We start from the raw sequence: 144,179 nt of genomic DNA on the forward strand, positions 1-144,179 counted from the left end.
GGCACAGTACCAAAAATCTTTGAGGATTAAGGATTTTCTGCGCCTGCAGGTCTCTTTTCCTAGGACAATATACTTTAATCCCAGGAGTTATCTGTCATTTGTCCTTGACCCTGTTCAATTCTGCTGATGTCTGCTTCATGGAAAACAAGGTTCAAGGTGCTGTAGGGACATGTTTGAAAAATATCACACTGAAGTGAATGACAGATCTGTAGTCTGAATTTATTTCTGTAATGGTCAATCTAACTTACTAAATATACTTGAAAGTAGCATTGGGCTGTCCAGTTAAATACTTCTGTGACTCTTGGCAGCCCGTTTTCTTGATGCTAGCCACACTATTTGTTGATGTTACAGTCATAAACCTATGAGGTGGTTTGTGGCATATAGTCACTTCCACCATTATTGCCTCCATATTACTTCAAGGGAACTGGGGCCTGAGATATGGTCTGTGTGCTGTTGACTGGAATACAAGTAGCTTCTAACTCAGTTGCTGAAGAAATTAATGTGTACAGTTTTAAAAGTGTAGTGATAGTATGTAAGTAAACGAATCTGTTGATGTGTCATTACTCAAAATTGTGAAATGTCTTCTCTGCTGCAGCATTTTGTGTCTTAACACCTATAAATAATTTCTTACAGTTACATGCAACGTATCTGTGCCTAATGTAAGTGTTTCCTCTTCGCCCCTTATGTACACATGTGTCAGCCTACATGACAAATTTTCTGAACCAGATATTGGAGAAGCAAAGTGCCAACTGTTCTAGTTATTTATGTTGCAAACGTTAGATTAAGTTCCACAAAGCAGGTACATGCAAGTGTATACTTTAGATGTATACAACTCTATATATGTTTTCATATTGAATGTATTCCTATGGCAGTGCTATATTTATAGTAAAGGTTGTCTGATCATGTATGTTTAGGTCTAATAATGAATGCCTTCACTTCTAATGAGATTTCCATTGGTGCAGCAGTAAACACGTATAGATAAATTATTAGACTCTATGAGCAGATGTATCGTCTGTTCGCTATTTTTCTATTTTTCGTATGTTAATGCCTTAACTCCTACACTGTGGATGCTTAATAGAAGGCAGTTTTTGCTCACAAATTTACTTCACTTGCTGCAGTGCGAACTCGACGACAGGTGTATCATAAACTGAGTACACTTTGACGAATTTTCAGATTCGTATATAATTATCATGCCTGTTTTCTAACTTCTGTGAGATTTATGATAGTAAACATAGGGGATTGTAGGAAAGTATTACATACTAATTAGTATAATACGTTTCATAAAATGCAGAGGAAGTAGAGGAAAAAATTGCAGATGTCAAAGTTGGCATGGATGTGAGGATACATTGGGCGGCCTGTAGTTCCACCACAAGCATCAGCTAACACTTAACAGTAAATACACCAATCCTAAGTTTTCTTAAGTGCTTGATTAAGCCTCATAAAAGAAAGAAAAACCTAATACCGTACATAAATCAAACAGTGTGATCCAGCAACAAAATTATAAATATAATCAAAGGTACTAGAATGGAGTACCACATACATAGCTTGAAATTTACTTCAGTTTAATACCTTTGAACCTAAATCTTTGTTTCAAAACATCCAGCACAGTTAGAACTAAAGTTAATCTGTTCAATATTTATCGAGTCAATATCTGGTATTTGAGGGCAAACGAACTGCACTTGACATTACATGTTACATCTGAATCACTGCCTGAACTACGACAGCTTGCAATTTGAGAAATATATGACTGACTTTTGTTCTTAGTTGTAGGCACATTAATAATAACAAATCAGAATTTGTCTATAATCTGATTTTAATGTTTGTATTCGTTAGTTCCACAGTGTCATGCACATCGACACCTTTTAATAAAATGTATATCTGTAATACTGGGGCAACAATGACCATTTGTCAAACCAATCCTGAAAAAGGGAAATTATGCACATGAGACCAGACATCATAATCTACTGACACATGTATACATGTAAACAAAAAACTAATCAGTGATGTGTTTTCAGAATTAATCGAGTAAGACACATGTTGTAACTGAAAACACCGATAGCTTTCCAAGTAAACGATACTGGTAGATTTTCAACAGTCAGATTTTAACACATTTTTTCGTATACAACTGTAAGTCGCAACAGGTCCACCAGCTGCTGCACAAGAAAGTTGGCACTAGATGTAAGCGCATATTGATATAACTTTATCACCCTACAGTATATACTAAACACTCAGCTGAGAGCCAGCAGACAGCTGTACAACTTTTGGTATACGAGCAGTCAAAGTGACCACTGCAATCTACAATAATTATTTGAGGATGGGTTTAGAAACACATAATTATCATTTGATGCTGATAATTCTTAGCACACTACGGAAAAAGCTTCTATAATGAGAGCAGTTTCTCGACTTGAGCGGTTGACAGTGATGTTAAGATCCCTGGCAACAGGAAGAAGCTGCAGAGACCTAGAATTTGCTACTGCAATTTCGAAACAAGCATTAACTGCAGTCATACACAGCACAGTTGAGCCATTTGCGCTGTCCTGAACCATAATTTTATGAAGGCAAGTAATGTACCTGAGCTTGTAAGTTATGACAAGTTTAGGCCAATTCACACTGGGCGTCACAGCACTGTCACGTCATGGCACTATCACATAAAGATGTGATCGCACTGTGTATCACAACATAGAACGTCATATCAATTCAACTCATGTGATCTCAATTTACATAGCTGTTCTCAGTTGTTTTTTCGTGGGAATTGCGATCTTTGAAAGACGATTTTCATATGTTTTTACGTGCAAAGTGTAGCTTGGTGGTACAGCCTACGTATTAGAGAAGGAAGGCAGAAGCGTCAAACAACGCAAAAAGAATGTGGGTGCAAAAAATGTCATTATGTGGTATAGAAGGAGAATTTCACACACTATAGAAGGGGCTCAAAGAAGAGGAATCTGCATTTTATATTTTAGCAAGGTGAAGCACCAAATGTTTCTTTTTTTAAAGACAAATAGCACCTCGAATTACTATAAAGAACACAGCGTTACGAGCTACCGTCAAATCCCGTGAAAAATTGGTTGATGAAAGGTTTCCAGAGCAGTGCAAATTTTTGTGCTGTAGTCATATCTCCCACAATACCTTTTCCTTCAAGATTTATAGGATTTTTTACGTCTTGTATTTGGCTTTTAGTAGTTTAAGTGCCTTTTTTGCGTTGTCTTTAGCTACTGAAACCAGATAAATGTTGACTATTAATGCTTGAAAATCTGTTGTAGTTTATGCAGGTGTAGCTAAATGATAGGTAGCAGCTATTTAAGGGACAAAATAAACTTATGCTTTATTTGCACAACACATATTAATACATTTGACTATCAAATTATATTATGTTGCCCCATCAACAAACGCAGAACATGTATATTCCATGGAGTCTAATGCACTCTGCACATCATATCTTGTGCGCCACTGTGCACGCTGGAAAATGTTTGTTCACATATCCCCAACACTCCCCCTTGAACAAATATTTTTCAGATACTATACACTATACATCCCAGGTTAAACCATAACGTTTCACCAGCTTCTGAAATTTGTTCTTACTGAGAGGCTTAGTTAGGAAAGCAGATAACATTTCATTCATGCATATATGTCTGAGGATTATATTCCCCTGTTCCACGTGATGTATCATAAAGTGATGCCTTATGCAATATGTTTGGATCTTACACTGGTGACATTATTGTTTGCAAGTTTAATAGCTCCCATATTGTCACAAAATATTACAGTTGGCTTTAATGTAGGAGGAAATTCTATTTTACTCATCAGTGTATGGACCCAAAGAGCTTCTTGGATAGTGGAGGAGAAGGCCATATATTCAGCTTCTACAGTACTCAAAGCAACAGTTCTTTGTCTCTTACAAGACCATGATATCAATCCTCCAATTAGTCTAAAACAACTTCCAGGATTGGAGTGTCTGCTTTCCAACTCATTTCCCCAGTCTGCATCACTGTATCCTACCAAATTTACATTTCCAGTTTTAGAATATTTTAACTTATAATCAGCAATTTCATTTAAATATCTGAATATCCTCTTGACTGTCATCCGGTGCTTTTCTCTTGGATCACTGCAAAACTTGCTTACTGCATTTGTGGCAAATGCAATGTCTGTCCTGAAAGTCTGTGCTAAGTGCAGTAGACTTCCTGCAGCTTCAAAATAGGGTTCACTTTCCTTACATTTCCTGTCATCATCAGTTATTAACAGTTCTGTATTGATTTCCATAGGAGTAGAAATAGGTTTACAATTTTCCATATTGAAATTTTCTATGATCTTCCTTGTGTACAGAGATTTATCAATCCATAATTCTTCTCTGTTGGCACTTCTTAGAGTCTGTATGCCTAAATATTGATTAATTTTCCCTAAATCATGCATATTAAATTCTGACTGTAACTGTTCTTTTACAAAAGTCCATCTGCCTTTCAATATTGGTTGAAATTAAAAAAAATTATCTACCCACATAGCCATGATTGCAATTTCTTCATTGCTCCTTTTATGATTAGATTAGATTAGATTTACTTTCATTCCAATTGATCCGTAGTGAGGAGGTCCTCCTGGATGTGGAACATGTCAGAAAAACAACAATACATGACAAATATTTACAACTAAAACAAATAAGCTAATGTACCATTCCACAGGTCCCAAGTGGAATGATCGTCATTTTTAATGAATACTAAGAGTCATTTTACAAATACTAATGCACTGAATTTAAAATAAAAAACGTTTTTTATTTATTTATAAGGTAATAAACATGTAATACAACTACTGTAATACTTATTTACAATGAACACATTACTGCACTGAAATGGTGCAGAAGTTAGATTATACTTACACACACACACACACACACACACACACACACACACATAAATTTTCAGTGAACACATTACTGCACTGAAATTGTGCAGAAGTTATGTTGTACTTATATACAAATCAGTTGGTTTTACTAAGAAATTCATCAATGGAGTAGAAGGAGTTGGCCACCAATAAATCCTTTAGGCTTCTCTTAAACTGAATTTCATTGGTTGTTAAGCTTTTTATGGCTGCTGGCAAGTTATTGAAAATGTGTGTTCCTGAATAATGCACACCTTTTTGTACAAGACAAAGTGACTTTAAATTCTTGTGAAGATTATTCTTATTTCTAGTATTGATTCCATGAATTGAGCTGTTGGTTTGAAAAAGTGATATATTTTTAATGACAAATTTCATTAAGGAATAAATATACTGGGAAGCTGTAGTTAGTATCCCTAGTTCCCTAAACAGGCTTCTGCAGGATGTTCTTGAGTTCACACCACATATAATTCTTACTGCACGTTTTTGTGCCCGGAAAACTTTAGCTTGGCTTGATGAATTACCCCAATATACTGGGATCTGCCTTTGACTGTACCATGCCAAGTTTTATCAAACTTTTATGCAAACATTTATTCCAGCAATGGTCACTTTGCTTTAATCCATATACACCTTTCTGCAAACGCCAAGTTCTCCTTTTCCCCTGATATGGTCACTTAACTTCACCAGGTGGAATCACATATATTTCCTCTTCCAGTCTTCCATTCAGGTAGGCTGTTTTCACATCTATTTGATGAATTAATAAGTCTTCCTTTACTGCCAGAGCTAAAAGGTATCTTAATGATGAATACTTCACCACTGGTGAGAAAGTTTCCTTGTAATCTATTCCTTCTTTCTGGGAATATCATTTAACTGCCAATCTGGCTTTGAATTTTGGTATTCCACTCTCAGGATTTTTAATACTAAACACCCATCTTGTTCTTAGTGGCTTTTTATTTTCAGGCATTCCAACCAATTCATATGTATCATTATACACAAAAGATTGCAGTTCCTTTTCAATAGCCTTTTTCCAATCTTGAGCATTTGAACTTGCTAAAGCTTCGTCAACTGTGATTGGTTGATTGTTGATTGTTTGGGCAGCATACATTTCATTATCTGGATATTCTTTTGCTTTTGCTATACGTGACGGCTGCCTTAAACTGACTTCCTCTGTTGAATCTTCTTCCTCAATTTGATTCTTGGGTAGCACATCAGCTTCCTCCTTATTCTCGTCTTCCTCTGTTTCAGTCTCCATCTCTGTTTCAGCACTATCACACATTATGCTTGGTTGCATTATTGTAGCATTTTGACTACTTTCCTTTATTTTAGGTCAATAATCCTCCAAAAATACCACATCTCTACTACTTATTATCTACTTATTCACAGGATTATAAAATCTGTAGCATTTTGAATCTTCACAGTAGCCAATCAAAACATATTTTTGAGATTTTGCATCCAACTTTGCTCTTAATGGTTTTGGAATCTGAACCATGGCTTCACATCCAAAGACTTTTAAGTGCTTTAGATCCCGTTTCTTCCCAGTCCATACTTCATAAGATGTTTTGTGTCTCATAGCTTTGGAAGGTGATCTGTTAATTAAATACACTGCTGTTGACACAGCCTCTTCCCAAAAACACTTTGGTAGCTTAGCATCGCTTAACATACTCCTTGTCTTTTCTACATTGGTCCTGTTGGCTCGTTCCGCAACTCCATTCTGAGAAGGACTGTAGCGAATGGTAGTCTGATGCCTAATACCCATTCCATTCAACTGTTCCTTAAACTGTCTGACCTAATAATTTTAATTTTCTTCCCAGTCTGTCTTTCGACCATTTTGCAATAAACAACAAATACATCATTCACTTGATCATTGCTACTTATAAAATAAACATGTATGTATCTAGAAAAATCATCTATGAATGTCAGGAAATAGAAGCTACCTCCTAAGGATTCATTCTCCGCAGGTCCACAGAGATCTGAATGTATGAGTTGCAAGTCTACGGTAGATCTGCTCTGACTAGATTTAAATGGCAATCTAGCCTGCTTCAATTGCAAACACACCTCAAATTGAACATTATTCATTCCATAATTTTCCATCCCAGTTGCCATATTCTTCAATAAAGCCATACTTTTCCTATTCAAATGTCCAAGTCTCCTATGCCACAAGAAACCTTTTGCAGCATAAACAGAGTGATTTCCTGTTTCAGTAGTATTTTGAACTGTATTCACTTTGTAAATACCTCTTACACTACTTGCAGTAGCTACAATAACAAAAAAATGATTCAAATGGCTCTGAGCACTATGGGACTTAACAGCTGTGGTCATCAGTCCCCTAGAACTTAGAACTACTTAAACCTAACTAACCTAAGGACATCACACACATCCATGCCCGAGGCAGGATTCGAACCTGAGACCGTGGGAGGCGCACGGTTCCGGACTGCGCACCTAGAACCGCAAGACCACCGCGGCCGGCAGCTACAATATCACCACAAGAGTCTCTCACTTTGGCTCCCTCTATATCGAAGATAACTTTATTGCCTTTCTTTACTATTTCGCTTACTGACAACAAATTAGTTGCAATATTCTTTACATAATGTACATCATGAGCAGTAACAATTTCCTTTTCCCCATTCAGAACCAAATTAAGACCCACTTTTCCTGCGACTTCACACCTTGACTTAGATCCGTCAACTGTAGGAATTCCAATGTCAGTCCTTGACTGAACATCATACAAATCTGACGGAGCTGTGGTAATGTGCACAGATACTCCTGAATCTAGGAAACATTCTGCATGATCGTCACTCACTTCATTAAAAGAGTAAAAAACAGAAAATGCCTTACCTTTATTGGTAGTATTTCTCTCAGGACTACTAGAATTAATATGCTTCTTTTCTTTTATACTTAACTTTTCGTTACACTTTGAAGCAATATGTCCAATTTTCTGGCATCTGAAACATCTTATTGCCTTCTTCTTCTTGTATTTAGAATATAAAGCCAACGCTGTTTCTTTTTCTGAAGCATTAGAATCTGGTTCATTCTTCACGTCCTGTAGAATCTTTACCTTAACACTTTCCAAACCCATAATCATTGGCGAATATTTCTCTGGTAGTCCAGCTAACAATAAAGTTCCAATCAATTCATCCACAATTTCAAAACCAATATTCCTTAGACGATTGGAGATTGAAATTATTTTATTCACATATTCATCCAGGCTTTTACACTTATTCAATCTTGTGGTTACAAGCTCATGAAGTAATCCTACTTTTCTGGTTAAGTCACCATCTTCAGATGCATTTCTCAGTTTGTCCCATACCCCCTTTGCTGACATAACCTTTTCTATGTGAACATAATTCACTGGATCAATCAAAAAGATTAGTTTTGATTTCGCCTTCCGATCCTTGGTAGCAAAACTAGATACCGTAGGTGTCAATTTACCATTTACTACGTTCCATAAGTCATCCAAGTGCAAATACGCCTCAATGGCAAATTTCCAGGTCATGTAATTTTCGCGCCCTACAAGCTGCTCTATTTGCGGTATCTGTGTTGTACTCATTTTACAGTTATTTTCTTCTTCGTATAGCATACACAATCCAAGTTTATGCCAACTTCCGCGAACGTTTTGCGCAAATACACATCACCTTAAAGCTTATTATTTCGCATTAATTCAGTACCTGGGCCCATAATTTATTGCAGTTTATGCAGGTTAACGCAGCTAAATGATAGGTAACAGCTATTTAAGGGACAAAATAAACTTATGCTTTATTCGCACAACACATATTAATACATTTGACTACCAAATTATATTATGTTGCCCCATCAACAAACACGGAACATGTATATTCCATAGAGTCTAATGCACTCTGCACATCATATCTTGTGCGCCACTATGCACGCTGGAAAATGTTTGTTCACATATCCCCAACAAAAACTGTTTCATGTACAAATCACAGAGTTACTTTAACAATAAATAGGCCTATCACAAAAACATACACAAACCAACAATTGTAATACATTACTTGATGTATAGTTCACATAAAGAGCATTTTGCCACAGTTGCAGTGCCTGAAAATTTCAGTCCATTTCATTACAAAACATCACAAATGCCTGACAATGGACATATAAATTCGACTTACTAATCAATCTGATTCTACCCACATTACTTTTTTCATTTGAAGTTATAGCCATATTGCAAACCATCTCTAAGTAAAATATTAAGTATGGCACGGGTATGCATAAAAAATGTTATACATGTAGTAGGGAGCAAGTGATTTAGTACAATAACGCTGTACAATTCAAACTGTTGCTTCATTGCTTCAATTAATCTTTCATTATTTATTTTCAATTTAAAATTTTTAACAAAAGAAATAACGAAACAAAGCAGCTTATAAAAAATAACAAACAACTGACGTTTACCACGAAAACCACGATGAAACGAAATATGGAGATGTGTGCATGTCTGTGTATTGGGTGAAAATGAGCTTTGGGGTCACATGATTAACAACAGACAGCTGATATCAGCTGTCAAAACTTTCTTCCCTAGAAATCTGGATGGCAACGTGATGTGTTGTGGTGGTACAGGATGGCTAGTACAGATGCTGCCATTTGAAATGCATTGCAGAATGTTTTTATGGGATGCAATGCAATGGACAGTGTGAATTGGCCTTTACAGACAATATTTTTATAAATTATATCATTACAGCTTTAGACAAGTTTGAGACAAAACATGTTCTTCTAAGTTACGCATGTGGCCAATGTGCTGTAATTTAGTTTGTTTCTAAGTCGAGAATTTGAATCCCCTGCCTGAAGTCTACCAACGATTTTGGTGCTGGAATACAAAATTCTGTTCTGAACTCCAGAGAGTGATTCCCAGTATATCTGAGAAGTTTTACTTCTAGTATTGTGCTAATGAATTCCACAGTTCACCTTTACATCACTTTTGTTATGAAGTACTTATTATATTAGGAAGTAAAACAAGTGTAATAATAACTATGTCCCTGAAGAGACTGTACAGCTTAACACAATATTCTGGCTGCAACCTTCAATAAAAGAAAGAAGGCCAACTGTTTTTTGCGTGGCTGTTACAATGCACATTAGATTATGGCATAGGATAGAACTGAGTGAAAGTATGTTAACAATACCCCCACACCAAATCGAATAGATTTCATTACTTTGCTTAGCTCTTTGTGGTAAACAGTCTGCAACGAATTTGTTGTATTATGTAGGGTCAACTGCTCGAAATGTACCTGTTAAAGAATTATAAGCAGCTGCCTTCTTATCCCTATCGCTGTGTTCCCTGCTTGTAATTTACACGAACGTGAATCACTCCTATATATTTCGACAATTTGTCAATGAACTCTCCAGAACACTCACATATACCTGCCAGCTAAAAAGAATTCTTCTTGAAAATACTTCTTATTCCCTAGATGAGTATTTTACCTTTATGAAAATTGCTTTGTGTGTCAAGCTCATAGTTTTAAATAACTCACAACTCACCAAAAGTTGTTAACAACAATGTTTGTAACATTGTTATTTGTGTATTAACAAATGTACAATGCATCAAAATGTAAAATTTATTAATACAAACAAATCTTTATTTTGTGACAGATAAACTGACATATTCAGAAGAATTATCTGTTTGATATCCTGAAACTGTATTCGTCAAAATAATTGTATTTGATTATTCGATTTTGACGAAATATCATTATAATTTCAAAAATCGAGGAACACCTGACTGAACAAACAGCTGTCTCAAACATGTTTTAGCGCCAGATCTGCTGACATTTCCTGTCCACACGCTCCATTTTATCTGCACAGATGTGATTTGATCCCATAGATTTGAACATCTTCGTTCAAACCTTCAGCTTCAAATCTTGCGCACAACTGTCTGCGCAGACATCGGCGCAGATGTCTGTACATGCAAAAGATCGCTGCAAATGTGGTATGTTTACACGACACAAACCCCAATCTACTACTCGCCCGCCATCTGTCGGTGTAGAAAAGAAATATCAGTGGCAAGCGGCTACGGTCCCCGTAAACGTCAAAAATTTAATTCAGTTATTTTGAAATATAGAAATGGAGGAAGTTCTATTGTGGTCTGTGTTCGCAACTTGTGTTGCAAAAAACATTCAGACCAACCGCAGGAAACAGAGAAGGCGGTCAAAATAGTGTAGACAGTAGCTGCTAAAGCGAAAACAGTTTTCTCACTTAAATTTACTGTGAGATTTACAGGGCGAACCTTAAGAAAGCCAAGCAGATCAAAATACCATAACGTTGGCTGGTATACTTGTTCTACTCCTACAACAGATCTTCTAGATTTCTGAACTTTGGATAACTCTTTTCGGTAAACAGTTCGCAACGAATTTATTTTTTTATTACTGTTTCTCTGTTTACCGAGGCGTCAACTGCCCGCAATTTTTCAATTAGAGCATTGTATAGTGCTGTCTTTTTGTCTCGGTCACTATATTCTTTACTTTAATCTTCCACAAACATGGGTGTTTTCTATATATTTCAGTGAATTCACTAACAAACTTTCGAGAACACTGACGAGTATCAGCCATTTTAATGTCCTGTGCGCACAAATACAAACACTAGACTGAGCAAACAGTTGTTCCGCGCCAGATTTGCGGCGATCTCCTGTTCACACGCTCCAACTTGTCTGCGCAAATGTGGTTTGAACCCACAGATTTGAGAGGTTTCGCTCAAACCTCCAGCTCCAACTTCCAGTTTTGCACACACCTCAAGTTGGTGCAAATCTTCTGTCCACATGCAACGATCTGTCTGCGCAGATGTGATGTGCGCAGAAATTTGCGCAGACAGATCGTTGCGTGTTTGACGGGCCTTTTCGCGCAATGATTTGTCTGCGCAGAAGTGTTGTGCGCAGGCATATCGTTGCATGAAGACAGACCTGTAACTGGCAAAAACGAAAATGTATGTATGTTTCTCACTCATTGTCGCTGACTGTTTCGCTTTATAAAAATATGTTCTTTCTTTTTGCATCTTCTGTTTTTGCTATTTGTGAAGATTGTAGCCTTTATCTTCGTGTTTAACAATGATAATTTGCTCTGAGACATTGGATCTCTTTTGTGGAAGATCACAAACACCGTAGCAATATGTGACGAAAAATTAACAAGTAATGTAATACAGGTAACAAAAGACACAAATCTAACAACTAAAAACGCGTATGAGCCCAATAAGAATAGTTTGCCCGCTGTAATTCGTGGCGGAATGAGTACAGAAATCTCTGGAAGTAGCGTAGCTTACTGCTGCGCATGTCACATGACTTTGGTATAACTGCGTTAGTTCCTTGCTTGTGTATGCTAAGCGCCAAGACTGAAAGTTTACTGTTATAGGTATTTGCCCGGTTCTTATTAATTTGGTTATATTTAATAGCAATGGTGCAATATTGTTGCTGTTATGGGTGCAAAGAAAGATATGTGAAAGGAGGAACAGTTACTTTTCATAGGTAAGTACCATAAAGGTCTAATATTCCTGTACTGGAAGGATGCACTTTATATCACGTCAACGCCAAGTATCGTAGAGCTCATTTTTTATTAGTCATTTCCATTTTTCGCAAATCATGTTTACTAGACAAATGCTATGTGCATTCATTACAGTGATACTATGCTCCTTGTCAATCAGTTGAATGTATAGATACACATTTAGAACGATTTAACTGCGGATGAAAGTCGGTTAAAAGTTACTCGGGTTTTTTGTTATTTATGTATATGGCTAAATGTACACACTATGCATCAAAATACTTGTCGGACACCTGTTCATTATTTATGATTTTTACCTGGCAGTTATAGTTTATAATACGATTCCTAAAACCTATAAACTGATGTGCGATTCGTGTTTTAGTTTCCCGAAAGACGAACGAAGAGCGAAAATATGGCTCCAGAACATAAATAGGCCGAATTTCGTCCATACAAGGTACTCGAAAGTGTGTTCGAAGCACTTTACGGAAGAAAGCTTTGATAGGGAGAGGTTTGGAGGCGTCTGGCTCAAGAACGATGCTATACCAACAGTTTTTGATTGTTGTGAGCGCCCACCAAAAGCAGCAGCAAAAAAACGTCCACCAAAAAGAGGTTTGTTTGCTATATGTAGATACTTGCACACTGGTGATTTTATTGTAGATGTTTTATGATACTGAGATGTTTTTAATTTTGACTTGCTTGTCATCAGTACAACCTCAAATGTCTCCAAATTGTCACAGATAATTCACAAAATCTTAATGAGCTCCTGGCAAGCATTCAGAGTAGAAATGTTCCGATTCTACCAGCGCCCTCTACTTCAGCAAACAGTAAAAGACATTACAGGTATGATGATAACAACCAAATTATTTCCGAAACTGTTTGTAGAGCAGTAAGTTTTGCATTAATTTAAATAACTATTTGCGTTATGGACACTTGTACATTAAATGTACTATATAAAAATGTTGAAATTTTAAGCAAGCCTATAGCGTAACAATGTTGGAATAAATATTTAGAAATATCGAAAAAAATATGGACAAGCAGATGAACTGCGAACTTGCTGCAGCAATGTTGTGATTCCAAATCTGCCATTTTTTGTGGCATTTCACCTTCTTTCCCAGTGTCACTGCCATGTAATTTGCAAGAACAGGAAAATGCCTTAACGTTTTGCTGTTCAAAGCTTTAAGTGATGTTCATTTCAGATATCAAATGTAAATCTTTAATATCTCAGCAAAACTCATTTACAATATTACCATAGGCAACTAAATGTGAATAAATCATTTTACACTACTAATGTAATGGCACGTAAAATTTTCAGAGAATGGAGCGGACAAATCTGTATCATACTGTATCTGTGTGATGAGGGCTCAGTGTATGTTGATGGCCAAAAATCCTTGAAACTTCCTGGCTATATAAAACTGTGAGCCAGAATAAGACTCAAATCTATGACCTTATCTTTCACGGGCAGTGTTCCTCCGACTGATGCCTCTTGTCACAGTTTTACTTCTGTCAGTCTCTGGTCTCCCCTCCATTCAGGCATCAGAGAAGTTCTTTAGCATTACTTGCACTCATGGAATTAACATGCCAGGGTTTCGGAAAAGTAACAGTTGGTATTTTTGAGGAAAAAACTGTTGTAAAGACAGACATTCTGCTCTGTGCCCCTTCTCAATAGAGGATGTGTCAAGAAATGGTTGTGTCTGAGCGAGAGCTGCAGCCGACATGTTTCATAGTAAAAGGATTATGTGAATGTCGTGACAGCGTGCATAATATATATAAAAAAAAGGCACAATAGATATTCACTGTAACAATAAGAATAATTATGTTGCAAATGCTACTGATCCAGCTGTACAGATGCAAATGTGGCTGTCTTTGAGAATATGATAAGCACCAGAAGTAGTGTTGTCAGAAATGTAAATGCAAAGCTTCAGTGATTGCTGAACAGGATGGAGCAATCTGATTTTGTTCATTCATACAGACAGCATGTCATATTATGGAGATGACAAATAAATGTAATATTTAGTTAAATATTAGGCATGTAGCAAGTTAAAAATTTAGACATATTTCACTTTTATTATTTATGTATTTACTTATACATTGGACTACTCCAATCACTGATACTATAGTTTATGCTGGGAGGTTTTTTTCAGTAATACAATTCATTTCAGTAACAACTCAATAAGACAGTTCAATAAAACATTGTTTATGCAATGATTATAATTATACAAAAGTACGTTTACTTTTGTGTCTGCCCAATATTTCTGCATTCTTCCAGATATTTTGTTTCTTTCTTCGTCTGAGAGACTCTTTCTGTAGTCCTTTTACTGATCTTCATTTCTGGCCTGATGTGTCTTGTATTTTAGTTTTCTGTTTCATTTTTTAGGTCACCTACTGTTATTTGGAGTTCTCTGTGTCTTGCTTAATTTCTGTGATCTATTTAATGTTGCTCTAACTGTTCCACAATTTTTCTGTTAATGTCTTATTATTTCTGTTGTCTGGTGTTCGTATCAGATGTCTGAAAAATGAGATTTGTTTCTTCCTGATTGTGCTCATTACTTGTTCAATTTTCTTGTATACTGTTTCATTCGAAGCCATTCTCCAATGCCCAGTTACTTGATATTGTTTATTTATGCATGCCTTAATTATCTTTCTTTCTATCTTGAGTATTTCATCAGTTTCTGCTGTTTTAGTTGTTTTGAAGATGATTTCACTTGCGTATGTTATTTCTGGTTGTGTAACTGTTTATATTGTTTTAATTTTGCAACTGCAGACTGACTTTTGTTGTGATTGGTTTTGGGAATGTAATTTACCTTTTTAAGTCTTTTATTGTATTTTGCCATTTTGGTTTCTCATTTTGATTTTGTGTTGTGATTTTACCTAAATATTTAAATTTGTTGGCTGTTTTGATATCCTATTCTTCTGTTGTATTTTTGTGGATCTCTTAGCATAATCTGTTTTTTTTTTTTCCTTCTCTCTCCCCCAAATGATTTTCTGAGGCTGATTTTCTGTGCTATTTTTGTAGTGATTTAACTTGTGTCGTTTCTTGAACATTGTTGGCTAGGAAATCAAGATCATCAGAAAATCCCAAGCAGCTTAAACTTACATCATTTTTGACATTTCCAGTTCTTATGTTGTTTGGGTTATCCATATACCAAATTTCTCATTATATATTGTAGTGCACAGTTGACCAGTAATGTTGATAGGCAGTCACTTGTCTTAAGCCTGGTTTTATGAGAAATGATTCAGAAATTTCTCCTCTAAACATCAATTTTGAGGGACCGATGACCATCGCAGTCTGGTCCCTTTAATCCCACAAACCAACCAACCATCAATTTTTATTAGGCCTTGGTTAGTGTAAGTTACTTTAATTAGTTTTGGATGGAGTCCTAGATTCCTTACAGTTTTTAATAGTGGAGATCTATGAAGACAGTCACATGTCATCTTAAATTCTGCAACTGTTATTGCCAGAGGTTCATTCGGTTTCCTGTAGTATGCCATAATCAATGTGGTCTACACAGTGTCTCCATGGTCTGAGCCTCCCTAGTGTTGTCCTTCTAGTTGCTGCTTGATTCTTCCATGTAGGATCTTGGATAAAATCTTGTATGTGCAGTCTACAAGAGAGACTCCCCTGTAGTTGTCCGGATTGCTCTTGTCCCCGTTGTTGTGTAGTGGACGGATGACGGGCACGGTCAGATGATCGACAAATTGTTCCATTATTGAAATTTTTGTTAAAACCATATGTGAGGTACTCATTGTGCCACTTTAATATTTCCATATTTCAGTAACAGCGTGCTCTCCACATGCTTTTTAATTTTTTGTTGTTGTGTGAGTGTTTTATCTACTTCTCAGAAAGTGGAATGGTCTAACTTGTTAGGTTGGGTTTGTATTCAGGTATTTACATTGATTTGTAAGAGTTTGTTGTGTTCTTTACAGTTTGAAATTTTATTAAATGCATTTACCATGATTTCAGCATTTTCTTCCCTACTGTGTGCTACACATCCATCTTCATATTTCAGTATTACTGTGGGTGCTCATACTGTTGTAATTGTTTCCCAAGCATTTTGTAGTGGCTCCTGGAATTGGTATTGTGGTAATTATCTTCTGTAGAGTGTTCGTCTTTATGGAACCCTGTCTTGATTCTCTTAATGTTTTGTGTGAATGTCCTCCTTTCAGTTTTGACATTAATTTCTTCCGATTTGTTTGTTTCAGCTTAACCGTACTCACCCTTTCTTCATGAAATCTGTCACATTCTGGTGCCCACTGTGGATATCTTCTTCGTAGATTCAAAGGAGCTAGATACTTGGCTTTTTTTTATATTTGGTATCAGTTCCTCGACTATCTATTATGAGGGTTGTCCGTAAAATAAGGTTCCCACGGCGCTATAGTCCTGAAAAGTGCTGTTACGGTGTATCCCGCAATTCTGTTGTGTACCTTTGTTGTGCCACTCCACATCACCTCCCTAGCGAGCTACGTGCGGAGCTCAGTCTTGGCTCGGCAGCTGTACGTGATGGATCTCCCCCTCGCTTCGCCCACCAGTTGATCCATTTCCTGTCTGCAAAAAAACATTGTGCCAGCGGAAATCCATTCCCAGCTATGTGAAATCTATGGAGACAAGTGTATGAGCGTACAGCGCGTGTGCAAATGGTGCAGAGAGTTCAAGAATGGGTGTACTGACACCCACGATGAGGAGCATTCCGGATGGCCATCTGTTTTTGACAAGCTCTCTGAAATGATCCCTGATGTCAGCAAAACCTCTATTGACAAGATTTTGACGGAGCATCTAGGGTACGCTAAGGTTTGCGTGAGGTGGGTGACAAGAATGTTGACCGAAGACCACAAATGTCAACTCGCTGAAGCGGCCCAAGAACTTCTTCGAGATCACGGAACTTGTGGCGAGGAATACCTCGACTCCCAAGTCACTGGAGACGAGACTTGGGTGCACTACCGCACACCCGAAACCAAAGAAAAGTCCAAACAATGGAAGCACCCAGAGTCACCGAGATCGTGTAAATTTAAGCAAATGCAAAGTGTCGGTAACAGTGTTTTGGGACAGAAAGGGGGTATTGTTGTGCGAGTTCTTGCCCACCTGTGCGACAGTCAACACTGCCGGGTACTGCGAGACACTGCAAAAATTGCGCCATGCAATTCAAAATAAGAGAAGGGGTATGGTGTCAAAGGGGGTGCGTTTGTGCCAGGATAACGCTCGACTGCACACCGCTAGAGCCACCGATGAGCTCATCGCAAAATTTGGATGGGGTATTGTCTAACACCCACCCAACAGCCCGGACTTAGCCCCAAGTGACTACCATCTCTTCCCTGACATTAAGAAACACCTGCGTGGAACGCATTTCGGCCACAGAGAAGAGCTGGAAGAAGTGGTTCTCGGGTATCTGCACAGCTTGGCGGCAGATTTTTTTGACTCGGGCATTCAAAAGCTCGTACACCGCATGCAAAAATGTATTGACCTCAGTGGCGACTATGTACAAAAATAGGCTTAAGTCTGAACTTTCCAAAAATGTACGTATTCATGAAATAAACATGTTTTATGAAATGATAATTAAATAGACACCCTAGCTGCAAGCAGGCGTTGATACACTTCATTGGGGACATGTTGAAAATGTGTGCCCTGACCGGGACTCGAACCCGGGATCTCCTGCTTACATGGCAGACGCTCTATCCATCTGAGCCACCGCGGGCACAGAGGATAGTGCATCTGCAGGGACTTATCCCTTGCACGCTCCCCGTGAGATCCACATTCCCAACATGTCCACAACACTACATTCGTAGTGCGCCTAATAGATGTTTGCCCGTCATACTCATTACTCGTGGCAGATTAATCTACCAAGTCCCGTACGAGTTCGGGCATAGCGTGTGCGTTCGCACAAGAAGGTCAATGGCCGGGAAGCCATATTTTAACTATATATGGCAGTAGTATCTGTTCCCGAAAGAACAGTTACCGTGGATGACCGTGCAGCTTTGCTAGAAATGAAATGATAATTAAATGGACACCCCAGCTGCAAACATGCGTTGATACACTTCATTGTGCCCACGGTGGCTCAGATGGATAGAGCGTCTGCCATGTAAGCAGGAGATCCCGGGTTCGAGTCCCGGTCGGGGCACACGTTTTCAACATGTCCCCAATGAAGTGTATCAACGCCTGCTTGCAGCTAGGGTGTCTATTTAATTATCATTTCATTTCTAGCAAAGCTGCATGGTCATCCACGGTAACTGTTCTTTCGGGAACAGACACTCCCGTCATATATAGTTAAAAACATGTTTTACACAGGGGGAAAAAAAATTGGGAACCTTATTTTACGGACACCCCTCGTAATTTAATGGTTTGTGTTATTTTTAATCAACTGGTGTAGGTTGTACTTCCTATTTGTTTTATTAGTTTTTCCATTACTTTTCTGTAATGGGGTGAATTTGATTTTAACTTGAACTATGTAGTGGTTTGAGTGTATGTCTTCTCTCAATACTATTGAAAATGTAATGTAAATGGCTAGATAAACACCTTCTCACCAAGTAGTGGCAGGAGAAAACATATACAAAGATTAAAGATCTTTTGTAGCCAGTGGACCTTCTTCTGGCAGAAGGGTTGAAGGGAGAGGAAGGGGGGTGTAGGAAAATAACTGCTGAGCTTTAGTAACCCCAGGTCAGACAGGATGAGAAGGAAGAACTCTTTCCGTCATCTGGGTTCAATGTACATTGTACTGAGAAGAGAGAGATGGGTTCGGTGCAGAGAACTAAATTTAATCAAGACTTAAAGTCTTCACGGACCGTACCGTAAATATCTTGACCTCGCCTACATTGGCACCTATACTCTGCAAACTACTGTGAGGTGCATGGCAGAGAGTATGTCCCATTTGTGCACCAGTTATTAGGGTTTCTTTGTGTTCAGTTCACATACAGAGTGCAGAAAGAATGATTGTTTGAATGCCTCTGTGTGTGCAGTAATTATTCTGATGATCCAAGTGAGTGATATTTAGGGGGTTGTAATATATCCCTATAGTAATCATTTAATGCCAGTTCTTGAAACTTTATTAAGAGACTTTCTTCGTACTTGTTAAACAAATCTGTGAACATTCGTGCTGCCCTTGACATCTCGATCGGTAGACACGTGCAGATGAGCCCCTTGCCCCCTAGGTGCACGTGCACTTACACACAGAGATGCGCACACACAAATTCTTTCCATTAGAGTAAAATAATGTAAACACCAACAGTGTAATATTACCAAACATATTTGCTTCACAGTGGGCTATCTGTATTAAATTATTCACGGTTGCAGATCACAAACTGTAATGCAGACTACAGAAACCACAGGACGTGTTGACAAGATACACATTTCTTCTTTATTTTTTTCATTTTTTTTCAAATTTGGGAATACTTCACATAAGAACTAGAATTCTGTATTTACAGAGAGTGAAAAGGCAATATTTTCCTGTTATTTGACAGAAAGAAAATAAAAACCAGGTAATGATGCTGTAATTTCAGGGAAAAAAAGAAGAAGAAAAAACACTTTGCTCGAGGTGCTAATTATAGTGTGAGAAACCTCCTTCCCTTCAGTTGGCAAGTGCAACAGATTTTAATCTGAAGCATGCTGTAAGCTCATGTCTATCTCTTTCTGTGCAGTTACAACCAATCATGCATAATTATTTCCTTTTATATCCCCAGCAATTGTTACACCAGCATCAATTAATTAATGAACTCATGGATTCATCACGTTCCCCTGTTCCCATCAAGGAGGAGATCCTTTGGTGAAAAACAAGTCAAGCTATACATTAACAGAGAAAAAAATGTAACGCAAATTTGATTTGCTTACTGTTTCAATAGCATACTGTTGCTATAAAGCTTAATGCCATCTACATTTAATCAAGTAAATTAATAAGAAACCTGCTTCTTTCAAAAAAAGCTACTGCCCTATCAGTTTCACTAAATAGCTGCTGTTTATCGGCTATAGCAGCTTAATGTTCACGTGATTGGAGTGGGTATTTTTGAAAGAAAGTATGTACCTGCTTGTGTAAGTAATGACATCTATCTATAGTAGATTATTATGGGGGGCACTCAATAAGTAATGCAACATTTTTTTAGGGCAGTTTTTGTAGAAAACATGCAGTATTTGCATAGTGGAATATTCCCTCTCGGTAATGATCAAAGCAGACGAAATGAATTAAAATTTTTGCCGCGGCGAGGACACGAACCCGGGTCTTCTCGCTCTGTAGGCAGAAATGCTAACCATTACAATACCACAGCACGATGGTCAACATTGCTGCACAAACTACCTTAGCTGAGTGCCCTCCCCAACACAAACTTCAATTAATTTTCCCCTCATATATTGTCACTACTGCCAGGGCTCTCCAATATTGGCAAGCACCCCAGCATTGGACGTAATGGGTCGTCCTTGTACCATTGGTGGATCTTATTTCGTCTGCTTCGATCATTATGGTAGATAATATAAAGAGATTTAAATGTCTCAGGGAAACATTTAATTATAAGATCACCAATGGTACACTGGGTAATACACTGAAGGTGTTGGTCAGTGAGAGTAGAGATTGTCTCAGTGGGGCCACTGTAACTGGCCACGACGGACCCTCCTCGGTGGTTGGGTTTACGGACTTTACGAAGCGTGTAGAACATAGGAATGCGGTGAGTGGTGGGTGTGAGGAGAGAGATGGATTCTGGGGAGAAGTTTTGGGATGGGCCTAAGGCTTTGACGAGAGACTGGGGATCCCGCTGGACTTCTGGAATTGGGCTGCTTTGGCAGGGTTTGTAGGTGACTGCATCTGACAGCTGGCAGAGACCCTTTACCAGGTAATTCCTGCAGTTCATAACCACAGACGTGGGGCCTTTGTCAGTAGGTAGGATTATAACGTCCCTCTACAATGGGCTTCCAAACTGTTCTGCAGAACACTGGGATTCCGTGGTAAATGAATATGTGCTCCGCAAAAAAATATTAGTAACGTGGCTTTTTTCTGACATTCTTTCTCATTTTTTAATAACATTATTATTATTATTATTATTATTATTATTATTGTTATTGTGTTATTAGTTATGAGTTAAAACTGAAGTAATAACTGAAAAAACAAGTTTTTCTCGTGTTTCAAAAATTTTATTCTTTTAACCTTCAAAATAAACAAGCTATTTGATCAGATTACCAGTATTCTCAGTGCATTCTGTCAAAGGAAAAGTTTGGGAACCCTTGCTCTACACAAACATCCCTAATGCTGTTGGCTTTGCTGCTATTGCACACTGCCCAAGGAAACCTGTATCATAGTTAATAGGGTGGGGGGCTATACCTGTGAGTGTGAAGTATTTTCAATTTTTGGAAGACTAATGGTGACTTTTTTGAGTAGCCATAAAAAAGTTCTACTTATGACCCTCTTAAAAACCTGCATAATACAGATTTTTAAATCATTTTCTTGAAAGAAAAACACACTTCTGAGATGTGGGGCAGGGGATACAGCTCCTCCTGGTTCCTGGGTATGGGAACTGTTGACACTATGTTTCCCATTGCCCAACTGACTCCAAACCCACAACCTCCTTCTTGGTCACCATGACCAACTATATCCCAGTCCACAATTGCCTCTCCTTGGAAGGCATTACCTACAAACAAATCTGTGGAACAGCAATGGGCAACCTTTTGGCACCATCCTCTGCCATCCTATTCATGTGCCATCTGGAGGAATCATTCCTAAGCACCCACAATCTCAAACCCTTCACCCAGTTCAGTTTCACTGATCACATCTTCGTAAACTCGACACAGGACGAGGACACCGTATCCACATTCCACCACAACCTTCTCCACCATTTCCTCAACCCATCAAGCCAGCTTTGTTGTTGTCGACCTCTACTTCAAGGGTGGCTACTTCGGTAATTCCACCCGTGCGAAACCAACTAATCACGATCGATAGCTTCACTTCGATAGCCGCCACGCATTGGACACGGAGAAATCCCTTCTGTACAGCCTAGAGACTCACGGTCATCACATCTGCAGTGACGAGCAGTCCCACTCGAAATATGCCGAGTGTCTCACTGAGGCCTTCACAGATTAAAATGACCCTCCCGACCTCGTACAGAAATGGATCTCGTGTACCTCGTCTCTCCGGTCACTCCTGCTTACCGAGTATACGCTGTCTGGCTATAAATCGGCACTCACGTCACGGTTCAGTACCGCCCTGGACTGGAGCATTTCACTCAGTCTTCGCCAAGGTTTCAAGTACGTCTCGCTGTGCCCTGAACTGAGGAATATCGTACTCTCTATCCTCCCCACTCCTCCCGTTGCAGTATTCTGCCACCCACCGAATCTGCTTAATATCCTCATACGTCCCTACACGACGCCTGCTCCCAACCCCTTGCCTCGTGGCTCGTATCCCTGTAATAGAGCTAGATGCGAGACTTGTCCCATATGTTCTCCCAATATCAGCTACTCCAATCCGGCCACAGGCACTGCCTGTCCAATCAGAGGCAGGGCTACCTGTGGAAGTAGTCATGTGATCTACAAACTAAGCTGCAACAACTGTGCCACTTTCTACGTGGGCACGACAACTGACGAGCTGCGTGTCCACGTGAATGATCTCCGACAAACCGTGCCCGAGAGACAGCTGGGCCACCCAGTTGCTGAACGTGCTGCCCGACACTACTTGCCTCACATAAAAAACTGCTTCACAGTCCGTGTATCGCCTTAACCTTCCCCCGTCACTGTCCTTCTCCTTCTCCTACCTATTCCCCCTCCAGCACTACACAGTTTTCTTTTTCACAAACACACCCACTCATCTTTTCTTCTTCTCTACTCCTCTTGTTTTCTGCTCCATTTGCCCCCTGCTCACTCTCACATGCAGTGTAACATCTTTCCCCACCCTACACTGCTGTCCTCCCCCCTCCCTCGCCAATGCCTCCTCCTTACCCCTGCCAACCAACCCAGACTGCCACTCGTGTCAGATGTAGTTGCAGTGCACAGTTGGGCCACAGTGACTAGACACAGTGGGAATATATGTGTGTGTGTTTTCTACTCCGAGACGCCAACTTTTTGTACAAAAACTTGAATGTTTAGCAGTCTTTTCACTGTGCTCACCAGCAACTAGTAATGTAACTCTATGTACCTGTGGAAATATGCCCTGAGTAGATGTGCTTCTGTTGAATTTGGCTGAAAAGTTGGTGGTGGGAACAGTATACTACTAATAATGTGGCCCACATTGAATTTGCAGTTCAGACACATTACTTGCACTTACCGTATTTACTCGAATTTAAGCCGCACTCGAATCTAAGCCGCACCTGAAAAATGAGACTCAAAATTGAGGAAAAAAAATTTTCCCGAATCTAAGCCGCACCTGAAATCTGAGACTCGAAATTCAAGGGGAGAGAAAAGTTTTAGGCCGCACCTCCAAATCGAAACAAAGTTGGTCCATTGTAATATGAGACACAATTTAGGTCGAATGAATGACGATACAGCTACAGTAGTTTGGTTCGAGTCGTAAGCTTAGCAGTTAAGCTTTACCAGGTAGCTGTTGCTATGCGTCAGGCACTCCGTCCGTGTTTATACGGGTACCCTTCTTTTTTCACGTGCTTCGTCTGGTTTGAATCGATTGCTTATTTTTCTTTGATCTGATAAGTGCCGTTCTCTTTTTTATAAGTGTTTATGTCACTCAAAGCTGAAAATGAATTACTGTACTGTGTCACGCATTGTTTGTCACATTCTGATATTGAGTGTTTACGACCTGTCGCCGCTCGCGACATGGCTAACTTTTGTGCGCGCTACCGCCACTTACAATTAAAAAACAAAAGAGAGGAATCGTCTCATAAGTGAAACAATGGCAAGAGACTGCTGTTTGTTGTTACTTACACTGCTGCTTTCTTCGATAATGATCAACAAGAACCAACTAATAGACTGCATATGATAGATGATGTTCTGAACGAGAGTTTAGCGAAAATTTTTCTCCGTTTGAAAATCTTTGCAGACGCCTCTTTAGTACATTCCATTATGCACAGAAATTAAGAGTCTTCTAATCAGTTGCCGTGCTTCATTTCTGACTGTATCACTATTCGGCATAAGAATAATACGAATATAAACATGACATGATATACATATTCTTCCGCGTTTGCTGTTGTCTCACTCTAGTTTCGTAGTTTATTTGGCAGACAGGATTTAAATGAGATAGCAGCAAACATGAAAGAATACATGGCAAAATGTTTATATTCGTATTATTCTTATGGTGAAGAGAATACTGCATGTGATCACAATTCATTAAAGTTCCTATTAGCAACCATCTCTTCTCACAGGTAGGAAAAAATTCAGAACGCAGAGTTGGCCATATTGACAAACATCCCAAACAGATTTTCCAGTCGGATTTTCGTAGTAAATTGAAATGCTGCTACATTCGAAGATGAACAATACGGAATCTGTATTTACTTCGTTGGATAATGTATGAAAATGCAGTGGCCGAAACTCAGGGCGGAGAAAAAAAAGCTCGTCTTCCACCTTTTTTTTAAATTTATTTCCTGACACAGAGGTTTTGGTGCCAGTATTTATCTTTGTGCCTGCGAAGCGCTACATACATTAGACGACAGAAGTTAGTTGTGGCGGCACCTACCAACATTTTTCAAAACTTCCGCTTTGTACTCGATTCTAAGCCGCAGGCGGTTTTTTGGATTACAAAAACCAGAAAAAAAGTGTGGCTTAGATTCAAGTAAATACGGTATATGATGAACGAACTACTGTTTATTGAGTGTCGTTTACTTAAATTACCCGCAGATAATAGGTTAGCCACATACTACACTCAGTTGATGATCTATAATGTGACTGTTCAAATGTAGTAACTGAAACTGAAGTAACTGTTCATGAAAATTCCCATATTGGAAACATATAATTAACACATTCACATAATTATACTCGTATCAGATTTGACGGTCAAAGCAGGATGAAAGTGATGTGCACAGCAAGCAACTATTACAACAACACAATTCACATTTGAACCGTTTGTCTCAGTGAAAACTATTGAAGTTTGGAGCAGTCTGTGATACTAATTACACATCAGTTATCCACTGAATAATGGAATAAACCAGTGGACACAAAATTTAAATAAACTGCAGTACCCTTTCCAACTTGTAATTTATTCTGTGTCATCTGCGGTACATTTTCTGTATTTGTAGATGTAGATCTTGCAGACTTCACGACTCTCCACAAACAGAACTGAAATGGCCAGCCTTTTTATATAGATTTACAAGAATTAAAACTAAAAGTAGCTACTGCTGTTTACTAGTGTTTCACAAATTAGAATTGAGGAGAGTATAAATGGCCATTTTGTTGAAAAATTGCAATTTTTGGTTTTTATGCAGAAAAGTCATTTGGAATTTGGTGTTTCATTTAATGTAATTCAATTTGAGTAGTTGCAAAGGAAATTGTTAGGATTTCAGAAACAGTTGCTCAGTTAAAAATTAATATTCCAAGAACCATAATCTCTAGAAGGCTTTGGTATCATTTAAATTCTAGTGGAAATCTTGCTGCATAAGTTGGTAGGCTTGACATAAAAGTTGTGATTATTGTTGGTGGGTCTGATATACCAGTTGTGATTCTTGTCTGCGCTGATCGTGCGATGTCCGTGGTACAACAGGGAAATGTAGCTGTTGAAGACACTTTGGAGCTGTCTGCTAGCAGTACCATCAATCAGCTATCAGAGTACTACAGTCAGGCCATGCAATGAAAATAATTTAGATGGTATGAAAAAGCCTGTGTTGGTAACCATTTTCCTAAAATATCCATAGATGATAAGGTGATCCACATCCTTTGTTCAGCCTAGTGGTGTAAATATATATATAAAAAAAGTGAATCAGCTGTAACTTTAGATAAGTTTACCTACAAGAACTCCTTACCTGAGCCTACTAGACACTATAGAGATTTGGCAGATTCAGGTCTATTGAATAAATGCCTGACAGGGAAAACACAAAACGTGAATGAATCATTCAGCAATGTAGTTTGGGCAAGAGTAACTATTTGTCGGGCTACATACATTGAGGCTTTATATATGTGGTGCTGTCATTACAGTTATTTATAGTAATACTGGTAGACAAAGAGCTGTTAGTGAATATACGAACCGTACTGGGGAACTGGACAAGGTGCAAGTCGATAAAGCTGAGCTACGAGGCTGCTAAGTGTCTGAGGAGGAAGAAGATGCATTCAGACAATGTAGATAATGACAAAGACTGCAGTGCTGCCATGTTTTAACACTTGTTTCTTTAATTTAAATTTTTAAATTTACATCATCTTTAAATTTTTTAAGTTAAATTAATTTGCAATTGCAATTTCTGGAAAATGAAATTTTCACAAACAAATCGTGCATTTTCTCAGCTACTATAATAGATACTCTTGACTTTTTTATTTTTTTATTTTTACAGTTAATTTATAACACACTTGTGATGCTAACTCTGGAATGGTTGACATTGGCTGTATATTTCCAGTAAAATGCACAAAAATTTATGGACAAATTAACATAAAAGATTCAAACGAAAAGAATTGTAACTCGTAAAGTACATACTGCAACCAAACTAGAGGAGTAATTATATGACACATGTATAAGTAATGTGCAAAAGTTTGATTAATTTACATGAAGTAGGTATTGAGAAAATGGGTCACAAAATCAGCAAATTTAATATTTGAGAGATAGGCCATTTGTACTCCCTGTTAAGTGTGTTTGAGTGAGAAGATCGTTCTGAATGTGGGCTGTTAGACACAACAATCATTTCTATTCAATTATGTGGCTAGTTTGCCTAAATGTTGTGTTGTATTCCAGTAACAATGCTTTAAATGAAGAAGCTAATTACTCTGAAACTAAATAAGCCCAAATATTGCTAGCATAGTTTCGTCATTGGCTGTAGGGATACTTATTTATACGTCTTTTTGATCTACTTTCTCAGGAAGTTAGTAATAGTGTACCTATAAGTTTACATATGAACAATGATAACAAAGTCAAACAATGGAAAATCCAGGATGGAATGTAACAATACCAGAGAAGGAAAGTTGCTACTCACCATATAGCGGAGATGCTGAGTCGCAATAGGCACAATAAAAAGATTCACACAATCACAGCTTTCGGCCATTAAGCCTGTGTCTGACAAAGGCTTAATGGCCGAAAACTATGAGTGTGAATCTTTTTATTGTACCTATCGCGACTCAGCATCTCTGCTATATGGTGAGTAGTAACTTTCCTTCTCTGGTATTGTTACCATGATAACAAAGTTTTAGATTACTTTTTTTTTTTTTTTACAATTAGCAGTTTCCAGGTAAATTAGCTGGTGCATTAACTCCTGATAGCCAGTGGAATGTAATAAATAGTGAAGTTAAGGTAGAAGTAGATTAAAACTGAAGAAATTGCAAAAAGGTGGGAATTTAAGGAGATGGGACCTGGATAAACTTACTAAACCAGAGGGTGTACAGAGTTTCAGGGAGAGCATAAGGGAAAAATTGACAGGAATGGGGGAAAGAAATACAGTAGAAGACGAATGGGTAGCTCTGAGGGATGAAGTAGTGAAGCCAGCAGAGGATCAAGTAGGTGAAAAGACGAGGGCTAGTAGAAATCCTTGGGTAACAGAAGAAATATTGAATTTAATTGATGAAAGGAGAAAATATAAAAATGCAGTAAATGAAGCACGCAAAAAGGAATACAAACGTCTCAAAAATGAGATCAACAGGAAGTGCAAAATGGCTAAGCAGGCATGGCTAGAGGACAAATGTAAGGATGTAGAGGCTTATCTCACTGGTGGTAAGATAGATACAGCCTACAGGAAAATTAAAGAGACCTTTGGAGAAAAGAGAGCCACTTGTATGAATATCAAGAGCTCAAATGGAAACCCAGTTCTAAGCAAAGAGGGGAAAGCAGAAAGGTGGAAGGAGTATATAGAGGGTCTATACAAGGGCGATGTACTTGAGGACAATATTATGGAAATGGAAGAGGATGTAGATGAAGATGAAATGGGAGATACGATACTGCGTGAAGAGTTTGACAGAGCACTGAAAGACCTGAGTCGAAACAAGTCCCCGGGAGTAGACAACATTCCATTAGAACTACTGACGGCCTTGGGAGAGCCAGTCCTGACAAAACTCTACCATCTGGTGAGCAAGATGTATCACACAGGTGGAATACCCTCTGACTTCAAGAAGAATATAATAATTCCAATCCCAAAGAAAGCGGGTGTTGACAAATGTGAAAATTACCGAACTATCTGTTTAATAAGTCACAGCTGCAAAATACTAACGCGAATTATTTACAGACGAATGGAAAAACTGGTAGAAGCCAACCTCGGGGAAGATCAGTTTGGATTCCGTAGAAATGTTGGAACACGTGAGGCAATACTGACCTTACGACTTATCTTAGAAGAAAGATTAAGGAAAGGCAAACCTACACTTCTAGCATTTGTTGACTTGGAGAAAGCTTTTGACAATGTTGACTGGAATACTCTCTTTCAAATTCTAAAGGTGGCAGGGGTAAAATACAGGGAGCGAAAGGCTATTTACAATTTGTACAGGAACCAGATGGCAGTTATAAGAGTCGAGGGACATGAAAGGGAAGCAGTGGTTGGAAAGGGAGTGAGACAAGGTTGTAGCCTCTCCCCGATGTTATTCAATCTGTATATTGAGCAAGCAGTAAACGAAACAAAAGAAAAATTTGGAGTAGGTATTAAAATCCAAGGAGAAGAAATAAAAACTTTGAGGTTCGCTGATGACATTGTAATTCTGTCAGAGACATCAAAGGGCTTGGAAGATCAGTTGAACGGAATGGACAGTGTCTTGAAAGGAGGATATAAGATGAACATCAACAAAAGCAAAACGAGGATAATGGAATGTAGTCGAATTAAGTCGGGTGATGCTGAGGGAATTAGATTAGAAAAAGAGACACTTAAAGTAGTAAAGGAGTTTTGCTATTTGGGGAGCAAAATAACTGATGATGGTCGAAATAGATAGGATATAAAATGTAGACTGGCAATGGCAAGAAAAGTGTTTCTGAAGAAGAGCAATTTGTTAACATCGAGTATAGATTTAAGTGTCAGGAAGTTGTTTCTGAAAGTATTTGTGTGGAGTGTAGCCATGTATGGAAGTGAAAAATGGACAATAAATAGTTTGGACAGAAAGAGAATAGAAGCTTTCGAAATGTGGTGCTACAGAAGAATGTTGAAGATTAGGTGGGTAGATCATGTAACTAATGAGGAGGTATTGAATAGAATTGGGGAGAAGAGAAGTTTGTGGCACAACTTGACTAGAAGAAGGGATCGGTTGGTAGGACATGTTCTGAGGCATCAAGGGATCACAAATTTAGCATTGGAGGGCAGCGTGGAGCTTAAAAATCGTAGAGGGAGACCAAGAGATGAATACACTCAGCAGATTCAGAAGGATGTAGGCTGCAGTAGGTGCTGGAAGGAGCTTGCACAGGATAGATTAGCATGGAGAGCTGCATCAAACCAGTCTCAGGACTGAAGACCACAACAACAACAACAACAAGGTAGAAAAGCCCTATGTCAGTATTTGAGAATTTTAGCTACTGTGCACGTTTCATACAAATAAGGAATACCAAGAGATTTGCAAAAGAAAATAATACTTTCAGGGTGGCAGAGGGACGAGGGACAACAGAAAAAGCACAACAGGCAAATGGAATCTGCCTGCTTTGTTACAGACTATGCTTCCTCTATGTTGTGAACATCAGTCTATCATTTTCTTAATATTGTTATAATAATGTGTAACTTACTTTTTCGAGACGTGTGTGTGTGTGTGTGTGTGTGTGTGTGTGTGTGTGTGTGTGAGAGAGAGAGAGAGAGAGAGAGAGAGAGAGAGAGAGAGAGAGAGAGAGAGATTGGGGGGGGGGGGAGTTTAATTTTATCTCATGATTTTTTTTTCTTTTTCTTCCAGTATTTGGTGTATTTCAGTAGTGCCACCATCAGCACCCAAACCTGAGCAAACTTGGCCAGATGATGAAAGAAACAGGGAAATTACTTCATTAGTAGGTGACTCAAACATTATGCCAAATGATTCAGCTACCAACAAAATGCAGTTGGGAATCGCCACGAAAAAGGAGTTAGATGACAGAGAGAATCGAGACTATTTTTTGTGTGGCACAGTGAAGCAGGAACAGGTAAGAGGTTTAGTGCTATGGAAGAAAAGCTTTGAATATGTCTCTAATATCACTGGAAACGAAAAGTATTTATAATAGTGACAGAAACACTGTGGTCAGTCAAAGTTTGTGGAATGAAAAACAAGCTACGGTCTTCAACCAAAAGTGTGCCTCTTGGCATCTTGAGATGTTTAGTAGCTATATTGCACATTGATTCCTGTATGTAAACTGTTCATTCAATGAATTTGTGGCTGACTCCAGTCTCATCTCCACCTCCACCTGTTGTTGTTGTTGTCGTCGTTGTTGTCATTGTTGTTGTTGTTGTTGTTGTTGTCTTTGTCGTTGTCTTCAGTCCAAAGACTGATTTGTTGCAGCAGTCCATGCTACTCTATTGTGTGCAAGCTTCATCATCTCCGAATAAGTACTGCACCCTAGATCCGTCTGAATCTGCTTACTGTTTTCATCCATTGGCCAGCCCCATTCACTCCCACATACACACTCTTCCCCCAGTACTAAATTGGTGATGTCTTGATATCTCAGAATGTGCCGTATCAACTGATTTCTACTTCTAATCAAGTTGTGCCTCAAATTTCTTATCTCTCCAATTCTACTCAGCACCACCTCATTAGTTATGTGATCCACATATCGTCTTCAGCATTCTGCTGTAGCATCACATTTCAGAAGCTTACATCCTCTTATTGTCCAAGCTGTTCATCATCCATGTTTTACTTCCATAAATGGCTACACTCTATACAAATACTTTCAGAAAAGACTTTTTGAGACTTAAATCTATATTTGATGTTAACAAATTTATCTTCTTCAGAAACATTTTTCAACTGTCAATCTACGTTTTTTATCCTCTTTACTTCAGCCATCATCAGTTACTTTGCTGCCTAAATAGCAAAACTCGTCTACTATTTTAAGTGATTCATTTCCTTATCTAACTCCCTCAACATCACCTGATTTAATTTGACTGCATTCCATTATCTTTGTTTTGCTTTTGTTGATGTTCATCTTATAGCCTCCTTTCAAGACACTGCCCATTCTGTTCAACTGCTCTTCCAAGTCCTTTGCTGTCTCTGACAGAATTAGTGTTGACAGAATTAGTGTCATTGGCAAACTTCAAAGTTTGCATTTCTTCTCCATGGATTTTAATTCCTACTCCATATTTTTCTTCGGTTTCCTTTACTGCTTGCTCATTATACAGACTGAATAACATCGGGGGTAGGCTACAACCCTGTCTTTCACTTTTCTCAACCACTACTTCCCTTTTGTGCCTCTCGATTCTTCTAACTGCCACCTTGTTTGTGTTCGAGTTGTAAAGAGCCTTTCGCTCCCCATATTTTATCTCTGCTATGTTTAGAATTTGAAAGAGAGTATTCCAGTGGGTATTGTTAAAAAGCTTTCTCGAAGCCTACAAATGCTAAAAACGTAGGTTTGGCTTTCCTTAACCTAGCTTCTAAGATAAGTTGTAGGGTCAGTATTGCCTCGGGTGTTCCTACTTTTCTTCAGATTTCAAAGTGATCTTCCCCAAGGTTGGCTTCTACCAATTTTTCCATTCTTGTGCAAAGAATTCGTGTTAGTATTTTGCAACCATGACTAATTAAACTGATAGTTTGGTAATTTTCACACTGTCAGCAACAGTTTTCTTTGGATTTGTAATTATTACATTCTTCTTGAAGACTGAGTATTTCACCTGTCTCATACATCTTGCGCGTCAGGTGGAAGTTTTGTCATGGCTGGCTCTCCCAAGGCTATCAGTAGTAGTAGTAGTAGTAGTAGTAGTAGTAGTAGTCTTGTTTTGACTTATGTCTTTCAATCCTCTGTCAAATTCTTCTTACAGTATCATATCTCCCATCTCATCTTCACCTAATTCCTCTTCCATTTCTATAATACTGTCCTCAAATACTTCTGCCTTGTATAATAGACCCTCTATATATTCCTTCCACCTTTCAGCTTATTTGATTAGAACTCGTTTCCCATACGAGTTCTTGATATTTGTACGGCTGCCTGTCTTTTCTTCAAAGGGGTATTAAATTTCCCTGTAGGTGATACTATTTTCCTGCTGGTGAAATACTTCTAAAGCCTTAAATCTGTCTTCTAGCCACTGCTACATAGCTAGTTTGCACTTCCTATCACTCATTTTTTAGACATTTGTATTCTGTTTTGCCTGCTTCATTTGCTGGCTTTTATATTTTCTCCTTCCATCAATTAAATTCAATATCTCCTGTGTTATCGAAGGATGTAGTCCAGTTATATCAGGTGATGCTGGTGGATTTAGATAAGAATATAAGAGACTAAAAGTAGTAGTGTTTTGCTATTTGGGCAGCAAAGTTATTGGTGGTGGCTGAAGTGGAGAGGTTGTACATGGTCCAGTCACATTAATTGACCACTGTGTGAGCAGCTAAGTTTGTTAACAGTTGTTATGCTACCACGGGTGAAGTATACCTTAAGTGGCAAAATGGCACTATCTGGAATTGGTGCCGGGGCAACTTTGGTGCGCCACACCGTAGATGACTGGGTGAACGGTGGATGCAGAGATGTGTACAGGTGAGTAGACGTACAGCTGTCGAGCAGCTGACCGATCCAATGAACCGAGGAGCTACCGACAGTGTCTCTACAACAACCGTTCATTGAACGTTACTGCTAACGGGCGTCCGCAAGAGACACCGGTCCGTGCACCGATGCCGACTGCCATTCACTGGCGTGAAGGCTGGAATCTGCACACTAATACCGCAACGGGACGTCCACCGGGTTGCGACAGGTGACCTTTTCGGGTGAATCGAGTTTTATGTTCTGTCAGATAGCTGGCCGTTGACACGTGTGGTCCTGCAGCAATTGTCGGAAGGATCCGGAATGGAGGAGAGAGCGTTACGGTCTGTGGAATGTTTTTGTGGCAGCCCCCTGGTGATCTCAACACTCTGGAAGCCGCAGTGGATCGATACAAGTACAGTATGTATGTATCCTCGGGGACCGTGTTCTCCCGTACGTGCAGTTTGTTTTTTCCTCAGCACGATGGCATCAACCGGGAGGACAGTTCGAGTTGTCACACAGCTCGCAATGTACGTGCGTGGTTTGAAGAGCACCGAGATGGGTTTACTGTACTCCCCTGGCCACCTAACTGCTCTGCTTTAAATCTGACCGAGAATCTGTGGAACCACCTCTGTCGGGCTGTTCACCCCACGGATCCTCATCCGAGAAAGCTAGCGCAGTGGCCATGACACTGTAGTTAGGTTCACTTTATTTGAGTTCTTATCATTCTAATTTTTTTTGTTTTTATGGTTTTAACTTTAATGATTATGCTTTATTGTTCATTTGCTAGATTGAGTTTTCTTTCTTTTTATATTTTTTTTGAGGCACAGCTTCACATCCCTGTCGGTTCCTTCCAAAACCTCACTGACTCCTTACCTGCATGTTTGCAGGTGCAGAAGGTGGTCATTCAGGCTGTTGACAGGTGGCCCACATTAATGTCACTGGACTGTGGAAAATGCAGACGGTGACAGCAAGAACAGACCGCTGATAGCAAGAAAACCACTTATGAAAAGAGGAATTTGTTGAAATCAGATGTCAGTTTAAGTGTTGGAAAGTACAAGGTGTACAACTTTGCTTCTACCGTTTTTTCCCCAACATTTGAGGCTTTAATGAAACAAATTGGTTACACATGTATCGTTCAAAGTATTTTCCATCGCTGGCCACTACTTTCTCCCAACTTTTGATCAGTGTACAAATCCCGCGTCAAAAAATTGTTCATCTTTTGAAGCGACCCACGAATCGATCCGATTTGTGATTTCTTCGTGAGATCGGAAGTGTCGGTCAGCCAGGCCCTGCGCCATTGATCTAAACAGGCGATGGTCAAGAGGGAGCAAGTGCAATGTCTGGAGCATATGATGAGGTGGGGTAGGACTTCCCACTTTAACGTTTCCAAGTACGTTTTGACCTCTTTTGCAATGTGGGGTCGAGCGTTGTCGTGCTGCGACATAACTTTATCGTGCCTCACGCTGTATTGCAGCCATTTTAATGCTCCGCTCGAGTGCATTAATTGTGTTCGATAACAAGCGTCTGTGATTGTTTCTCTCTGTTTTAACACCTCATAGTACACGACGCCGAGCTGGTCCCACCAAATGCAGAGCACGATCTTGCAGCTGTGAATATTCGGTTTGGCCGTCGATGTGGAAGTATGGCCGGGATATCCCCTTGATTTTTTGGGTTTAGGGTTATTGTAATGAACCCATTTTTCATTCCCGGTCACAATGTGATGCAGAAATCTCTTCCGTTTTTGCCTCTGAAGCAACTGTTCACAAAAGCACAAACTCCGTTCAACGTCTCTCGGTTTCAGCTCACACGGAACCAAAGTTCCTTCTTTCTGAATTGTGCCCATAGCCTTGAGACGTTTTGGAATGGCTTGCTGTGTCAGTCCCACTAATCGTGCCAGTTCTTTTCGAGTTTGACACGAGTCTTCACTCAGCAATGTCTCCAATTCTGCATCTTCGAAAACATTATCTCTTCCACCATTGTGCCGGTGTACGACGTTAAAATCACTGTTCTTGAAGCGTTGAAACCACTCACAACACGTACTTTCGCTAATAGCATCCTCGCACGTACTTGAGAGCATCCGATGAGACTCAGCCACTGATTTCTTCATATTGAAACGAAACAGTAAAACTTCCCACAAATGACGAGGATTAGGCTCGTAAACTGACATTTTCAATCAAGAACAACTTTATGGTGCAGACACAAATCGACTAATGTTTGAATGAGGTTATGTTGACCAAAGTCCAAGCCAACTGCCTGACGTCTGCGATCTGTTTCTTTCGACCACTACTTACCGTTTTCGCCACCTATCGGCAAATGGCGGAAGCAAAGTTGTACACCTTATATTTCCTGAAGGTATCTGTATAGAGTGTAGGTTTGGGAGGAGTGAAATGTGGAGAATAAGCAATTCAGACAAGAAGAGAACATAAACTTTTGAAAATATGGCATTATAGAATAATGCTGAAGGTTAGATGGGTAGATCGAATAATGGAGGAGGAGATACTGAGTCAAACTAGGGAAAAAAGTAAGTGGGAACACAACTTGGGTGAAAGAAGGGATCAGCTGATGTGACACATCGTGAGGCATCAGGCAATTGTCAGTCGTGAAATGGTAGGAGGTGTGGAGCTAAACTTTTTAGGAGGAGACCGAGGCTTGCTTTCAGTAAGCAGGTTCAAGAGGACAGAGACTGCAATGGTTATACATAGATGAGGGGGCTTGCACAGGATAGGATAGAGCAATGAGAAGAGCTGCATCAAACCTGTCCTCAGGTTGAATATCATAACAACAACAACAACAATGTTGCAAATTAAAGTTGGCTGTAACTGATTTTTTTATATTACTAACAAACACCATCTAGGACTCAGTGTATTTGAAAGTGAGTACAGCATGAGGGTTCTAAGGTCTTTGTAGAGGGCTGTGCAAAGCTATTGGATATCTGTGTGTTCATTAGTTGCTTTTGCCAAGTCAGCACTTTGCAGACTGCCTTACGGTGCATGGATGGTGGTACTTAAGTAGCACACCCATTGAGCACTTTGTATTCGAATGGTGTGGAGAAGGGGTGAATTTTGTGTGCATGATCTTTACTGTGTGCTTAGTGTTTATTAGAGATAATATTTCATGAGATGAATGTGTGTGGTAGGGATATTTTGCTTGGTTCTTGGACAGACTTTGATTTTTAAAAGTGATTGTAGTAGTCTTTAATTAAGCTTCACCCTCATGAGTTCGATGGTGTCTCAGTTCATACATTAACAACCAGAAACATCCACTACTGTCTGTAGATTATACTAACAGCAAATTATGCTAGTAGTAATCAACTTACGCTAATAATGTTGGCTACCATCACTACATTACTTTAAATACATATTTTAGTATAAAAGCATGTACTTTGAAGAAAATCCTCTGCTCGTCCAAAGAAAAAAAATCGCTACTCCGATGCAGTTTTTAGAGTGCTGAGGCTTTGAAGTCACTGCTAGAGGTACACAGGTGCACACCCACATGAAAACAGAGCAAAGCACATGTCAAATGTCCATGGTGAAATGGAGGCGTCAGAAGACGAGCAAAGGGATGTAGCACATTTTGTGACAGTGGAAGAAGTGTAGGGAATGGGAATTCATCAAATAATGGCACAAGTGAGTGAAGAGCATTTAGTGCCGAATGCGAGGGTAAAGTTGTGGCACAAGTGATTCAAGCAAGGATGGATACCATCAGCCAATGACGCGTGATCTGGAATGCTGCACAACACTACTGGTACCATTGTCTGACAGGTTACTCGAGACTGGCAAGCTACAGTGGCAGCCATCATCCCAGGGATTGGATTGAGCGTTGGACTTGCATCGGACGTGCTCTACTCCCCTTACACTTGTGCCATTTTTTGATGAATTACATTCCCAGCACTCCTGCTGTGAAGAAATGCACAACACCCATTTGCTCTCCTTCTGAAGCCTCTGTTTTCAGTGGACAGGCAACATGTACACGTGCTTGCCCTGTCGGCATACAGATGTGTGCCTGTGACCCTCTAGAAGTGAATTTTGGGCGTTGGCGCTCGTGTAGGGACCACACCTTCTTCAGTAAACAATGGGATTTTGGTCCCTTCAGCAGTTTTAATTATGCAGGCACCACCTTATTTTTTTTTCTTTTTTTTCAGTGACCCTTGTACATCAGTTGAATGAGATATGAGGAGAAATGGGTAATACTGTAACCTTTTCCTTTGTTTTGAATATCAGTGTGTTTCAAATCTTCTGTCTGACTCATTTTATAGATTTATTTATGTGTCCATCTGCAGACAATATAAATCTTATTGATGTTGTCAACACACACATGTATGCAATACAGACACAAATATATGTAAACATATACAATTACAACACACAAATATGAGGAGCATTCAATAAGTAATGCAACACATTTAAAAAAAAAAAAAAAAAAAAAAAAAAAAAAAAAAAAACAGTTTGGTTTTATTCAGCATTTCAGTACACCAAATTATTCCCCACTGCTTGTATGTCCACATGATAAAACTCCAGTGATCAATGTCGGAGCCAGTGTCTTGCCGAATCAATAACCTCCCTATCATACGCATTCTGCTTCCCATTCAGTGCATAATTCATTGGGTCAAATAGATCAAAGTCGGAAAGTGTGAAATCCAGGCTGTAGGGTTGATGAGGAAGAGTTCAATAAAGTTTTGTGAGTTTCTCGTGTGTGTGTGTGTGTGTGTGTGTGTGTGTGTGTGTGAGGCCTTGTATTCGCATAGAAAAGGGGAAGTTCATTTGCATTTTTGTGGTGATGAACACGCTGAAGTCATTTCTTCAATTTACTGAGGCGCAGAAATCGGACAGGTTTGCACGATCTTGTTGCGAAGATGACAAATGCCGTGCCCAGCAACTTACTGTGCTTCTGTTCACTGCCAGGTCGTCGTAGACATTGAGCAAGTGCCTGTGAATATCTGCAGTGTCCTGTTTTCTGCCAAAAGAAGCTTGGTGACAGCTGTCGCCTTGTAACAAACCTCTGATACAGATGCCATTTTGAAGGCTACGTATACCACCAACATCTGTTGGAATTTCATAAAACTATAGGGTCTCAAGTGGGAATATTCCACAATGTACCACAACAAATTCCACATTTTAAACGAAAATTGGCTGAGAAAATAATGTGTTGCGTGACTTATTGCACACCCTGTATAGACACACAAATTGTTTGTCTTACTACATTACATGTTTGTACAAAATATTTTGCTGTTCTATTGAACATATTGTAAAGTGCTTCTTAATTGCAATAATTAATCAGTAGTATAATTGTCAACAAAATTTACCCATCACTTTAGGTAATCCTTCACAGTGTACACACTTTTCTAACAAAATTTTTTAAAGGTATTCTTGAAGGCACATACTAAAGTTTTGTCTTTGATCTGCTGTGGAAGTTTAGTGTATAATTGAATTCCATTATATAGCACACTATTTTGGGTCTTACTTTGTTTTTCCTACTGAAATGTAAGTGCTGGCCAGATATGGATCCATGTTGATGTAGGGATCTGTTCGTTGGCTACCGGTCAACGTCTTTCTCCATGTGGATCACTGTTTGCAAAATGTATTTGATCAGTTGTTCCCCAGCACATTATCCCATTACCAATTGCAGAATGAATATATCCGAAGTAAATTGTTCTCATCCACGTGGTACTACATAAAAAAAAATGTGTTATCCCAAGTGAAAAGCGTACTGAAACTAGTTGCTTCCCAAGGGCAATTATATGCTCATTCCACTTTGCTTATTGTCAGTATAGCTCCCTAGAAATTTTGTTTTCGCTACCTTCTTTGTTTTTTGTAAAAGGGTAATTTGTCATTGTCTGCCGAGCTGTGTACATACATGAATGTTTCTTCAGCTTTGTCATTTAGTAACACTTGGTGATGCAAACTGATTAGAATACTACTGTCATCAGCAAACAGTTCTGTTTCACTGTGTGTGATACACTAGGGAAAATAATAGATATATATTGAGAAGAGTATTGGGCCAAGCACACTTCCTTGCGGGACTCCATTATTAATGTATTCAGGGTTAGCAAGGTGTTTCATGGTATGATAGTAGTTTGTTTGAGAGATCTCGGACCTGTTGCACTTTGTTTTTCAGGTATGAGCGAAACCACTTATTTGTTAACGGTCAACAAGTTACGCCCATTTGCACTGGAATGTAACACTACATTCCATAGACTAAAAAGGGACACACAGTCTATATTGAAAATTCCATCCGCAGGACCTGGCAGGCCTGTTGTTACCAACTGACCGCCATGCCATCCTATGCCAGTGGCGTTGGATGTGGATCGGAGGGTCGTGCGATCAGCACGCCTCTCTCCCGGCCTTCGCTACTTTTCGTGGCCTACAGCTGCTGCTACTTGTCGAGTAGCTCCTCAGTTGACATCTCGATGCTGATTACATCCCCTTCCCGTCTTTCCACTGACGAAAGATCCCCGGCAGTAACAGGAATCGAACCCAGCTCCTCTGTGTGGAAGTCCGTGCACTGACTGACTGGCTACATACTACATAGGTGGCCCCACACTGTCTGTACAGAAATTATTTCTAATTTCAATGTTGTGACTAAGCTGGGGGACAGGATAGGAAGACATTGGGCTTGTGTTGTTGAAGACACCAGTTTGTTTGCCATCTAGTCGTCCACATTTGCTTTCTTTCATTTTCCAAAACAGCAGATGGCAAATGCTGGCATGGTCTCTTTAAGAAAGATGGAACAGTTTCCTTCCACAATGTCCCCGAGTCGGAGCACTTTCTGTGCCTATAATGACCTCACCATTGTCAACAAGGCATTAAACCCTAATCTTTCTCATTTGTTTTTTGTGTATTATGGCTGTGAATTTCATAGTTTGTCCTAAACACACTCTTGTTATTACGGGATAAATGTGTTGGTACAAAAAAAGAATGTAAGAATCCCTAGGATTCTGCTTGGTGGCCATTTATCAGTTCTTACTTGACACTTAAGTAGAGTGAATACTTATTTGGCTTCAGCTGCATTGGCCCATAATTTTATGCTTTAGGACATAATTAGGTGAAAGTATGCTGTCGACTCCTTCTGTAGGTGAACACTGCTGTTGTAATATTCTTTATTGATGTTAATTTGGAATTGCATTTTTGAAAGCTCACAAGGATTTGTTGTTACTCTTAACTGCTTCTTGTGCTAGTTTAGCATGTCAGACTGTTGTGTTCCAGGAGTATGAGCACATGACTGTGAAGAAGGAACCAGTAGAAGACCCTGATGAATCTATGTATTCAGCAACTGAAGAGGTGAGAGCTCCATATTTTAAAAGTATTTTCTAGATATAGAAAGCTCTTGTGGAATGCAAATAATATGAGAAGTAAAGGTATCACTTGCTAAGGTGCTGAATAGTCAGAAGGCGTATCACCAAAACACTAAGCATTGTTACCTTTACTTCTTACAGGTCCCAGTTCAATTCCCGGCTGGGTTGGGATTTTTCTCTGCCTGGGGACTGGGTGTTGTCCTCATCATTTCATCAGCATTCGTGAAAGTGGCTAGATTGGATTGCGTAAAGATGGGACTTTGTGTGAGCACTGATGACCGCACAGTTTAGCTCCCCACAAACCATACATTGTCTTTACTTCTGAAATTATTTAATACAATTGGACTTGTTCCAAGTGTTTCAGTGTTGCTATTTTGTCATACTTTTGTATTTGGATTTCTCAGTTTCAAATTCTTAAGTTACGAGGTATATAATTTTGATTATCTACACATCCTTTGATAAAAGGTGGCACACTTTGGATTCTTTCACTAACCTTTACTGACCCTACCTGGTAGGGGTTCCATACTGGCTAGTCATACTCGAATTGCTGAGAATCTGTGGACATAGTCTTAAAGGACACAAGGATACAAGAAGTAGCATACATATCCAAATTTATTGCATTTTGCAAAGGAAATTAGCAACCGCACACCACATACAACAGATTTAATATCCACAACTTACTGACTAATAGATGCTCCTAATGGTTAAATGGCACAGAAACAAGACACGACTTTGTGAGTTGTTACTTTTACTATATAAGAGGCTAGTTTGTGTTGTTGCCCCGGATGATGAGTACATGAATGTTTTGTCAGGATTTGGCAGAATTAATTGAAAGTATACTAACAAACCTTTCTGCTGGTGGAAACAATTTTTTTAATATTCTTTATTAATGTTAATTTGAAATTACATTTCTAAAACCTCTTCAGGGTTTGTTGTTACTCTAACTGCTTGTTGTTCTAGCTTAGTGTTCAGATTCTTGTGTTCCAGGAGTGTGAGCACATCGTTGTGAAGGAAGAACCGATAGAAGAGCCTGATGAATCTGTGAATTCAGCAACTGAAGAGGTGAGACCTACTTAATTTAATACTATTTTCCAAGTATTACGAAGCCCCTGGTGAAATGTAAATAATATAAGAAGTAAAGGCAACAACTCACTAAGTAGTACAGACACTGGGTGTTGAAAAGGCAGTCTTCAGTGAGTTGTTAACCTTAACTCCTAAATTATGTATATTGTGCCAGGGCTCGCCATGCTGAGAGAAAATAATGTATTTGTACAAGTATCAAAGATTCCTGTTAACTGAAGGACAAGTAGTATTATTCAGCACGAAAAATACTCTATACTGTAGATAACTGCTATTCTTAATAAGTGGCAGTGCAGTATTAAAAAAATAAGAGAGCGGCAGTAGAAAAATGGCAGCCATTTATCATAACTTAGATAGTAGGTAATTTCTTAAGAGTAGGTGCTTTCCTGCTATTTCAGTTTGGGCAAATTGAACAGAATCGACACAGATTGTTTGTAGCTGCTTGACAATAGTTAATTGTTGATGTGTTGCTTACTGGATTCTCCCTTTCATAGTGTACCGTTTGACTTGATACATAACTCTGAAGATCTCCTTTCTGATTGGATCTATGAAACACAATGAACGAACAAGTGAATGGATGGCTACTGTGCAAGATGAGCAGCAATGCTCAACACATATTAAGCTAATTTATACTCATAATGAATCACATCAGGGGCACCGAGCATTCTGCTGTGGTGGCTGTCCTGCTGATTGGGATAAAATGGAATATAGGACGGTTACCCTTACATTTTGTCATTGTAAAATGGTAGTACTTACATGATTTGTCATCCTCTGTAGTCGAGTGGTCAGCACACGTGGCTGCCACGTGGAGGAACTCGGTTCGATTCCTGGTACTGCCAAGGTGTTTTCCTCGATGGGAGGACAGATACGGGGTGTACTCAGCCTCGTGAGTCAATAGAGGAGCTATTTGAGTGAGTAGTAGCAGCTACATTTCACCACTTGCCGATTATGGTACATTGGTTTCACAGTTTAATGCTGTAGTAATAAGTTCCCTCTCTCTCTATAGGGTTCAGTGTATGTAAAGAAGATTTATTTTCATTTTTATTCAGTAAATGACATCTAGATAGAGTAGCATTAATTTTTTTTAAGCGAGTTTTCTACGGCTGCTGCCACCTCTCGCATTCCAATCTCCATTGTTCAGTCATTCCAGTCTCCTTCATTAAGACCTCTTGTGTGATTGCTTCGTTGACGTTGTCTTTCCAGCATCTCGTAGGTCTACCGCGCTTTCTTCTTTGATGTGGAGTCCGCTGCCATACACGTTTTGGCCATCCCGTGTCTGGCATATGCTGTAAGTGACCATATCAGAGTAGATGCTTAGTTTCTATATATTCTACGATTGTGCTTTTGACGATGAGTGAATGAACAAATTAATTCACTGACACACTGTGTTTCATAAATCCCAGAATGACAATCATCTTATTCATTAACAGGCAGAAGCAACCATGGCAAGGTCCTTCAGCATTACCTGCCTTAATTTGACTGTGCTCTGCTTACCCTTGTTGTAATTTTATTTATATAACCACTTGTCAAGACCCTGTCTATTGAACTCAAGTAGTTTTTCAAGTTCTTCACAATTTGACAGAATGACAAAATTATTGGCAAACCTTAAACTTTTTATTTCTACTCTCAGAACTCGAATTCCCTATCAAGACTTGCTCTTAGTGTCCTTTCTAGATGACCACATAAATTCTTCTCAGTTTCCTTTCTACATAAAAAAGTAATTTCTAGAAACAGAGGATGGAAGCAAAGCATACATTGAATCAAACATAAATTATAATGTCTGCTTGCAAATTGTTTTTATGTTTGCAAATTGTTTTTATGTCTGGTATTGCAAATGAAACTGTATATTTGTCAGAGACAGCAAAGAGCTTTGAAGAGCACTTGAACGGAATGGATATTGTCTTGAAAATACTTTATAAGACGTGCATCAACAAAAGTAAAACAGGGATAATATAATATAGTCTGATTAAACCACTTGATGCTGAGCGAATTAGATCAGAAAATGAAACACTAAAAGTAGTATATGAGTTTTGCTATTTGAGCAGCAAAATAATTGGAGGGCTGAAGTAGAGAAGATATGGATTTCAGACTGGCAACAGGAAGACAAGCATTTCCAAAAAAGAATAATTTGTTAATATCAGATATTGAACTTTGAAAAGGCATTTCCAAAAGTATGCATGTCTGTATCAACATCTCACAAAAACAGATGGATAACAGTAGGTATTAAGAAGTCCTCCCAAACACTTAAACACCTCAGTCCCATGAAAAAGATTCGCAATGATCCATAATTCTTAAATTTCTATCATAGATACAAAAAGATCTATAGGAAGGTGCTGATTGCTGCAAAGAAAGTCATTTAATGACAAAATAATGTATAATGCTGAGAATAAAAGCAAAACAATCTGGGATGTTATAAAAAAGAAAACAGGAAGAGGCAAACGAACGCAGAATAACATACTGCTAAGGGAGACGAATAAGGTAATAAATGCTCGACAACACTTACCAAACCATGTAAATGAGCATTGTTCAAGTACTGCGGAGAAATTACAGCAAAAATTCCTCAAAACAAATATAACACTGGTAAATACTGTTGCACTAAATACAGAGATGTTACTGCCAACCACAGAGAATGAAGTCAATAAAACTGCTCAAAAACTAAAAAAATTAAAAGTCAGTAGGCTCAGGTGAAGTACCAATGTGAGTACTGAAACAATGCATAGGGATTATACAAGGCCCCTTAACAAATATAAGAAATGAATCCTTCACATCAGAGACATTTCCAGAGCCGTTAAAACAGGCAAGAGTTGTACTACTGCGTAAGAAAGGTAATGCAGAAGACATACAAAATTACCAGCCCATTTCCCTGCTGTCAGCATTCTCAAAAATAATAGAAGCAGTTGTGAAAGACAGATTAATAAATTACCTGAATAAGTACAATCTTTTAAGCGAATCACAATTTGGTTTCCGAAGTGGCAAAAATACGGAGTCAGCCATAGTAGAATTCACAAAAGTTGTACTTGATGCTGTTGATAAAGATGAGTGTCACAGGCATATTTTTGGATCTTTCTAAGGCATTTGATACAGTCGACCACAAGGTTCTATTAAATAAATTAGAAGCATTAGGAATAAGAGGGGTAGCTAATGACTGGTTTCAATCATACCTAGCAGATAGGGTACAAAGAGTAGAGACAACACATACTTCAAATAGATCTAAACATTTAGTAAAACACTTATCAGAACCAAAATACATTAATATAGAGGTTCCGCAAGTTAGCATTTTAGGACCAATACTGTTCCTGATACACATCAATCACTTTCCCAGTAGTGTTATTCATGGTGAAAAAATTCTCTTCACTGATGACAGCAGTATTATAGTCACTGAGAAAACAAGAGAACTCCTTGCCAAGAAAGCAAATTAAACTCTCAAGGAAGTTTATGGTTGGTCAGTAAGCAACAAAGTGACATTGAACATAAACTAATGCCATGAATTTCAGTTTGAGGGGAAAGAATGACAATGTTAAATTAAATGCAGATGGCACCTCTATAGACTAAGTAACAAATGCAAAATTTCTAGGAATGAATATTGATTCTCAGTTGAAGTGGTGTAAACACAAAGGTACTTGCAAACAGAATGTCATCAGCATGTTATGCCCTTAGAATTCTATAATCAGTGTGTAACATGCAGTGTCTTTTAGTTATATATTATTCATATGTATACTCAGTTCTTAGCTATGGCATTCTTTTTTGGGGGACAAACACACAAAATAGGAACACAGTTTTCAAACTCCATAAAAGAGCCATAAGAATAATAACCAAAAATACTAGTCGAGCTCATTGTAAAGATCTGTTCAGAATATCGGGGATTTTAACTGCTCCATGTGAATACATTTACCAGTCAGTTGTACTCATCAAAAATAGCATTGGTAATTACTGCACAAACAGCTCTATCCATGACCATGCAACAAGAGATAGACTCAACTTACATTTACCAAGAAAAAATAAACATAAAACTCAAAACAGCATTCTCTACCAAGGAATAAAACTGTACAATAAATTACCAAAAGAGATTAAAGAAATTGCTAAAAAAAGGTAGCTAAATAGTACATGTTGTGCAATACAGAGTTAGATATAGTGGGAATTAGTGAAGTTCAGTGGCAGGAGGAACAAGACTTTTGGTCAGGTGAATACAGGGTTATAAATACAAAATCAAATAGGGGTACTGCAGGAGTAGATTTAATAATGAATAAAAAATAGGAGTGCGGGTAAGCTACTACAAACAGCATAGTGAACCCATTATTGTGGCCAAGATAGACAAGAAGCCCACGCCTACCACAGCAGTACAAGTTTATATGCCGACTAGCTCCACAGATGACGAAGAGATTGATGAAATGTATGATGAGTTAAAAGAAATTATTCAGGTAGTGAAGGGAGACGAAAATTTAGTAGTCATGGGTGACTCGAATTGGATAGTAGGAAAAGGAAGAGAAGGAAACGTTGTAGGTGAATATGGATTGGGGGTAAGGAATGAAAGAGAAAGCCACCTGGTAGGATTTTGCACAGAGCATAACTTAATCATAGCTAACACTTGGTTCAAGAATCATGAAAAAAGGTTGTATGCGTGGAAGAACCCTGGAGGTACTAAAAGGTATCAGATAGATTATATAATGGTAAGACAGAGATTTAGGAACCAGGTTTTAAATTGTAAGAAATTTCCAGGAGCAGATGTGGACTCTGACCACAATCTATTGGTTATGACATGTAGATTAAAACTGAAGAAATTGCAAAAAGGTGGGAATTTAAGGAGATGGGACCTAGATAAACTGAAAGAACCAGATGTTGTACAGAGTTTCAGGGAGAACATTAAGGAACGATTGACAGGAATGGGGGCAAGAAATACAGTAGAAGAAGAATGGGTAGCTTTGAGGGATGAAGTAGTGAAGGCAGCAGAGGATCAAGCAGGCAAAAAGACGAGGGCTAGGTGAAATCCATGGGTAACGGAAGAAATATTGAATTTAATTGATGAAAGGAGAAAATACAAAAATGCAGTAAACGAAGCAGGCAAAAAGGAATACAAATGTCTCAAAAATGAGATAGACAGGAAGTGCAAAATGGCTAAGCAGGGATGGCTAGAGAACAAATATAAGGATGTAGAGGCTTATCTCACTAGGGGTAAGATAGATACTGCCTACAGGAAAATTAGAGACCTTTGGAGAAAAGAGAACCACTTGTCTGAATATCAAGAGCTCATATGGAATCCCAGTTCTAAGCAAAGAAGGGAAAGCAAAAAGGTGGAAGGAGTATATAGAGGGTCTGTACAAGGGTGGTGTACTTGAGGACAATATTATGGAAATGGAAGAGGATGTAGATGAAGATAAATGGGAGATATGATACTGCATGAAGAGTTTGACAGAGCACTGAAAGACCTAAGCCGAAATGAGGCCACGGGAGTAGACAACATTCCATTAGAACTACTGATAGCCATGGGAGAGCCATCCCTGACAAAACTCTACCGTCTGGTGAGCAAGATGTATGAGACAGGCAAAATACCCTCCGACTTCAAGAAGAATATAATAATTCCAATCCCAAAGAAAGCAGGTGTTGACAGATGTGAAAATTACTGAACTATCAGTGTAATAACACACGGCTGCAAAATACTAACGCTAATTATTTACAGACGAATGGAAAAACTGGTAGAAGCCGATCTCGGGGAAGATCAGTTTGGATTCTGTAGAAATGTTGGAACTCATGAGGCAATACTGACCCTACAACTTATCTTAGAAGGTAGATTAAGGAAAGGCAAACCTACATGTCTAGCATTTGTAGACTTAGAGAAAGCTTTTGTCAATGTTGCTTGGCATACTCTCTTTCAAATTCTGAAGGTGGCAGGGGTAAAATACAGGGAGCGAAAGACTATTTACAATTTGTACAGAAACCAGACGGCAGTTATACAAGTTGAGGGACATGAAAGGGAAGCAGTGGTTGGGCAGGGAGTGAGATAGGGTTGTAGCCTGTCCCCGATGTTATTCAATCTGTATATTGAGCAAGCAGTGAAGGAAACAAAAGAAAAATTCGGAGTAGGTATTAAAATTCGTGGAGAAGAAATAAAAACTTTGAGCTTCGCTGATGACATTGTAATTCTCTCACAGACAGCAAAGGACTTGGAAGAGCAGTTGAACGGAATGGACGGTGTCTTGGAAGGAGGATATAAGATGAACATCAACAAAAGCAAAACGAGGATAATGGAATGTAGTCAAATTAAATCGGGTGATGCTGAGGGGATTAGATTAGGAAATGAGACACTTAAAGTAGTAAAGGAGTTTTGCTATTTAGGGAGTAAAATAACTGATGATGGTCGAAGTAGAGAGGATATAAAATGCAGACTGGCAATGGCAAGGAAATCGTTTCTGAAGAAGAGAAATTTGTTAACATCGAGTATAGATTTAATTGTCAGGAAGTCATTTCTGAAAGTATTTGTATGGAGTGTAGCCATGTATGGAAGTGAAATGCGGACAATAAATAGGGTGGTCAAGGAGAGAATAGAAGCTTTTGAAATGTGGTGCTACAGAAGAATGCTGAAGATTAGATGGGTAGATCACGTAACTTATGGGGAGGTACTGAACAGAATTGGGGAGAAGAAAATCTGTGACTCAACTTGACCAGAAGAAGGGATCGGTTGGTAGGACATGTTCTGGGATATCAAGGGATCACCTATTTATTGTTGGAGAGCAGTGTGGAAGGTAAAAATCGAAGAGAGAGACCAAGAGATGAATACACTAAGCAGATTCAGAAGGATGTAGGCTGCAGTAGGTACTGGGAGATGAAGAAGCTTGCGCAGGATAGAGTAGAATGGAGAGCTGCATCAAACCAGTCTCAGGACTGAAGATCACATCTACAACAAGATGCAATACGTTTTATACATTGAAAGATTACTTAGCTAAAACAGAGTAGGGGTTTGATAAAAAATGAAATGTTATACAAATAAATAATACTAATAATGATTATAAAATATCTAACATTCCACCTAACACCTTCACTTTATGTTTTTTTCTTCTTTTTTTCCTGTCTAGAAATACTTACCCCCATGCTATGCATGGCACAATACTAATACCTCTTCCTCTTTCTGAGCTCAACATCTCACTCATTATGGAGGGATGCTGACTCAGTTTTTCAGGATAGCAAATGGGAAGTTGCGGTACAGAAAATGACCCAGAGATCACCTGTGTGTTTGTGTGTGTGTGTGTGTGTGTGTGTGTGTGTGTGTGTGTGAGACGTTTTATGTGTTATGAAACAATGTGTGAATAGTGTGTGTAGTGACTGATAGTGAGATATGAGTGAACAGTGTGGCATTACATTATTTAATAAGTTATTTGTAGAAAAAGTATTGTATGCCAGGAATAAATCTAATGATTGTCTCTAACCAGAAGTTTGTAAATATATGTGTATACGAACTAGCTTATTTTAAATTGGTCTAAACTTGTAAATACTTTGACATGTCCTTTAACCTTGTGAAAAGAGATCTACAGATGAATAAAGCTATTACTACTACTACTACAGTTTGTGTGAGGAAGTCTTTTTCTGAAGGTATTTATCTGGGGTGTAGCCTTGCCTTGTGGGGAAGTGAGACATGAATGATAAGCACTTCATAAAAGAAGAAAATATAAACTTTTGAAGATGTGGTGCTCTAGAAAAATCCCTAATATTAGGTGGATTGATCAAATAACATATAAAGAGGTACTGAATTGAATTGAGCATAAAAGAAATTCACGATCAAAGTTGATTGAAAGAACGGTTCAATTGATACCACACAGTCTGAGGCATGAAGGAATTGATGGTTTGATACCGCAGAGAAATGTGGTGGAAAAGAATTTTGCAGGGAGACCAAAGCTTGAATACAGTAATGTGATTAAAGTGGGTGCGGTTGCGTTAGTAACTCAGACATACAAAGGCTTGCCCAGGACGGAGTTGTGTGGAGAGCTGCTTCAAACCACTCTTCACTCTAAAGAAAACAACAACATTACAAATTAAAATCAACTGTAATCAGGCAGTGTGGCTTCAGTTGCCTGAGACTACAGTCATATGTGTGAGTTACGTTTGTGTGAGTATGAGTGTGTGTCTGTCGTCTGTTGTTGATGAAGGTCTTAATGGCCAAAAGCTTTAATTGTGAGAGTCTTTTTGTTGTGCCTATCTGCGACTCAGCATCTCTGCTATATGGTGAGTAGCAACTTTCCTTTTCATAATATTGTTACATTCCATCCTGGATTTTCCATTGTTCAATTTTATATTAATAACAAATACCATCTGGGAGTAAGTGTATTGCTAAGGAAGTACATTGTGAGGCTTTCAGTGTCTTTCTAGAGGCCTTGGCAAAGTTCTGGATATCTGCATTACACAATACATTTGTTAGTTACGTCTGCCGAGTGAACACTACATCTGTACTAAGTAAACAGCCTTATTTTGTTTTGATGAGAGTACTTATTGCAGCCCATCTGTTAACCACGTGACTCTTTCATATCTGTGTTGTGTGGAGGAAGGATGACCGTTGTGTAAGCCTCTATAAGATATCAAATTTTGTGAGATGTGTATTTGTCAGCAGTGATATGTTGCTTCACTTTTACTAATATGGACATACTTTGGATTATAAAGTGTGTTTCAATTTTCTCCATCTGGAGTTCAATGAGCAGCTCTACCCGCTTATTTTCTAATTAATTCACACATCATTTTCTGCAAATCTCATTACAAAGGATACCCTCAGGGATCCAGAATTAGTCAGTTTATACATTAACGACCGTGAGCAATCATTGTTGTATACTTATATAAATCATACAGAGAATGAATTATGACTAGCACTAGTCTACCCATGCCGATAATTATGGGGACTACACGTACACCTACACCTGCACCAGTACTCCTCAATCCACCTTACATGTGTGGCGGAGGGTACCCTGTACCACTACTAGTCATCTCCTTTTCTGTTCCACTCGCAAACAGTGCGAGAGAAAAGCAACTGTCTGTATGCCTCTCTATGAAACCTAATTTCTCGTATCTTATGTACGTGGTCCGTACGCGAAATGTATGTTAGAGGCAGTAGAATCGTTCTACAGTCAGCCTCAAATGCCAGTTCTCTAAATTTTCTCAGTAGTGTTCCTCGCTACAGACATTCCCGTACGAGTTCTCGAAATATCTCCATAACACTTGTGTGTTGTTTGTACCTTCCATCTGCATGATGTTTGTACCTGCCAGTATGAAATCTAGCAGCCCCCCTCTGAATTGCTTTGATGTCTTTCTTTAATCAGACCTGATACAGATGCCAAACATTTGAGCAGTAAATTGCCGATTGGTTTCTGTCTCGGGTTCTTCGACCGATGGTTGTCTGATGATTTTATTAACGTTTCGCCAGCACGAGTGGCTGGCATTGTCAAAGCTTCACCCTCCATTGCCGGTGGTGAATTGGAGCCGAGCTCGCGGCCGCAGACTATATGTACCTGGCGCACCAACGTCCGAGGGCTTCTCCGCGGTCATTTCCGGTGCAGTTCTCCTCTTGCTACCTGCGACGGTTGTTCGCTGCAGTACGAGAAGCCAGCCAGGGTCCGTATACCTTAAGGCTTTCCTCTTTCTTGTTGAAACTGTTTGCGTGTTTTTGTATTTCTACAGCTTCTCTGAACAAGTGGGTGTGATAGTGCTTCTCTACAGCCAGAACTTCCGTGTCGGTGAATTTTATTACTTGGTCGGTCTCGCTCAGTGTGCGCTCTGCCACGGCCGATTTCTCCACCTGCCCCAATGTGCAATGTCGCTTATGTTCTGTGATCCTGGTGTCGATCGATCGTCCAGTCATTCCGACATAAACCTTTCTGCATGCGCACGGTATGCGATATATTCCCGACATTTGCAAGTGGGTCCCTTTTCTCCTTTGCTGATCTAAGACACTCTTTGATCTTCCTTGTCCGTTTGAAAATCACCTTTACGCCGTATTTGTGCTATATGTAGCCGATTCTGTCTGTCACTCTGAGAATGCATGGCAGAAAGGCCGTACCCGACATTTCTTCTTTTCTGGCTCGGGTGGTGGTTTGATAGTTTGTGCAGGTATCGGTCCGTGTGTGTCAGTTTTCGATACATGCTGTAACCCAGGTTTTTGCCATCCCTTGTGAGCAGCACATCTAAAAATGGGTTTTTTGTCCTTTTCTACTTCCGTGGTAAATTTAATGTTGGCATGGAGGCTGTTCAAGCGCCTTAGGAAGTCACTGAGCTGTTCTTCACCGTGGCTCCACACAACAAAAGTATCATCGATGTACCTGTACCACATCTTAGGTTTGCAAGTCGCCAACTCCAGTGCCTGTGCTTCGAAATGTCCCATGAAGAAGTTGGCCACGACTGGACTAAGAGGTCTACCCATGACGATGCCTTCCAGCTGTTCGTAGAAATTGCCATTCCACATGAAGTACTATACTACTCAGCTGCTGTTTTCATCCAGTAACTCAAACTAAGCATTTTTATAGCTTCACAAAGGTTATGTCCACTGTCTGTATATTGTAAAAGTCAAAAGCTAAAATATGGACATTGCAAGCATGTGGAACTTGCATCCCCTTGTCCAAATACTTCGATAAATTATGGGGAGGAGCAGCTAATAATGCAATCTTTGCTTATGTTTTGAAAATCGGGTGGTTTCTAATCCCCCGTCTGAGTTCTACCAGTAGCCTGTTGCATCCTTGTGGACCAGAATGTGAAACTCCATTCTGAACCATAGAGAAGTTCGTGCAGTCTGTACCAAAATTATTTTTACCTGCAGTGTTGTGGGAGTGCAGTGGGAAGACACCAGGCTTGGATTTTTTCTATTGTTTTCTGAAATCACTTAATACAAGTTCTGCGATGGTTCCTTTGAAAATATCAAGTCTGGTTTTCTTCCACAGTCTACGTGAGATTAGTGCTTGCTCTGTCTGTAATCGTACCAGTGTTGATGGGCGATTTGACCCTAATGTTCCTTCCTTGTTGTTCTTCTTTGTGGCTGTGAATTTATTCTTGTTATCAATATCAAAAAACCATTAGGGTGTAAAAGTATTGGCACACGAATGTGAGTCCCAAGGTCTTGTACCAGGCTTCCTATAAAAGGCTTGGCTGTCAGTTTAACACAACATCCTTATTGGATATTTCTGTAGAATATGTACTTCTTTGATGCTAGCTGCATTACCACCAGAAGATGAAGCCATAAGGAAGTACTGAATGAGTGTATCCTGTCGAGAGATGTGAACACTATGGCCACGTAGTTAATATTTGTTATTGACTTTGATTTGCAGTTACATTTCTCAAATTTCTCAAAAATTTGTTGTTACTCTACTTCTGGTGCTTACTTAGAATGTCAAACTTACCTGTTCCAGGGATGTGAAATCACGATAGTGAAGGAGGAACCAGCAAATGATCCTGATGAGTCCACATATGCAGCACCTGGAGAGGTGAGAGCTACATATCACAGTACTTTTTTTATCTTTAAGTCTAGTGGAATATACTCTCTGAAAGTCTTAATTCATTATATAAACTTATTTAGTATCATACATTTACTTTACTTCTCCAAAGCTTTAGGCACAGATAGTGTCAATATCAATTTAATTTCTCAATAAAGACATAAAAATATTTCAGTTATTTTGAAAATTCCTCTGCAAGCAGAGTTCTCAATGTGACATTGTTTATTAACTTCAGTCATGAAACGTTATATTTCACATGTAACATCTGTGTGTGTGTGTGTGTGTGTGTGTGTGTGTGCTCTGTCTGTAATCGTACCAGTGTTGATGGGCGATTTGACCCTAATGTTCCTTCCTTGTTGTTCTTCTTTGTGGCTGCTGTTTTCATCCAGTAACTCAAACTAAGCATTTTTATAGCTTCACAAAGGTTATGTCCACTGTCTGTATATTGTAAAAGTCAAAAGCTAAAATATGGACATTCTGTGCCGCCGTGCCGCCCCCTCCCCTCCCTCCCCCCCCCCCCCCCCTCTCTCTCTCTCTCTCTCTCTCTCTCTCTCTCTCTCTCTCTCTCTCTCTCACCCCCCCCCCCCCTGTGTGTGTGTGTGTGTGTGTGTGTGTGTGTGTGTGTGTGTGTGTGTGTGTGTGTGTGCTCTGTCTGTAATCGTACCAGTGTTGATGGGCGATTTGACCCTAATGTTCCTTCCTTGTTGTTCTTCTTTGTGGCTGCTGTTTTCATCCAGTAACTCAAACTAAGCATTTTTATAGCTTCACAAAGGTTATGTCCACTGTCTGTATATTGTAAAACTCAAAAGCTAAAATATGGACATTCTGTGCCGCCCCCTCCCCTCCCACGCGTGTGCGTGCGTTTGGTTGATATAGATTAACAAGGAAGTGAACAGTTTTAACGTAATAAATATAGTCGTCAAGTTGTTTTATTTTTTACAACCAACTTTGAATAAACACAATGGAATCAGATACGCAATATTTCATCAAAGATACTGTCATCATACTGTTGCATTGTTCGTGCTCTTGATGTGAAACAGAAATACAAAGAGATGCATGAAGAATATCTCTCTCAGAATATTGTATCACACAGATAGAAGTGTTTGAAGACACATTAAACCATTTTAAGATATATAACAATAATCGAACTCCTTGGCTGGAAAAGTATATAAAATAAGGGAAAGGCAACCACTTACTTAAAAAGGATTGATTTGTGGCACACAGAAACACACTATTAAAAACAATTAACATTAGTTTTTGAGCTCTTGGTCTTATCCTGGTAGGAGTACACACACACACACACACACACACACACACACACACACACACACACACAGGGGGGGGAGTGAGAGAGAGAGAGAGAGAGAGAGAGAGAGAGAGAGAAAGAGAAAGAGAGAGGGGGGGGGGGAGGGAGGGGAGGGGGCGGCACAGAAATGTATAAGCATGGTGTAGCAGTGAGATTGATTACTAAATATTGATTATCAAAAGTATGAGGGTTGTTTTTTAAGTAAGGGCCGTTATTATTTTTAAAAAAAAGATACAAATACTTTTGTAAAAATACTTTTATTTTCCGATTTTACACACTCTTACCTATTTTTCTACATAGTTGCCTTGTTTATTTAAGCACTTGTCATACCGTACAACTAAGTTTTTAATTCCCTCTTCAAAGAATTCGGCCACCTGCTCCAACAGCCAAGAGTTCACGGTCGCTTTCACTTCATCGCCGTCATTGAAGCGCTGCCCGCCAAGATGGTGTTCCAGGTACCGGAAAAGGTGAAAATCGCTAGGAGCGAGGTCGGGGCTGTACGGTGCACGGTCCAAAACTTCCCAGCCAAAAGAATCAATCAAATCCCGAGTCTTTTGAGAGGTGTGAGGCCTAGCATTATCGTGCAGGAGCAAAACTCCTTTTGTCAGCATGCCGCGCCTTTTGTTTCGAATTGCTCTGCGGAGCTTCTTTAGAGTTGCACAGTAGGCATCTGAGTTGATTGTCGTTCCTTGTGGCATAAAGTCCACTAGCAAAACACCGCGCCGGTCCCAGAACACAGCTGCCATAATCTTGCGCTTTGACAGCGTCTGTTTGGCTTTGACCTTGACGGGTGAGGTCGTGTGTCGCCATTCCATCGATTGTCGCTCGCTTTCGGGAGTGATACGGGATACCAACGTTTCATCTCCGGTGACAATTTGACTAGACATGTCATCCCCTTCTTCCTCGTAACGAATCAAAAAGTCCAATGAAGTGGCAAATCTCTTCCCTTTGTGATCCTCTGTCAGGAGTCTGGGTACCCACCGAGAACACAGTTTCTTAAAGTTTAGGTTTTCAGACACAATTTTGTACAAAACCGATCTCGAAACTTGTGGAAATTCCAAAGAAAGAGTGGAAATTGTGAATCTTCTGTCCTCACGAATCTTTGTTTCGACTGCAGCCACCAAATCATCAGTGATCACAGAGGGCCGGCCCGAGCGCTCTTCGTCACGGGCATTTTGACGGCCATTTTTAAACTCTCTAACCCACTTTACCTTCACTCATTGCATTCGAGCCGTAAACTTCTGTTAACTGACGATGAATTTCTGCAGCTGATAGGCTTCTCGCGGTCAAAAAATGTATCACTGACTGTATCTCACACGCGGGCGATTCAACAGTCGTAAACATTATAAAGTAGCACAGCGATGCGTACACTTCAGCTACAGAGCTGCAACTTGCGTCAGTGTGAACGGGAAGGATGCCGGCAAGTGGCTTGTTGCGGCATCCGTGCGAACTACGGGACTATACGCGCGAATGGCCCTTACTTAAAAAACAACCCTCGTAGTTGCCTGGGTAGTTGTAGGTGATAGTGAGGAAAATGGATGAATTAAAGAGACCGTATAGTGGATAGAGGTGGGTCAATTGGGGGGAGACAAGGGAGGGGAGGGGGAGGAGATGAAGGTGGTGGTGGAGAATGGGAGAGAGAGACAGAGAGTAAGGTGGAGGTGGTGGGAAACAGTTAGCAGAGGCTTAGATGAGGGGGATTCCTGAAAGATAGCTGAGGGATAACTTGAGTGGAAGGGGAGGAGGATGGCGGTTGGAGGGAGATTGAAACTGTTCTAAAAAAAGGTTGTATGTCGGGTTGGTTGACTGTTGACAGTGGGGTGTGTGACAAAGAATGTTTCAACTGCAAATAACACGTAAAGGAAAAAAGGTCCTTCATGACACCAGCATGGTTGAAGTAGATTCTGCACTAAAGGTAAGGTCTTTAGACAGTACTGACATTTCTGCAGGGGTCAGAGTTTTGCCCTGAAGGTTGACTATAGTGTTGTGGGGTGCGTGTTTAGAAGTAACCTGTTTCCATGGAGGCTGGAGGAAGTTTTTGGGGATGTGGAAGGCAGAGTTAAGTCAGCAAGGCACAGTCGTGGAGCTGTGAGGGGTTGACTGGGGGGGGGGGGGGGGGTATTGTTGCGTGTTTCTGTGTGCCACTACCAGTCCTCTGCACCAGATTCCATCAAGCTTTTTTGCTAAAGAGCAAATACTGAGATGTGGGGTGGCACCTCAGGTTGTGTGTGTACTGGTCTTGTTAATAATTGGTAACCTACATAAATTAGTACGTTATGAGCCCCCGATAAATTAGCAATAATAACAGTGTTACAGATTGGCTGCCAGTTCCCGGGTACTGATCCTTAAGTTCGCACCATTTGGAACACTTTGTGTTCACTCTTCTCTGTGAAGTATTATTGGTTTTACTATGTGTGTGAATGACTTTGGTTAGTAGTAGTCTTTGGTCTTACAATTAAATGCACGTAAATTAGTACCACATATGAAGGTGACAGTCTCTGTAATGCACATTCATGAAATTAATGAGCAGGTCCTTAATTTAGCTTTTGTTTACCCAAGCAGAAAATATTTCTTTTGAAATTGATTTCATCACATTTAATAACTGATGAATTAATGCTCTATTTAAGCACCCAGTTTTTATAAGAGTAGTTGTAAATTGTTTTCTATTGAAACCAGATAACAGTGTCTGTTACCCCCTGCATATTTGACAGTTGTTACCAATTTCGTTGTTTACCTATCAATGTTGCATACTATTTGTAATTGCTGCTTTAGGAGAAAAATGAAAAATTGCTCCCGATCTGTACCAGCTGGCATAATACCTATACGAGTGCATCCATATTTATCAAAGATAAAGTTCTATAGGTACTGTAGGAATAGAAGCGTGTTTACGTGAGTCTCGCTACTTATCGTGCAGCTGAGACGTATTTTTAGTCCTTGAATTCGAGATAACAATGTCATTTGTAACAGGAAAGCCTAATACATATTTTCACAGTTCTCTTTTGAACTTGTGTGGTGTTGTGCTCTTCAGTGTGAAGCCTGGTTTGATGCTCCTCTCCATGCTAGTCTGTGTTGTCAGTTTGCTTCATCGTTGCGAAACTGCTGCAACATATATTCATTCAAACCTGCTTACTGTAGTGAAAACTTCTTTTAGTTCAAGTTGTTCCATACAGATATCTCCACCTCGACTCAATTCAGTACTATAGCATTAGTTACTTTGCTGACCTACCTGATCTTCAGCATTCGTATGTAGCACCACATTTCAAAAGCTCCTGCTCTCTTGTGTCCTGTGCTGTTTGTCATCGACATTTCATTCCTGTACAAGACTACACTAGAAATAAATACTTTCAGAGAAGACTTCCTAATACTTAAATTTGTTTCGTGTTATCTTGTTTTGAGACAGGCTTTCCTTGCTATTGCTATTGTGTATTTTCAGTCACTGAATTTGTTTCATTCATGTATCTGTAACTCTGTCACAAAAACAAAAATGCTAGTGCCAGCACCTTGGCAAAACATCTGGTGGCAAAAATGTGTTGGTCTTTGGTTTGTGAGTCACAGGTCACTATTCAGCTTGGAGATGAAAGGCTAAATATCAATAAGTGGTGCAAAGAATATTAGTAATACACTCGACTAAAGTGACTGAGCAAATCAGGCTGTCGCCGAGCACTGTCTCACATATAATTGCGAAATGAAATAAGGTGATATCACTATTGTGGTGCAGATGCCAATTGTCTTCCCCCTATGAACCATGGACCTTGCCATTGGTGGGGGGGGCTTGCGTGCCTCCACGATACAGATGGCCGTACCGTAGGTGGAACCACAACGGAGGGGTATCTGTTGAGAGGCCAGACAAACGTGTGGTTCCTGAAGTGGGGCAGCAGCCTTTTCAGTAGTTGCAGGGGCAACAGTCTGGTTGATTGACTGATGTGACCTTGTAACACTAACCAAAACGGTCTTGCTGTGCTGGTACTGCGAACAGCTGAAAACAAGGGGAAACTACGGCCGTAATTTTTCCCAAGGGCATGCAGCTTTATTGTATGATTAATTGATGATGGCATCCTCTTGGGTAAAATATTCCGGAGGTAAAATAGTCCCCCATACGGATCTCCGGGTGGGGACTACTCAGGAGGACGACGTTATCAGGAGAAAGAAAACTGGCGTTGTACGGATCGGAGCGTGGAATGTCAGATCCCTTAATCGGGCAGGCAGGTTAGAAAATTTAAAAAGAGAAATGAATAGGTTAATGTTAGATATAGTGGGAATTAGTGAAGTTCGGTGGCAGGAGGAACAAGACTTTTGGTCAGGTGAATACAGGGTTATAAATACAAAATCAAATAGGGGTAATGCAGGAGTAAGTTTAATAATGAATAAAAAAATAGGAGTGCGGGTAAGCTACTACAAACAGCATAGTGAACGCATTATTGTGACCAAGATAGACACGAAACCCACACCTACTACAGTAGTACAAGTTTATATGCCAACTAGCTCTGCAGATGATGAAGAAATTGATGAAATGTATGATGAGATAAAAGAAATCATTCAGATGGTGAAGGGAGATGAAAATTTAATAGTCATGGGTGACTAGAATTCAACAGTAGGAAAAGGAAGAGAAGGAAACATAGTAGGTGAATATGGATTAGGGCTAAGAAATGAAAGAGGAAGCTGCTTGGTAGAATTTTGCACAGAGCATAACTCATTCATAGGTAACACTTGGTTCAAGAATCATGAGAGCAGGTTGTATACATGGAAGAACCCTGGAGATACTAAAAGGTTTCAGATAGATTATATAATGGTAAGACAGAGATTTAGGAACCAGGTTTCAATTGTAAGACATTTCCAGGAGCAGATGTGGACTCTGACCACAATCTATTGGTTATGAACTGTAGATTAAAACTGAAGAAATTGCAAAAAGGTGGGAATTTAAGGAGATGGGACCTGGATAAACTGAAAGAACCAGAGGTTGTACAGAGTTTCAGGGAGAGCATAAGAGAACAATTGACAAGAATGGGGGGAAAAAATACGGTAGAAGAAGAATGGGTAGCTTTGAGGGATGAAATGGTGAAGGCAGCAGAGGCTCAAGTAGGTAAAAAGACGAGGGCTAGTAGAAATCCTTGGGTAACAGAAGAGATACTGAATTTAATTGATGAAAGGAGAAAATACAAAAATGCAGTAAATGAAGCAGTCAAAAAGGAATACAAAGTCTCAAAAATGAGATCGACAGGAAGTGCAAAATGGCTAAGCAGGGATGGCTAGAGGACAAATGTAAGGATTTAGAGGCTTATCTCACAAGGGGGTAAGATAGATACTGCCTACAGGAAAATTAAAGAGACCTTTAGAGAAAAGAGAACCACTTGCATTAATATCAAGAGATCAGATGGAAAGCCAGTTCTAAGCAAAGAGGGGAAAGCAGAAAGGCGGAAGGACTATATAGAGGGTCTATACAAGGGCGATTTACTTGAGGACAATATAATGGAAATGGAAGAGGATGTAGATGAAAATGAAATGGGAGATATGATACTGCGTGAAGAGTCTGACAGAGCACTGAAAGACCTGAGTCGAAACAAGGCCCCCGGAGTAGACAACATTCCATTAGAACTACTGACGGCCTTGTGAGAGCCAGTCCTGACAAAAGTCTACCATCTGGTGAGCAAGATGTATGAGACAGGCGAAATACCCACAGAATCCAAGAAGAATATAATAATTCCAATTCCAAAGAAAGCAGGTGTTGACAGATGTGAAAATTACTGAACTATGAGTTAAATAAGTCACAGCTGCAAAGTACTAATGCGAATTCTTTACAGACGAATAGAAAAACTGGTAAAAGCCGACCTCGGCGAAGATCAGTTTGGATTCCGTTGAAATGCTGGAACACGTGAGGCAATAGTGACCCTACAACTTATCTTAGAAGAAAGATTAAGGAAAGGCAAACCTACGTTTCTAGCATTTGTAGACTTAGAGAAAGCTTTCGACAATGTTGACTGGAATACTATTTTTCAAATTCTGAGGGTGGCAGGGCTAAAATACAGCGAGCGAAAAGCTATTTACAATTTGTACAGAAACCAGATGGCAGTTGTAAGAGTCGAGGGACATGAAAGGGAAGCAGTGGTTGGGTAGGGAGTGAGATAGGGTTGTAGCCTCTCCCTGATGTTATTCAATCTGTATATTGAGCAAGCAGTAAAGGAAACAAAAGAAAAGTTCGGAGTAGGCATTAAAATCCATGGAAAAGAAATAAAATCGTTGATGTTTGCCGATGACATTGTAATTCTGTCAGAGACAGCAAAGGACTTGGAAGAGCAGTCGAACGTAATGGACAGTGTCTTGAAAGGAGGATATAAGATGAACATCAACAAAAGCAAAACGAGGATAATGGAATGTAGTCGAATTAAGTCGGGTGATGCTGATGGAATTAAATTAGGAAATAAGGCACTCAAAGTAGTGAAGGAGTTTTGCTATTTGGGGAGCAAAATAACTGATGATGGTCGAAGTAGAGAGGATATAAAATGTAGACTGGCAATGGCAAGGAAAGCGTTTCTCAAGAAGAGAAATTTGTTAACATCGAGTATAAATTTAAGTGTCAGGAAGTCGTTTCTGAAAGTATTTGTATGGAGTGTAGCCATGTATGGAAGTGAAACGTGGATGATAAATAGTAATGGACAAGAAGAGAATAGAAGCTTTTGAAATGTGGTGCTACAGAAGAATGCTGAAGATTAGATGGATAGATCACATAACTAATGAGGAGGTATTGAATAGAATTGGGGAGAAGAGGAGTTTGTGGCACAACTTGACGAGAAGAGGGGACCGGTTGGTAGGACATGTTCTGAAGCATCAAGGGATCACCAATATAGTATCGGAGGGCAGCGTGGAGGGTAAAAATCGTAGAAGGAGACAAAGAGATGAATACACTAAGCAGATTCAGAAGGATGTAGGTTGCAGTAAGTACTGGGAGATGAAAAAGCTTGCACAGGATAGAGTAGAATGGAGAGCTGCATCAAACCAGTCTCAGGACTGAAGACCACAACAACAAAATGCCAATTTTTGTGGGGGGAGCAATCAGTCAAAATGAAGATGTTGGAAAATTTAATTGGGACAGGCTTGGGACTTGGCACTCAATTTTTTTTAGATCTTTCTGGCCATAACATCCACCAGATCTGGAAAATACTGACAGTATGTCTGTTTCACAAAGTACAGTGCAGGCCCCAAAAGTTCAATGAGTGTCAGAGGGTTTGGGGACTCTGGGTGTCGAACTCAGATGTAAATACCTGACATTACGTGAGTCTTGTTGGAATCAGAGCACTGAGTATGCATAACACCACAGCTAGCAGCACAAAGAACATTGTTTCAGTCATTGAAGTATTATGTATGGCTGTTCACCTGAAGGCAGCAAACTCTGAGAGATGATGTTTGAATTTCATTGGCCATCCTTAATGGTGGGAAATGCAGTAGTTTTCTCTTCTACATTTAACATCACTGAATATATTTTCACTAAAGATAGATTGACCAAAACAAAGAATTTGATACCGGTGCAGAACACATACACGCACACACACACAGTTGTTTAAGAAAGTCATATAAAGGAAACTATTCACAAATTAGGTGCACAAATGGCTTGATGTCGTTGTGCAGCACATTAAAGGCAAAATTGTGTTCAGGCCAATGTCATCTCTTATGCCATGCTGAAATTTCATTAGTTCTCTGTTTTCCGAAGATCCTGCCATCCAGAGATGCGAATCAAGATATACAAAGTGATGCAGTTATTAACCATTTGTGTTCAGTCAAGTATAATGAACAGGCTGCTACTCTGAAGGAAGGTGCTGTGTCCTCAGTTGTAGGAGCTAGTTGCTTTTTCTCTCCTATTGGTAGTGTAATACTTACGTAAATAGATCCAAATTTATCAGAGAACAACCTCTGTCTATGTGCCATAAGTATAGCGGTCTAAACATTGCACCTTGTCACAGAACCCGTAGGAATTTCAATCCTTTAACATGACAATGACAGTTTGGAGAAGTGGTCAATAAGGTAGATCGTTAAGATTCTTTTTAGTCTGTAGGGCTTCTCAGTTTTTTACATATTCCCTCCTCACTTTTCTCGACACTTTTTAGGGCTCCGTACATCAGCTGATAAAAACGGAACCTGTATAGGATCATTTTATTGTCTGTCTGTCTCTCCATCTGACAGTAAAGAACCTTTCTTTCTCAGGAACAGGTAAAATACCATGTTGAAATTCATATCACATACTAAGGTTACTGTCCCTTTGCGATGTAAAACATTGAAGCTTCAGCGTCACTGCAGTAAAAATATACAGCTATTTATGTCATATTTTGACACCGTGCCAGTATCAGTAGCAGCAACAGGCAAAATCTGTTAAAATTCTCAATTTCTGGTATGGATGAGCTGTCTATACATATCTAAGATGGTATGAACCCTTGGGTGTGAGATTCCTATTTGCACTTCTCTCGATTATTTTTCATTGTGCCAGTTAATTCATTATCCATACCATTCATTTCTGCTCCACTGTACTGTATGCCTATTCTGTGTTGCTTTTTTTTTCATTCAGAGACATCATCAGGCCCTCACAATTAAATCTTTTTGTTTTTCAGCATTTCATAAATATTTTACCATTTAATAATTACATTAAGTTGTAGAATCACTTCTCTCATTTGACTTGATATTTGGCGATGCGTGTATGTTATTTTTTGCAGGTGTGTGGGAGGATAAATGTGAAGGTGGAACAGGAGCCTGAATACGAAGGGAACTCCTGGGAGGAGCACAGAACACAGGTAAGGCTCTGCTGAAAGGGACAGAAGTGGTCGTGTGAAAAGTACAAACACAGTATATAAAGTCCAGTGTGAAAGTAATAGTGTCCAATATTTTTACTTTCCCCTCCTCTATACATATTGCTATCTTCAGGAATGTTAGGTAAGTGCCAGTACTACAGTGCACAGTTTTTTCTTCTTCCAGACTGTAATTCCTGACGCACGCGTGCACACGGTACACTGTATACGAGGTGTTAAACAAGTAAAAGAAGTATCGTGTCCAGCCCATTGTGGAGAGCAGCCGCGTAGCCGATCCTCCATTTGTGCACGTACCCTGCCCTGTTGTCCAGACTCGAATGACGACGTACCGGTTTTGGTCGAATCGGACGAGGCAGTAATGGGCTCTGAAAGGAGTTTGAAAAAATCGTTGCCGATGGAGCCAGGTACCAGTTCAAACTGAAGTGTTACAGAGTAACGATAGTGGGTCGGCTGGCTGACTCGTGTACTCTGTCGGACGATGTCGGCACTGCAGCTGGCTAGTGGGGTCTGTACTCGGTGGAGAGGTTGAGCCTCAAAACCTCTTTTTCTAATGAAGCACAGCTGCTTTTTATCTGAGTTAGTTAACTTGCAGAACAATCGGTCTCGGAATTCTGCAGTCCTCGTCAGTTATGTCGAGAGCTTTTGTGCGTGATGTGGAAATAGGAATGCGGTGAGTGATTTGTGAAACACGGGCTATTGGATCAGTCTTCCTTCCACCAAACTGTAACTTCTCGTACGTATGCGTGCTGCGTCCTACCAGACAGCTAAAGCAGCCACACTCATTGTCCTTCTACTACTGTCAAAAATGAATCGCTACATAGTACTGAATATTACCGGTGGGCTGCACAATTCAGTTTTAGCTCCTCTAGCGGCTCGCTACATTACTGTGGCGTGAAGATCTGTATGTGTACCAATGCTGCAGACTTGTGCCCGGAAACAAAGAAATTGGTAACTGTGTAACTGTTGTGTACCAGGTACAAACTACCAAATGGAAAGTTGGAATTACTTACGACTTACAAGATTTATTGTGAAAAACGAGGTAAAACATAACTCGGCATAATCACTCGTGTCCAGCTTCGTAGCCAAAGTTCATCTCCAGTAAACACTATCACCGCAGCAACATTAGGACTGAGGTGAGACCAGCTCCGTACTCCAGAAGCCCCAACAGACGACTCCCCGCCGGCACGATGTAATCAGCTGGGGCTCCATCCTGATTAGCTCCGTCTACTTTAGCGGTATGATGGCTGCATCTCTTGTGGCGTCCCCACTGTGAGTACTTTAAAGTGTGCCACACTGCTGCCACTGGAGTGTCGGTACGCGGTGCTAGAGAACGCGATGGCGGCATCTTACGTGTGGCGACCACACTGAACGAAAGCACAGCATGACAGAATATTTCTTGAAAGTGATAAATAAAACTCCTATGACTACTACAGTACAAATTAACACTCATAACATTGGGTTAATTGTGTATTTCAGCATGTGTCTCATTTATTTATTTGCTGTTATTGCCTTTTTAATGTGACAGTAACCTGTTGTTTGTTTTTCCACTCATGTTGGAGGCTGCGTGAAGGTAAGCCGGCTGAAGTTGCAAGATTTAGTACACGGGTTTTTAAATTTGTACAGTTTCATCTTGATAGGTCCAGCATCAGTCGAATAGCAGTCTGCAGCAGCATGGTAGTTAAAGCTTTGGGCTCACATCAGCATACATCAGTGATGCAACTGAACCATTGTTCTCTTGTGGTAGACGGATTATGATGCACTCTCAGCAAACTCTGCCACCAGACTGCCACAACAGCAGTGAAGAAAACAGAAAATCAAAACAATAAGGATGTATCGCATTATATGTAGCATTTGATAAAAAAATCCAAAGCTGAAAAAAAAAATGCAAGCGTGGTGTTAGATTCTACATCTACGCACCTGTTATCCAAGCCACCTTATAATCCGTTGCGGAGCATACCTTGTACCGCTGCAAGTTGCTGCCTTTGCTGTTCCACTCACAAATGGAGTGAGGGAGAAATGACTTTCTGTATGAACACCGATTCCTCTTATCACGGCTTTACAGTCCCAACACACGGTGTACGTTAGTGGCATTAGTATCATTCGGCAGTGTGTCGCGGATGCCGGTTGTGTAAACTTAATGGACAGTGATTTGAAAACGATTACCTTCTTCCCTCACGGGACTCCCATTTCAGTTCACAGAACATTTCCGAAATGCCCGTGTGTCGACAGCAGCTAGAGTGCGAGCGGTGTCCTCTAATTTGAACTAGTGCGGAGCCTAAACTCACTTGCGAACAGATCCTACAAGAGTTCCCTACGCTGTCTCCTGTATAGTTGAGGTAAACTTCCCATAATTCTCCCAATAAATCAAGGTCAACCATTTGTTTGCACTAATACCAGACCTTACAAGCCTGTTCCATTTCATGGCGGTTTGCAACATTACGCCTAGATTTTTAATCGATGTGACCGTGTCGAACAGCACATCAGTAACACTGTATTTGAACTTTACAGGATTGTTTTGTCAGAGTTATCCCATATCCCTGTCCTGAACACTGTGTCTTCATTGCAGATTGCTGCTCACCTTATCCATTGGACAATTTGTGTGTGTATAGAGAACAAGATTAGTCCAAAAGGTTGGCTTATTGATAAAGTGACATAATTACACTTATTACAGGTTTGAGTGTGTGGTCTCCCAAATTAGAATTTCTTTGGTCGCCGGACGAGACATCAGACTTCGATATTAAGTATAGGTCGCCGGTCTGGAAGGACACATACTACAATTCGAGACCACTGTTAAATGTTAGTTAAGCACGATAATGCTACATCAGTGATCTTGTCCGATTGCTGTGAAATATTAATATATAAATACAAACTTGTCATAACAGAAGCAAGTAGTCGCGTTACTGTCATTTTAAATAAAACACGTCTTTGGTGACTTACGGTATCATTTTAAAAAATGTACGCCATCTGCTAGATTGTGGTAATACCTTCCTTTCCAAACTTTAACAGATGAAAAATAATTATTGATGTTTTTATCTTTTTTCTTTTGTTTTAGAAACAAAAATTACCTGAGATCGAGGGTGCAGGGTGCAGTCGTCTCCGAGTTTTGGCTCGTGTCGGCACCGGTGTCGGGTGTATCTAGACATTCGAGCTGTCCTCAGGTTGTGAAGGCTGCTGGCCTCGTCAGTGGACTACACGCAGAGTTTACAATTTGCAGTATCGTACACAGAGTTGATGGGATGCCCTGGTTTGGAGCTGAGTGGAGCGTCTCAACCAGAGGGTCCATCGAGTCTCATTTGCAAGTTTCTGGACGTAGGTTATGGGATGGAGAGTTGTAGGATTCCCCTGGATAGATCAGGGGTGCATTACACGCAGGTAGCAGAGAACATGTGGAGTGTACGTCGCCTTTTCTTAGGCTTGGGTGTTACTCTGAAGTCCTCTCATAAATGCTCAACTGTTTAATATGTAGAGAGTGAGATCTTGTCATGTGCAAGGCACACACACGTCCGAATGTCTTGATTTTTACACTAAACTGTCAAAGCATTCCTAACAAGGCACATGAATTTACTGCACTCCAGGAAAACTACTGTCAGATTGAAATTATACTCAGAACTGAGAGCTGGTTGAAAACCAAAGGAGAAGGCTTTGATGTATTGTAAGAGGCCAGGAATGTATATCAAAAAGACAGGTTAGACATCACAGGAGGGGAAAGACAAAAGTGTTACGTCTATCGAGATCAGAACTAAGTCTGACTGAAGAGTTATCTGGACGAGCTTACCTGGCCTAGGTGAACTCAAATTAATCATTGGATGCTTTCACCGGCCAGCCAGTTCGTCTGACACAGTTGTAAAATCGTTGAAAGACCGTCATCACTCAGCAGTGTGGAAGTACCCTTGCCATGCATTATTAGTAGGAGACAACTTTAACCTACCGGGCACTGATTGAATGTCTGTGGATTGATTTCTAGTGGTACAGACAGTCTTCCAAAGAAGTTCTCAACAATTTTTCTGGAAACTGTCTTGAACAGCTAGTGTGACAACCCACACTCTAGGGAAATATTTTTAGACTTCACAGCTAAAAACTAGCTTGACACTGTCAGTGTAGAGACAGGGATTGGAAATCCCTCAATTGTACCCTGACGGTTACTAATGTTAATAAATCCATCGAGAAGGCTAGGAGAATTTCTACACTGAAAATAGCAGGTAAGCAGTTGTTAGCATCCTACTCGAGACAGTAACTGTACGTTCCAAACCACCTCCGTCGTCAGCGTCACTAACGAGCGATCGTACCGTGGTCCGCATCTCTGAGGTAAGCCCGTTTGAATCCTGGAAGAGAACGAAATTCTCACTGCCAGTATTTGGCTAGCAAGGGAAGGACATGGGGTAAAGTTCCTGATATCCAGTCTTTGTGCCAAAGTCCTGGATAAATTCCAAATCTCTCTGCAGTGCCTCACAAAATGAGGGCATGGAACACTGTTGATGGTGATTCATACTTATAATAGGGACATTAAGCTACAGGTTTCACACTCTGCCTTCTTTCATCACCTCCAAAATGAACACGACTCCAGACACACACACACACACACACACACACACACACACACACACACACACACACACACACTCTCTCTCTCTCTCTCCATAGTCATCTACTATTGACAGAGACACTTACAAATACGGCTCATACTTCCCAGAGGAAAGGTGCGTATGGGCGTGAAAGATAAGGAAAACCTCTCCAGTCTGGTGGGGTTTCCAAGCCATTCATGCAAAATGACTTTACTCTACACATAAGCAGTTGCTAGCATCCTAGTTTGACAGTAAATGTACATTCCAGTCCACCTTCATTGCCGACAGTGCTAACACGTGCTTGTCCTGTGGTGCTCGTGTTTACTTTACTTATTTAGTGACGACATGGTGCACGAAGAGGAATTATGGGCAGTTTAAATGGTTGTAAATTTTGCACTAAATGGATTAAGGCTGGTAAAGATCGATTGTGGTTTAATAACAAGATTCAGAAAACAGTAAGTAAACAGAGATGTTGCACTCTTAGATCCAAAGAAGAATGCAGGAAAGTCAAACATGCCTAAAAAAGTTAGCAGAAATTTGTTCATCTACAAAAAGATCAGTGCTTGAAACACACAACTTCCACTGTCACATGTTTGCTTAAGATCTTGCTGAGATTAGAAAATTCTAATCCACGTAAAATTGCTAAGCAGGTCAAAGGCTTCTACTTGGTCACTCATAGACCTACCTGGTGTGGCAATTTAAGACAGCAAAAGGAAAGCTGAACTTTTAAATTTTGTGTTTATGAAACCTTTCACACAAGAGGATCGTAAATACAGATCAATGTTCGACCACTGCACTAACCCCCACATGGAAACTGGCACACCTGACACTTAAAATCAACTTAGAGTTGAAAACAAGTAAGCTGCCACATCTATACGAGGTTTAACAGAGAGACTGGAAAAAAGTGCCAGTGACTTCTGTATACACATAAGGTGAAAGAACAAGCCCATAAAATTAGACTAGTGTCCTTAATGCGGAATTCTGGAGCATTTTCTAAGTTCAAATATAATAAATTTATTCAGGACATAAAAGTTTTTGTCCAAAAAAGCTACACTGGTTTAGAAAGAACACTAATTTAGAAAATATCCCTCATGCAAAATTCAGCTTGCCCCCCCTCTCCTCCGAACATTCTGAAACCGTGGATGAAGGGCAACAGGCAGAGTCCACATTCCTGCACTGTCCGTCCGAAAACTTCCAAGACATATTTTGTTGCTAGTATACAAACGACAAAAGTGCAGTAAATACAGTGGCATATGTAAACAACAGACAAGCATTCGAGGATGAGATAAGTGTTTAATGTCCCGTCGTCATTAGAGGTGCAGCACAAGCTCGGATTGTGTAGAGGATGGGGAAGGAAATTGGGTGTGCCCTTTCAAAGGAACCATCCCAGCATTTGCCTGGAGCAATTCAGGAAAATCACAGAAAACCTAACTCAGGATGGCCCGACACTGGTTTGAACTGTCGCCCTTCCGAATGTGAATCTAGTGCGCTAACCACTGTGCCACCTTGCTCGGTAAGAGCATTCGACCAGTCAGTTGTGAGCAAGCAGTAGTAAGTAATGGATGTGCAGCAATAGTGTGTCAACATTGTGGCGTCCCAAACATCTCTAAATCAAGTGTTGAAGACGTGAATGGAAAAGTGTGTGCTGAGTTTGTCCAGTAAGCTTAGCACTCCGTTGTCAGGCCACAAGTGGCACATCGGGAACATCCGACCGCCGTGTCATCCTCAGCTGAGGATGCGGAGAGGAGGGGCGTGTGGTCAGCACACCGCTCTCCCGGTCGTTGTGGTAGTTTTCTGTGACCGGAGCCACAACTAGTCGGTCGAGTAGCTCCTCAATTGGCATCACGAGGCTGAGTGCACCCCGAAAAACCACAACAGTGCACGGCGGCACCGATGGTCACCCATCCGAGTGCCGACCACGCCCGACAGCGCTTAACTTCGGTGATCTGACGCGAACCGGTGTATCCACTGTGGCAAGGCCGTTGCCCCAGTAAGCTTGACTTCTAAATAATAATGACGACACGTAGATGATAGCCACAACTTCATTGAAATGCAAAATGCAGGCATTTCTTTTCTGCATACGAGACTTGGTGTTACCAATATGAACCTACCACAAAATGACAAAGTGCAGAAATTCGCACAAAGCATCAGTGTTTTGACAACATTACTGACATTGGTGCCAATGTGATAGACAAGTTGAACAACATGGCAAAAAGGGACAAGTTTCAGACAGTTATGTGAATATTCTGTGTTTTTTCCCCCGAGTGAGGAGGCTATGTCGAACACCATCATCATTAAAACCACCAACTTAATATTTCTCTCTCTCTCTCTCTCTCTCTCTCTCTCTCTCTCTCTTCTTTTTCTCTTTTTCTTTTAAATGGTCCAGTCTTGAAACTTTTTAGTGGTACAGAAAGCATTTGACACAATGCCCCATTACAGAGTTACAGAGGCTTGTCATTTGGTGTAGGTTCTGACATGCAAGTGATGTAAATTGTCGTGGATGGCATGTGCGCATTGGAGACAAAGACAACTTGATGGCATCCACTGTGAAGTCTGAAAGGACTAATAAATCATTAAAAAATCTGTATGGAATAAATATACATAGTAGTGGCAAAAATTAATTTATATATATGAGACGTGTAGGGTATAGTATCTCAGGTAATTTTTGTTTCTAAAACAAAAGAAAAAAGACAAAAACATCAATAATTATTTTTATTCTCTTAAAGTTTGGAAAGGAAGGTATTACCACAATCTAGCAGACAGTGTACATTTTTTTTTATGATACAGTAAGTAACCAAACACGTGTTTTATTTAAAATGATAGTAACCCGACTACCTGCGTCTATCATGACAAGTTTGTATTTGTATATTAATATTTCACAGCAGTCAGACAACATCATTGACGTAGCTTTATTGCACTTAACTAACATTTCATCAGTGGTCTCGAATTGTAGTATGTGTCCTTTCAGACCGGCCGCCTGTATTTAATATCGAAGTCTGATGTTTCGTTCGGTGACCACAGAAATTCTAATTTGTGGGACCACACACTCAAACCTGTAATAAGTGTAATTATGTCATTTTATCAATAAGCTAACCCTTTGCACTAGTCTCGGTCTCAATACACACAAACTGTCCAATGGATAGGGTGAGCAGCTATCTGCGACGAAGGCATAGTGTTCAGGACAGTATCATCGTTAAGGAATGGTGTGAGGATATGGGATAAATCGGACAAAACAATCCTGTAATGTTCAAATACAGTGTTAGTGATGCACTGTTCGACACGGTCACATCAATTAAAAATCTAGGCGTAATGTTGTAAAGTGACACGAAATGGAGCAAGCGTGTAAGGTCTGTTATTAGGGGAGACAAATGGTTGACCTTGATTTATTGGTAGAATTATGGGAAGTTTGTCTCAACTATACAGGAGACAGTGTAAGGAACACTTGTAGGATCTGTTCGCAAGTGAGTTTAGCACACTAGCTGCTGTGTAGATCCTGTCGACACAGGAGTTACGGAAAAGGTCTGTGAACTGAAATGGGATTCCTGTGAGGGAAGAAGATAATCGTTTTCAAATCACTGTCGATTAAGTTTACATGACCGGCATCTGCGAGACACTGCCAAACAATCCTAATGCCACTAACATACACAGTGTGTTGGGACTGTAAAGGCGTGATAAGAGGAATCGGTGTTCATAGAGAAAGTCATTTCCCCCTCACTCCGTTTGTGAGTGGAACAGCAAAGGCAGCAACTTGCAGCGGTACAAGGTATGCTCCGCCACGGATTGTATGGTGGCTTGTATAACAGGTACAAATGCTACATATAATGCAATACATCCTTATTGTTCTGATTTTCTTTTTTCTTCACTGCTTTCGTGGCAGTCTTGTGGCTGAATTTGCTGAGAGTGCATCATAATCCATCTACCACAAGAGAACAATGGTTCAGTTTCATCACTGATGTATGCTGACACACAGGGTGCGAGTCCAAAGCATTAACTACCATGTTGCTGCAGCTGCTATTGGACCTATCAAGATGACACTGTACAAATTTAAAAGCTTGTCTACTAGATCTTACATCTTCAGCAGTCTTACCTTCACACAGCCTCCAACATGAGTGGAAAAACAAACAGGATGTTGTCACATTAAAAAGGCAATAAAGGGAAATAAATAAATAAATGAGACACATGCTGAAATACACAATGAACCCAATGTTAAGAGTGTTAATTTGTACTGTAGTAGTCACAGAAGTTCTATTGACCACTTTCAAGAAATATTCTGTTGTGCTGTGCATTCATACATTGCGGTCGCCACACGTAAGACGCCGCCATCGCGTTTTCGAGTGGCGTGTGCCGACGTTCCAGTGGCAGCAGCGTGGCATACTTGCACATCCCAGATGAGTCCCTCCGGCAGAAGAGCCGAGTGCTCGTTGAATTTTTTTCGAACAGTGATCACTACTGCCATAAATGTGCCAAAATGTGGGTGCTGCTGATAACTGAAAAAGACCCCCTCTGCTGCTCCCCGTGTGTCTGCAAGTGTCCTGCTAAAGGAGTTACCACCTGCTGACTCATAGGGTAATTAGGTGAGGCCAGATGTTCAGTCCCCACATCCACCCTCTACCTCGAGCAGTGCAAACAGGGTACGACCTACCATTCTTCCGAGTTGAGCCAGCGATAGAAATCTGTTGTTTAATTTTTGACAATGCAGTATTGACTACTATATTTATTTTAGTGAGTAATTTTGAATATAACTTCCTCAAATTAATGTTAAATGCTTTTTTATTTGTGACTGTCAGAATAATGTTTTTTAAAAGTGGAATGAGCCTGCAGTTACAGTACCACCAGTAACACTTGCATTTACAACACACAATCTTCACACGTGTATAAGACAAGTATTACAGTGTTTCAAGTTTAATTCTTTGTTTAGTTAGTTTTTTAATATATTTCATGAGAATTATAAATGATTAAAAGTTTTTTATCTTTTAAACTTGTTCAAAGTGAAATGTAAACACATTTCCTTACCATGGAAAAAAAGTTTTGAATCCTCTGATATATTTTACTATTTGAACAGATTAAACTGCCCTATCAAAACGTGAAATACTACATACTTTATATCATTGCAAGAAATCTGGGTTTAACTCCTTGGTGAGTAATTCTGTGGCTTTGTTCTAAAAGGGCCAATGTCAAGAATCTTAGTTTTAAGTTATAAGCTTGCGAATATTTTCTGTCATTTTCTGACAACTATTAACAATATATTTGGGGCTATTTGTTACTGTCTTTAAAGTAAATCAACGTAACTCAAGCTTAATGATAAATTTCTAGAATTTTCAACTTCAAAATTAAAGGACATAAGAGGACATTGGCCCTTTTTAACATCATGAACTCCCTTAAATTGTGTGACATTGGCCCTTTTGACATCAGCGTTAGGTACACTGAATAACAAGAAACAGGTAATTTTAAGATAAATATTTCCTTGTACTCATTAATTAAATCACTTTATTCATTCCTCAAGAATTTAATAACTGATAGCAACTGTTACATGTTCCAAAAATCACATTTTATCACCGTAAATCGTGAAAACACTGTTTGATCTCGTAATCGGGTGGTAAACTGTTTATTCAAATTTCTTAATATCAGATGAATAATTTGCGCACACTATGGTTAATACTGAAAAACGGGAAGTAAAAAATATATCACTCGTTTCCGTCATCACCACCATCCTCATCCTCCTCTTCGTAAGATATCTGTTTATCTCTTTCATCTGACTCACGTGATTGATGATCTGCATGTAGAATGGACGACTGCTTACATTGATGTATGGAAGGAGGTCCCTGCAGTCCTTTAATTTTTTTTCTGAAATGGGTGTGATAGCATCAGAAATAGGTGCAAGTTTTGGCATAGACAAGCGTCGAGTTTCCTTTCTGTTCAGATCTGTCATCTTGAATGGTTCTCCGGAGGAGTAACTTTGTTTGTAGGAGACAATTCCTGGCATACCTGAGTGATACTTCATCCATGTTATCTTGTTCTAAACAATAGGATTCCCTTCTCTGTTAATTTTCTTGTGCAGATAATGACTTCTCATGAAGTCTTTAAAGTTATAGAAGTCCTTTTGTTCCAGCTCTATTACAGTTCTGGGTGGCTTTCGGGGAACCATGCGTATTAATTTGGCCCAGTCTCTTGGCAGTTCTACTTCAACAGTTGTTTTCTTTGTCTTCTAAATGACTGCGTGAATTGAGTCAGCTTCCAAGTGAGCATGTCCAACTTCAAGAAATTTGTGGTTGATTTCCAAACATCTTCCCTGAATCATGAATTCTTCACTACTCTCAGAAAAAAGATGGCAATAAAAATATTTCTGTTTAGTCCGGTACACAAATCGCTGTACAGCTGTACCTCGACAATTTCATCAGCCAGTTTCCTCAAATAATCATATAGACAAAAAGCTATTTCTTGGCCACATCTTCCTGCCACTGTTTCATCCCAAATGTAACATACTGGAGAACATTCTTTGTACATAGATGGTCAAATTGAAAGTCCAAAGTTGTCTTTTGTAAAATGCCAGACCACAGTGTAGAAAAGCAGTGGGTAGACATTTCTGCAAGTCAGAGGCCAGGATTATTACACTGGAATTTTGCTCAGCTCTCTTCGCATCACTGTCTCTCTGATCGTAAGCAGCCTGGGCTAAATCTAAATATTGCTGTCATTCCACTTCAACCTTACAACGTTCAGCATCATCAGTACAATTCTTGAGTAACATGACTTATTTGTCACATTTTGCACATGTGTCAGTCTTCGGTTTGTGGAAGCTAAGATTGAAACAGTTCACAAAAACTCTTCGATAACAGTTTTCACTTCTTTGCTTTGTATCTTGGTTTCGCAAAATTCTTGATAGAGCTGGTAAATTGCCGAAATACTCAAGTCTGGAGACAAATATTTTTTAGAAGAATCAAGAATAATGGCTTTCATAGGAAAGAAATAGTTTAATGTGTTCCTTCATTACATCAATGTCGTCAGATGGAACTTTCAGACAATTAAAATGTTTACCATGTCCATTTTCAGAGCCCCGTCTTTTCTCCACAATTATTCTTACCTACTTTTGTATTAAATAAAATGTACTAAGGAATATATTCTGACATACTTCTATTTTAGTCTGCAAAGAAGGACTATAAATAAAGTACTTCCTGGAATATTTTTGCCTGCTTGCAGTTCCTTCAGGTTTGTTCCTTAAACGCTCCATATGTTTCTTTTCCTGAGACACGATTAGTTATGAACTGATTTTGAGCTTCTAGGTACATTTTGAAGTAGTCTACAAACATTCTCTCTCTCTCTCTCTCTCTCTCTCTCTCTCTCTCTCTCTCTCTCTCTCTCTATCATCATCATCATCATCATCATCATTTACTTTACCTCCGCAATTTTTCCTGCACTTGCACAATGATTTCAGAACTGTAGCAGGTATAACTTTTTCCAGTTCTTTCCTCAGATTTCTCTCCCATTTTTCTGGATGAATCCTGTGGATCACATTTCTTCCTCCCCCTTCGACTCAACTTTGTTGTTTTATTGCCAGGCTGCTGTTGAATTGGACTAATTTCTTCAATCCTTGAAGGTCTTTTAATGGTCTTTGGTACAGCTATATTCCCTCCGTCATTGCTTTCATCACTACTTTCAGGATCACTTGGAACATATTCATCAGAATCTTCAAATACATCTTCATCAGAACTTGAAATCATGTCAGCCAATAATGATGAACATGCATTTCCTTCTGTTCTGTTATTGGGATGACCAACATTTTAGATTGGCATTAAGTAGAGATACCAGTAAATTTATGGTCCTGTGTTGGAAAAATTAGGGATCTGTGCTCCTGATACCAGTTTATTTTAGTATACTTACCTTCAAGGCAAAGTGATGACTTCAGTGGTGATATTTCAGGTGCAGTTTGTTGCTCAAGCTCTTCGTTATCGCCACTGTGGAACATGATGTTTTTTGCTCACCAAGACTGTCTAGACTCCTCACTAACAATGTGCCGAATGGTTAGGAGAATTGTTAAAGGAACAACTCTTATTATTGTGTATTCCTGCCGGATTTAAGGCCAGTGTCGACATTGGCCCTTCTTACAACAAAAGTAAAATAAGAGGAAAGGCCAGTATAAAGATTGGCCCTTTAATGCTGATTGGAAACTTGATAAAACACTTCGGGGCTTACATCTTAAAAGCCCAGTATCTCTCATCCTATGTGGCTTAGACATCGGCTGTTTTAACATTATGAAGAGCAGGTGAAACTATATGGCGTATACCAATAAAACCAGTTTTGACAAATATTGACATTGGCCCTTTCAGAACCAAGCCACAGAATTATGTGTTCTAGAAATAATTGAAAGCATTTAATAAATTCACAGTAGTGATTCAGAGTTTGACTGTTAGAATTTTGAGCAATAAATTACATCTGCGGGACTTGAAAACTGGGAATGCATAAAACTACATTTAACGTAACACCCTCCACTGACACCACCACTGAAGTTCTTGCTATTCCTAACCAAAATTATTTATCTTAATCTTCACACAGAAGTGTAATGCACATCTGCTAAATAGTTCTTTACTACAGATTACACAATACTGTTTCTTACAGATGTTACCTTTACATTATGTGTAGCTGGTCTCTGAACAACAATCATAAACGGTGTTTCCAGTAGTTACAGTGTATGGCTTTTATCCAGTTGCAGGTATCTTACAATTCAATTTTTATTGTTTTTGTAATAAGACAGCTACCTTAGATGTACATCAGTTTACAAGTATTTATAATGAATAGTTTGTTGTCTATCAGATGTGAACAGAACAATCCCCATATGCCTTTGCTGTCAATTCCGAGTGTGTCCATCTCTCCTCCCAAGTAAGCTTTTCTCTGTCACAGAAATATGATTTTAATACAGTATTGTGACACATATCACTCTTTATGTAATTAAAAAAGGACAAAGAAATTAAAAATGACTTGAATGACCAGATATACCATTACTACAAGGTGTACAACTTTGCTTCCACCATTTGCCGATAGGTGGCGACAATGGCAAGTAGTGGTTGAAATAAACAAATCGCAGACGTCGTGCAGTTAGCTTGGACTTTGGTCAACATAACCTAATTCAAATGTTGGTTGATTTGTGTCTGCATCATGAAGTTGTTCTCGATTGAAAATGTCAGTTTACGAGCCTAATTCTCGGGAGGTGTTACTGTTTTGTTTCAGTACGACCAAAACAGCGGCTGAGTCTCATCGAATGCTCTCAAGTACGTACGGTAAGGATGCTGTTAGGGAAAGAACGTGTCGTGAGTGGTTTCAACGTTTCAGGAATGGTGATTTTAACGTCTTAGACCGCATAGTGGTGGAAGAGAGAATGTTTTGAAAGATGCAGAATTTGAGACATTGCCGAGTGAAGACCCGCGTCAAAGTCGAGAAGAATTGGCACGATTAGTGGGAGTGACACAGCGAGCTGTGGCTATGGGCACGGTTCTGAAAGAAGGAACTTGGGTCCCGTGTGAGCTGAAACCATGAGACATTGAACAGTGTTTGTGAACAGTTGCTTCAGAGGCAATAACGGGAGGGATTTCTGCATCACATTGTGACCGGGGATGAAAAATGGATTCATTACGATAACCCTAAACGCTAAAAATTATGGGGATATCCCGGCCGTGCTTCCAAGTCGACGGCCAAACTGAATATTCACAGCTCCAAGATCCTGCTCTGCATTTGGTGGGACCAGCTCTGCGTCGTGTACTATGAGGTGTCAAAACTGAGTGAAACAATTACGGGTGCTCGTTATTGAATGCAATTAATGCGTTTGAACAGAGCATTAAAAGACAAATGGCCACAATAAAGCGAGAGGCACGATAACATCATTAACTGATTTTGCAGCACGACAATGCTCGACCCCACGTTGCAAAAGAGGTCAAAAGGTACTTGGAAACGTTACCCCACCCACTGTATTCTCCAGACATTGCTCCCTCTGACTGTCACCTGTTTAGATCAATGGCGCACGGCCTGGCTGACCAACACTTCCGATCTCACGGAGAACTCACAAATTTGATCGATTCGTGGATCGCTTCAAAAGATGAACAATGTTTTTGACGCAGGATTCGTACACTGCCCAAAAGATGGGAGAAAGTAGTGACCAGCAATGGAAAATACTTGGATCGATACATGTGTAACCAATTTGTATCATTAAAGCCTCAAATGTCTGGGAAGAAATGGCAGAAGCAAAGTTGTGCACCTCATATTTACTGTATTTTTTATCTGTTTGGAGCACTTCTTTGTGTAGATTTGTGTTTAAAAATGTTTTAAGTCAACAGTTTTATTTACAATGCTCATTTATTGAAACAGTTACTTACAAACTTATCAGCAGAAGTACAAAACAGTTCCTTTGTGGCCTGGCTTACAAAATAAATCACCCTGTCAACAGTGTCACTGCGGTGTAATCTGTTGCCGTCTGATAGGTGGAGCAGCAGCAGGGCACTCAGCACTGACAAAGCTTACAATTAAGATGTTCTGGGCTATTATGACATGATCAAATTGATTTCACATTAAAACCCAACATTTTGTCCCCATCTGCACAGCACATTTTCAAGGGATATCATAGCTACTAGGTGGCGGATCTGCACCTCGAGTCACTACTAACTGCAAGAAAATTACATTTACGAGGATTGGTGTGATGTCACACGTTTTGAATACCCGAGCGCAATTGGCTGTTGTCGACTGTCATCGTTTTCTGTTACTATCGACCCGTGGTGGAGTTGGGGAGTTGGAAGACTGTACACATCTTCTTCGGTACCGGAACCCACGTATCATTCAATTTCGTGCCTTCCTCCTTCCAGTCGAAACTCCTGGAGTGTTTTACAAACTGTATGGCCTCTCTGTATGGCCTTTCATGGTATCCACTTGGGACTGCCAGTACTTAAGCCCTATCAAAATGAATGTGGTGGTCACCTGGTTCCAAAACATGTTCACAACTGATCTGCCTGTCTGCCCTCTTCTGCAATTGCCCTTGTGCTCATCTAGTCGTTCTTTGACTGTTCTTTTTGTAGTGGGTCCCCTGTAAATTCCTGCTTTTTCCAGTAGTTGGCGAGCATCCTGGGCCGATTTTATGTGATCTTGTATCTTTCTGGTGAGTTTTTAGGTTACTGTAATGTTCCACTTTTTCAAGATTTTTACTCTTGCAGTTAGTAATGTCCTTAATGAAAGGCAGGAAAACATTAGATTTCACCAGCACTTGAGCATCGCTACAATTTCCACGCGGTGGTCTTAGCACGAACGAATAACAATTCTTGAACAATACACTGATGAGATGTTTTAATTCTGCATCAAACAGCTCTAGTTCGGAGATTTTCCTTGCTCTATCTGCCAACATTTTTATGATGCCTTGCTTTTGCTATGGGTGGTGGTTCGAATCCTGGTGTAGGTAAAGGTCTGTGTGCGTGCATTTTCGGTAAACTGTGTGGCCCAAGCTATCATCTTCATTCTTGAAAACTAGCACGTCAAAAAAATTCAATCTTCCCCTGCCTCCTCCTCCATGGTAAAATGAATCTTCAGATTTATCCCGTTAAGATGTATGTGAAAACGACCCAGTTCCTCCCTGCCATGTCACCACAAAAATAAAGTATTATCCACTTACCGAAACCAGATATTCAGTTTCTTGTTTGCAGTTTCCAGTGCCTGCTCCTCTAATGTTTCCGTGAAGTTCGTTACAATTGGGCTTAAGGAACTACCCCTAGCAACACCATCCATTTCTTCGTAGAAACCATCATTCCATTCGAAATACATGGTTGTGAGGCAATATTTAAACAGTTCTGCAGTATTGGGAGGAAGAATCTGATGCATCAGTTGCAACACTTCATTGAGCAGAAACATAGTGAATACCAATACCACATCAAAACTAACTAGTATGGTACTCCAGTTGGTCTACTATGCCATTTAATTTTTTGACAAAACATGCAGAATTCTTGATATGTATCCAGTCAGCCCACATATGGTCATAATAATGTTGTCAAGAACTTTGCAATTGAGTAGGTGGATGAAGCAATAGGACTCACTATAGGCCTTAGAGGATCATGTTTGTACACCTTTGGCAATCCGTAAGTGTTGGTGTTAGCACAGCTGAATTGAACAGACTTTCCTGAATGCTCTGTTCAATAGAGGACTTCTTTATCAACCATGTAACAGTTCTAAGAACTTTGTCGTGGTGTCTTTACTCAGTTTTCTATATGTTTGCAGATCTAATTAGTTGTTAATCTTACTTCTATAATTGATCAGATTCAAAACAGCCACTGCATTTCCCTTGTCAGTGGGGGGCAATAATAACACTACTGTCCATATTCGGGCATTTTATGGTATTCCTTTCACCCACAATTAAATTACTTTTAGGTGAGTTTGCACAAGACAATACTCTTACTGCATCTGTACAGATTTCTTAGGCTGTAACTGTGTCCACACTACAAATGCATGCTTTTGCACTGGCTATTATTTCTCATGCAGGCACCACTTGTGGGCTAATGGCAAAATTTCCACCCTTGGCAGACACAGATCTCTTATCTGATAACGAATATCTGCATAAATTGATAACCAGGCAGGGAAGCATCTAAATGGTGGATCACCTGATTGGGTTGCAAATTATCAAATTTCTTTTGTCTATTAGACATTGTAAAAATAACTTTCGTAATAGTATCGTGCAATAGTTGTCAATTCTATCCCAGTCACCACTACACAATTTAGTGTTGATAGTAATATCAAGAGACATTAACTTTCAGTCTGTGCTTGCCAGGTCCCAGCGGGTCTGTTGAATCTGCTCTCGTAGTAAAGCCTCTTCCATCTGTTTGAAGAAGAAAGAAGATGGTAGCTTGGGCCACACGGTTTACCAAAAACTGACATACACAGACCATTATTTACACAGGGATTCGAACTACCACCCACAACAAAAGTGAGGCATCCTAAAAATGTTTGTGTATAGAGCAAGGAAAATCTGTGAGCCAGAGTTGCTCGATGTGGAATTAAAACATCTCACCGATGCACTGCTCAAGAATGGTTGGTTGTTCTCTGAGGTCAGAAGAGAAATCATAGCTATGCTCAAGCAGTGGTGAAATCTAATGTTTTCCTGCCTTTCATTAAGGGCATTTCTGACCGCATAAGGAAAACTCTTGAAAAAGCAGAACATCACGGTAATCTACAGATGAAGATACAAGATCAACTAAAATCGGCCAAGGATGCTTACCAACTGCTGGAAAAAGTGGGAATTTATAGGATTCCATGTAGTTGTGAGAAGGTGTACGTGGGCAGTACAAAAGGAATGGTCAAAAGTTGACTAGAAGAGCATGAGGGCAATTGCAAAAACAGATCATCCAGGAGACCACCACATTCATTTTGATAGGACTCAAGTTCTGGCAGCCACAAGAAGATACCACGGAAGGTTATACAGGGAGCACATAGAGATTGTAAAACACCCCAGGAATATCAATAGGACGGAGGAGGGTGTGAAAATTGATGACACCTGGATTCTGGTGCCGAAGGTGACGTGTACCAGTTTTCCACCGTGAGGTGTTAGTAACAATGGTTGATGGGCATTGACAATGGCCAATTGTGCTCACATATGCAAAACATCTGATCTCGTGCCATTGTGCAGAAGCAAAATTTTGCTGCAGTCAGTAGTGAGCCATGGTGTGACTTCGACATTCAGTGAAGTTTCTATCCCCCATGAAAATGTCCTTCCCAGATGGGGACGAAACGTTGAGTTTTAATGTGAAATCTATTCAACCACTGCATAATAACCTGGAATATTTTATTAACTTTGACATTTCCAACCATGAAACTTTACATTTTACAAAGCTTGTCACATATTAGTAATGTTTGCCATAAGAATTATATTTGTTTTTAATTGTATGTGTATCTAATTTAGAAAATAGTTGGTGTATTGAGTCATTAGGATGCCTGTCACTAAAAATACAACTTTTGCCCCATTATTTTGTATGCTATGAGGTTCTTTCTGTTAAATTTAGAAGTGTGATTCTAACTTTGTTATAATACATAGCTTACATTACAGAATACTCATCTAGTAAATTAGGTGCCCAAATGACCCACAATCATATTTCAAGTATCTGTACTTGTATTTAATATTTTTGTAAAACAAACTTGTCTTTCTTCACTTGATTTTTATGGCAGTTTCTTCCTAGCCTTTTTATGATAGGCAGTTTCCTCGCTACCTAATAATTTTGCAGGGAGTCTAGTGATCTGCACATTACTATACTTCACTCAATCTTTCCAACACAAGTAATTTTATTTAATCTAGTTGTTTCATATTCAAAAAATGTTCGTGTTTGAGGTTTGCGGCTTTGATATAACAATTGAAGAGATCAGAATGATTCAAGGCTAAGCCTAATTCTCTCTAAGAATTAGATTTCAGTATGTATAGACTGAGAATAGCTGTTTGCATCTACTGCTGAAGTGGTTTATTGATTTTTCAACAGATGGTACAGTAATGGAAGCATTTTTTAAATTGTTAAAATATATTAATTTATAGATATTTTCCAAATTTTTATTTTGCTCTCCTGTAAAATTTACTTCTTGTGGTTTAGGCTTGAATCACTCCGACTGCTAAAATTGTGGAAATGGTTTTGTCTCTGTTGGGAAATACTTTTATCACTTTTGATATATTGCTATCATGTGTGCATAGCAGTTTTCTCTTCAGTGACAGTTGCAGTGGCTTATTTGGTATTGTAGTTACTGCTTTTCATATTTATTTTCCTTATTGGTTTGATTTAAAGTATAGCAAACAAAACTACACGTTGTGCTGCAGACATACATCTTTGTGGGGAAAGTATTCTTCTGCGCCATTTTACTAACCATTTCTTGCCCCTAAAAAGAAGCATTAATCTTTACTAAACAGCCCTGTAATATAACATTTCATTCCACGCAGGGTGCTTAGGAAATGTAATGTTTTCTGTTTTTAATTGCTGCAGTTGATTGTACTGCATGTGCTCCATTCTGTAAAACAATAGTCTACAAAAATACTCTTCATATTCATTAGTTATTAAAATCAGTAGTATGACTTAGTGGCTGCTCAGTGCACTGCTGTTGCTGCATATGACAGAAAATTAAAGGCTGTAGTGTGACTTTGAAGTGCGGTTTTTGTTGTGTTGCAGGAACCAGAATACATAGAAGTGAAGAGCGAACCACTCGAGGCAGAGGAAGTTACTGGTGACGGGGCCACACATAGGGACTCCCTCTGTTTCTGGTGAACGTTTTTCCCCAAGCTTCACCACCAGCTCACTTGATATTTCTGGCACGAATATGACAATAACAGCAGGCTGCAAGAGTCTGGAAATTCACAGGTTTCTATGAAGTAAGGGGGAGGGGGGACAACCCAGAAAGTTGTATGTCAAATGTGATGATGTGTACAATCTCTAAAGACATTCAGGAGAATGCAATGTGAAACTGGAGAGAGATTATCTTAATCGGTAGATGCAGTGCAAAACTCCTTTTCCTTAAGCAGTTGATGCATTTACAGGTATATATGATTATCATTACTCCTCTTATGTGTCGTTTTTATTTTTTGTTCTTTGCTCGCGGAAACTTTCCCACTTTTCTGTTTAACATTTACAGATGCCGTAATACCTCAGTGAACAGTGTCTGGCAAGATGACTGTGTATTTATTTATTAGGCCTACCTCTCCAAGTTTTTAAAAAAACAATGCAAGAAACACATTTTGCTACTTTCTTTTATTTCTCAAAATATTTGTCTTCATAATTTATAGACTTCTACACTTGTTCAAACCAATTCAGGAAACACTTTTTGCCAATATTTTGTTGCTACCTTAAAGGACTCTACAGCTTCTAGAGGTAAAAAATCAAGTGAATCTGGCCAGCAACTAATTATTTCAATGCAGTTCCGCATAAATTTATCTAGCATCGACATGAAGAACGACACAACATTTTTCGTTTTCTGTCCGATACCCTCGATGCGAATTATTCGATCTTCATTGAAATTGTGAATAATCTACCAGGAATAAATGTTTTTCACTGCTGACTGACCCTGCGAAATCATATGCGCTGCAGTCTTGGATACACCTAAAGACAGCTGTGTCTTACAGTCCCATGCCAGTGGTCTGAACCGTGTTGCGTACCTTACTAATGTATTTTTGAACAGTTAATTTACATGAGCTTAACAAAATACATTGTTGACAATAGCACAACCCTGATGAAATTTTATGAACCAGTTGTAAAAAACTCTTTTTAGAAGATGATAGATTGCGAAAAGTTGATTAAAATGATTCAAAAAAATAAAATGTCATCGAACAGAAATCTTCACTCACAATTTCCATGTTTTCCCAAGATTGTTCCTTTGCATGCTCACTGAAATCAGTTAGGCCAGTTCATTAGCTACAATTATTTTAGCAATAATAAATTACAAATTTTAAAACAGTAACACTCTAGTTGTTCTATGTAAAAAAATATGAACCCTGTTATATTGAAGGGAGGGAAGATTGGTATGTATGTAAGGAAAGGTAATCTTTTTGCAGCAAAAAAAATCTCACATTTCGTAACTTAATAATGCATGTATAAAGCCTTTGATAACTGTGCCAGGGGTTGGTAAATGTTTTCCTGGAAAAATACTACTGGTGCAGTCATTTATATATTAAGCTACCAGTAGGAAACAAAAAGGAGCTTTCATGCTAATTTATTAGGTTACATTTAGCTGGAGTAAGCAGAAATAGCATCAAAGTAGTTCTGCAGTAAAAACAGTGTAGATATTAAGTTTCTAATAGTCTCTCTCTCTCTCTCTCTCTCTCTCTCTCTCTCTCTCTCTCTCTCTCTCTCTCTTAATGAATACCTCTACCTTGACTTGTGCCACACCCGCAATTATTACTGTCTACGAAGGGATCTATAATGTGTGTACGAATGATTAAAATCGGCCACGTGTGTGGATTGGTGAATATTGGAATTATGTCGTGTGGCTCTTCCGTTGTGTGCTGATGTTAGTATCGGTTTCTGTTGCTAATGAAGGGAGTGAACGTGATAGATCACAAGTATGGGAAACTAGTTACATTGCTTGTTCATAATTTACTATGCTTCATAAATGAAGTTAGTTGATATTTCGTTTCACTTGCAACATCTTAAGCCAAGCTATTAGGTCCCCCCCTGACGACCATCTCGGAAATTGTGACACAGATGGTAAAAAAGGTCCAAATATTTATGACATGGATAATAAGAATGAGCAATTCTCATTTGCTAAACTGTACTATTACCTGAATGGCCCTGCCAACAATAAGTTGCCAACAGGGGAAGAGTGGCGGACACAGTAAGTACACTTTTGCCATAAGAGGCTCTCGCTGCTAGTGTATTGTCACACAGTTACTTCCCTGCTGGCATAAGTTCTGGCACGATGTAGATGGCTGTAGACAACTGTGAAATGAGCCTTTCACATAATTGTTTCATTGGCCTATGAGAAAAGTAACTTCTGTGAACGGATCACACCACCTTGGGCAGCCGCCTGACCCAGTAAGTGACAAATGGTGGCACAAAAGTATCTGTTTAGCTGATGTTGGACATGAAAAAATGCTTCACCCTCTACCATGCGTATGTTTCAGACATCCATGGTCTGGAGAACTCGCACAGGGTGACAGCAACACCACACTAATGTACAGCACTCTGGCACACAGCTCCAGTCAGAACTGCTGTAGCTAAACAGGAAGTTACTCTGGCTACTTCTTTTATGATCTAGTTAGTAGCCCACCATGGTTGCCATATTAATTCAGATCACTCCAGCGAAGGTATGCACATGCATTGCTCTTAGGGTATTGCTATATTCCAGTTCTTGAATATTTATTTCTGTTGTTGTTGTTGTTGTTGTGGTCTTCAGTCCTGAGACTGGTTTGATGCAGCTCTCCATGCTACTCTATCCTGTGCAAGCTTCTTCATCTCCCAGTACGTACTGCAGCCTACATCCTTCTGAATCTGCTTAGTGTATTCATCTCTTGGTCTCCCTCTACGATTTTTACCCTCCACGCTGCCCTCCAATACTTAATTGGTGATCCCTTGATGCCTCGGAACATGTCCTACCAACCGATCCCTTCTTCTGGTCAAGTTGTGCCACAAACTTCTCTTCTCCCCAATCCTATTCAATACTTCCTCATTAGTTATGTGATCTACCCATCTAATCTTCAGCATTCTTCTGTAGCACCACATTTCGAAAGCTTCTATTCTCTTCTTGTCCAAACTATTTATCGTCCATGTTTCACTTCCATACATGGCTACACTCCATACAAATACTTTCAGAAACGACTTCCTGACACTTAAATCTATACTCAGAAATGCGTTTCTTGCCAGTCTACATTTTATCTCGTCTCTACTTCGACCATCATCAGTTATTTTGCTCCCCAAATAGCAAAACTCCTTTACTACTTGAAGTGTCTCATTTCCTAATCTAATTCCCTCAGCATCACCCGACTTAATTCGACTACATTCCGTTATCCTCGTTTTGCTTTTTTGATGTTCATCTTATATCCTCCCTTCAAGACACCATCCATTCCGTTCAACTGCTCTTCCAAGTCCTTTGCTGTCTCTGACAGAATTACAATGTCATCGGCGAACCTCAAAGTTTTTATTTCTTCCCCATGGATTTTAATACCTACTCCGAATTTTTCTTTTGTTTCCTTTACTGCTTGCTCAATATACAGATTGAATAACATCAGGGAGAGGCTACAACCCTGTCTTACTCCCTTCCCAATCACTGCTTCCCTTTCATGTCCCTCGACTCTTATAACTGCCATCTGCTTTCTGTACAAATTGTAAATAGCCTTTCGCTCCCTGTATTTTGCCCCTGCCACCTTTAGAATTTGAAAGAGAGAGAAAGCTTTTGACAATGTTGACTGGAATACTAAGTCTACAAGTGCTAGAAACGTAGGTTTGCCTTTCCTTAATCTTTCTTCTAAGATAAGTCGTAAGGTCAGTATTGCCTCACGTGTTCCAGTATTTCTACGGGATCCAAACTGATCTTCCCCGAGGTCGGCTTCTACTAGTTTTTCCATTCGCCTGTAAAGAACTCGTGTTAGTATTTTGCAGCTGTGGCTTATTAAACTGATTGTTCGGTAATTTTCACATCTGTCAACACCTGCTTTCTTTGGAATAAATACATTAAAGATTTGGCTGTTGAGCACTCAACTGTACATTTCACCACCACATATTACCATACTCCTTTAACACATGACTTTCTGCTCCAGCATAAGAATCCATCTGTATGTGACCCCTCGCTCACACTCACAGAGAGAGAGAGAGAGAGAGAGAGAGAGAGAGAGAGAGAGAGAGAGAGAGAGAGAGAGATTTTAATAATTGTCCTGACTGCCCGGAAGGAGTCAGTGGACATGTCCCCCCACGTTATATTGTAAAATAAGAAAGTCAGAAACTGCTTATTTACTTCATACAGTCACACACAGCTTCTTGAAACAAATACTGTGGGTGAGCATGTCCTGTATATGTGATCTGGGATTGGTGACATATTGCCAGTTTAGCTTTGGTCACTGTTGTGGCTTTTTACAGTTATATTTGCTGTAATTTCTGTTTCTAAAGAGAGTTGACATCAGTGCGTAGGAAATAAGGTATATCATCTTGTTTGGTGTTCCCTACCTTTGTCTGGCATTACGAAATACAAAAGGCCATTGCCCTGAAAGCTACCCTAGAAAGAGATAGCAGAGATAGAAAAGCGTGAAAGAGTGTTACTTGAAGATTAGTGAAGAAGGAAGTAATATTGTGTGAAACCTGCGACATAAGGCTCTGTCCACCTTGTTATTCTCAGATACACTAGTGCTACGTACCTGGATTTTCAATTCTACTTGTCTGCTCAATAAATCAGTTATTGTATACATGCCATTTTCTTCCTTTTCATGTATAGTTCACGTAGTTTTTGTTTCTAGTTCTCTGTGTGAGATAATGAACCTGCAGCATTCAGTGTCCTCCTGATGATGAGTTCACATGGTTTACTGAGATGTATCTATTGCCATCCTAGATTTTTTTTTCCAAATTTTGCCATATAAATGACATGTATCAGTAAGAATGGAACAGAATATATTATGTGCTTTCCCAATTATTTTGTAAATGTGAACTGGCCTGACCCGTTCAGCTGCGCTCGGTGGATTAAACTTTTTTAATCAGGGCTTTCTGTACATTTTGTGTAATAATGTGTGTGTGTGTTTTGTAAGTTGCCAAGTCTCTTCTGTAAATATTAGCCAGCAGATTTTAGTGTCTCACTAGCTAATCATATATTTTATGTGATCAATCAGCCACCTGCAACTATCCCTGTATCTTCTTACAGGCAAACGGTACTCACAACAAAAGTAATTTACGTACTAAGAAAATAACATAAAATTTATGCCTGATATAAATATTCAGATATTGTGTGTCGGTTTTATTTTACTGTGCACACGGAGAGGCATACTGAGGGATGATGCAAGTCTTCAGCAAAGGTTGGTGGCCATAGGAAGTTAATGGTGCATCTGAGCAGGTATTTGCTTCTCATTAAGTGTTCCACACATGCACAGACTTCCCAAGAAAATGTTATAACAATACAGCTATCCCAACATTGTACCTTAACCACACTGTTTTTTTTGTTATTTATTTATTTATTTATTTATTTACACGCCAAGTTCCGTAGGACCAAACTGACGAGCAAATCTCAGAGGTCATGGAATGTGTCAGTACATGAAATGGCAACATACAAGTAATAACAGAAAAAATAAAAAGTTTGAGCCCAAAAGTGAATCCATAAGTTTAAGTAAATGCAATCAACAATACAACAAGAATCGGCTTAATTTTTAAAGGAACTCAGCGACAGAATAGGAGTGACCCATGAGGAAACTCTTCAGTTTCGATTTGAAAGTGTGTGGATTACTGCTAAGATTTTCGAATTTAAGTGGTAGCTTATTGGAAAGGGATGCAGCAGTATACTGTACACCTTTCTGCAGAAGAGTTACAGGGAGTACGATCTGGCCAATGTCAAAATACCCAGACTCTTGAACAGGGGTCGACAAAAGGTTTGTGAACTTACACCACTTATTGCCTGAACCACCCGTTTCGGAGCCAGAAATATCCTTTTAGAATGGGAAGAGTTATCCCAGCGCAGTATAACACACTACATAAGCAAATTAAAATAAACAAAGTAAACTAATTTTCATGTCAAATAATCACTCACTTCAGATACCATTCGAATAATAAAAATGGCAGCATCAAGTCTTTGAAGATCCTGAATGTGGGTTTTCTAAGACAGTTTACTATTTGAACACCTAGAAATTTGAACTGTTCAGTTTCACTAATCATATGCCCATTCTGTGAAATTAAAACATTGGGTTTTGTTGAAATGTATGTTAGAAACTATAAAAACTGAGTCTTACTGTGATTTAGCATTAGTTTATTTTCTTCAAGCCATGAACTGCACTATTTGAAACTGAGCCAATGTTGCACATCCTTTACTACCAAGCTAATGTCATCAGCAAACAGAAATATTTTAGAGTTACCCATAATACTAGACGGCATATCATTCACACAAATAAGGAACAGGTGTGGCCCCAACACTGCTCCACCCTAAAAATGTCAACGAACGAGCTAGTCAGCTCTACACATATAAAAGATTTATATATCCTTGACTTACTGCCATTTAGAAATATTGACGAAGGTGTTACAAGTTCTAGACTGACTCGTGCCCTGTTTTCAGACACCAACACTCCACACCTGCGCCCTCAATCCTGGGGCCAGTCTCCATCGCCACTGAAAAATCTTTACACCTTCAGGGAGGTAGAAAAAGGGGATATGAACTGAAAACCTAAATGATCACATCATTTACACTGGCATTAAAGAGCCAAACATTAAGTACAGAGGCCAAAGCTGCCATTTCTCTGAGCAAGTCAGGGACTGCACCAGGAGATATATACAAAGAATGGTTTTTAATTAATTTATTTGGTTTTGGCTTTACAGTTGAAGTATTTCAATAACTTACATAACACGCTTCAGCATTACATGAATTACACGAGGTGTAACAACATTTATTTACATGCTTCACTTTTGCTAAAACAGGCTGCTACAACCTTTTAATTAATTTTGGTCCAGCCTTACTTAATTCATATAAATGATTTGAACTGTCAACAAGTAAAACTGATGAGTTCAGTACCTGTATAGTCCCCATATACTAAACCAATTATGAATAACCTTACTGTAACAAGTGTCTCATTTCACATACTGTAGTCTCAATTTCAGTATATCCATTGTGTATGACGAACTGCAACTGATTTAATTGGCGTTTATCTGGTAAGAAACATGCAACTGAAGAAAAAATTACACATTTGAAAACAGCTTTTCAATTAACGACAGTTTTGAGTTAATTAACTACATTAAAGATCTAATAGTGCCAGGCACAGCAAAGTTTGCTTCCAAAGACATAGTAAACCTCTACACCAATATCCCCTGGACAGATACTCACACAATAATACAAATAGCTAAGCAGTGCAGAAATTCATGAACTCATTATGTTGCTGGAATTACACATTTCACATAACTATTTTTCATTTAATGGCAAATTTTACATGCAAAACAATGGTCTGGTGATGGGCAGCAGCCTTGCTGACATATTTATACATAATCTGGAAGAAGACTACTGTACACCCACAATTTACTGACAAAATTATGTACTTTAAGAGATATGTGGATGACACAATAATACTTTTCAATGGTCCAAAAGAAGAAATAAATAACCTAGCACATGAAATGAATAAAATGCACCCAAATATTAAATTCACAGTTGAACACCAGATCAATGAAGGAATTAACTTCCTTAACATGACTATCTCCACTCACAATAACAAGCATACCTTCCAAATATACAGAAAACCCACTACCAGGGATGTTACCATTAAAAATACCTCATGCCACCCGAACAAACATAAAACTGCTTTCTTCACATCATCTGTGAACTGTATGCTCTGCACCCCTATCAGTAAAGAAGATGCATGTAAATGAAAGAACATGCTTAAATCTATAGCCCAAAATAATGGCTATAATGCCTCTTTGATAAACACCCTAGTTGAAAAGAATCCAAAGTAAACTCAAGCTATCACCATCACCATTACAAACTAAGAAACAAACGCCAAAATCGGTGTATCTTCCATTCCTGGTAAAAATGTCATATAAACTTGCAAATCTTTTCAGACTGCACAACAAAAGTATCCTTCCACACTGAAAAACTACAAAATAAAATTGTTCACAGTAACAAATCCACTGGAGATTGGCATATACAAACTCACATGCTACTGTATTTCCTTCTTCATAAGGCCAAATCGGGAGAAATTTTGCAACCCGCTACAAAGAACATTTGGATGCCCTTCAACTCAAAAACTTAAGTAAGTCCAGTTTTGCATCACATGTCGCTTATCATGAACACTCGGTTGATGATATCAATGACAGTCTTTCGGTGCTACACATTGCTGAGAAAGGAAGAGAGATGGACCTCCTTGAACAGTTAGAAATTTTCATCCATAAACTAAAATCATCCCAAAACCTCCTGAATCAACAGACAGTCAACACAAAACCTTTTCTCCCAGGATATCCTGGCACCAGAACAACAAAAATGACAATAATTCATCTTCCTACATCAATCTTGTTCTTGGCGTTTAACGACTATTGTATTCTGTAACTTAAAAGAAGTTTCTAATTATGTATTAAATATTCATCTCTTGCTGTTTACCTTTTGTATGCAGCTAGAAACATTTACTGAAATGTAAAATCTGTACTAGTAAAATTTGCACCATAATACAATGCATCTCATGCCAAAGACTATTATGTAGTATCTGTCAAATCCATATTTGTAAAAACATCAAATGTTTACATCCTGTGAGCCTGTTTAAAACCAAGTGTAGCTACATACTGTTTATTTGTGTACATAGCTTAATAATGCATGTTGCAATCGGATGTGAATACCGGAAGGCAGTGTACTGTAAGTACCTGTAACATAAAATAACTTTCAGATTCGTAAACGTTTCATTGCCGATTACTAAATTTCCGACATTTCTGCGAACAGCACCAGCACTGCATCTAGCTACACTTGGTCCACAACAATGTTCCTGTAACACCTCCATCTGAAGATGAGGCTCAAAAATATGTTCAAGGTTGAATAAATCTTTAAAAAGTGACTGGTTGCATATTTATTACCAGATAAATGCCAATACTTCAGTCTTTGCTATTGTAGTGTATCATTTTACAAGTTATACAGATGTAATAAACCGATATTAAAAATTTCTGTTAATAGTGGCAACAGAATTGGAAAATCACATGGAAATGACACAAATGGTGATGACATCTCGCAGAAGTACATATGTGAGCAAGCACTAATGAGTTACGCATATCACAAGAAATGTTACACAAAATGACAATTTAAGTTGTAAAGCAAACCTGCATGTGATTCAAGGCAATACAAGCTTGTATCAAACACACACACTTGACACAGGAATAAAATATTACAATAAACTTCCAGAAAAATGACATTAAATATAAAATCATTTGCTAGCACAGTTACTGAATGTTTTTAGCCACCAAACAGAAGAAATTTTTTTATGAACACTATGTTTAAATCTAAAATCCAAATTCATATATGTTGCAGTGCATATGGTTCTGTAAGCAAAATAAATAAATTAAATGCATAAAAACTAATTAGAAATTTAATTTAACCAGCTTTTACTACATCTTTCACTGTCCTGTTAGAGAGTTTCATGAATACATACTGAAGTTGATGCTCTGTAGATTCAAATACGTATGCATAGCAGGAACCTTTTTTTAATAGCATTAACACATGCAATTTACACTGCATTGAAAGTGAAAGAAAAAAAAAATGAAGTCCACATTGTTATTCACATATCCGCAGAAAAACGTAAAGGGGTTACATTTTGCTTAAAAGTATTAGAACTTCAATATTTCTCTTATTGTCAATTGTATGGTGGCAATTTATCACTTCCACTCACAAATGGCAGTCAACAGATTTCAACAAAAAGCTAAAGACAATATACTGAATGTAAAATGTCATCACTTTTTTTTCTAACACAAATATTCTATTTCCCATATTAATATAACATAATTTTATTGAGTATGCATGTGAATTTAGTGGTAGTGAAATGGCACAGCAGGGGGTGGGCACGACAAGAGTGAATCTGAATGTAATGTAAAACATGCTGCCTCATCTGGAACATGGCAAAATTTGAACTCTATGTTGTATCTGGTCAAGAATGTGCTAAAAGCCAAGTTAAAAAAAAATGTGTTTGTAGCTTGATACCAGGTTAATGTATATAAATAAACAAAACAGGTAGCCTTGTTTGTTTTTACATACCTTGAATTCAAAATTTAAGTACAGTTTTCCACAAGAAAATTATTCCTTTGTCTATAAGTGACATTACTTTGACATCATTTCCTCCATCTTTGTTCCTCATTGTTCCCATAACAGCTGAGTCACAAGATCCCTCTCAGCATATTGAATTGGAATTCAACAAATCTGTCCAGCCTCACATTTGTGATCTGCCATTTGGCAACACTGGCAAATTATGCAGTGCAGCACACAGTAAAAGATACCTCAAGAACACGCTCAAAAATTGCATAATTGTTTTTCTCCACAATTTGAGTAGGTATGTACTCACTTCATCACTGAGCACATGGCTGGTATACCACCTTGTAGACATATTCAGGCAATTCCAGAGCATAATCATGACAACATGTAGACTGTATCCTCCCCACTATTTCAGTAAATGAGAAATCTTACTGAAATTGGTGATCTCATGCAGTAAATATGAGTGATGAAGTTTTCACTAAACTGGTCTCCAGGTATTGACATAGCAGGTTCCTCAAGTTTTCAGTTAACAACAAGTTGAATGAGGTGATGTCACAACTTTTTATTGTATGTGACATTTACTTAATCCAAAAGTTATGAGTGATATGAACCAGAAAGTAGTGCAAGGTAATACTGTAGGTCCAAAGTATGGATCTATGCTGCATACATCACCGTGTGTCTTAGTTATTTCTTTTGGTCTAACAATGAGACAGAATATCTGGTCTAGATACTGGGGAGGAGGCAAAAAGTTAAGTATCATTGCTGGTTGAGCCTCTAAAGCATGAAATACTAAGTGCAGCTTTTGCAACTTATAGGCACACGTAGGCAAAGAAAAAAAAAAACCATTGTTGGAGAATATCCAGCACATACGAGAGCACAAACAGTCTAACACTCACGGTTCATCCCCACAGAACAACACATCTGCGCACATCTCGTCTGCCCAAACAAAACATAGTGTGTGGAAAGAAGATTGAACAGCTGACTCAAGTCTCATGTGCCAGATTTGTTGCAGTCTGGTGTTTCTTGTCAGTGGGCACAGATAAGTTTAAAATGGCAGGTACACGCCACTGCTCTAAGGAGTTGATTGTTCAATTTATTGATATGTATTGGAGATGCACAAGCTAATGGAAAATAACAAGTTTCAGCTTTGCAAATGGATCTGAGATTTCTTCTCGAAAAGTTAACAGTACTTAGTAACTGATGGAAAATTATTGAGTAAAACAGAAGTGATATCTCGAATTCCCCAAGGAAGTGTTTTAGGTGCTCTACTGGTGCTTCTCTACATAAACGATTTAGTAAATAATTGGAACAGCACTCTTGATTGACTGGAAATGATGCTGCCATTTAACATCTAGTGGAGTCATCTGAAGATCAAAACCAATTGCAAGATGACTTCGAAACAATGTCTGAATGGTGCAAAAAGTGGCAATTGTCTCTCAATGAGACAAAGTGTGAGGTCATCCAAATGAGTACAAAAAGAAACCATTAAATTTGTATGATTTATCATGTAATCGAAATTTAAAGACTGTCATTTCGACTAAATATCTTGGAATTTCAATTATGAACAACTTAAATTGTAATGATCACACACATAATGTTGTGGGGAAGGCAAACCAAAGACTACAGTTATTGGCAGAACATTCAGAAGATGCAACAGCAACAGGTCTACTGAAGAGCACTATGCTTGTTCATCCTCTGCTAGAATACTGTAGTGCTGTGTGAGGCCCTTACCAGATACAAGGTAGGCTGCCTTTGTCGCAGACGGCGTGTGCCCTATGTACCAGGGCAGTCAGTACTGTGTCTTTGTGCTGGATGGTGGCAGCTTGTTGCATGAAGGTATAGATCTGTGATTTGACTGGAAAAGAACTGGATGCTGCCACAATTGCAGTCCTCAAAAAAGGACTGAATTTCGCCCCCGTTCCCAGAACGATCTCGAAACGAGACATTATCAGTGACGTGGAAGAAGCAGTATGAGGGCTTCCAAACGAGGGAGCAGAGGAAGTCAGACAGGAAACTTTCAGAATAATCGACAGAACTCGATTGCCTAAAAATAACATATCTGCGGAAGAACGAGCAGCTCTCCGGTCCCTTAGAGATGACCCTGATATAACGATCCTACCAGCAGACAAAGGGAACGCGACAGTGCTGTTAAGAACTGCCGAGTACCGGCAGAAAATAAACCTTCTGCTACAAGACGAGGCCTACAAGAGGCTGAAGAAGGATCCAACCCCGACGATGAGTAGAAAGACGATAACTCTGCTGAAGAAATCGGACTTACGAGAGCAAATGAAGAAGCGACTCTACCTGAGAGCTCCAGTGATACCACGCATCTATGGACTCCCCAAGATCCATAAGGAAGGGGTACCTCTGAGACCGATTGTGGACTCCATCAACTCTCACAGTTACGAACTTTCTGAATACCTAGCGACACTGCTCAAACCCCTTGTGGGACACTGCAGCCACCATGAGAGAAACTCAGCCGAATTCGTAAAAATACTCAGGGACATGCGACTACAAAGGGAGGACCTACTCTTGAGCTTCGACGTGACGTCGCTTTTCACGAAAGTGCCTCTTCAAGACTTCTTGGCACTTTTAACCCAGCATTTTGAACCACAAACAGTCAGCCTCTTCGAGCACACACTAACAACCACCTACTTTCAGTGCAACGGGGAATTCTTCGAGGAGATCGACGGTGTGGCGATGGGCTCCCATTGGCTCCTGCGATTGCAAACCTCTATATGGAACATTTCGAGGAGGTGGCCCTTCAAACTGCCAGACAGGAACCGAAGCACTTCTTCCGCCATGTTGACGACACTTTTGTCGTGTGGGGACATGGCAAACAGGCGCTAGATGAGTTCCTTGAACATCTCAACAGCATCCATCTGAACATCAAATTTACAATGGAAATGGAAGAAAATGGATGCCTCCCCTGCCTTGATATTTTAATTAAGAGGAAGGCAGATGGATCACTAGGCCATGCAGTACATAGGAAGAAGACACACACAGATCTATACCTTCGTGCAACCAGCTGCCACCATCCAGCACAAAAACAAACAGTACTGACCACCCTGGTACATAGGGCACTCGCCGTCTGCGACAAAGACAGCCTACCATCCGAGCTGCAACACCTGAGGGAAGTCTTCCAACAAAATGGCTACAGTGAAACGCGGATCAACAGGGCGCTTAAAAGGAAGAAGGAAGCAGTGAGAACCCCAGAAGAAAATAATGAAGGAGAAGAAGATAAACGACTCGCGTTCCTTCCGTACGTGGGTCCGCTCTCGGCCAAAATTGCACGACTTCTGGGAAAATACAAGATCAAAACCATTCTCCGACCACCACCGAAGACGAGGGAGCTCCTAGTTTCTGCCAAAGACGTACTGAACCTTAACACACCAGGAGTATACAGTGTACCGTACGAATGCGGAAAGCAATACATTGGGCAAACACAGTGCTGCATATCTAAACGCTGCAAAGAACATCTCTGATGTGTGCGACTAGGCCACACAGAAAAATCAGCCATAGCAGAACACAGCATCAATGAAGAACACACCTCCAACTTCGAAAACACGAAGGTACTGTGTCGAGCATCTGGATTTTGGGAAAGCGTTATCAAAGAATCCATAGAAATAAGGATTCACGTGAATCTGGTCAACAGAGACGAGGGATAGCAACTTAGCGCAGCAAGAAACCCTGCGATGGCGGCAATCCTTCGGGAGGGCGCCGTCAACGTCCTCCGCTGCGGACGCAGACAGAAGGCTTACACCGAGAACCGAACGCGGCTGCCGGGGGGCGCCCGCCATCCCCACCACCACCGCGCACGCCGCTGGTCCACCGCAGCCACCCGAGGTCTAGTGGAGGGGGGTGACAGAGCACATAAATAGGCTGCTCTCCGCGAATCTCGACACTTCGCCAAAAGATGGGCAGTATGACACTTCCCGAAACGTCGCGAGATATCAACGCTACCACCCGGCTGGAGACCCACTCACTGAGTGGCAGTCCAGGGTAGAGCATCGCTCCTCTAGCTAGCGCACTGTCAGCCATACGCCCCCACTTGCACGGGAGTACAAACAGTAGTGTTCTCCGACTCTGTTTTAATAAAAACACTGACGGGCACTTGCACCGAGGTCTTAGCACAAACGGCACTTGGGAAATTTTGCAAGGGCGTCGCCTGACAGCAGAATTGTCGTGTCTTCTCGTCGTTGTGGTATGTCGAGCTTGAGTGGTGCCTTGGGGTCGCGGCGGTCTCTTTCCGCTGACGACACGAGGCGCGTTTTCTTGTTGTCGCGGACCGCACGGCCGGCCATTTCGAGCACTTCAGCTGCCTGACATCCCCCAAAATAAAAGGGAGATAAAAATGGTCTCGGCTGTGCCTGTCACCACTGAACCGCTGCGCCGTAAAAACAAGACAGTGCAGTGCTTCAGGTGTCAGGGCCTAAACCACATCGCCGCCTACTGCACCATGCCAATAAGATGCAGGAAGTGCGCCAAGGCCCACGACACAAGGACATGCACACTACAGTACACGGACCCACAAATAAGGTGCGCACAGTGTGGCAAAAACCACACAGCAGGTTACCAAGGTTGTGAGGTCCACAAATGACACACAGACACACACACACAAAGCAGGCAAAGGCCGCCCCCCCCCCACACACACACAAACAAAACACCTCGAACCCATCTAGCCACACAAGAAAACAAAACACGACCACACACACGGACAAGGCCTGCTTAAAACCGAGGCCGGACACACAAAGGGCGACTTATGCGGAAGTGGTTTCTCCTCTGAGGAGCCATGAAAGCGTGGCCCAATCACCAGAAACTATCACAAGAACAACACGGGGAAACACACAGCAACAACGACCAGGTCCACCATGACAGAGATAGCTCTAGGGAACCTCACACACACTCCCCACCCACGGATCAGTTGTTAGGCGTGATGGTTCAGACCATGTACCTTGTCATGGAAATGATGAAGGAATTCAGGGAAGCCCAGAAGCAGAACACACAGATCCTCGTTGCCCTTCAGGCAACAGTCCAGCAGTCGCTCCCCTCTGCGACTTCCTCAGCAGTTTCAAAACCTCATCATGAATAGACGACCAAATATCCAAGGCCTGACAATGAGCGTCTTTTACGCAGACGGCATTGTTAATCACGAGGTCGAGTTCAGAGAACTTGTGAAGGAGTTCTTCATCGACATATGCACGATGGGGGAAATCCACCTAAAACTGGGAATAAAAGCGACAGTTCCCAACTACGTTAGCTACCGTAAAGACAGGCCAACCCAAGACGGAGGAGTGGCCATATACGTAAAAAGAGGGATCCCCCACCACCAGGTATTCTTACTAGCTACCAACAAAATCGAAGCAGTGGCAGTGGCAGTAACCACTGCCACCGGACCCCTGACAGTTGTTGCAGTATACCGACCCCCACATGACCAGATAGATGAGGGAGACATAGCTGCTCTAGGTCAAATTGAAGGCAAACTCATAATAGGGGGAGACTTCAATGCCAACACCCTGATTGGAATTCTAGAATAACCTCCAGAGCAGGCGCCTAACTGCAACAACTAGCGCGCACCCACCACTTCGAAACATGGGGTCCAGTCGAGCCCACACTTTTTCCAAAAAATGGAAGCAGGCCTGACGTGTTAGACGTAGCTCACTAGGATCGCAGGGTTTGTGGCCGCAAGGACAATCAACAGAATGTCCTCTGACCACAACCCAGTGATTCTGGAGGTCGATGTGGGAGAATGGGTTGCACTCCCACGGTACCAGACTTCTTACAAACGTACAGACTGGGAGCGATACCGAGAAACTGTCGCCTCTGATATCGCTCGCGCTCCGCCACCTACTGCCGAAGCAGTAGAACAATCGTTACAAGACTTAACAGGCACCACCTTGCAGGCAGTGGAAGAGGCCACCCCTCCACAAAGGGATGGCCTCCACCGCAAATACAGCTCCCGGAACACTTGCTAGCTCAAATTCGACATAAGAACAGAGTGGTAAAAAAGTGTAAGATCACCAGAAATCATGCCACCAGGAGGCTGCTCAATCGTCTACAGGGAGAACTGAAGGTAGCGCTCAATGAGCACAGAAACCAGCAATGGCAAAACCGCCTCACAGCTCTCAAAGTAGACGATCATACCCTATGGCAAGAAACCAAACAGTTCACAAAAAGTTCATAGTTGAACATTTTGTACCATATATATTTTTTGCGCTAAAATAAAAATTCATGCAGTGTACTGTTACTAAGTAGAAGCCATCAGAGGCGGCTTCCAGATGGCAGTTCCCGCATAGGGAATTCCCGTGGCTCCTTGGCGGGTGCATTTGACTCCTCTCTTCGTTCACTTGTTCCGAGTCGTTAGCAGCACATTGCCCGCTGATTGTTTGCTGCAACTTAAGAGTGCTATCAGTGCACTTCTTTTTAAGTTTTAGAAACTGTAGGTGGAGAAAGAAGCGTCCATATGATGAGTATGGTTTTCTATTTTAATTGGACTAATTTCTAAAACTAAATATTCCCTGTTTTATAGGCGCTGCTTTTGCACATTAACTGTTGGCGGCAGTGTCTATACAGAACTTTAAATCCTCGGTCGGTCGTAACGTTCTCCAAAAGGGGCCGGAGTTTTTGATGTCATTAGCCTGTGTTCTTAACGTCAGAATTAATATCGAATACGATTTCATTTTAGTTACACACCAACACGCGTTGGAAAAGAATTGACCTAATTTTACTGTGATTTCTGGCTCACATTCGAGGAGAAATGACGTAATTTTACTGTGATTTATGGCTTGGATTCGGAGATAAATGGCATAACTTTCGTAAGATATTGGCAGTGTGCTGTTGCACAGTCAGTGACGAATATAGCACATGTTTTGGGGGAAGGGGGGCAAGATTAATGTAAAATAACTAATTTTAAGTAAGACATCCCATGATACCTTGCATCAGTTTTGCTGCTCATACGCAGAGGATAATTTGCCCTTAAGCCCCTTTCACTTTACCGAGATCAAGCTTTTTAACTGTTCACATGAAATCATAAAAAAATATACCTATTTAAAAAACCAAATTATGAAAAGATTTCGGTTATCATTGCCTCACTGTGATGGTTGTCCAGCGGCTTGCTTTGTTTCCTCTCCGCTTTTATAACTACAAGATGCCGACTGACGCGTGAATGTCGAATTCAATAATGTACCTACGTTGTCATGGTAGTTGGCATCTTGTGATTGTAACAGCGTTGAGGAAACCAAGCGAGTCGCTGGAGAACCAACATAGCGAGGCAATAACACTATATTTCAAACATTATTCAATATTTTAACCCTCCGTCGGTCGCACCTGTTCGCAAAAAGCACAGCTACAGTTTTTTGGTTGGCTCTCCTGTTCCCAGTACCCTCCTGGTTCGGGAAGGTCTGACCGACCTCCCATCATTGTTGTCGCTATGTCGTCACGGGAGCAGGAGCCAGAGAAAGTGGCCAAAAAAGCACATGGCGACCGAAGACGTCACACTTTCTGAAGTTCGTAGTTCGAATTTTTTTCTTGGATTCATCTTTATTCGTTATATTTCATGAGTTTATTTTGTCGTATTTCTAGATAACAATGGTGTTCCATGAGGTGTGCGAAATTTGTACATTACGACTGAACTCGTTATGGCGAAACTAATTTCTTTCGTTTGTCCCCTGTTCCAGGTTTTTGGCAATATGGCGAAGAGAACGTTCGATCTGAGTAACGAGAAAGATGTCGAGGAGGTAATAAGTCTTTTGAAGCTGCTGATGATGAAGATCCAATGCTAAAAGAAGATTTAGGTGAAGAAAGCAATATTGCGTCAGAAGACGGGGTTGAAGAAAGGAAGGATGATACGGCTTCTGAGCAAGAGTTTACAGACAATCCTGACGATGAAGAGGCTTGTGATACTGAAGAAGAAAAGGCGATATTAGGGAAGGGTAAGAAGACCAAATGGACCAAGAAGCCACTGAATAGGGGAAAGCGCAAAGGACCAGAAAATATTATCACTCACCTTCCAGGAGTCGTAGTAGCAGCTAGACGGGCAAAAACTGCAGCTGAGTGTTGGAATCTCTTTTTCACTGATGCCATGCTTGAAATGATGGTGAAATACACCAGTCAGTATATCGAGAGCATCAAGGGGAATTTTGCTCGAGCAAGAGACATTGCGTCAACTGATACGACTGAAGTTCGGGCGTTTATTGATTTAATGTACCTTGCAGGAGCCTATAAGGCCGATCGTAAAAGTTTAGAAGAGCTTTGGGGTCATGAAAAAGATGGAATTGAAAAATTTGACCTGGTTATGAGCCTAAGACGGTTTAAAACCTTGATCACGTGCCTTCACTTTGATGATCGCAATTCTCGAGAGCAAAGGAAAAAGATCGATGAAGCATCAGTTGTGGTAAAAAAAAATAAAAATAAATAAATAAAAATAAAATAAAATAAAAAAACCAAGAGGGATGTGAGTTTGTCATCAAAAAATGAACACAAGAAAAAAAATTCTTCAGCAGTCAAAACGACGTCTAATAACGAAAGTAACATCTTTGAACAGTGTTATTAATGAACTTAGGAAAAATGATTTTATTGATGAAAGTGCCCTTATTGTCCCGGAAAGTATTCCTGGAATGCAGGAGGAGTTGTTGCAACGGCAAACTGAAAAAGCTGTCAGAGTATGGCTAGAACATACAGACTCCAACTACGATCATTTACTTTAACCTTACACTTTTAGTCTCCAAGAGCATATAAGTACGTCAGAAATACCTTTAATACATGTATGCCACATCCTAGAACATTATCAAGGTGGTACCAGTGTGTGGTTGGGCACCTGGATTTACTTCCGAAGCTTTTGCCATAGTTAGATCTAAAGCATTTCATACAGTATCAGTTAAGAGTATATTTGCAGCCTATTGGTTGATGAGATTGCAATTGGGCAACACAATGAGTTTGATGGTAGTCAGTACTATGGCTATGTTGATACGGGGTCTTCCATAGCCACGGATAGTGTACCTGTAGCTAACGAGACATTGTGCACTATTGATGCCTCTTAGAAGCTACCAGTCGCGTACTTTTTCACTTGTCGGATAACGGGAGAGCAGAAAGCTCAAATAGTTCAACAATCCATTAGCCTTGATAGTGCCGGTAGTGTTCGGTGGTCTCTCTGTCTTGTGATGGTTATTCCACAAATTTATCCGCGCCAAAAAATACTTGGGATGCAATCTTGTCCTTGATAATTTAAAGACAACATTTATCGTTGAAGGTACCACTTGTGAAGTGGCATGTATGCTAGATCCTCCACAGATACTCAAATTACTGAGAAATTCCTTAGTAGAGAAGAAACATTTCTGGTATGAGAAAGGTGGTGTAATTTCCTGGTACCTTTTTGAACCGCTTCATAAGGTACAGGTAAAAGAAGGACTTCATTTAGGCAACAGCATTACAGGCAACCATATAAATTTTTTACGCGACAAAATGAAAGATTAGCAGCCTAGCTGCTCAGCAACTCTGTGGCACATGCAATGCAGCATTGTTGTGATATGACGATGCATCTGCAACTATAAAATTTATCCGCACGTTCAATAACCATTTTGATGCGCTGAATTCAAGGAGCCTAATCCAGAATCAGTGGAAGAAGCCTCTGACAGTTCATAACTTTAGAGTTGTGGAAGGATTTTTGTTGGATGCAGAGAAGTACATCACAAGCACTTTCAGTGTCTCCGCTACCTCATAACACAAAACTTGTGGACTTCAACGGGAAGACGGGATTTGTTGGCTTTATTATTTGTATACGCAGTGTTTTACACTTGCATGCAAAGTTAGTTGAGCCTCAATCTTCTGCGCCTTTGCTGAAATTCCTACCAATTTACAAGTGCTCTCTAGACCACTTAGAAATGTTTTTCAGTGCCATTCGTAGTCGCGGTGGGTGGAGCAATAACCCAACTGCACGTCAGTTCATGTCTGCCAATAAAAGGCTATTAGTGCACAATGAGATTCGCGAGTCTGGCACAGGCAGTTGTATGGCACTTGAAGATATCTATATTCGGACTTACTGTGGCCAGAGTATTGCAGAACACACAAATCTCACCACAACTCGCTAACAGCTAGTAGACATGGACAGCTATTTAGTGACTCGTGACCATGAATACGTTGAAGCTGGTGTGTTTCTCTCTGAAGTGGCCGCTCATATTTTAGTTTGCATTGTTAGGTTTGTCGTTTGTCACTTAGAAAGTACAGTCCAGTGTGAACAATGCTTATCTGCGTTGCGAGGTGATGGCAGTCATACTTTATATTCCCTTATACATATGAAGAGTAGAGGTGGTTTAATTTCACCATCAAATGATGTTGTTGACATTTCCTTTCTGCAGAAAAGACATTTATAAAATACACTGCTGGAGATTGGGAAGTCCGAGGGACACATATCTTCTAAGTGTGTGTCAGAAATAGTCACAACATTTCTGTACAAACCAATATTCACTGACTTAGCAGAACACATGAAGAATCACCACCCATTAGACAATCATTTACTGCTGCTGATAAAGGCAATTGCCAAAAGGTATCTGCTTACACGCCAGAAACACTCTGCAAAATGTGCAACAGATGCATTACATGCAAAAAAAGTTGACATACATATATTTTGGTCTGTCTAGAAAAGAGGTGAGAAAATTGGCTTATGAACTTACAATTAAGTGTAATTTATCACGACCTCCAACTTGGGATGACAACGAAATGGCTGGTGAGGAATGGTTTCGGATGTTTATGAGAAGAAACCCTGAACTGTTCGTACGTGCTACGCAAGCTACAAGCCTATCGAGGGCGACTAGCTTTAATAAAACTAACGTCGATGCTTTCTGTGACAATTTGGCCATTGTCATGGACCGTCATAACTTTGAACCCCAAGACATATATAACACCGATGAAACAGGCATAACTAGACAGACGCGGTGCTCGTCAAGTAGGTTCAGTAACTTCAGCTGAAAGGGGTAGCTTAGTGACAGTAAACTTTGCAGCTAACGCCATTGGCAATGTTGTTCCTCCATTCTTCGTTTTTAGACGAGTGCGTTACCAAGACCATTTTGTTAGGGGTGGGCCAGTATGGTCTGCTGGAAATGCAAATCCCTCTGGTTGGTTGCAGGATGAATCATATATGAATTTCCTGGAACACTTCAAGAAGCACGCGAATGTGTCTCCGTCTCTAAGTGTTACTCATACTTATCATAACCACTCCTCACACATTCATATTTGAGGCACTGTATTTTTGCAAGAAAAATGGCATTGTCTTACTGTATTTCCCTCCCCACTGTTCTCACAAACTCCAGCCACTCGATCGGTCTGCCCTTTCAAGAAGCCTGTAAACTCGACCTGTGATGCGTGGATGCGAAACCATCCAGGAAAAACAATGTCAATCTACGACATTCCGGGGATTGTAGCGTCTGCTATGCCCCCTCGCTCTGACATCTTCCAACATTCGAGCCGGCTTTCGCAAAATGGGAATTTACCCATATAACCGGCAGCTGTTTAGTGAGCTCGATTTTGCTCCTGCATTTGTAACGGATAGACCCAATTTTGGAAATACAGCTGAGTCTGCAGTTGTTTCTGTAATTAATGAAAATCCACCTGAAGATGAAACACCACCATTAGGCCTGTCGCCTTCTCTTTTAACTGAGGAACTAGGCCTAGTAGCGGAGACAACAGTTCGACAACAGGCTGTTAATAGCTCACCAGTTCCATCAACCCAGCAAGAAAACGTTGATGAACGTCAAGAAACTTCGAATAGACCTGAAACACCTACACGGTGCAGCAGCATTAGGCCTATCAATCAGGAAACTTCACGGAGACCCTCTACAAGCACACAAGCAATTTCTAACGATGCTATTGTATTTACACCGGAAGCAGTACGGCCTTTACCGAAAGCACCCCCGAGGAAATGTAATAGGCCGAAAAACTAGAAAGTCAACAATTTACACTGACACCCTAGAGAACGAGGAGATAAGAATAGAACATGAAGCAAGATTGAAACGGAGAAAAACTAAGCAAGTGAAGAAAAGATTGGATGGAAGATAAAAAAAAAATTCAAAACGAAGAAAAAATAATATTCAGCAGAAAATGTCATCAGAAGAGGAAGACTGCTACTGTATTGTTTGCTTATCGCCATATTCAGAGAGCAGACCCGGAGAAAAGTGGATTCAGTGTATTACTTGTAAACAGTGGGCTCACGAAGAATTCACAGATGGTGGACTTAGCTATGTTTGCCACAATTGTGATTCTGAAGATTCAGATTGAGCCCAAGCAAAAATTTTATTCTGTAAGTTTATTTGTTTGAAGAAATGTTTCCTTTTAGTTTTTTCGTAATGTTCATTACTTGTCAAATGTTATTTGGAAATGTCTTTATAGGTATTAAAACCTTGAAGACTGATTAATTTTATCATATAGTGCCATAATTCTGCATATCACTAGAATAAGCCTACTTTTAAATAAAACAAGTTGCAATATTAATCTATATTGTGTGTTATTTGCACGTGTTTCAACTGACCCCAATCACTGTTTCAACCACCCCTCGTATGGGGACGGTTGAAACAAAACGGATATTTTCTTTTTTTAATTTGTATAATGTAAAATATGCTTTCCAGAAAGAAGTGCTATAGCCGTTTTGTAGGTAGAACCACGCTCTTGCATTTGACAATCATTATTGTCGATTGGTCTATAAACAACAATAATTTGAACGATAAAAGTCAAATCGTTTCAACTGTACCATCTCCCCTATTGTTACCGACTTATTTGCTGTAACTGTGAGTACTCTAAAACCCTCAAAACGAAATTTAAAATTAATTGGAAGGAGGTGAGCAATACACTTGTTTTTCATTGTTTGGTTACACCCAAGTAACTGAAAAGTCATGGCAAGAAATATCCTGGAAACGGGGACTAATGTTTTAAAATGAAATAATTTAATATGAAAGTAATGTATCTACATGTAGTTAATTAAATCTTCCTTGGTAGGTGCAATTTAAAAACAAAGCAGATGTGTAAACTACAACAGGCCTGACAATCTTAAATTCAGTTCTTTTCCGTCATAATTTAATGAATCTTTCACTTTGTTGACGTGGAAGCTGGCTTATGTATATCAACCCTGCATACATCTATGGGACACCAAAGGAAATAAGGTAAGTTTCTTGCAAACTTGGATATTTAAAATTTGCATTTGACTTTGAAATGCAACGAATACAAATCGGTGCCTCTAAACTATCAATCATTGCTTTTGGAGTTCTGGCTTTATCAATAATCCACACAAACACAACGAAAGTGAATAGAAATGGATTACGAAAGCACGCTTTTCATAGCACATACTTCTCTTCTCGGTTATTCGAAGTGTATAAACAAAAAGGAATTACAGTACTGAGGCAGAAGTGTCATATTTTCGTGTCATATTACTGTATCGAATACGCATTTAAGACCAGAAAAAACGTTTGAAGTTGCGTTCCTTATGCTGTGTTGTTCACTCAAACAAATATCGCCTGCACGCGACAGAAATAACGAAGAAGAAGCAAGTATTAACACTCGTCTGCTAATATTGTGGGCGATCCAAGATGGCGGCAGGCCCCGCCCACTGGCTTCAAAACAACGTACAGCTCAGAAACCTATGCGCAGAAATCAACGTGTTTTCTCAGTTGTGCACATGACGTCACGGTGGAAGCAGCTGTATCACAGTTCGTATTGTGTGAGATTGTTTTTGTTGTGTTGTGTTTGAAGGAGTATTTTGATTGTGTTCTTTCATCTGAGGTACTCAGTCAACAGCGGAAACATTCGGAATTCGGGAGTGTTAACGGTTTTTGCTGTAAGTGATATTTGATTCGGAACCGATATAGTTAGCGATAGTGGACAGCGGGATCAACATTGTGTTCGCCAGCTCTATAGTTTATGGTTTGTCCTGTGAACTTCTTACTGGAGAATCCACAAGTGAGTGAGAAAAGTAATTTTTACAATGCCAGGCTGTGCTGTTACGGGCTGTTTTTCCTACATCCGGAACACAAAGGCAACTGACGTAACGTATCACAGTTTCCCGCGTAGTGAAACATTACAAAAACTATGGCTGTCGAAATGTTGTAGGAAAGACAGTGTAAATGTTGCGCATGCACGAATATGTTCTCGCCATTTCGCAGAAACAGATTACTTAAGGTATTTTCAGTCTGAATTGCTTAATTTGCCCCGAAAAAGAATGCTCAAGCCAGATGCAGTTCCTTCGTGCAATGTGCCGTGCAGTAGTGCGACTGTCAATGTGTCACCCGCAACAGAAGACAGAACCAAACGGTATAAGAAACGAGAACTACATAAGAGATCTCTGGAAAAGCTGTCACCAAATAAGAATCATCATAATAAGAGCACATGTACAGATGACAGTTTTTTTAAAGACACAGGTAAAGTTACTTTGATGAATACTATAGCTGCATTAGAAAGAAGGCATGCTGTTCTTACAAACAAGAGTGTGCAAGAATGATATTTTCACTCTGCAGCGGAGTCCTCACAGCTTTACTTCTGCCAGGTTCGCAGGAGAGCTTCTGTAAAGTTTGGAAGGTAGGAGACGAGGTACTGGCGGAAGTAAAGCTGAGAGTACCGGGCGTGAGTCGTGCTTCGGTAGCTCAGATGGTAGAGCACTTGCCCACGAAAGGCAAAGGTCCCGAGTTCGAGTCTCGGTCCGGCACACAGTTTTAATCTGCCAGGAAAGTTTCAAGTCTGTGCAACTTCGAGCGACGAATAAAGATCTTCGGAATCCGCTCTCTAGAATGCGACGACTTATGTACGAGGAAGAAATTAATAAGGAGGTTCTTGTGTCTAAGGAAATTACTCATGTGCTGGGAAAAATATTTTCACCCAATCAAATAAAAATTTTGTTAAGTGACTCAAAAAAAGGGTTAGATGGAGTAATGAAGACCTTTGTAAATCTATTACTCTCCGTGCTATATCTCGCAAATGTTATAATTTTCGGAGGAAAGAAATCGGGTATCCTCTACCAGCTGTGTCGTCGTTGAGGGCCTGGATAAACCGCTCTTTTAGTTGCAGTCCTGGCATTTTGAAAGATGTTTCGATTATGATGAAAATGCAGGCTAAAACATTCACTGACATGCAACGTGTTTGCGTTTTGTCCTTCGACGAAATGAACATCGACAGTAGGATTTGCTATGATCAACAAGAGGACAAGGTGTTAGGACCCCACAGTAATGTTTCAGTTGTCATGGTGCGTGGACTGTTTGCAAGTTGGAAACAACCTGTTTATTTTGATTTTGATATTCGCATGACAGCTGCCCTCTTGAATGAAATTATTGTCGCCTTAGACAGTGATTCGTATAAGGTTGTAGCTTGTGTAGCAGACATGAGAACAAAAAACGCTTGCGTTTGGAATGAGCTTGGCTTGACGTACATAAACAGTTGTTTCCCTCATCCTAGCGACACACGGAAACGTGTGTGGGTGTTCGCTGATGTCCCACATTTGCTTAAGCTGTTACGGAATCATTTGTTGGATGAAGGCATTATTGTAGAAAATAAGTCATTCACGAAATCCGTGTTTCAGAGACTTCTGGCTTTAGACAGTGTGGAAATGAAAATCTGGCCAAAGTTAACCCAGCAACACATCACTGTTAAGGGAAGAGACCGACAGAGTGTGCGTTTAGCAGCCGAATTGCTGTCTCACACAACTTCACAGGCCGTTCGGTATTTAATGCCAGAAGGAGGACATGCTTGTGACTTCATACAGCTGGTCGATGATACTTTAGATGTCCTCAATTCAAGGACCTCCGAAAGTAAGGAAACACTGGCGTGTGGATTCGGAATTCATTTTGAAGCACAAGAACAATGTCTGTGCAAGTTCTACAACTGCTGTGAGAGGATGCACGTTGGATCATCGAGGCATTTGTTACCCTTTCAGAAAGGTTTCATGAAGTGTATTCGGTAAATTTTAGGTCTGTTCAGTGACTTAAGAGAATACGATGTCAAATACATACTTACTCCCGGGCTGAATCAGGACTGTCTCGAAAACTACTTTCCTCTTGTAAGGGGCCTGGGACATTTTTATAACCAACTCTGATAGACATAAAAAACCGAATCAGGCTACTATTATTAAGTGCAAATGCTTCCGATATTCCTCTGTCTAATGCTTCTTTTGTTGAATCCGGTGAAGAAGGAACATTTGTTACTGCAGCAGTGTTCTTCCTGATATGTCTAAAGCACTGTCGATGATTGAAGGGCAGAAAGAAATTGAGGGGATAGAACTGACAGCAGAAAATTATGAGAGTTCCTCAGCATCCGTGGGTTCGGACTGTAGCGTGGAGGGACTTCAGTACCTGGCCGGATATATAGCCCATCGGGGCAGGCAGTACAACAGAACATTAGCCACACCCACTGAAGAGTTAATGTCGGTCCCGGGGGAAAAACCAGTCAGCTGGCTGTGTACGATTTCTAAGGGAAGCTTACTTGTGCCGTCAGAAACTTGGCTAGAGACAATAAGCCAATTCGAGCGGACTTTTACTCAGCTCCATGGCAGTGAAAGTTTGTCTACAGAAAGAGGCATAATTAGTAAGCTGTGTGCAACACATGGTGAGCGGTTCCCCAATATACACAAAGAAATAATTAAAATACATGCTAGAACCCCAACATTTATTCGTCTGCGCTGGCTTTCATCAAAAGACAGTAAGAATACCTCAGGCAGATCAGAGAAAAAAAGGAGAAAATGGCATATGTCATTAAAGTAATCAATTGAACTGTTTTGTAAATAAAAATTGTGTATTTAGGTACGTGAATTTTTACAGAACAATTGGAAATAGAGTGTCGTTGCGTGTGATATTCTGTTTGTAAACTTCTCCGTAAATTGTCATGGTGTTACAAGACATGTTACGAATGCTTTTGTATATTTGCAGGGGAGAAATGGTGAGTAAACTTGTTTTTTCTTTATATAATGCTAATTTAAAGTAATTATGCTCTTAAGTAAATTCATTTCAATGCGATTAAATGAATAGTTTCTGATTTATTTGCGCCGAGGTTTCGAATTTCAAGTTTGTGTCAGTGTGGTTGTGACCTGATATTTTACCGAAGTGTAAGGCATAGGCTGCGAAAGAATATAACTCATCAGTTTGAACTGTAATATTTTAGCAGCAGAAAAGCAGTTAAGACATCTCAATTCTGGTATAAACAAAATCTTCCGTCAAAACTTGACGTAAACACGCATGCCGTGTCGTCTGCTTGTGAGCGCTTGCTTCCACGCTGACGTCACTAGTCCAGCCAATGGCAGAGCAGAGCGCTTACTGCCGAACCTTATTATGTAGTAACCTTGGTCTTATCTACTGACAGAATGTAAGATATGTACATTTCTCACCAATTTTTGTAATTACGCTACTATCTTAATGAAATGTTTGTTTAATTATGTACATACACCCCGTGCTGCAGTTATGTGTTTTTTGTCTTTAGGTAACTTTTGCAGTGTTACTTGAAAATGAACCTAAGGCCGAAATTGCAATCGTAATAATAAATATTTCATACAGTCAACGGCAACTATGATGTCTTTTAAGAAAAAAAAAAGGTTTAAATCTAATTGTTCAGTGTCTCGTTCTTTCCCATATTGTCTCAACGGAGCAGCATGAGACATTGTACATCTTTCATATTTTGAAAGAATTTTCGAAAACCAGGCAAAATTTACATCTAATTCCATAAATCATTGAATTTACAATTTATATTATTATTATAATTATACTAAAAAAAATAGTGATAGCAGAACTGTACAGGGGTTACTTACGAATGTAGAGTCCTTTTAATTTTTGTGTTTCTACGTACCTCACTTTGAATGCTTTTATCGTCTCGTCGTAAAACCCTCCACCCAGTTACGTTTCCTTCCTACCCCCCCCCCCCCCCCCCCCCAATGCTTCCGCATGTGCACACAGTGCAATGCAATTGTGGAACTGTGGTACATCCAACTGCCGCAGTTAATAACAAGTTGCTGTTGTCAGCCATCTTGAAGTTTGACGAAAAAAAATAATAATAAGGTGACAGTGTATTACCACGGGTGAGTCTGCATGCACACCGGTAGTCAGACGTGGCGTCAAATTGACGTATGCACACTCGACGTGCATCGACTTTTGTAATCGTTCGAGACGCTTTGTCAAGGGGTCGTATGAATAAAGACGAGAACATTCTCCAGAGCTGATACTCAGAGGAAAAGAACATTCTCAAAGAAAGTTCTCAGTTTCGTATAAATAAGAACTAGTAAGCATAATCTCTGACCCGAGGATACTTTCTCTCCCCCCGCCTTACTGAGTAAGATCTCAGCAAAGAGATTAAAATCCAACATCTTTGGTTCTCAGTTTCTTTCGTTTGCATGTGTTTTGTGATACCGAAAGTTTTTCTCACGTTATTTCTTTGCCGAAATGGAAGATTCAGAATTAGCCTTCGTGAACATTATAAAAGATTATCCAGCAGTCATCAGCAAATCGCCAACTCCGGTCACGAGAAGAGAGAAGGCAGATTGTATTAAAGAAATACAACACGGTTACAGGGTGAGCTTTGGGTAGGAAATTACAGAGGGGCAGATTATGAAGAAACTGCACACTACGAAATCCCGTATCAAGGCCAAGACGGATTTAAATAAGGCGGAAAACATTAAGATTTCCCTAAAAAATTGGAAACAGACACTTTTGAAGTTTTTGGACGGAGATGACTGTGGCACTTACCAGGGAGTCTGTGGATAGTTGGGTTGCACTTTCCGATTTTTTTTTAATTATGCGCTTAATGCTTTGTGATTGTGATTCTTAATGCTTTGTGATTCAGAAAAATACTTATTTTTAACGTATGAAAACGAAACAATGTCCGTTATAATTCGTCTAAAATATGACCACTTTTCTGCAAAAGTATCACAGCGTACTATGCATGAAATTGGACAAACCCCTCCCATATTTCTGCGTAGACCTGCTTGCTATAGAAACTGAATCGTGACACGCACTACTATTACTTTTTATTTTATTTTATTTTTATTAGGAGCTTGCGCAGTAGGTGGTTCCACCTCTAACAATCTCTTCACCAGGGAGTTCGGAGGTAACTGATACAGACTGTACATTCTACGAACCAGAATCAATGTTGCAGCTACCACAAATTGTTGCAGCCGACCATACGGATCTCATGGGCCCCGAAGTCGTCATACCTGCTCAATCGCCTGTTTTGGGGCATGAGGGAGTGCCTAAATGGCAGAGATTGAGTATAGAAACCGATGAGACAGTTAATTGGTCCAATTCAGATCTGCAAAGGCTGGTGCTATTATATAAGGTGCTTACCAACATTAGTATTAATAATAAAGGAACTGGCAAGGGCATCAGATCATGACACTATTGAATTATGATAAATGTGAGGCACTCTCGAGCAGTATTCCCTGCATGTCTGCATGATTAAGTCACTAACTAAAAGCGTTGGTGAAAAGTGTCGGAAGTTGGGAATTGTGGAATATAAAGTCTGCAGCTGGCCGGGCCGCCGTGAGCGGCAGGTAGCGGTCACGGGAAACGCGGGACAAGACGGTGCGTTTGGGGATAGCCCGGCATCCGGAGCCACCTGTGCTGGGCAACTCGTGGCGAAGACGGGAATTTCGTTTGCCTAGGGGCCTTATGACCTACTCGATCATTGGCTAGATCTCAGAAATGCCGTTCGAGGGATTTCGGCGATGATAGAGCGTTAGACATTGGTCGGAGTATTCGTCCGCCGCGTTTTCGTACGCGTGGGAGACGGGAGAATTATGAGGAGAGAGGACTTCGCCTACAGCCATCGAGCGTCTTGGCCATCGTCTTCGAAGGGAGATATACGGTCTGTATCGCAGCACTGCACCAACGGGTGTTCCATGTGGAATTCTGCGGTTAGAGCTCTGTGTGTGCTCAGAAGCGAGATTTTCACCGACGTTTAACCACTTCCAACAACTTGTCTAATATTCTTGATCTGGTAGTTATCCTTGCGAGGTGCCGAGTATTTAACAACGCAGCTGCCGTAATTGCAAATTCTTAATGTGGCATTCTCAGGAATGTGTGGGTGAACAAAGAAATTTACATTTTTTTGTACATTATGTCAGTTGTGGGGGATATCAAATTAAAATGCCAATATTACAATCGAATTATCGACTTAACTGTAGCTAGCATTTACCCTGTCCCAGTAAGCTTTACATGTACTCTAGTCACTGCACAGATTGTCCAGACGGGAAGAAAATAAGGTTTGTGGTCTTCTATGTCAGCGACTGACAAATAAGCTTACACATGGCGACCGCTGCCAGGATTGTTCATAAATAGGCATTTTTGTGACGTAATCGGATTTTCTAAATTTTTGTTAAAGGCGACCATAATTTCAGCTATTGGTTGTGGTGTTGGAAACTCTCGCTACTAAATAAGGCAGAAGGTTTGACGCAGCTATAAGATAAACGATTTCTTGTGTTGTTGCTGAATCGTTGTGATTTTTTATTTATTTTTGTTTTTGTTTTTCAGGATATTTGATATATCATGTAGTTTGTATGGTCTTGTATATGTATTGACGCGAGAGAGTAACCTACGGCTATGTTGAAATATTGGTGGGACAGTGACACAGAAATCGCACATATCATGGGCTTCCTATATCGTGCATAAGTGTAGTTTTCGCTAAATCGTCGAAAAAAAAATTTTTTTTCTCTTCTTCTTGTCTTTTGCTGTAAGTAATTACAAATTGTTGACGTGCCATTCTCAGGAGTGTGTGGGTGGACAATGAAATTCACATTTTTTTTTTGTAAATTCTGTCAGTTGTGGGGGATATCAAATTAAAATGCCAATATTACGATCGAATTACCGACTTCACTGTAGCTAGCATTTACCCTGACCCAGTAAGCTTCACATGTACTCTAGTCACTGCACAGCTTGTCCAGACGGGAAGGAAAGAGTGTTTGCAGTCTTCTATGTGAGCGACGGGCAAATAAGCTTACAATTATACTAGATAGACATACTGAAAAGAAAGCAGCAGAAATTGATGCGAGAAGATAAACAATAGAACGAATTGTATAGTATCGTATTACAGCACCGATTTTTATTAATAAAAACATGTTTTTTAAGTGAAAGTTCATATACATTTGAAACGTCTCTGTCAAGTTGTTTCATAAGACGCTTGTCGAATTCGGTACAACTTTTTCACTTTAGTACCTGATTTTAGCTCAATTCATGAACTCTTCTAGGAAGACAGAGCACTCAAATAAGGCCTACTGAATATTATGTGTGTGTGTGTGTGTGTGTGTGTGTGTGTGTGTGTGTGTGTGTGTGTGTGTGTGTGTTTTAATGTGGGGCTTCGGCTTTATTTTGTGGGAAACGCTGAGTTGGTCATCGTCTGCTGGGAGCAGACTATGTTGCTTCTCGTTCGAAGGAGAGCACAGGATGACCGACGTAGGTTTCCAATACCTGAACAGAGAGGTTTACCCATCTTAGTTGAAGGCTGTTTTTGTGTGTGAGGTTAACTGAAGCGTATGAAGCGAGTTATTTTTCCGAATGTGCCATAATTATATTGTTTTAAATAGGTGTTTTTGGGTGTTTGAGTTGAAAGTGTGGAAGTTACTTTATTCATTTTGAACAACAATGAAGTAGATTTTCAAACGATAAATCTGATTAGGAAAAGCTGGTCAGGATCACTTCAACCATACTGTATCGAAGCGAGTATGATTTTTAATCTTACATTTTGTGGAAGTTGCTTTTGTCTTCGTGTGTCGATTTTGTGCCACGTGTTTGGTATCAATGACCCTTCTGGTCCACCACGGCACCGCAATAGACTTTATTTTAACAGTTTGCTTGTTTAATGAGCTATAATTTCTGCAAGAGTATCTGTTCTTTCGCGCTTTCTACAAAGCAGCACAACAGTTTGATTCGGAATGCACCACGTGCTCTAGTTCGACCGTTTGCAAGCATCAAACGCAGTTAGTATTAATCGTGAATGAAACACGGAATCTGATTAGATCGGCGAAAACTGTATACCCAACATCCAGGCTGGTAATTAGTGGAACTATTCACCGAAGATCGGTAAGTGATGCTTACATCAACAGGATAAATACCAGCATTAGGGAACAGTGCAACAGACTGTGCAGCATTCATTGACCAAACAAGTTCTTCAACGATAAGTGTCTGGGAAAAGACGGCCTGCACTTTAATAGATTAGGCTCTGTGAACCTTAGTAAAGTGTCCATAGACGTGTGTAAAATCCTAAGAAGCGAGGGAAACTAATTCATTTTGACAGGAGTGACAAAGAAAAGACTCAAACTGAAAAGAAAAAGTTTCGGTACCCAACAAAGGATGCACGTGAAATAACCAAAAACAAAAATGATCTATTGATGCACTTGAATATAAATGGCTTAGGGGCAGAACTACCTAAAGCCGATATTACACGACGATCCGTCGCGAACGATACTCGTCTATCGCTACAGCCATCTAGCGATGAACGGGTGAAACTACGAAAATTAACAGACATTATCCGCACGCAGGAATAGAGAGCAGTTCTAAACTGCCATCAATCCGCGCATGCACAGAAGGGTGTAACACGGTGCTTTCTGCTTGTTGTTTGGTTATTGTTAGGCGTCTAGTGGCTAATTTCAGACGTTCGTGTTTGGGATTTTTCGCGTTGGGGGATCTTCTGCATATTTTTTTTTCAGTAAACAGGTTTCACAAATGCAGAAAAGAAACTTTTTTTCGCAGTAGACTCTTATATACTAGCTGTCTGTGAAAGGATTTTTTTCCTACTGACAGCTTCGTATTCTAGAAATGAAATGGAGCAGAGAGGAATTGAGGGTCTGAAAGCAGGCATACAGCGAGGAAAGATGTATGTATGACCCACTGTATCATAATAAGGTAGTCGGAAATCGTTTCTTTCGGAGGATTATGCTTATAACGTTATACGGTGATTTTCGATTTGTATCGTAATGCCTTAGTTTATGAAAGTTCAGGTTTGATTTAATTGCACCTCTTGCTTGATTTCAACATGCTAGAAATGAGAAACTGGCAGTGAAAGGGAGAAAGTCCTTGCAGTTTGCCCCACTGCGACAGACGAGGACTGCAAAATTCTGAGTATAGTCCAATCTTTGAAAAATAACACAAGGTCACCTAAGTATTAGTCATCTAACGTGTTGCAAATTGCAGTGCATACATCCACAACAACTTTTGAAATGGTGGGCTGAGCTATTCTGTGGCCAAAAGCCAGACTCTTAAAAGATTCCCCATTCGCCAGGAAACGTAATGTTACAAACAGCCAGCAACATAACAGGGCGTTCACCGGTCTTTTACTAGTAATCTAGGCTGGTGTGACCAAAAAACATAACCATATAATTCTTACTCTCTAGAAGGTGAGATAGCCTCCCTCATGACTGTGTCACACTTTCTGTTTCCATCTTCTATCACAGACAGCAGCTTCTCGAAACAGGCCATGTCCATCCTAACGAAGTTCCGAAATTCTTGCGGATCTTCGGGCCTCAGTTCTTTCATTAACAGAGAATATATTTCCCCGCCTTCCACCCTTCTAGTCAGCCAGGGTCGAAACCCAACAACGTATGACTTTTCGTTTTCGTCGCCGTTCTGCCCTAATCCGAAGATTTACTGTCACTGCCAGGGCAATAGCGCCAAAAACAAGTGGATCCTCCATGTGCAATATGCTGTATAAATGTAAATTTCGATATACATAACCTGTGTAATAAAGTGTCGTAATATAAAACTGTTGCGTCTGTAATTCAGAACAGTACTAACCTACATCAGAGAAAAACTATTACTTAATATATAATGATAGAAAACAATTTCTTTATAAATAGGAACCTTGAGTTCACAAATAATTTGAACGTATGACGCCCTTGAGTTGCGCGTGGTAGAACGAACGACATAAGACATCTATTTTCTTTTGGCGCGTACTGTCTGCAGCTGCGCATGCGCACTAGGTATATCCCGCGTGGATGGTGTAATAGGTCGGAATTGAACCAGTCTGTAGTTACAGGTATGCACGTTAGGGGCGTTGGTGCATAGCTGTACGGTTTACGCACATCGTGTAATACGGACTTAAGCGGCTACGACACGACGATTCACCGCGCGAACGGTACTGGTCTCGCACGACAGCCAACTTGTTACAGTTATATGTGTTTGTATTTAATTAAGTGGCACACAAAAGTTGGCAGCACTTCTGCTCTAGAGTCTTTGGAGAGACAAGTACCAGAAACTAGGTCTTTGACGATGTGTGTCTTTGTGTAGCTATACAATGAAAAATAAACATAATGGTCAGTGAAGTAGACAGATTCTTTTTAAACCTAAAACAAGTAAAAGTAACACATCTAGCGGTAGAACGGGTGAAACAACGAAAATTAGCGGAGACATTAACCGCGCGCCAGGATAGAGAGCAGTTCTCAACTCGAGTCTTGCAAACTGAGGTTTGCCTGCCCTAGTGCGCATGCGCGGATTGAGGGCCGTTGAGAACTGTTCTCTATCCTGGCGCGCAAGACTCACACGGAATTTGCAGTCTCCCCTCCACAACGGCCACAGGTCGGTCACGTGATTCCACCTCCACAAGGACAGGAGGCGCGGTGTGACTGCCAGCGCTCCTGGTTTTACTTGAGTGTACTAAGTTGCCATCTTTTGATGACAGGCTGACAGCATTGGGGCTGTAAGTATTTAGAACTAGTTGTACTATCGTTCTCTTACGAATCTTGTGTTTGGCATCGTAGTAATAAACCAATGAATTTTCCTCAACAGAATATTCTTCCACAATGGAGAACGAATGTGCTGCAAATTCAGAAAAGTGCCTGTGATGTGCGACAAGTGGAAAGCATACAATTCCTAATGGCTGCGACATCAAGAGATGAATTTAAAGAGTGGTTGACACTATTTTATGAGAAAACTAAAACAACTTACAGTATCAGGTCATCTGAAACACATTCAACTAAACACCTCATTTTGAGGCAGTTGATGTTCTGCCATCATAACACAGTTTCCAAAACAGTTCATGAGACTGCAGTGCATCCTGTCACTAAAAACACCAACTGCCCATCTAAAATGATGATAAAAATTCATGTTGTGCACTCCCTCCTATAAGTATCGAGGAAAATTTTCAGGAATAGTAGATATTTATAGACGAATGCCATGTGAAGTGAAACTGACACTGAACCATAATCACAGCATTGACAGTGCTGCTTCATTGAAATATAGAAAGCCGTCTTTTGAAGTTCAGGAAACATTGATATCTCTGTTTCAAAAGGGTCATTCACTTGCTAGCGCACTTCAATGTATTAAGACTGACATTCCGCTTAATCATTCCGATTATGTTTTTTTTTTGTTGTGTCCAATATTCCCTCGAGTTTTTTGCAGTATTGTGGCGTTGTCTGTGTTTTTTTAAACCATGTTATGTAATTGGAATTGCCTTAAATCTTCCTGAAATTCTGTAATCTATTTAATGTTGCTCTTACTATTCCACAGTTTCTCTATTATTGTCCTACTAATTGTGTTTCCTGTTCATCAGATGTCCAGAGAAAGATATTTCTACCCAATTTTTGTTCTTACTGGTTGTATTTTCCTCTATACTGCAGCATTTAAAGCCCCTTTACTTGGTATTGTTTACTTATGCATCTTCAATTTATTCTACTTTGTAACTTAAGTAGGCCTAAGTTACTGGTACCGTAAAATGGGGCGACTTTGTGACTGGTGGGGTGACTTTGTGACAAGGGATCGAGTTTTCGTATTTTAAATCTCGCGCCGCGACCGCTCGTCTCAGGAAAGAGCTGAACCACGCATTCCGTTTGTCAGACATGCCACGCCACGTAGCGGCAGCAGGGTGAAGCTTCTGCACACGCATAGGGTTCCTTCCGACGCCGTTGCTTAGAAACGCTGTTATTTACGTTTTCGTAAAACGACGGAAACTTTATATTGTGAAAACGTTTATGTTAAGGACGCAACCAAAACAGGTATGTACATTTGTTTGTTAATATGATGGGCAAATTATTGTAGAATATCGATTAAATCAAGCCATGTTTGTTGAACATATGAGACAAAAACTGAAATGCACGCACTTTGTGTGGCGACTTTGTGACACCACAACTTGTCACAAAGTCACCCCACCATGGTTTTAGGTTATATTTTATCACGTTTTTTTTGTCTTTCAAGCACTGAAAAGAAGATGAGGTCTTATAAAAGGAAGTTGGGTGCAAGAGTCTACAGAAATTACTCTCCACAGACGTTAGATAAAGCCGTTAAATTGGTTTTAACAAAGAAAATGACCCTGCGAGCAGCATCTGAAAGGTTAGTGGCAGTTCTTTAATTTTTCATACACTGTCACACAGGAAGTAAACGTTTTATTGGATACTGTAAGGCTAAAATAGACGTTTAGATGACCATCTGTTTGGCGTTTTTAAGCAAATTCTTCTGCTTGAATAGGGAGCAAAATACAGCTACGTACACCAGGAAGTTACCTACATTCCTTTATTTTGTTACAAACTTTACTGTCATAAAACGGGTTTTTACACCAATTTGCAACTTCTGGCATTTGTAAAGGAAGCATTTATGCAAATTTTAAACCTACCTTCGTAAAATTCTAATATTTTTGGCATTTTTTCTATTAAACATCTTTTAAAAGGTATGGTATTTTTTTCTGAATTATACCATACTGGTATATATGTTTTATACGTTCTTTTTCTCTGCTTTTAGGTTCAATATTCATCGAAACACATTGTGGAACAAAACCAAAGAGACAAAACGTTCGACCACCTCAAACTCAGAGACAGTCAAACCTAAAAGACAGCATGGGGGTCAACCTATTTTTACAAAAGAAGAAGAGGATACATTTGTTGCTCATTCCATTGCAATGGCATCTTATGGTTTCCCAATGACATTACTTGATTTGCGCTGTGTCGTCAAATCATATCTAGATCGAACCGGAAGAAAAGTTCCCGTGTTTGGAAATGGAAACTTTCCTGGGAGAGAGTGGGCCATGTCATTTATGAAGCGGCATAAGTATGTTCTCTCCGAACGTGTCGCCAAAAATATCACATATGCAAGAGCTGCGACTGATACTGAAGTGATTGACTCATATTTTGAGCATTTAGAGAAGGAGTTAGAGGGTATTCCACCAGAAAAAATTTGGAATTACGACGAAACGAACGTCCAGGACGATCCGGGAAGCAAAAAAGTGTTGGTCAGAAGAGGAGCAAAATATCCAGACCGGATACAAAATTGTTCCAAAGCGTGCACTTCGATTATGGTCTGTGGGAACGCCGCAGGACAGTTGGCTCCACTATACGTGAATTACAAGGCCGAGAACATGTGGTCGACCTGGACCGAAAATGGACCTGAAGGAGCCCGCTACAATCGTACTAAATCTGGATGGTTTGATCACCAAGTGTTTGAGGACTGGTTCATCAATGATCACCAAGTGTTTGAGGACTGGTTCATCAATCTTATGCTCCCCATACTGAAACAACAAGATGGCCAAAAAGTTCTTATTGGCAATAATTTGAGTTCGCATATTAACCTAGAGGTTATTGGACTCTGCGAAAAGTATGGGATAAAATTTATCGCACTCCCACCAAATGCGACACATCTACTGCAACCGCTAGATGTTGCCATATTCAGAGTTCTAAAACTGATTTGGCGTGAAATTTTGTCAGATTGGAAGCAATCGACATCTGGTAGCCGGTGCACATCAGTTCCAAAAGATGAACTGCCTGGTCTGTTAAAGAAAATGATGGACAAGCTGCAGGAGAACATCATAAAAAATCTCCAGTCAGGATTTAGGAAGACTGGGATTTTTCCGCTTAACAAAATGGAAGTCCTCCAAAGACTCCCGAAGGCCGTCTTGGAAGAGAGCCTACAGTCCTTATCAGGAGTGGTTGGTGAGATCTTCATAGAAGAACTGCAGAAGAAGAGAGAAGAGGTTACAGGATGCCGGGCCCCCAAGAGAAGGAGAAGGCTCACTGTTCCAGCAGGCAGAAGTATCTCCAGTGCCGAAATCGAAGCCAGTAGGGCGGAACAGCCGAAAGGGAAGAACACAAAAGCCAGCACTTCCTCCAGACCCAGCGGATCCAAGGAAAAGGCTGTACTGGCAGGTGAGATGTCTGAAGAAAGCTCTTCAGATGAAGACAACAGCAGAGAGAGGAACTGGACGGATGAAGATCCCAGTGACCCCGACGTGCTAGATGAATCTTTCAGCTGTTTGGAGGATTCAGAACCTGAAATGCCTCCCACAAAAGTGATTCCAAATGATAAAGACGTCTTGGGAATCGACAGCATGGCTCCTGAAAAAAACGTTTTCAAAGTGGATGATTTTGTAGTGGTGAACTTTGAAGGGAAACTTTTTCCAGGAAGGGTGACTGAAGAAAAACAAGAGGGCTACATTGTCAGCGTTATGGAGAGGACCAAGATGTTCTGAAAGTGGCCTACTAAAGAAGATGCTATTCTGTACTCCAAAGAAGAAGTTTTGTACACTATCGACCCCCCAAGACCGGTAGGAAAGCGAGGGTTCTTTGAGGTGAAAAATCTAGATTAGGGATCTCCTTTTTCATCACTTGTAAAAATGATGTAGCTCTACCAAAGCATCAAACACATGTACATTGATTAAATATACTTTTTGATTGGTCAAAATTGTGACATTATTTTTTTCCCATACTTTGTAGCCCAAAAACAATGTTGTCACAAAGTCACCCCACAGGGTGGGGTGACTTTGTGACAGAGTTTTCCCTTTATATAGTCGTTCATAGGAAAGATACAAATTTTTTGAAGACATAATCTTGTAAAGGAAGGTTGTAGCTATCTTATGATGCCATCCGTTTCAGTTTATGTTAAAAATTGATCAGTGTACGAGTGAAAACATGCAAAACTTGTCACAAAGTCACCCCATTTTACGGTATTCTCTAAATATCTGCTGTATTAGTTGGGTTGAAGATGAATTGAGCTGCAAATGCATTCCACCTCACGTAACGCAATGAACCCCTTTTGGTATTTCATACAAGCCTGGAACGGCAAATCTCCGAGAATTGCTAGTGGAGTACTCACTGTGTGGCAAGTGTCAACTGCATCCACATAATTAATAGACATAGGATGTTATTCATCCTGAGACTATGGCAGTTCTGCAGCGGCTTGCTATATTATTTTCACTTCATTGTGAATGTAATAAGAGACACACACATTTTACACTACCGAATTTTATATGTGCTATAACAACCTACTATACACAACTCGTAGATATTTTTAGCACATCTTTTTTTTATGATTGCCAACCCTTAACAATGCACACAGTAGGCATAGTATTTTACCTGTTTAACACTTTCAATATCTCCCCTTTCCCAATTTTGTTCAATCACACAATAACTGTTGCCACTTAATATTTTTTTGGGACCAATGAGTTATGGTAATCGCTTCAAATTAGCATTTTCAAATTTTTCAAACTTTGGTCTCGGAAGAGCTTTGGTTAGTATTTTTGTAATCATACCTCTGTACAACAATACTTTATCTCAAACTTTCTCTGTACTATTCACTAACATTGTGAAATTTCACATGTTTCCTTTGTCTAACTAACTATCCTGATTTGATCATTTGGATACCACCATGATTATCTACATGAACAATGATCTTCACTCTGTTTCTGATTAACTTCTGTAACTCTGCTTCTGATTAACTTTTGTAATAGGTTCTTGTGTTTGATTTCTCAGATACATTCTACTGCCGAAATGTATTCTGCTTAAGTTGATCAAGTTGCTGTTGCCACACTTTGCTTCTTGGAACTTCAAATGATCGGAGCACTAATATAAAGAACAACGTATGCGCTTTTACTCTTCCTGTCTATTAAATCTTGGGTATTGTCAGCATCACAACAGACACGTAGATGAACAGTATCACCTGCTTTTTTATTACATAAAAGGCCACAATTTTTGGAATTTAGTAGGTATCTGAGGTCTTTTTACAGTGTGGTAAACCCTTTTCTAAGGGGTCTTCTGTGAAGGGGCCCTTATAATTGACTGTAAATCCTAGATCTGGTCTCGTTTTACATGACAAATACAAAAGACTTCTTATGGCTTCATGATATGGAAATTTAAAGTGTTAATCTCTTCATATAGCTTCCCATAGAGAAATGATTTTTACATCATTTCATCCTCATCGATGCCCAAGTCGCCAGTGGCGTCAAATTGAAAGACTTGCACCAGGCGAGCGGTCTACCCGACGGGAGGCCCTCGTCACATGCCATTTCATTTCATTTCAACACTCACATATGGAAATTTTTCTCTTTCCCTTTAAAGATCCATATCCTTGTTGAGATTGTGGCTATCTTGCATGATGTGTTACTAAATGAAGTAACAATTGATTTTTGGTGGTAAAAAACATAACAACAAGATCTCTTCTTCTATTGCTTTTAAACAATATTCTTTGTCTGAACCATTAATACATTCTTCAAATGTAACTAATGCTGATTCCTAATCATATTTGAAATGTTTCTAATTGGTTGTGTACCTAAGGATTGTAGTTTATGTCATCACTGCATTCCGTGATTAATCATGCTGTTATGAATTTCTGCAAGTCGTGTAAAAGCTGTTGACACCATAACCAGACTCTCCTTGCTATTTTACTTGCTATTTCAGTTGTTTTGAGGGAGGGAGGGAGGATGTTTCTGGTATTCAGTTTACCTGTGTTTGTGCACTGAAGTTTAAGATACCAGTAATATTAATTTTTTGGTGTTGGGTTGATATAATTCTTCGAGTATTGGCCATTGCAGTTGGGTTGGGTGGTGGGGGGTTGGAGGTTTTAGAGAGGGAGCTAGGTTTCTGGTACCCTGGATTTCAATTGACCTATATAGTTCTATTGTAGTTTGGGGTACTGGTGGGTTTTGTTGAGGATTTGCATCTCACATTGTGCTAAGATTTGTAGTTTTTGGTTAGATTGTGGTGTCCCCGACCAAGCAAAACCCCCTGATTTCCGCAGTTGTCCCACTAGTTTCACTTTTGTGTATTTCACAATAATTTGCGTGCTGTTTGCATGTACATGATTCGTGGGAATGTTGTTGTGATCGATAAAGGTGGTTTCGTCATGCTGTTGATGACGTTATGACGTTGGTCAAAGCAGACCAGCGGGGGGGGGAGAAGGGGGGGGGGGTAGTATCCCAGTCTTCAGTAATCCCAAGTGTCATCTTTAGAATATTGTAATGGGCTCCAGATGAATTTATTTTTAAATTGGGAAGCAGTGCTCCATCAAAGGAGACAAAGATTGTTTCACTGTTCTGGTAGTTTATCTTTCAGTTTGTGTTGAAGATACTCACTTGTGTGTAACAGCAATATGCTGATTGTATTTTGCCCTGGGAAAGTGAGTAGTTTTCTGCAGAATCTATCAGCAGAACACATTGTATTTCACTGGTATTAAGTTTTTTTTCTTAATTCAGCAGCTTGAACATTGTTTATAAGAGAAATTTTTGGAATACTGGAACCTAATCTTCATTTTCAGAGATCAATTCATGTAGAGTGCCACTTACGTTTAAAAGGACTAGGTTTTTCTTTTCCCTCTTTGATTTGACAAACTGATTCTTGTCAACACCTTCCCTTCAGGAAGAAACTGAAAAGATCACAGATTTCACCACAAGTATCGCAGTCTCCTAAGATACAGGACACTTTCTCCATGTCACAATAAATTAGAGGAAACAAGTGTTAGCTAGTATTAGGAAAGCATAAGCACACACTACTTACACCAACAGGTAATTAAAGTTAGCATGGTTGGCAAACACACACGTCATGTGGAGTATCTGAAACAGGCAGAATGTACACGGGACAAAGTTGGTACCCTTTATGACATTTCCAGTTTATCGTTTAAAGACTTCATATGCCTCTATTAACAGTAAGCATCATATAGCCCTTGTGGTGAACTTGATGTTACCTGTACAGTAGTTCTTAGCAGACCTTGCGTCTCGCTTTCCTGCTGATTGTAAAATAACATTAAAGAAAAAAAATCACAAATCATCTGTTTTATTTCTTCAGTGATCCTGGACATACTGTTTTTAATTTCTTTGACAGTTGGCTCTGAAAACAGTGTAGCTGCTATTTCTGGCCTGTGATTGCAGTGTACTTGTTAAGAATTATTCTCTTTTTGTGAGTATCATTGACAACTGTGATTATATCCATTTATACAGCCTTTCCCAGCCTTTGAAGACACTTATGGGATCCTAAACTTGAAGTGAATGAGGTACTACTTCCAGTGGACTTCTCTCTCTTTTCCAACCAACATTTTTGCTTTCTTAGCCTTTTTTTCTTGTTTTTCCATTTTCAAAGCTACATTGTTCCTTAAGAGAGCCTGTTTTTCCTTAATACTTGTTGCTTTCTTCCTTTCTGTCTTCCTCCTATTACTTCATTGACCTCATCAGATTTCAGACGATTATGATATTACTTTGATCTCCCTTTGTCATCCATTTTCTTAACATTCTTCAAAGATAGTAAAGCAGAAAGGACATGATCTGCTTTGATGCTTTAGGGGATAGGTTTTAACTTAACTGTCTCATATAAATTGCACCATTCATTGCAAGCAACATGTCCCATCTGTCAGTGTTTTTCATATATAAACAATTTTCATTAAAATATAATTTACAGAGTTCAGTAGTTCTTAAACATTATTCAAAGAAATTAAGGAATTTCTTTACTATTGAATAAATGAAGCATACAAACAAAACTGATAAACAATTTTGGTGATGGATGGTACAGATTGCATTCTCAAAGAGGAATGTAATGCGATACAGCTTATAAATTCTTACCAGCTTTCAGACTTTATGAAAGTTTGGTAGAAAGACTGCTCTATTGACAACAAACCCAAAAGTGAACTGTCTGTCAATAATCTTGGGAAATTCATTGCCAGTTTGACAGTCATTTTCTACTGGCTACCACCCATGAGTATACCTATTCTAAGGTTCATTAACTCCATTCTTCTCAAAGTGCCTTTTAGCTATGCATACCTAGATTATATCCCGATTTTCTTAACCTCTCCCAAGGAGCACAATAAACACTTGACCGTGGTGCACACAGCTTTAGATTTGCGCGATGTGGAAATCAACCATGAGAAATCTCGGATTGTGCAACACCATTTTCTTGGGTTGTGCAACTTCCATCATGAGCACATCCCCCCGGCATCGGGTATTCAGACACCCCTTACAGACACTTTTGCAGGAAAATACACCGCAGGGAAAAAGAAAGTTGTGTGGACAAAACTCGTGCACCAGTCCTTTTCTGCCCCCAAACAGGTATCGGCTAATGCTGTCACATTAACACATCCCGTGTCATGCTCACCTGTCCATCACGTCCAAAGCTAGTGACCCTTGCATTGGTGCTGTCCTTCAACAACACATTGGTAACATTCTCAGTCCCTTCACTTCTTTTCACAAAAATTATCCGTCTCACAAAGGCAAGCGATTAGCATTTGCAACAAAGCTCCTCACTAGGTATGAGGCTATCCATCGGTTTTGTGACAACATTGAAGTTTGGGCTTTCATTATTTATACTGGTAACAGACCACTCACAGATTCTATCCACAACCCCTCGCTCCACTTATCACGGAGACATTCTGAGAGCCAGTTAATCACAAAATGGACACCAGCGGGGAAGTTGCAATTTAAAGAAAATTAATTATATTTGTTCAACAGTGGTAGAAATGTTTTGGCTATGTTATCAATAATGCCAAGAAAAATCTTTTTGGGATCATTGCATCCAGAAGCACGCATTGGGTCTAAAATTATAAACTTTATAGCTCCCGAAGCTTAAAGAATACTCTTCCTAGATACAGCAAGATCAGAATGATTAAACAACATGGACCCAAAAAACCTCTACACATAATCATCAGTTTTGCAGATGCATGCATAGAGGTATGATTTATGGCTGTTATGGACTCTCCAAGTAGCACAATGAATTTTCTGCCATTTTTGAGGAAGTGCAGCAGTCACCAGATGTATTTAGAAATCTAATCACTAAACTATTCTTCCTCAGTACAAAATGTTCTTTCATTATACAAAAGCATGAGCATGTAACTTACCAGAACCTTTCATAAAAGTTATTCCTTGCACGTCGTAAATTCCACCCAAGACATTGTGGAAACCTCCCATGAAATTGCTTTACATTTTGAAATGATACAGTGGGGATCATTGGTCCACTTGGTGTGGAATGACCCATTTGCAATACTTAATATTAAAAACCTTCCTGGCAGATTAAAACTGTGTGCTGGACCGAGACTCGAACTCGGGGCCTTTGCCTTTCGCAGGCCAGTGCTCTACCAACTGAGCTACCCAAGCACGACTCACGCCCCATCCTCACAGCTTTACTTCTGCCAGTACCTTGCCTCCTACCTTCCAAACTTTACAGAAGCTCTCCTGCGAACCTGCAGAACTAGCACTCCTGAAAGAAAGGATACTGCGGAGACATGGCTTAGCATCAGCCTAGGGGATGTTTCCAGAATGAGAATCATTCTGGAATACTTAATATTGTTTGGGTTATGTTCGTACCATTCTCACACTTTATATTCCAGTGCACAGTTCATTAATCTCTTCTGTAAAGTTTACTTTTGATGTTTCTTAGAGTAAATGATATTAGTTTAATTAGTTTTGTATGTAGTCTGAGATTCCTTTAATTGTTGATACTGAACATCTATGGAGACAGACACAAAGTCTTCCAATGTTATTGCCTGAGGTTTCTTCAGTTTCATATACGAGGGCGGTTCAGAAAGTAACCTCCGATTGGTCACAGTGCGGGTTGTGGGGGGAGTAGCGACGCCATCTGTGCGTTCACGCACTCAACAGGTCAGTCGGCATCAAGCTGTGGTCGAGTGAACATCGTACCTACGCTAGTTTGGTTTTTGTAGCAGTTTGAAATGTGTGCTGCAATAGAAAACCCCGCCAAATGTGAAGTGCGTGCTGTCATAAGGTTTTTTACAGCCAAAGGATATCCTGCAGCAGCTATTCATCGTGAGCTTTGTGCCGTGTATGGACCAAGAGTTATGAGTGTAGGAGTTGTCCGTGAATGGGTACGTTTATTTAAAAGTGGACGAGAAAACGTTCATGATGAAGAGAGGAGTGGTAGACCATCATTGGTGACTGACGAACTCGTTCAGACAGTTGATGCAAAAGTTCGTGAAAATCGACGTTTCTCAATGTCAGAGTTGTGTACTGGTTTTCCACAGATTTCTAAGACTCTCTTGTACGAGATAGTGACAGCAAGATTGGGTTACCGTAAGTTCTGTGCACGATGGGTGCCCAAAATTCTTACCGACCACCACAAAACTCAAAGAATGGCCTCTGCATTAGACCTTCTGTCACGTTATGAGGACGAAGGAGAACCATTGTTAAACAGAATCGTGACCGGTGACGAAACCTGGATTAACACGTTCACTGCCATCGGCGCACCAGCGCGTCCGGCCGATACTAGTGCATATGCCGTCGACGCGCCTGCGCGGCGAGACACTCAGCTGTTTCTCAGCGCCACAGTTTAGTCGGGCACAGCCATTCGGTGTGGTTCATTGCGCAGGCACTCTAAGAACGTATTGTTTTCAATTTTTGCGGGTGCGGTTCGTGTGTTTTCCCTACAGTTTTTCTCTGTTGTGGGACTGAAAATGGAAGACAATCGTGACACGGCGGGCCCTTCAGAACCTAAGAAACGTAAAACACAGGACACAAGAAACGTACAAAAACTAACGGATGCGGAATTATTACGAATATTAGAAGAAAGCGATTCGGAAACGGAACTGGCCAGTGAGGAGGACGGCGTGGAATCCAGTGAAGAGTCTGACGGAGCCGAGTTTGTTTTAGATGAGACTGTAGAAATGGCTGTGAATCCTAGCGACAGGGAAATGGCAGAAGGAGTGGTAACAAGAGATAACGCAGCTGATACAACTGTTGCGTGGGAAAGAGAGCCAGTTGGAATGATAAATTGCCCATTTATAAAAAATGAGGGACTGCTTATTCAACCGACGGAAAACACTCCCTTAGATTATTTTCGTCTTTTGCTGACGGACGAATTTCTATTGACAGTTGTAGAAGAAACAAATCGAAACGCGATTGAATTATTCCTTTCTGCGGGAACCAAAGGACAATCACGAATAAACTGTTGGAAAGATGTGACTGTTGGCGAATTGTTAGTGTTCTTGGGAGTTTTCCTGCACATGGGAAATGTAAAGATGAGGAATTTGCAGGACTATTGGAAAAAGGACGCTTTATTCAACGTGAAAGGAATTGCCGATAGTATTTCACGAAATCGTTTTCTGCTAATACTACGTGCATTACACTTTTCTGAAAATCCAAAACAGGGCAAACCAACACCATCCGACAGGTTGTATAAAATACGTCCCGTTATCAATTTTTTCAATGAAAGGATGTGCCAAGTTTACTACCCTGGACGGGAACTGTCTCTGGACGAATCAATGATCCTTTGGCGTGGACGATTACTTTTCCGCCAATACATCAAAAACAAAAAGCACAAATATGGCATAAAGCTATATATTTTGACAACTCCCACTGGAATGGTCCTAAAATTCGCGGTATACACTGGCATGCTGGACGATTTAGGAGGAAGAGGCCATGCGCAAAAAATTGTTCTTCATTTACTAGATGAAAAGTTGAATGCTGGTCACCATGTGTACATGGACAATTACTATAACAGCTTCGCATTGGCAAAGCTGCTCCTGGATAAGAAGACCCACTGCACGGGAACTCTGAGGGCGAATAGGAAGGATACACCCAAGGAAATACAGGAAGCAAAACTACGAAAAGGTGAAGCCGTTGCCAGATTTGCGGAAGGAGTTATGATAGGTAAGTGGCGTGATAAGAGGGAGGTTTGCTACATTTCTAATGCATTTACAAATGAAATGGTTGAGGTTGAAACCAAAAGAAAGGAGAAGAAATCTAAGCCCTTGGCCATTGTAAACTACAATAAATTTATGGCGGGAGTTGATCGGCACGATCAGATGTTATCATATTACCTCTCGGAACGCAAAACCATACGCTGGTACAAGAAACTTTTTATCCACGTTGTGGAAATGATACTGACAAACGCACATGCCCTACACAATAAATATTGTGGCACAAAAATGCCCCTCCAAGAATTTAGACTCAGTATTATAAGAGCACTATTGCCACGAAAGCAGGTAGAACGGCCAGTCAGAAATCCCCAACATGTTGTGGTAAAACGAGAATCAAATGGAAAATCAAAAACACCGCGAAAAAAGTGCAGATCATGCGCCAGCCGTGGACAACGAACAGACACGATTTACGAGTGCCTAGATTGCCCAAATAAAGCAGGATATTGTTTGAATTGTTGTGTTATTCACCACCTCTAAAGGCAGATAGCACTTTCGTTGCTCATTTATTTTTCGACAGTTATGTGTCGGTACTATTCGTAAACTTTGTATTTATTTTATTTGTTTGAGAGTGTAATGGATAAAGCTCTAGATTGTATTTTTCTTAGATTTGACATACATTTTATTTCAGAAGTTTCTTCGAGATCTTGTGTTTGTATTTGAATGTTTCTACTATATTTTTTGTCCAATAAATATGTCGTTTGTCAGTAGGATGTTTCGTTTCATTTATGAATATAAAATGAAATTGTAGTAACCTAAACTGTCACACTAACCAGGAACAATACACTAGACGCATTGGCGCGTCCACGGCCACCCGCTACAGAATATGGCCTGATATGCCACTGACGCCTTAGTGCGCCCCAAAACAACTTTGATTCACGAGAGTAAATTTGATTGTGTACTTATAAAATAAATACATGTTATATTACTTTTAGCAATATATTTTCAGATTCTATTAAGAAAAATATTGGTTACGTGGCAAAGCAAGGCCAATTACAGTGGCAGTGAACGTGTTAAGTACGTGAACTCTGAGACAAAAGAACAATCAAAGATGTGGGCACATTCAAATTCGCCTACCAAACCAAGAAAAGCCCCGCAAGATTTTTCTGCCAGAAAACTGATGGCAACGGTGTTTTGGGATGCCAAAGGGGTGTTGTTGGTTGAATTCATGGAACGTGGTACGACCATTAATCAAGACGTGTACTGTGAAACAATAAAAAAGTTACGACGGGCTATACAGAACAAACGCCGTGGTATGCTGACTTCCGGTATCGTTTTTTTGCACGATAACGCCCGTCCTTCACTCTGCTCGCAGAACAACGGCCCTTCTTGAGTCCTTCAAGTGGGACGTTATCAACCATCCACCTTACAGCCCAGACCTGGCGCCAAGTGATTATCACCTCTTCATGCATTTGAAGAAATGGCTCGGGTCACAGCGGTTTGATGACGACGAAGAGCTCAAAGATGCGGTCACAGGCTGGCTCCAGGCACAAGCGGGTGATTTTTATGCAGAAGGAATTTCAAAGCTTGTGAAGAGATACGATAAGTGCCTCAATCGCTATGGAGACTATGTAGAAAAATAGTGCAAAGATGTTGTTGTAAGATGTGTATATTAAAATATTTTTATTTAACTTGGTGTATTTTTTTAAATCAACCGGAGGTTACTTTCTGAACGGCCCTCGTAGTATCCCATTAAAGTTTTGAAACCAGTGATCTGCTCTGCACAGCTTATCCATGGTCTGAAACCTCCCCAGTAATCCCCTAACTCCCGTTGTAGTTGTAGTTTTTGTCTATACACACATGGCATAGCTGCCATTATCCATTCCTCCAATCTGCACATATCCTTATTTTAGGCTCATTTAGCTTCCCCTTTAAATATGTTGATTTGCATATAGGCTTATGCTATCTGCAGAGTTTTACAATCTGTCAATATTAATGTTAATGTATTTTATTTTCAGCATTTGCTCACCGTTGATGAAGAAAGTACATATGTGTGAAGAGATGGCACCAGAAATGGTCTTCATTGATTCGATGGGATCTTTAGACCACAATGGTGGTAGAGTTTTTGTGTTACTCACACCCAGTGCATATGGAGGTTTACCACAGGGAATTATAGTAACTTCACCAGAAAGCTGTGAAGTTTTGCAAATAGGCTTCCAAATATTAAAAGAGATAGTAGGAAAAGATATTTTTGGGGGGAACATTGACGGACCACATGTCTTTTTGACTGATGACTGCAAATCGGAACAAAATGCCATTATAAGATCTTTTCCCCGTTCAACAATCTTATTGTGCATTTTCCATGTGATGCAGGCAGTGTGGCGGTGGCTTATAAAAACCAAACATGGAATACTGTAGGACAAGCAAACGCAGTACTTTAAAGGCTTTAAAAAAAATCATGTATTCAAAAACCAAAGATGAAGTTACAGATAATTATAATGTAGCTAAAGCAAATATATGTGAGAAACACATCAGTTAACAAACATACTTAGATAGGTATTGGGCACTTCCTTATCGAACGCATATTTTGATACAGGGGCACCACACTAATAACTTCAGTGAAGCGTTCATGAGGATTTTGAAAGACTACATTTTTGAGAAAACAAAAGTGGTAAATGTAGTGCAGATGGTTGACATCATACTCACAAGTGTGAACTCTTATTTTGAGATGAAGCTGCTTGATGCTGCTAACAGAGCAAGCCTGAAATCTTTCCACGGGACCATTAGGGTACCTACACTGGAAATTCTGAGTAAAATAATGGTGATTCAGGAAGGCTTTCTGTTGGTTGTAAGTGAGAGTACAGAGAACCACTACCATGTAGTCAACATGGCTGTGCTTATTTGTAATTGTCTTGAGGGCAATACAGGCAAGAGATGCAAACATATTGATTGCGATAGTATTGTTTATCCATCAGAAATGGGTGACAAGGCTATAAACAGTGAAGAAATTCATCTTAAGTATTATTTTATAGCGATGGGCAAGCAGCCCCCCCCCTCCCCCCAAAAAATTGGCTCGAGCCTCTTCATGGACCCCAAAATACTGTAACATTAAATGATGCTGATGTGGAGCACATTGATACAGAGGAAGAGAGAGAGAATGTACGAGGGTCGGTCAAAAAGTAATGCCTCCCATTTTTTTTCTACTTAAAGAAATTAAGTTAAGTGAAAAATTTGAATTTGGCGCCATTCCTCAAACCTTCTTCTGCAATCCACTGCAGTAGTAACTTTCTGTGTCAACAGGTGGCAGCACAGCAGAAGTTTGTAAGATGGCCGACATCGATGTTCGTTTGAGACAGCGTTGTGTGATTGAATTCTTGAATGCAGAAGGTGAAACGCCCATACGCATTCATGAAAGACTGAAGAAGGTGTATGGTGTTGTGACAGTGGATGTCAGCACTGTTAGACGATGGGTTCGTCGTTGTAAGGAAGCTGAAGGGCAAACACCGTTGACTGACGAAAAGCGGAGCGGCAGGCCGGTGAGTGCAGTGACTCCACACAACATTCAGCAAGTTGATGACATCATTCGTGGTGACCGTCGGGTGACTGCAGATGATATGTGTCGCATTATTTCTCTTAGTAAAGGCAGTGTGATCACGATTATTAAACAATTGGGGTACTCAAAAGTTTGTGCACGGTGGGTTCCAAGAATGTTAACCGATCAGAATAAAGAGGCGAGGAAAACAATAGCCTCCCAACACTTGCAGCACTTCCGTTTGGAGGGAGATGAGTTTCTGAAAAAAATTGTGACCGGGGACGAAACATGGGTGCATTTTTTTGAACCCGAATCAAAGAGGCAGTCAATGGAGTGGCGTCACACAAGCTCGTCGAGGAAGAAAAAATTCAAAACTGTGCGATCGGCAGGGAAAGTTATGGCAACAGTTTTCTGGGATACAGAGGGTGTGATTCTGGTTGATTTTTTGGAGCAGGGATGCACAATAAATTCTGTTCAATACGTCACAACCCTCAACAAACTTAAAGCACGTCTTCAGCGAGTTCGCCCAACAAAATCAATGGCAGATGTTCTTCTTTTGCATGACAATGCAAGACCACACACCAGTCGTCACACCTCTGACGAGATTGTCAAAATTGGATGGGAAGTTTTGCCTCATCCCCCATACAGCCCTGACCTGGCACCATCAGACTTCCATCTGTTCGGGCCACTAAAAGAAGCTCATCGTGGGATTCATTTTGAAGATGAGGAGGCCGTCAAAACATCCGTGCGTCAATGGCTTAGGAAGCAGAGCTGTGATTTTTACCGTGCTGGGATACATGCCCTTGTTCAAAGATGGACCAAAACTGTAGAGATGGGCGGAGATTACATTGAAAAATGACAAAATGATCCTCAATGTTGTGGTTTTCAACCTATGTAATTGCATTTAAATTTCCTGACAATTAAACGTAGAAAAAAAAATAGGAGGCATTACTTTTTGACTGACCCTCGTAGATAATACAGAAGAAGTGAGACATGATGCTGATGTGGAGCAAACGGATGCACAAGAAGAAAAACGTGATGCTGAAGAAGAAATACCAGACAACACACACGTCAAAAACATTTCCCACAAAAAAAATGTGGATCTATTAAATAGAGCAGTAGCTCATCTCGCAGAGCTATCAAATAGGTCACCGGAAGAGATGACTAAGAGCTTTGAGGCTTTCCTCTTCGAAGTTGAAAAGAAGAGAACTCCATCTGCCTGCGCTTCCATGTTGTTGACGCTTGGTGAAGGTACGTGCTGCACAAATGTACTTCACATTTACAGAGAGAGTATAATTGCTTACTTCTTCAAGTTATCTTTTGTAATTGTTTCAGGCAAAGCGAGATATAATATGAGAAAACGCATTCTGATTCAATCTACATCAATTGGAAGAAGAAAGAAGGTAGTGAAAAAAAAATGCACACACACAGAAATTTTGAATATTCTATCAAAGCGTGCTACTCCATACAAAAGCCTTGCATTTCCTATTTAATAGTTGTATCATATTTTCTCTAAAACACACAAAAAATGATTATTAAAAATATTTTCTACTTCTGACTTTTTGTTAACAAAATTTTCATTGTGTTTGATGGAAATACAGTCTGCCTGTCCTCTTGGTTGCCCTGTTTCCCTTTTAACAATATTCCAAATTGTTTTAATTTTATTATTAGAGGTACTAATCTCAGACTTAATCCACATACTTCTGGACTCTTTAATAACTTTTCTTAATACAGTGCGAAAATCCTCCAAAAGTTCAAGGTTCTGGGAAAACAACAGTTTTATCAAAAGAAGAGGAAAAGTATATAGTAGAAGTGCTAGTGTTTACTGCAAAGTGTAGGTATCCCTTAGACAGGAAAGACTTAACAATTCATGGTCCGTAGTTACATACAATCAGTGGGGAGGAAAACACCATTCGAAGACGATATACCTGGCTACGATTTTATGACAGGTTTTGAAAAAAGGTGGCAAGGAGAACTCTCTAGGAGAAAACCTGAACTATTGACAAGAGCAAGGCCTGAAGGGCTGTCCAGTTTTGTAGTAGATGAGTTTTTTAAATTGAATAAACAAATTTTAAGTGATAAAAATTTAGAAAACCACCCAGAAAGGATATTCAACCTGGATGAAACTGGCTTGGGCACAGATCCCACTGAAGGTAAGGTGTTTGTCCCTAAAAGTGCAAGGGTAACTCATTCAAGATCAGGAGGTGCTGGAACACTTCAGTAAAGTGTTTTATTTGTAGGTAGTGCATCAGGTGAACGATATCTCCCTTGCGTTGTTTTTAAAGGGCGAGGAGAATTGCAGGACACATGGGTACAAGGAGGACCAAAAGGTGCACTGTATGGAGTAACTGTGTCAGGTTGGATGCAGGACTATATTTTTGAAAAATGGCTCAATGCTTTTACCAGACAAATAAAATAACCTTGAAAAGCCTGTTCTCATACTCTTTGATGGCAATGGAAGTCATCTCATTTACAATGTAACCCACACAGCAAAAGAAAATGAAATTATTCTTTTATGTCTACCACCAAATACCCTCATGCACTACAACCTTTGGATGTCGGTGTATTTGGTCCAATGAAAAGTGCATTGTGCGATATTTTAAAGACATAGTACTGTGAATCTCGTCTCAAAAATGTAGACAAAGCTATTTTTCCTAGCCTTTTGAACAAACTTTTAGCAAGCTCATTTAAACCTGAACATGTCATATCATTGGTGTCTCTAAAGGCTCTGGTATCTTTCTTGTAGATAAATCAGTTTTACAAAACAGGATTGTTTCGGTCCACCCAGCCAGGCCTACCACTTGTGAAGTACAGTCGCATGTAAATATTGTCAAGCCTAAGCCTACAAATTTCATGCAAGATGCTAGCGAATCAACCAGTGTGAGAGGAGAAGGATTGTAAGTGCAACCTAACAGTTCACAACAATTGTTAACTGTACCTGGACCATCAGCTGAAATTCCCACTCTAATTACATTAGATCCATCAACGTGTTCTGGAGTAGGACAAGGTGGAATTATTCCTTCACCAATGAAGAAACAGCGGCAGGCTATTTTGGATACAAAATCACCAAAACAGTCTTCAGAAGTTAAAGCTGCATTGACAAATTCTAAAGGAAAGAGAAGTAGAGTTCAAGGGCGTTATGACGAAGTCCTGACCACAGAAGAAGTTGTACAAAGATTAAAAGAAAAAGAGAAAAGGAAAGAAAGGAGAAAAGAAATCCCAATGTGACCAATAATCCTACAGTTTTGGGTAAAAAAGTCAAACAAGAGACAGATAAACCTGTTGAAATAAAGAGTTTCCAAGACTGCCAAGAAACTTTTTAACGAAAGTCAAAACGAAGCTGAACATGTAAAGGCCTAACGTTTCTAGATCAGTCAGTGAAGTGAAAGTAGGGTCATGGGTATGTGTCCAATATCGGAGTGAATGTGAAAAGACTACAGGTGACAAACAACAGCTCAAGACATTCGCAATAAAGAACGTTATTCTATTAAATTTTCGGTGAAATGCAAAGGAGAAGGTGAACGTTATATTTTTCCAGAAAATGATGACACTGAATGGGTTGATGTGGGTCAAATTGCAGAAATATTTCCTGTGCCTAACCTTCAATGGAAGATTTTTCAAGTCTGTGTGAAGTGTTTTCATGAGAATGACTGTTTGGAGAAATCGGACATTGTTTTTATTTGCAAATTTCATAGTATAATAAATCTGAATAATTTTCAAAAGTATGTCCTATGTTCCAGGTGATCAAAAAGTCAGTATAAATTTGAAAACTGAATAAATCACGGAATAATGTAGATAGAGAGGTACAAATTAACACACATGCTTGGAATGACCAAAAAACTACAAAAGTTCAAATATGTCCGACAGATGGCGCTTCATCTGATCAGAATGGCAATAATTAGCATAACAAAGTAAGACAAAGCAAAGATGATGTTCTTTACAGGAAATGCTCAATATGTCCATCATTCCTCAACAATAGCTATAGTCGAGGAATAATGTGGTGAACAGCACTGTAAAGCATGTCCGGAGTTATGGTGAGGCATTGGCGTCGGATGTTGTCTTTCAGCATCCCTAGAGATGCCGGTCGATCACGATACACTTGCGACTTCAGATAACCCCAAAGCCAATAATCGCACGGACTGAGGTCTGGGGACCTGGGAGGCCAAGCGTGATGAAAGTGATGGCTGAGCACACGATCATCACCAAACGATCTTTCACGCGTCTAGCAATATGGGGTGGAGCGCCATCCTGCATAAACATCGTACGTTCCATCAGGTGTTTATCAGCCAGGCTGGGGATGATGCGATTCTGTAACATATCGGCGTACCTCTCACCCATCACAGTAGCAGTTACAAAACCAGAATCACGCATTTCCTCGAAGAAAGAAAGGCCCGATAACGGTAGATGTGGTAAATCCAACCCATACCGTGACTTTCTCGTCGTGCAATGGAGTTTCCACGACAGGTCTAGGATTTTCGGTAGCCCAAAGTCTGCAGTTGTGGGGCGTCGACACACCCTTGGAGCGTGAAATGAGCTTCGTCGGTCCACAACATGTTACTCAACCAATCGTCATCTTCCGCCATCTTTTGAAACGCCCACACTGCAAATGCCCTCCGCTTCACTAAATCGCCCGGTAACAGTTCATGATGCCGATGGATTTTGTACAGATAGCATCGGAGGGTACGCCTCAGTGCCAACCAAACAGTAGTGTATGGAATGCCGGTGCGACGTGCAACTTCACGAGTGCCGACTTCCCCGTGCATAGACGAACCCGCTACAGTCTCCATTTCTTCCTGAACTGTCTCAGCAGCATTACGCCTTGTGCTCGGTCGGCCACTATGGGGTCTATTGTCTAAACAACCCGTGGCTTCGTACTCCGAAATCATTCTCGCAGCTGCAACCAAACAGTAGTGTATGGAATGCCGGTGCGACGTGCAACTTCACGAGTGCCGACTTCCCCGTGCATAGACGAACCCGCTACAGTCTCCATTTCTTCCTGAACTGTCTCAGCAGCATTACGCCTTGTGCTCAGTCGGCCACTATGGGGTCTATTGTCTAAACAACCCGTGGCGTCGAACTCCGAAATCATTCTCGCAGCTGCATTTGTCATCGGACCTTTACCCATTCGAATGGGCGATAGGATCGTAACGCTGAACTAGCACATTCCCCATTCTGAAAATACAGCTTCACTAAAAGTGCCTTTTCAGGTAACGTCAACATGCTGCGACTGCTGGAGAATTTGATTCTCTCTCTCATTACAGCTCCTTTTATACACGATTGTCATGGACAGTCACTGACGTTTTGCTGTCCAGCGCCATCTGTCGGACATTTTGTGAACTTTTTTTGTTCTAATAAAACCCCATCTCATTCCAAGCACGTGTGTCAATTTGTACCTCTCTATCTACGTTATTCCGTGATTTATTCAGTTTTCAAATTTATACTGACTTTTTGATCACCCAGTATATTTCTTATTATACCTTCATTACACATAGAGTAGGGTAAAACAGATTTACCACTTGGTAAAAGTAAGTTTATTATTTAAAAGAGATACTATGCCCTTTTCCCCATTCTTGGGGTAAAATAGGTATAAAATAAAAGTGGTAGCCATCCAATTAGTATATGGTTAATTAACCAGTAACATGGGCTACATTATTTTAAAAATTCGCAATAAGTGGATCCATTAAAAAAAAAAATCAAAGGACTTTACGATAAGATGACAAAGCTAAAAGTGGGTTAGTTTTATACCCGTTTTACCCCAACTGACCCTACAAAGCTTTAAACCGATTCAGCAGTTTGCCGAGGACGACTGTATGGAAAATATTGACCGTTCAGTAATTATTGTATCCTATTTGGGCAGCAAATGGACAAAATGTTGGAAACTCATTCTTCAGCCGACTGTAAGACTTTGAAAAGTTATATCCTATGTATTGTCAAACTATGCATTAAATGTTATATCAGTCTAATTCACGGATATATTATAAACATAATGCTTGAAGTATGTGGAATAAAATCTCACAAGAACACCAGCAACAGCAACTTTAATAAAGAAACTAAACGAACAATGAACTGTTTGTATCTGCTAAACGTTTATGTACAAAGAAATAGCCAACTCGTTACAGCACGTTGAAGTGGAAATTTCACTAACTTAAGCCTTTTTAATAGCCGTACATGAAATTAAGGTAGACTCCTTCGGCAATTTTGTCATAGAGATCTTATTTTGAGCAATAAAAACATCACAGTAGAAACTCATGTTCGCCACACACGAAAGTTAATAAGAAAATATTTATTTTGAGAAACAAAACTGAAAGAGTGCAAACTTTTGTTAAGTCACTTAATCTTCTAGGCTCTTTTTGGGCTGTACGTTTTTAAACAACTCGTAGCAAAAACCTGAAAAGAATCTGTGCAATCTGGCTGTAGTGCACTTTGCTGGTTTTGCTTACAGACACAAAGCAGGCGAGAGAGAGAGAGAGAGAGAGAGAGAGAGAGAGAGAGAGTGTGTGTGTGTGTGTGTGTGTGTGTGTGTGTTTTCTGGCGGGAACAAAGACCTTGTAAAAAATAATTAGACTCACTGATGGCGCTGCAATCGCGGGATAATTTGAACCTTCGGCTGGACGCCATTATAGTGGTTGTAGTCTGATGTGTTGTGTAGTATTGTTGTTTATGAAGACCCTGATTCAACGGTGTATATTTGTTGGGGCGTACATACAGAATTTGTTACTCGTAATTCTACTGTCTGTACGTTCCAATCAGAAATAGTACAATGGTGAAAAGTTGTGCAGCGATTAATTGTACAAATAAATTCGAGAAAGGAACGAATGTTACATTTCACAAGTATGTGGATATTTTAAGTTGTTTTGTATGTCAGTGCACTTCTTTAATAAATGTTTTTGTAACACGGTATTAGCATAATGTCTGTGCATCTATTTGCAGGTTGCCTTTCTCACAGCTGTTACAAAAATGGTTACACGCTGTCAGGAGGCAAGATTTCCGACCGACAGAATACCAATTTATATGTTCCGAACATTTTGAAGAAAGTTGCTTTTCTTGCAAATTACGTAAATCGCAGAAAGCTGAAAGATGATGCTGTTCCATACATCTTTCGTTTTCCAAACCATATACAGCAGAAGGTAAATTTTTCTTTGTGAACCGTATTTTATTTCAACTATAAAAGTTTTAAAGAGGTTGAGTAGCAAGCAACACGAAATTTGAGTTAGTAGGCTTTTTATCGTTATAAAATGTAACCGAATGTGTGTAATTGTAATCTGATTTCACAACTTCTCTTGATGGAACAGTTGTTGAGTTTTAGTTTTTCATGCATTTTATGGGACAAGTGGAAATTCAACACAATAAGGAAAACACAATTTAGGCACAGTATCATCAATTCACTGTCTGAGAAATCTGTAAAATAGTTGGATACAATATGATCCATGGCCTACTAAGTGTAACAGTGTGCTTCAAAGTAAACATATTACCAAATATCTTATCTTCATAAGCTAGTTGTAGTATAGTTCTGAACAAAAAAGTAAGAGTGAGTGTGTGTGTGTGTGTGTGTGTGTGTGTGTGTGTGTGTGTGTGTGTGTGTGTGTTTTGAAATGTGCTTTTTTCTGTAAATACTCAGCATATAGTTGAAGTTATAATCATATGTGTAGTATAACCCTTATACTGTGCTTATCATAATGTTTATTGTGTTTAAATCATGAAACAAGCAACTAACTAATTATCATAAGACTGAAGAACAAAAAACACTATTTTAGTAATGTTGATAAATATTTCTGTTTTACACAAATACACCACGTACCTCGAAAATTTCTACTAAAGCAGCTAGTTCCACTGCCATAGCTGAACAAAAATGGAAGTAGAACCCACAACAAGTACGGGCAGTGTTAACAACCATCACATTTATTCACTGCAAAAAAGTCCAAGGACATACAAAAGACAGTGTAGTGAAATAATAGAAAAGAAGGATTGTGTGATTAGAAGCATACGAAAAAAATTGTAGGGGAAGGTGGTGAGACTTATCAGTGGGGAGACTTGTTCCTCCCATTACTTTGGCCACTTTGGGGATTATTTTTTTTGTTGGCATCAGTGTTTCTTGCCATCCATTGTTGTAATTTGCATGTGTGAGTTTAACTGTTGTAGCTGTCCAGTAAGAGGGAAAGAAAGATTTTTCACCGAATTAACCTTTATTTTGGAAAGTGAATCCAATTATTTTTACATATTAATTTTGTACGAAATAATGCTGGTAACTGTTTCCTATAAAAGTTCATACTTTAAGGCATAAAGTATAACTGAAAATAAATGCTAATTGTAGGTTAGGGAGCATTCAGAAGCAATTTTGTTTACTTGTGTCTTATGGAGAGACTTGATCCTCAAGAACTTGGTGACACTTGATCCAGGGATCAAGTGTGCTTGTTCAAATGTTTCCCAAAGATTTAATTGTTTTCCTGGTATCACATTACTGTAAAACATACAACACACAACAAATGATATTATATAGACATTTTATTGTAATATAATGCACTGAATTATACAATATGGGTGAAAATGAAACTCAGGTCTAATAAATTAAAACAAAAAGTATCATAATTTTGCTTTATAATGCAGAACTATGGGTCTTACATATAAAAGGAAAGAGGGAGTCAAAGCTAGCCCGCATCTCGTGGTCGTGCGGTAGCGTTCTCGCTTCCCACGCCTGGGTTCCCGGGTTCGATTCCCGGCGGGGTCAGGGATTTTCTCTGCCTCGTGATGGCTGGGTGTTGTGTGCTGTCCTTAGGTTAGTTAGGTTTAAGTAGTTCTAAGTTCTAGGGGACTTATGACCACAGCAGTTGAGTCCCATAGTGCTCAGAGCCATTTGAACCATTTTTTTTTGGAGTCAAAGCTAGGAAAAAAAATTGACTAGAAGTATGGAACTTTCAGTAATAGCGTGCCTTGGGGGAAATGTTTCCGAGGAGCATCAAAGGAATTTCAAGTCCCACTAATAACCTTAAAACGTTATGTTAGGAAGCAGTTAAGTCAAGATACTGAAATTTCTTAATCTTCTACATACAACAAGTCTCAGATGTTTTCAACTGAGGAGGGAAATTCTTTATGTGAATACTTGAAAAAAAAAAAAGAAAATTCCTGAAAATTGGAAGAAAGAGGGCAAAGCTGGAAATGACTGGTTCAGAGGTTTAAGAGAAGGCATCCTGAACTCTCTCTTCGTACACCAGAAGGAACCAGTATAAGAAGAGGAAGCAGCTTTAATAATCACAATGTTAGACAGTTTTTTGACAATCTTCGCCAGATTATCACTACAGAAGTTCCTGGACCAGAATCTATTTGGAACATAGATGAAACGGATCTCACTACAGTCCACAAACCAGGAAAAATAGTGGCTGTAAGAGGAGAGAAACAGGTAGGAAAAGTGACTTCTGCCGAGAGAGGTGAACTTGTGACAGCATGTTGTGCAATAAATGCTATAGGAGCTGGAGAGAGATATGAGCCTTGCCTTAGACAATAATGATGACTTACAATATGTGAAGATCATGAATGTATATATGAATGAATAACTATCATTTACTTGTATTTGTAATCTAGTATATATAGCGTATTAATTAATTACAGATGTAGCTCAGACACAGTTAAATAAATATAGGAGGCCACATCCCAACTTTCATGATCTTTCCACATGTGAACTGGCAAGATAGGATGCTGCATGGAGCTGCTCCTGGAACCAGTGGTTCCACTCATTCCAGCGGTTGAATGACAGCTTATAATAATTTTGTTTTGTTTTTAAAACATTGTCATAAATATGTAAAATGCAGTGCTCAACACAAAGCACTTATCATCATGGACAATCATGATAGTCATATTAGTTTGGAATCCTTACATTTTGCAAAAGAAAATGGAATTACTCTTTTGACAATTCCTCCCCATACATCCCATAAAATGCAGCCCCTTGATAGGTCAGTGTATGGTCCACTGAAGGCATATCACAATTCTGCTGCAGGAGACTGGACGACAGTGTATCCAGGGAAAACTATCTCTATCTATGGTATCTCCGAGATTTTTGGTAGAGCTTTCCCTAAAGCTTTTACACCTAGCAACGTGATCAGTGGTTTTCAGGCATATGGCCATTTAACTCTGATATATTTACAGATGATGAATTTTTGCCTGCATATGCAACAGACCACTTACAATCTGTGGAAGTCTGTGATTCTCCAAAAGAGTTTGTTTCAGTATCAACACCATCTTCCGAAATTAGACCTAGCCCTATTGGATACAGATCCTTTGAAGATATCAGACCACACCCTAAGGCAGCAGCTCACACTACAACTAGACGAGGAAGGAAATGAGCACTCCGGTAAAAGATACACTTGAGGAAGAATTCAGAGCAAGAAATGCACGAAGATTGAAACCTGTGGGAAGAGCTAAGAGGCTGAACTTTGAAAACGAGAAACAAACGAATAAGCCTTAAGTAGAAACTTCTGAAAGTGAAGAAATGTCTCCATGTGAGTCTGATAATGACTTGGAGAGTTTGAGTAACAGTGATTCTGACGAAATTTTGAATGATGAACCAGGCACTGGAAAATGGATCATTGCTACCTTCCAAACAAAGAAAACTGAAAAACATTATGTGGGAGAGATTGTCAATGTTCCTGACGAAGAGAGTTTCACTATAAAATGTGCAAGAAAGACAGAGGGCCAACGGTTCAAGTGGCCAGAAACTGAAGACGTGTGTGACATTGAAAGGTACCAAATTGTACGAGTTATTCCATCTCCAGCATTTTATTCAGAGAATGACAGAGTTACCAGTTTCATTTTTAATAGTGTCAAATTTGAGGGCTATAATATTCAATGATTTGTATGTTTGAAGTATTTAACATGATGAAATTATAGACAAACACAGGCAACTGTTATTGACTTTCTCAAGAAGTATACTTGTTTTTTCTTTGTATGAATGTGCTTTATCTCGTATATGATCTTGGATACACTCAACTTGCTAATTCTAATTTTTTGACAGTAATTTCAACTATTTAAAATATATATTTGATAACTTAGTGACTTTTTTATGATCTCATCACATGTTTTGTAGGCTAAAGATTGCACTTCAAGCAGTGCCT

General features: G+C 39.9%; 1 protein-coding gene and 2 non-coding genes across 7 annotated transcripts; 2 read left to right on the top strand and 1 right to left on the bottom strand.

Annotated features, from left to right (window-relative positions):
- The first annotated feature begins 12,150 nt into the window (after window positions 1–12,150).
- LOC124720102 (THAP domain-containing protein 8-like) lies at window positions 12,151–83,803 on the top strand. Of its 5 annotated transcripts, none has more exons than XR_007006064.1 (10): window positions 12,151–12,316; window positions 12,712–12,938; window positions 13,067–13,169; window positions 30,211–30,433; window positions 40,150–40,224; window positions 41,226–41,300; window positions 52,688–52,762; window positions 62,774–62,851; window positions 82,584–82,948; window positions 83,044–83,795. XR_007006064.1 is itself a non-coding variant. In XM_047245395.1 (10 exons), exons 1-9 carry the CDS (start codon window positions 12,246–12,248, stop codon window positions 66,003–66,005), a joined length of 1,014 nt encoding a protein of 337 aa, XP_047101351.1. In that variant the 5' UTR covers window positions 12,151–12,245; the 3' UTR covers window positions 66,006–66,024; window positions 82,584–83,803. The 5 variants fall into 5 exon arrangements, 4 of the variants coding, with proteins under 4 accessions (XP_047101351.1, XP_047101350.1, XP_047101352.1 ...); XM_047245395.1 differs by adding an exon at window positions 65,919–66,024 and having other exon boundaries at window positions 82,584–83,803; XM_047245394.1 differs by having other exon boundaries at window positions 82,584–83,793.
- On the bottom strand, window positions 17,943–18,017 carry Trnat-ugu. The gene has a single exon. It is a non-coding gene; the product is annotated as a tRNA-Thr (tRNA).
- Window positions 18,365–18,439, top strand: Trnat-ugu. The gene has a single exon. It is a non-coding gene; the product is annotated as a tRNA-Thr (tRNA).
- Window positions 83,804–144,179: the final 60,376 nt, after the last annotated feature.

This window comes from Schistocerca piceifrons, chromosome 11, assembly GCF_021461385.2.
Source record: "Schistocerca piceifrons isolate TAMUIC-IGC-003096 chromosome 11, iqSchPice1.1, whole genome shotgun sequence".
NCBI lineage: Eukaryota > Metazoa > Arthropoda > Insecta > Orthoptera > Acrididae > Schistocerca > Schistocerca piceifrons.

What these genes read in the sequence shown, in the direction of transcription:
- LOC124720102 (XM_047245394.1), top strand. Translation starts at nt 12,246, where the DNA reads ATGGTGCAATATTGTTGCTGTTATGGGTGCAAAGAAAGATATGTGAAA. An exon ending in CATATGCAGCACCTGGAGAG is followed by an intron (nt 52,763 to 62,773) that starts GTGAGAGCTACA and finishes TATTTTTTGCAG; the next exon opens with GTGTGTGGGAGGATAAATGT. An exon ending in GGGAGGAGCACAGAACACAG is followed by an intron (nt 62,852 to 82,583) that starts GTAAGGCTCTGC and finishes GTTGTGTTGCAG; the next exon opens with GAACCAGAATACATAGAAGT.